This window comes from Somniosus microcephalus, chromosome 4 (genome assembly GCF_052327205.1).
Source record: "Somniosus microcephalus isolate GS21.2 chromosome 4, FLI_Smic_1.0, whole genome shotgun sequence".
In the NCBI taxonomy this organism is placed as follows: Eukaryota; Metazoa; Chordata; class Chondrichthyes; order Squaliformes; family Somniosidae; genus Somniosus; species Somniosus microcephalus.
In genome coordinates, this window is record NC_140990.1 from 186455287 (window position 1) to 186599465 (window position 144179).

Genomic DNA, 144179 nt, shown 5'->3' on the forward strand with positions numbered 1-144179 from the left:
TTTTTCAGTATTTGTAATTTTTATTCCTGTTTTAATAAAGTTTACGGTTTCTTGCACCAAACCAATTGTCTACTCGTTTTCTGTATCGCCGCCTGTACCTAAGTCTGGTGTCGAGAACCCAGGGGTGTGGGAGCGATTCGAACCGCTCACAGGCAGTCAGGGGCATAACTGACTGGGCACACGCCACCCCCTACAGCGACAATGAAGGATCGGCGATATACTTCTAAGTCAGGATGGTGTGTGACTTGGAGGGGAACTTGGAGGTGGTGGTGTTCCCATGTGCTTGCTGCCCTTGTCCTTCTAGGTGGAAGAGGTCACGGGTTTGGGCGATGCTGCCGAAGAAGCCTTGACGAGTTGCTGCAGTGCATCTTGTAGATGGTACACACTGCAGCCACGGTACTCCGGTGGTGGAGGGAGCGAATGTTTAAGGTGGTGGATGGGGTGCCAATCAAATGGGCTGCTTTGTCCTGGATGGTGTTGAGCTTCTTGAGTGTTGTTGAAGCTGCACTCATCCAGGCAAGTGGAGAGTATTCCATCACACTCCTTACTTGTGTCTTGTAGATGATGGAAAGGCTTTGGGGAGACAGGAGGTGAGACACTCACCGCAGAATACCCAGCCTCTGACCCGCTCTTGTTGCCAGTATTTATTTGGCTGGTCCAGTTAAGTTTCTGGTCAATGGTGATCCCCAGGATGTTGATGGTGGGGGGTACGGCGATGGTAATACCGTTGAATGTCAAGGGGAGGTGGTTAGACCCTCGCTTGCTGGAGATAGTCATTGCCAGGCACTTGTGTGGTGAGAATGTTACTTGCCACTTATCAGCCCAAGCCTGAATGTCATCCAGGTCTTGCTGCATGCTGGCATGGACTGCTTCATTTTCTGAGGATTTGCAAATGGAACTGAACGCTGTGCAATCATCACCGAACATCCCCACTTCTGACTTTATGATGGAGGGAAGGTCATTGATGAAGCAGCTGAAGATGGTTGGGCCTAGGACACTGCCCTGAGAAACTCCTGCAGTGATGTCCTGGGGCTGAAATGATTGACTTCCAACAACCACAACCATCTTCCTTTGTGCTAGATATGACTCCAGCCAGTGGAGTGTTTTCCCCCCGATTCCCATTGACTTCAGTTTTACTAGGGCTCCTTGATGCCACACTCGGTCAAATGCTGCCTTGATGTCAAGGGCAGTCACTCTCACCTCACCTCTGGAATTCAGCTCCATTGTCCATGTTTGGACCAAAGCTGTAATGAGGTTGGGAGCCGAGTGGTCCTGGTGGAACCCAAACTGGGCATCAGTGAGCAGGTTATTGGTGAGTAAGTGCCGCTTGATGGCACTGTCGACGGGACGCGACTGCTACCAACAAAATAAAGTAGTTGCGCATGCACACTTCCAATGGTTTCTTGGTTGTTCTCGCTGGACTTCAATGGCTGCAGTCACTCTCATGTGGTTTGTTCGTGAAATAAATCATCTTTGTATTTATTAGTAATAAAGATACTCGCGGTTTCAAGTAATTTCTAACGTGTTTCTGGTCGCTGATGTGGTGATTTGATGTTGGGGTCCGGCTCGGCTCCGGGTTCTTCACGTGTCGCTGGTATGCTTCAGAAGCGAAAGCTCCTGGAGTTTGTCAATAGTCAGCATCCACCGAGCTTTAAATTTAATGAATAATCGACATGGATGATGATGGTTTAATGTTAAATATTACCAACAATAGGGAGGGGGTGGGGAAAAGAGATTGCTATTGCCGAACCGAACTGAAAAAAAATAAAAGTTTGAATTGGTGTTTCTATCGGCTTATGTTGAATTGGTGTTTCTTATGTTGAATTGGTGTTTCTATTGGATTTATGAAAATTATGAAAGTTGACATTTCTGCGCAGCTTCTGATAGCTTCTAGTTCATTGGCACAGTCACTCTGCTGTTGACAACATCTTCCATCACTTTGCTGATGATTGAGAGTAGACTGATGTGGCGGTAATTGTCCGGATTGGATTTTTCCTGCTTTTTGTGGACAGGACATTCCTGGGCAGTTTTCCACATTGTCGGGTAGATGGCAATGTTGTAGCTGTACTGGATCAGCTTGGCTGGAGGCACGGCTAGTTCTGGAGCACAAGTCTTTGGCACGACAGCCGGTATATTGTTGGGGCCCATAGCCTTTGTTGTATCCAGTGCGCTCAGACGTTTCTTGATATTACGTGGAGTGAATGGAATTGCCTGAAGACTGGCTTCTGTGATGGTGGGGACCTGAGGAAGAGACCGATATGGCTCATCCACTCGGCACTTCTGGCTGAAGATGGTTACAAATGCTTCAGCTTTGTCTTTTGCACTCACGAGCTGGGCTCCGCCATCATTGAAGATGGGGATATTCATGGCGCCTCCTCCTCCCATTAGTTGTTTAATTGTCCAGCACCATTCACGACTGGATGTGGCAGGACTACAGAGCTTTGATCTGATTCGTTGATTATGGTTCACTTAACTTTGTCTATAGCATGCTGCTTCTGCTGTTTAGCATGTATGTAGTCCTGTGTTGCAGCTTCCCCAGGTTGGCACCTCATTTTTAGGTACGCCTGGTGCTGCTCCTGGCATGCTCTTCAGTTACGTGGATAGACTGGAGAAGCTGGGGTTGTTCTCCTTAGAGCAGAGAAGGTTGAGAGGACATTTGATAGAGGTGTTCAAAATCATGATGGGTCTAGACAGAGTAGATAGGGAGAAACTGTTCCTGTTGGCGGAAGGGTTGAGAACTAGAGGACACAGATTTAAGGTGATTGGCAAAAGAACCAAAGGCGACATGAAGAAAAACTTTTTTACGCAGCGAGTGATTATGATTTGGAATGCACTGCCTGAAAGGGTGGTGGAGGCAGACCCAATCATGGCTTTCAAAAGGGAGTTGGATAAGTACCTGAAGGAAAAAAAATTGCAGTGCTAGAGAAAGCGCGGGGGCGTGGGACTAGCTGAAGTGCTCTTGCAGCGAGCCAGCACGGGCTCAATGGGCCAAATGGCCTCCTTCTGTACTGTAACCATTCTATGATTCTAGGTGGCCCATATCAACCGGCAACCTTCGGCCATGGATGATGGTCCCCCAAGCAACTGACCTCTGACCCCTCCAGGAAGATGCCGCAGAAATCTTGGGGAGCAATGTGGCCAAACTGGTTGGAGATGTAGGAGGGCCAGTGGCAGCTTCAGGTTTGTCTGGACTATCTGCAACTGCTTGTATAGAAAGAAAGACGTGCATTTATTTAGCACCTTTCACAACTTCAGGACATACGAAAGTAAGGTCCCACAAACAGCAATGAGATAAATGGCCAGATAATTTGGTGGTGGTGTTGGTTGAGGCATATATTTTGGCCAGGAAAATGTGCTAACACCCCTGCTCTTCTTCAAATTGTGCCGTGAGATCTTTTACGACCACCTGAGAGGCCAGATGGGGCCTCGGTTTAATGTCTCATCCAAAAGGCGGCACCTCTGACAATGTGGCACTTTTTGGCAGTGTCGATGAGGGTTTTCCACTGGATGAGACAATATAAGAATTCAGAGGTGGAAGTGGGATTTGACACTGGGAAGTGAAGGTTCTTCAGAAGTCAGACCTGGCTCAAGAGTTTGCAGATTCAGATCTCAGGGGACATGCTCTGAAAAAAAAGATTCTAGATGAACAACATACTTTGAGAACTATCTTGAAGGACTGAGACAGATGGCAGGTGTCACAGTGGAGGTCAATTCCATCCTGAGTGTCAGTATCTGAAGCAGATTCGACACATTGCAGCACTACCTGGAGCGAGTGGTGTTACCAAAAACATTTGCATCCAAACCCCCTAACAGAGAGGCTCCAGACCAGTCAGTACATTCCACATGGGTTCTTTGACCACTGCCCTTCAGGTATTGGCAGACAGTTAGGATAGAATAATGGCAATTGGCCTCTAAGAGATTCAGGGCATTATCTCTCATGGTCTGCAGGATCTAACTCACACCATTGGGTCTGTCCTCCTACTGATCAATGGGTTTTCAATTGCAGAATCTAGCCTGAGTGGCGTGACTGGAGTCTGCCTTCATACTTCCACTCGAGTGGTCATTGAGAAGACCACTGGCATCCTGAAGCAGAGGTGACATTACCTGGATCATTCTGGGGCTAATTTGCAATATAATCTGGGGAGGTTATTGAGGATCATAGTGGCCTGTTATGTGCTTTACTACATAGCTATTGACAAGGGCATCCACCTAGAAGAGCTATAAGTGGAGAGGGCAGAGGAGAAGCAGGAAGATTTGGTAGATGAGGAAGACGAGGCTTCAGAAAGGCCATCGGGCAGTTACTGACCTATGCGTCTGGAGAAATCTCATCCTGGAAACTTTCTCCTGACCATGTCATCAGTACCACCATTGCATTCCATCCCTCCCCCTTGATCTTCCTCTGTAATAAAGCAATCCCTGAGAAATCCACACTGAATCCATCCACCGTCCTTGTCACCATTATTCAATCTACTACAAAAATCTCAACTTCTGGTACCATGAAAGGGTTTTGCACAAAGCATAATCTTCAATGAATACATTTGTTACACAGACATCTAACTGTGACTGTCCAACGTAATTCTTTCCACCACAGTGCTTCCCCCTTTATAACAATAGCATGTACAGTCAACTAGTTTGGAGTTTTGGAGTTCCATCTAAGTGGTTTGCACGAGGCAGGAAAGGATAGGAGGATGGCAGCTGTATGTCACTGTGAGGCTCCGGGTTTGAGCAATCTATTTTGTGAATCTATCCATCAAAGAAGCTACAGTGCAACCAAAGGCCTGTATTGCAGCCGACTGAGCATTCACGAGAGAAGCTAAGAACATAAGAAATTGGAGCAGGAGTAGACCATATGGACCCTCAAGCCTGCTCCGCCATTCATTAAGATCATGGCAGAACTTCTACATCAACTCCACTTTCCCACCCTATCTCCATATCTCTTGATTCCCTTTGGGCCCAAAAATCTCTTTAATATACTCAACGACTGAGCATCCACAGCCCTCTGGGGTAGAGAATTCCAAAGCTTCACAATCCTCTGAGTGAAGAAATTTCTCCTCATCTCAGTCTTAAATGGCCGACCCCTTATCCTGAGACTATGACCCCTAGTTCTAGACGCTCCAGCCAAGGGAAACAGCTTCTCAGCATCTACCCCGTCAAGGCGAACAACCAGGCCTCACCTGTGAGGGATTGCAAAGCAGATGGCTCTGGAACTGCTACCCACTCCAAGGATGTGTGATTTCATGTGTTCAATAAGAGACTTGTTAGAAAATAAGAAAATAAGTGTGTTATAGAGGAAATGTAGCAGCATGGATAGCATGTTGGTTGACAGACAGGAAACAAAGAGTTATGGTAAAGAGATTTTGCTTGGACTGAGTAATGATTGGAAGTGATGTACCCTTGGAGTCAGTGCTGGGTTCACTTTTGTTATGAGTTGTATATATGGTTTGGACTTGGGTATAGGGAATAGAAACTTGAAATTTGCTTATAATACAAAAGTAGGAGGTCTGGCAAACTGTGAGGGGAGCATTAAATTACTTCAGGATGGCATAGACAGGTTAGCAGAAGGGACAGGCTGGTGGTATCTGCAGTTTAATATGTGAGGTAATACATTTTGAGAGAAAAAACAAGCAATAGAAGAATACACTAAATGGAAAGAAATTGAAGGGTGTGGTGAACACAGAAACCTAGGGGTTCAAATACATATTTTACTGAAAGGACAAACCATAAAAGAGATCAATAGAATTCTGGATTTTATAAATAGGCACATAGAGTACATGAGTCAAGAGGTAATGATGGATTTATATAAAATGTTGATTAGGCCACAGTTAAATTAGTATGTGCAGTTTTGGTCACCCCATTATAGAAAGGACATGAAAGTCATGGAAAGTATGTAGTGCAGATTCACCAATATAATAACAGGGATGGAATACTGTAGTTATGAGGAGACCTGAGAAACTTTTAAAAATTCATTGTCAGGATATGGACATCACTGGCAAAGATGACATTCATTGCCCATCCAGAGTTGCTTTTGAGAAGGTGATGGTGGGCCACCTTCTTGAACCACTGCAGTCTGAAGGAACTCCCACAATGCTGTTTGGCAGGGAATTCCAGGAGTTTTACCTAGCAACGATGAAGGAACGCTGATATATGTCCAAGTAGCGATGGTGTGCGACTTGGAGGGGAACTTGGAAGTGATGGTGTTCCCATTCATCTGCTGCCCTTGTCCTTGTAGGTGGTAGAGGTCCTGGGTTTGGGAGGTGCTGCTGAAGAAGCCTTGGCAAGTTGCTGCTGTGCATCATAGAAACATAGAAGATAGGAGCAGGAGTAGGCCATTCGGCCCTTCGAACCTGCTCCGCCATTCAATGAGATCATGGCTGATCATCCAAATTCAGTACCCTGTCCCTGCCTTCTCCCCATATCCCTTGATCCCTTTAGCCTTAAGAAATATATCCAACTCCTTCTTGAATATATTTAATGAACTGGCCTCCACCGCCCTCTGTGGCAGAGAATTCCACAGGTTCACCACTCTCTGGGTGAAGAAATTCCTCCTCATTTCAGTCCTAAATGGCTTACCCCTTATCCTTAGACTATGACCCCTGGTTCTGGACTCCCCGGCCATCAGAAACATCCTTCCTGCATCCAGTCTGTCCAGGCCCGACAGAATTTTATAGGTTTCGATGAGATCCCCTCTCAATCTTCTAAACTCCAGTGAGTATAAGCCCAATCGACACAATCTCTCCTCATACGTCATTCCTGCCATCCCAGGTATCAGCCTGGTGAATCTTCGCTGCACTCCTTCCATGGCAAGAACGTCCTTCCTCAGATAAGGCGATCAAAACTGCACACAATACTCAAGGTGTGGTCTCACCAAGGCCCTGTACAACTGCATCAAGACATCCTTGTTCCTGTACTCGAACCCTCTTGCTATGAAGGCCAACATACCATTTGCCTTCTTAACCGCCTGCTGCACCTGCATGCTTACCTTCAGCGACTGGTGCACAAGAACACCCAGGTCTCTTTGCACTTCCCCTTCTCCCAATCTATTGCCATTCAAAAAATAATCTGCCTTCCTGTTTTTGCCACCAAAGTGGATAACCTCACATTTATCCACATTATAGTGCATTTGCCATGTTTCTGCCCAATCACCCAACCTGTCCAAATCGTACTGGAGTTTGACGACATCCTCCTCACAGCATACCCTCCCACCCAGCTTTGTGTCGTCTGCAAATTTGGAGATATTACATCCAATTCCCTCGTCCAGATCATTAATATATATTGTGAACAGCTGGGGTCCTAGGACCGATCCTTGCGGTACCCCACTAGTCACTGCCTGCCGCTCGGAAAACGACCCGTTTATTCCAACTCTTTGCTTTCTGTCCGCCAACCAGTTCTCTATCCAAGTCAATACCTTGCCCCCAATCCCATGTGCCTTAATTTTGCACGCTAATCTCTTATGCGGGACCTTATCGAAAGCCTTCTGAAAGTCCAAATACACCACATCCACTGGTTCTCCCTTATCTATTTTACCAGTTACATCCTCAAAAAATTCCAGTAGATTAGTCAGGCATGATTTACCTTTTGTAAATCCATGTTGACTTTGTCCGATTCTGTCACTGTTTTCTAAGTGCTCTGCTATTACATCTTTTATAATGGACTCTAGCATTTTCCCCACTACTGATGTCAGGCTTACCGGTCTATAATTCCCCACTTTTTCTCTACCACCTTTTTTGAATAGTGGGGTAACATTAGCTACCCTCCAATCCATGGGTACTGTTCCAGAGTCTATCGAGTTCTGGAAGATGACCAGCAATGCATCTACTATTTCTAGGGCCACTTCCTTAAGTACCCTGGGATGTAGATTTATCGGCCTTCAGTCCCTTCAATTTTCCGAACACCATTTCCCTACAAATACTGATTTCTTTCAGTTCCACCCTTTCATCAGATCCTATGTTCCCCGGCATCTCTGGGAGGTTATTTGTGTCCTCCTTTGTGAAGACAGAACCAAAATATGTATTTAGTTGGTATGCCATTTCTTTGTTACCCATTATAAATTCCCCTGATTCTGACTGCAAGGGACCTACGCTTGACTTCACCAATCTTTTTCTCTTCACATATCTATAAAAGCTTTTACAGTCAGTTTTTATGTTCCCTGCAAGCTTACTCTTATAATCTATTTTCCCTTTCTTAATTAATCCCTTTGTCCTCCTTTGTTGAATCCTAAACTGCTCCCAATCCTCAGGATTATTGCTTTTTCTGGCCAATTTATATGTCTTCTCCTTGGATTTTATGCTATCCCTAATTTCCCTTGTTAGCCACGGTTGAGTCACCTTTTTTGTTTTATTTTTATGCCAAACTGGGATGAACAAATTCTGTCGTTCATCCATTCGGTCTTTGAATGTTTGCCATTGCCTATCCACTGTCAACCCTTTGAGTGACATTCCCCAATCAATCCTACCCAACTCGCTCCTCAGACCATCATAGTTTCCTTTATTTAAATTGAGGACCCTAATCTCTGAGTCAACTACTTCATTCTCCATCTTGATGAAGAATTCGATCATATTATGATCGCTCCGACCCAAGGGGTCTCGTACAACAAGATTGCTAATTAATCCTTTCTCGTTACATAATACCCAGTCTAAGATGGCCTGATCTCTGGTTGGTTCCTCGACATATTGGTCCAGGAAACCATCCCGTAAACACTCCAGGAATTCCTCCTCCACAGTATTGTTACTAATTTGGTTAGCCCAATCTATATGTAGATTAAAGTCACCCATGATGACTGCTGTGCCCTTATTGCACGCTTCTTTAATTTCCCTTTTAATGCCATCCCCAACCTCCGCCTTACTGTTTGGAGGTCTATATACCACTCCCACTAACGTTTTCTTCCCCTTGGTATTTCTCAATTCTACCCATACAGATTCCACATCATCAGAGCTAATATCTTTCATTACGATGTGTTAATCCCTTCTTTAACCAGTAATGCTACCCCATCTCCCTTTCCTTTTTGCCTATCTTTCCTGAATATCGAATACCCCTGGATGTTGAGTTCCCAGCCTTGGCCATCCTTGAGCCACGTTTCCGTAATCCCAACCAAATCATATTCGTTTACCTCTATTTGCGCAGCCAATTCATCCACCTTATTATGAATGCTCCTCGTATTAAGACACAAAGCCTTCAGGCTTGTTTTTTTAACGCTCTTAGACCTATTAGAATTATTATTTACTGTTGCCACGTTTGATTTAAACCGTTGATTTCTCTGACTGCCACTTTTGTTTTTCTCCTTCCTATCTTTTGCTTTTATCCTTGTTTCCCTTTCCTCCGTCTCCCTGCTCAGGTTCCCAACCCCCTGCCATTTTAGTTTAAACCCTCCCCAGAGCACTAGCAAACACTCCCCCTAGGACATCGGTTTCAGCCCTGCCCAGGTGCAGACCGTCCGGTTTGAACTGGTCCCACCTCCCCCAGAACCGGTTCCAATGTCCCAGGAACTTGAATCCCTCCCCCCCTTGCACCATTCCTCTAGCCACGTATTCATCTGAAATATCCTTCTATTTCTACTCTGACTAGCACGTGGCACTGGTAGTAATCCTGAGATTACTACCTTTGAGGTCCTATTTTTTAATTTACCTCCTAACTCCCTATATTCCGCTTTTAGGACCTCATCCCGCTTTTTACCTATATCTTGTAGATAGTACACACTGCAGCCACGGTATGCCAGTGGTGGAGGGAGTGGATGTTTAAGTTGGTGAATGGGGTGCCAATCAAGCGGACTGCTTTGTCCTGGATGGTCTTGTGCTTCTTGAGTGTTGTTGGAGCTGCACCCATACTGGCAAGTGGAAAGTATTCCATCACACTCCTGACTTGTGCCTCGTAGGTGGTGGAGAGGCTTTGGGGCATCAGGATGTGAGCCACTTGCCGCAGAATGCTCAACACCTGACCTGCTCTAGTAGCTACGGCATTTATGTGGCTGGTCTAGCTGAGTTTCTGGACAATAGTGACCCCCAGATTGTTGATGGTGGGGGATTCGGTGATGTTAATCGCATTGAATCATAAAATCATAGAATAGTACAGCACAGAAGGCCATTCAGCCCATCGAGTCTGCGCCGGCTTTCGAAGAGCAATCCAGTTAGTCCCACTCCCCTGCTCTCTCCCCATATCCCTGCAATTTTTTCTCCTTCAAGTATTTATCCAATTCCCTTTTGAAAACTACTATTGAATATGTATCCACCATCCTATCAAGCAGAATGTCAAGGGGAGGTGGTTAGACATTTCTCTTGTAGGAGATGGTCATTGTCCTGCACTTGTGTGGCGCGAATGTTACTTGCCACTTATCAGCCCAAGGCTGGATGTTGTCCAGGTCTTGCTGCATGTGAGCATGGACTGCTTCATTATCTGAGGAATTACAGAGAAGACCATTTCCATTGGAACTTAGGAGATACAATATTTTTTTTAATTATATCGGGTTTTGAAACGCTGAATAGGGAAAGACTATTTCCTCTGGTTAGGGAAATCAGTGAGGAGGGGTCACTAATTTAAAATTGTCACTCGGGGAGAGGTTGGGAAAAATGTTTTATGCAAAGAGTTGTTAAATCATGGAGTGCTTAGCCACAGGGAGTGGTGGAGGCAGAGACCATTTATATTTTAAGGGAAAGTTGAATAAATACTTGTAGCAGGGAAAGAGCACAGGCACAACGTGCTGTAAACATCTGTGGTTCTATTGTACAAATGCGGCATTAAAGACTGATGCCAGGAAGTTCTGTGTCATACAGTGATTAACATCTGAAGTGAACATCTAGATGGAGTAGTGGAAGCAAAAAGCTGCACAGTTGAATGTTATGCTGGGCGGCAGTTTCTGGATGGATATGCTCAGATGGCTTTACTCATGCGATGCTATTCAGTACACTATCAGTGTACAGACTCTGCCTTGCTACTACAACACATTGTTCAATCACACTCTCCCTCTGACTCGAACGATAGCAAAATACTGCAGATGTTGGAAATCCGAAATAACAACAGAAAATGCTGGAAAAACTCACTCATCCGGGCCGGGAGATTTTTTTACGTTTTATACGTCAACAGTCAAACTGCGCAGAGCGACGTCAGCTACGTAAGGGCGGTGTCAAACGTCTGAACCAGAAAGGGTAGAAAGCAAAGGGCAGGCCAGAACAAAAACAACTTTTAACATTAAGGGGGGGGGAATCGTTTTAGTTAAATATTATATATTTAAAACAACTAATGTCGGTAGTTTTGTTTGGAATGTGTTTAAACCGCAGTGCTGTTGAATGTTCCGAATGACATCTTTCTTCCTCCCCCCACCATGAGAATTATCCATGATCCAGTTGGGTTGTCCCATAAACAGCAGGAGCCTCCCCGGTATGCTGGGACGAGTGGAATAGTCTCAGCGCTACAGAGACTGTGCATGCGCAGTCAAGTCAGCCTCTTACTGTCCGACACCATTTGTACGTTAGACAAGTCCTTTTGCGTGTCACTGACTTTTACATCAGTATTTATCTCGGTAAGTGTGGTGGGTTTTTAAAAAAAATCCGGCTTTTCGCTTCCACGTTGATAAACCATTCGCCGCTTTTGAGTACTTAATAATGTAGTGGGAGTTATAACTTCTCTTCCGGGGGAGTAGAAGCAAGAGTTGGGGGCGGGTAGTAAGCCCGGCGTTACGTGGGCCGAGGGAGTGCGAGAGCCTTGTTTTCAACCCTTTTCTTTGCCCGCCCTGTGTCGGTTGGAAGCCGCTCGTGTGTTTGAAAAGAGACCGGTCTTTTCCTGTTTGAACCGGTATCTGAGGCGGGGAGGGGGAGTGCGCGCGCGCGACGTGGCCTTGGAGGAGGGGAGAGAAAGACTTTCTAGGGTCTGGGCCTGCGGCAAGGCCGGGATATTCGGGATCCGGTGTGATTCTTTCTTAGTGTCTTCAGGCTCAGTTAATACAATAGCTGAAGGCGTTTTCACTATTTTCCTCCACCCCCGCCCCTTCCCGCTTGGAGCTTTCTTTTATATTCACGGCCATGTGCTCCTCTGACGGACGGATAGGCCCACTCTGGGCGCCTGTGTCCTTTCAGATACTGCTGGCTATTTGTGAAAGTCGATAGTGTGGAGATGCCGGTGTTGGACTGGGGTGGACAAATGTAAGAAGTCACACAACACCAGGTTATAGTCCAACAGCTTTATCTGAAATCACAAGCTTTCGGAGCGCTGCTTCTTCGTCAGGTGACGAAGGAGCAGCGCTCCGAAAACTTGTGATTTCAAATAAAGCTGTTGGACTATAACCTGGTGTTTGACTTATATTTGTGAAAGGGTTGGGGAGGATGCTGCCTTTTGTCATGAAAGGATTTATGGCGCTGAGGTCGGGTGGGTAAAGTCGCTCAAGGCCCTGTTTATTTCTCCAGTTCTCATGTGCCATCCGCCTCCGCCATTACTGGTACTGTTAATTCAAGTCGTTGGCTTTCACCGCCGTGTTGGGGTTTGGCATAGAAAGAACAGAAGTTCTGTTTCCGAAATAGAAAACGTGGACCTGGAATTTTAGTCCAGTTCGTCCGGGTGTGCCCAAGACAAGCCTGTAGTGAACACTGCGCTTATGCAACTTGTTTTAAATGATTCCCTTGTTCCTGGTTAATTTCCTGTTAAACAAATGGGTGATGGGGTGAAGAAGCAGATGTTGTGCAGCAAATGGTTGAGAAGGGAGGGTGAATAATCCTAAAACACTCCCATTCAGTCTTCCAAAAACTTAAAGCATTTATATAGCACCATTTTAAATAAAGGAAAACATCCCAAGGTGCCCAGCAAGGTATTCAGACAAAAAATGACACACACTAGGAGGGGGTGACTCAAAGGATGAGAGGTGTGGAAGTTTAGGGAGGGAATTCCAGAACGTGGGGTCTAGACGGTTGAGGCACAATCGCCAATGGTGGAGCAGAGTGAGTGGGAGATGTGAATGGCCCATTCCCCTAGCACATTAAATCTATTTGTATTAGATTGCACTCTTCTACTGTCTTAATCCTTGCACAGATTTTATCTGCAAACCTGCTGACCATACACTCAGCACCACAGTCCATGCCATTAATAAAAACTGAACAGTCGTGGGCCTAGGACTGATCCCTAGGGGTCATTATTAGTAACATCTTCAGGCTGATCAACACCTGTTGACTACAACTTTTGGCTGTGGGATTGGGGCCAATTCCTACTGATACATTAGATTACTTCACAAGATAAAATCTTGTAAGGTATCTTATCAAAGGCTTGCTGGAATTCCCTCATCCACTAACCTAGTGACTTAATCAAAAAAGCTCATCAAGTTTGTAAGACACAACCTCCTTTTCTGGAAGCCGTGCTGAATGTGTCTAACGGCACCTTCTCTTTTGAAGTGATCATAAAGGACATCTCTTAGGATGCCTTCAAGCATCATATGGATATCATGGTGATGAGCCTGTGGTTCCCTGGCTCTGATTTGTTCCTTTAAAAAAAAACTGAGCACCTTCCAGTCTAAGGGGGGGTTGTCTATTCCTGAATCTGTTGAGCGGTTGAAGATATGGGCAAGGGGCTCACTGTCCCCTCTTTCATCACCCTTGGGTGGATATCATCTGGACCTTGTGAACTACTGTTTTGAGATTTCCCATTCTATCCAAGTTTACATTATTTTAATATCTATAATGGTATTCAGTACAGTGCATCCACAGCTGCAACATGAGCATCATTCTTGGGAGTATAAACTGATGTGAAATAGTCATTTAGCAGTTCTGCCATAACCTGAGAATCAGTTTGAATCTGTCCTAAAATCATCTTCACAAAGACTGCCTACTTTCACTTTCCTAACATGTCCCACCTCTGCTCCTACCATAGCCCATCTGATGCTGAAATGCTCATCAATGCCTTTGCCACCTCCAGTCTTGTGTTCCTGTGCTCTCCTGGCCTACTCTCCATCCTGCATAAGCTTCAGCTCATGCAAAACTCTGTTGTCTTTATCTTGTCCTGCACCAAGACCTGCTCGCCCATTACCCCTCTCCTCGCTGACCTACATTTGGCTCCTGGACCCCCAATGTCTCAAATATAAAATTATTATTTATGAATCTTTTATGGCCTCGCTCCTCCCTGTATAAGCTCTTTCAGCCCCAAAAATCTCTTTCTCTTCCCCCCCCCCCCCCCCCACCACCAAAAAAAAACCCATCCCTTTCCTCTGACTCTAGCCTCCTGAGTATTTTCTCTCTGCTCCACCATTTGCGGCCGTGTCTTCAGCCACCTAACCGATTTGCCCTGGGATTTTTTTCTTTAAACCCATCTGCCTCTCCACCAGTTTCCCTCCTTCAAACCCCTCCTTAAAATCTGCCTCTTTAACAAGCTTTTGGTCACCCCATCCAATTTCTTTTGACATGGGATCCACTTTTTTGATTATGCCTCTGAAGTTCCTTGGGGCATTTTTATGTTAAAGGTGCAATATAACCAATTAGTATATAAAGTAACTCAAGTCTCCATATGAAAAAAGGAGGCAAGTGAAGGAACTGAATTATGTCACTGGCATCTTGGAATGCCCCCTTGCTGTTGTCGCCAGAATGCTCTAGCAGCAAGCAGATCAGATATTGTGGGCCTTTGTGAGAGGTGACTTCTTAAGTCAGGAAGTTGATCAATTTATAAATTATAAAAGTACTCCCCTTGACTTTAGCTTAGAGGTGAATAAATGGTTGATCTTTCTATACAAGGTTGGGAATTTTCAGTTTTTTTTTTCCACCTCCCAACTGTTGATTCAGAGGTTAGAATGGAGTCAGGAAAATAATTGGAGAAAACAAGTTTTTTTTTAAACAGAAGGCTAGTAGACCCAACAAGCTTGCCTGTTTTTTGGATCAAGCCACCTAATCACCTTCTCACATTCTTCAATCTGTTCTCTCCAGAAAGGTGTTTACCTAATGGTATTTCAGAAAATAATTGTGAAGTGCTTGGACAACATTTTGATAGAAGACATTGTATAAATGCTCTTCAGAACATCCTGTATCCTCTTGGAATGCAGAAGACATTGTATAAATGCTCTTCAGAACATCCTGTATCCTCTTGGAACGCAGCTGTACTGTTTTCTGCAGTAGCCTTACCTGGTAACTCCGTTCCAGTCTATTGCTTTTCTGCGTGACTCCTATTTAACTTTAACTTCCGAGTTTTTAACTTGGATACCCTACTATTTGAAGACTTTGCCAAATGGCACTCAACTTTCAGTTTCCTTTATCTTGACCTTCAATTAAATAAGCTTTTTTATTTATGAAGAAAATGAGCCCAACTTCCTTAACCTTCCCTCATGTTTTGTTTCCTTCCCTGGCATCCCTCTTTCTATATTTTAGGTAATCAGAACTACACAAAACATGCCAGCATTTGCAATGCTGTAATGTTTGCCAACAAAAGTCACTGCCGTTCAGGTTCATTGTTGGAGTATTTGAGATGTGAGCAAGTACTATTGATAATCAAGTTCTTTTTAATATATAGATACAGTTTATTCATATAATAGCATGCTCTGTACACCAACAGTACAACAGCCCTGATTTTTGTATCCTCTGCTTACACAATCCAGTACCTCATTTTGAATTAGATTTTATTTTTAAGGAAGTAACTAAAGTAGTAGTCGGGGGTATGTCTATGGATGTAATTTATATGGACTTCCAGAAGGCATTTGATGAGGTTCCAGGTAAGAGAGGCAGTTAAAATTAAAGCTCATGTAACTGAAGGCAAATTATTGACATGGTTAGGAGATTGGTTAGGCGGTAGAAGACGAGAGTAGGGGTAATGGGTTTGTACTCAGATTGGAAGGTAGTGACTTTGAGGTGTTCCAGAAGGATCTGTGCTGCGGCCTCAACTATTCACTATATTAATGACTTGGATAACACAATAGAGAACCATATATCCAAGTTTGCCAATGACAGAGATTGGTGGCATAGTAAGTAAGTGTAGACGAGAGCATAAAGTTACAAAGAGACATTGATAGATTGTGAATGGGCAAAACTATGGCACAGATTTCAACACTGCTAAATGTGAGGTCATCTGTTTTGGGCCAAATAGATCTGAGTATTTTTTAAATGGTGACAAGCCAGGAACAGTGAAGGTCCAGGTATACAGATCACTAAAATGATGTAGTTGGGTGCAATAAAAATCCGAAAGGCTAATGGAATGTTGGCATTTCTAACTAGAGGGCTAGAATATAAAAAGGAGGATGTTTTGCTACAGCTATACAAAGCCCTGGTTATACCACATCTGGAGTACTGCATACAGTCTTGGCACCACATCTTAGGATATATTGGGTTTGGAAGGAGTGCAGCACAGATGCACCAGAATGTTATCAGGGCTCCATGGTTAAATTATGATGAAAGATTATATAAATTAGGTTTGTATTCCCTGAAACATAGGAGGTGATTTGATTGAGATTTTTAGGATTTTGAAAGGAATTGATGGGGTAGATAGAGAAACTTTTTTTCCACTGGTGAGTGAGTTGAGGACAAGGGGACATAACCTTAAAATCAGAGCCAGGCCATTCGGGAGAGAAGTTAGGAAACACTACTTCACACAATTCCTACTGCTTCCACAAAAAGCAGTGGACGCTTGCTCAATTAATAATTTTAAAACTGAGATTGATCAATTTTTGCTAGCCAAGACTATTAAGGAATATGGAGTTAGGCTACAGATCAGCCATGATCTGAGTGGCAGAATAGACTCGAGGGGCTGAATGGCCGACTCCTGTTCCTATTTGATTTTAGCTTGGTTGGTATTGTAGATTTATCCGCCATTACTTATAGACCTCTTTACTGATCAGTCAAATGTTTGTGTTTCACTTAATGCATCCCTCTTGATTTCTTCCATATTAATTGGCAGAACCTCTAGAAGCAACACCTCAAGGCCAATTTCTGTGACCGCATCTACCAGATTTTGCAGCAAGAAAATAGTTTCTCTGACTGGTCCATCTATTTATAAAAGTATAATGGAAATTTTTATGGGGGAAAAATAATGAACTATAATTAGTTGAACCATTGCAATCAAATATTAATGCTTTTTTAAGAGTCAGTTAATTTAAAAACAAGTCACTTACAAAGAAAAAAACTTAAAACACACATCTGTTGCATTAGAAAACAATTCTGTGGCTTAAATAAATCCTTAAATGTAGTATTTAACTATTTACTAAATTAAACAACACGAAGCCACTAAACTACAAATAAAACACCGGAAAAATCTTAACATGTCCCAACAAAGTGTTCTTGCAGGTTATCGATAGCTGTCACTGAAATCCTCAAATAGGGGAGCTATATCTAGAGGAGTACAGCTGTTACGGGATTGTACCTTTTTCCTTGTCCATCTGTTAAATTCCTGCCAATCCACCTGATCTGGCTAGTTTTAATTCTGCACAGGAAAGAGAAGCAATTCTCTGTAGCGTGTTTTTTTTTTAACCTGCAACTTTTTTTCACAGGTAGGGAGCATTGGTGGGGTCCATGGTTGTGTGATTCTGCAGCTACAGAATAGTTGAAAAATGGGGTCCTTTTTTGATATTAATCTGTATTGAGCTGCATCTGCCACCAATGACCCAACAACCTGAAATGGCTATATATTCTGAATTGGGTTATTTTTTTGCCCACCTGCCTTGGTACCTATAAATTTGGAGATTTTGCTCTGTACAACAGAATGTGACAATTTTAAGTAGAAATCAGCTTTTCGCAAGGTGCCCTAGGGATTAGTCTTGGTTCCCTTTTTATTATTCATTCTCATGATATGGGTGTCGTTAGTAAGGCCAGCATTTATTGCCCATTTCTCATTGCCGTTGAGATGATGGTGGTAAGCTGCCGCCTTGAACCTCCTGCAGTCCAGGATTTTGACCCAATGATGATGGATGAATGGTTCGTTTCAATAGCGATATGTACAGTTTGTTTAGGCCAGTTAAGTGGTCTATTTTAACATTTTTTAGAACTACTTGGTGTTAAACTGCTCCTCTGCTGTTTCTGGAAATTAATCTTGCACTCCAAATAGATTTTCACCTGTGCTGAAAACTCAAAAGGATTGCTGTATCCCCTGTTTATTATTGGTAGCATCTAGACAAGATTTTTGTAAACCTCTTGGATGACGAAAGAGTTGAGAGTAGGATGAAGCAGAAAAAGGGGGCCTATGACAGATGTCAGCTTGATAATACAAGGGAGAATCAGGCTCAACATAAACTGCAGAGGATAAGTGGAAAAAGGAAATGAGGGGCAAAGACAGTGAGAATAGATTGGTGGCTAACGTAAAAGGGAATCCAAAGGTCTTCTATAGGCATATTAACAGTAAAAGGATTGTCAGAGGAGCAGTGGGGCCGATCAGGGACCAAAGTGGAGAACTGTTGGAGGCAGAAGGCATGGCTGACGTACTAAATGAATACTTTGCATCGGTGTTTACTAAGGAAGCGGACTTTGTCAAAACTACGGTAAGCAAGGACGTTGTTGGGATACTGGATAAGCTTAAAAATAAAGAGGAGGTACTAGAAAGACTGACCGTACTAAAAGTGGATAAGTCACCCAGTCCGGATTGGATAAATCCTAGGTTGCTGAGGGACGTAAAGTGCTGGCCACAATCTTCCAATCCTCCTTGGATATAGGGTTGGTGCCAGAGGACTGGAGGATTGCAAATGTTATACCCTTGTTCAAAAAGGGGAGAAGGATAAACCTGGCAATTACAGGCCAGTCAGTTTAATGTCTGTGGTGGGGAAGCTTTTAGAAAAATAATCTGGAAAAAAATTAAGTCACTTGGACAAGCATGAACTAATAAAGGAGAGCCAGCACTGATTTGTTAAGGGCAAATTGTGTTTGACTAACTTTGATTGAATTTTTTGATGAGGTAACAGAGGATGGATGAGCTCAGTGCAGTTGATGTGTATATGGACTTTCAAAAGGTGTTTGATTTAAGTATTAGGCTTGTTAGCAAAATTGAAGCCCATGGGATAAAAGCATGGATACAGAATGGCTAAGGGATAGAAAACAGAGTTGTGGTGACTGGCTGTTTTTCGGACTGGAGGGAGGTATGTAGTAGTCGTCTCTAGGGTTCAGTAGTAGGACCACTACTGTTTTTGAGGTACATTAATGACTTTGGGGGGGGGTGGTGGTTAGTACAGAGCATAATTTCAAAATTTGAAGATGACACAAAATTTGGAAGCGTAATAAACAGTGAGGGAAATAGAAATAGATTTCAAGAGGACATAGACAGGCTGGCGGAATGGGCGGACACATGGCAGATGAAATTTAACACAGAAAAGGTACAAGTTTAAAAGGAGTGCAGGAAGAGAGACCTGGGGTGTTTGTGCACAAATCTTTGAAGGTGGCAGGAGAGGTTAACAAAGCAGTTAATAAAGCTTATGGGATCCTGGGCTTTATAAATAGTGGCATAGAATACAGAAGTCAGTCCGTAAGGGTGGCCCCAAGCTTCCGGTCACATCACTTTAATTCTCCGCTCCACCTCTGACCTCGGCCTCTTTACACTGTTCCAACGAAGCTCAGCGTAAGCTTGAAGAACAGCACCTCGTCTTTCTATTAGGCACTTTTACAGCCTTCTTGACTCGGCATTGAGTTCAACAATTTCAGTCCATAACCTCTGCCCCTATTTTTTCAGATGGTGGCTGTTGATGACTCTGCCATCCCCATTTGCAACATTTAATCACTCCTGCATTCCACCCATTTTTAAAATGTATTCATGGGATGTGGACGTCGCTGGCAAAGCCAGCATTTATTGCCCTTGAGAAGTGAGCCGCATACACAACTGAGTGGCTATTTCAGGGGCAGTTAAGAGTGAACCACATTGCTGTGGGTCTGGAGTCACACATGGGCCAGACCAGGTAAGGACGGCAGATTTCTTCCCTAAAGGAGATTAGGGAACCAGATGGGTTTTTATGACAATCCAGTAGTTTCATCGTCACCATTACTGATGCTAGCTTTTTATTCCAGATTTATTTAATTAACTGAATTTAAATTCCCCAGCTGCTGTGGTGGGATTTGAACTCATGTTGCCAGATCATTAGTCCAGACCTCTGGATTACTAGACCAGTAACATAACCACTATGCTACTGTACCCCCAATCTATCACAGACCATCCCTTTTGTTCTTTTCTTCCCCCTCCCCTTTCCCTGCCTCTGCACCTGCTTAAAATCTGTTGCATCTCTAATTTTTCCAGTTCTGACGAAGGGTCACAGACCTGAAATGTTAACTCTGTTTCTCTATCCACGGATCCTGCCTGACCTGCTGAGTGTTTCCAGCATTTTCTGTTGTTATTTCAGATTTCCACCATCCACAGTATTTTGCTATTGTTACAGAAGCTAGGAAGTTGTGCTAATTCTATATATTAAAAAAAAAGTTTGGCCCCAGCTGGAGTATTGTGTCCAATTCTGGGCATCTCACTTTTTAGGAAGGACGTGAATGTTTTGGAGAGGGTACAGAAGAGATTTACTAGAATGGTTTCAGGGATGAGGGATTACAGTTATGTGAATAGACTGGAGAAGATGGGGTTGTTTCATTAGAGCAGAGAAGGCTAAGATTGGCAAAGGAACCAGAGGCGACATGAGGACAAACTTTTTTACGCAATGAGTGGTTAGGATTTGGATTTCACAGCTTGATCGGGTGGTGGATACAGATTCAATAGTAGCCTTCAAAAGGGAATTGGATGAATACTTGAGGGAGAAGGTATTGCAGAGATATGAAGAAAGTGTCTGAGAGTGGGACGAACTGGATTGCTCTTTGAAAGAGCCGGCGCAGACTGGATGGGCTGAATAGCCTCTTTCTGTGCTGTACTATTCTATGGCTATGTACTGTGCTTGTGATCTAAATCAGTGCTTTAGTAAAAGACAGTTGTCTTAATGGGCCAGAAATTGTTGGGAAGTCACGTCATTAGAATGACTCATTAATGATCATCGTAATTAATTAGTTAAAAATGCAGGTATTTGCAGAGTGAAAGATGCATCATGAGTTATGATTCTCCACAAATTGCCGGAAGATTTGCATCGCTCCACTGTGAGGCTCCTGTTCAACTTAATGTCGATTGTGAAGTTGCTGGATTTAAATTATTACAAATTATTCCTGCCGCAGCCATTTAGCGCTGGTAAATGTCAGAGGACCCTGTTATACCAGGGTGATTTATGGTCCAGACAAGACGCTCAACCTTTGGTTCCCTTATGGACCTCCATGGAGCTGTGGATTCTCACTCCAGCGAGTACTGAATTGTTCTGAGAGGTTTGTTATATTCTTGGCTGCCTTGGCAGTATTTTTGTGCCAATCTTGCCATCTACACTCCTGTTGGTGTCCGAAGGCATTAATTTTCAGAATGCAAAGCTCTTTCGACACTCTGTTGATCATTCAAATTAGATAGATGTCTTTCAGAAAATAACATTTTGGGATGAAGTATGAGTAATTTGGGACATGACATGGTAAGTGTAGCATGCTGGAGAATAAAAAGGTGACTCTGGACCTGTGGTTCCCAAAGTTCTGCATCACTGGGGTTTTCCTCGTGTTTGGGTCTGGTGGACTGATTGCTGTGATTAGCCAACAGCTCCATTATCATTGTATCGTGCGACTACCGGGATGGTAGAAGGCGAACTAGATGGACCTTGGTCTTTTTTTCGTCTAGCAATTCTTATATTCTTATGAAAGCAGTGCAATGGTGTACCACTGGATGTTCCACTGTTCCTGATGGACTAGGTTGCTGGTTCTATACTTTATAGGTCAAGAGTGCTTGTACATTTCGCACATCTACCCTGCCATTTACTCATTAACTTCCCAAGGACCAATACAGCAATTCCCAAACACAACTGGGTTACAATGTCCCCTTGTTTTTAATTTTTTTTTCTTTTTCTTTTTTTTAATATATTGCAATCCACTTGCTCTCCCTTTCTTTATTCCTCTTTCTGTCTATTTCATTTGAATGTAATTCACCCTATTTCCCTTTTTCACTCGTTCTTTATCCTTTTCATTTATTGGTTAAGGAGACAAACCATTGAACACGACGTTCATGAGAACCCAGATGTGACATTGCTGCGCTGTTACTGGATCGTATTTGCAGCAATTTACGGTGCAAATAGGTGTTAATGGTGAGATAAAAGTCCAATTAACTTTGTCTCCAAACCTGCCATTGCAGCAATTTCTAGGCCAGTGTTTTGGAATTACTGGTTACCTTCAGTTTTCATTAAATAAAAAAATGCCAGTTGTGAATGTGAAATTTTACACCAAAGTAAATTATATAGATGGATCCCATGTTGGCCTCTAATTTTTATTTTGGGTGTGCGGTACCTTTTTAAATTTGCTGCGCGGCCTCGCATACGCCGTGTCTTTTCCAGCGTTACAGCTGGTGAGTGGCCTGCGCTGGACCTCCTGATCACTGTGCAGCCGCACAGCTTAGAGGGAACGTTGGCCTTTATGTCCAGAACAAGTTTGTTTTTCCATTGTGGAACTAATTTGTTTGCTTGGCTCAGTTGGTAGAACTTTCCTGAGTCAAGATTTTGGGTTGAAGACCGATTTAAACTTAATGCATAATGTAGGCTGATAGGCCAATGCAGTACTGCAGTAGCACAGCATTGCAAGAGATGCTCTTTCAGATGATGGATTCAACTTGAGTTTTCCTGGCCCCCACCTGCTCGGGTTGATGTAAAAGATCCCATCGGACTATTCTGAGAGCGGCCTGGAGTTCCACCGGTGGTCTGGCCAACTCTTTTCAACGAACACTGCTGAAGAATGTCTATTTGAAGTTGCTTAATTCGAATTAATTGTTTGAAATTAAATTGTGTACCCAAAAGAGCCTCCCATTGAAAATTTGTTGCTTAATTTGAATTATTGGTCAATTCAGACTGTTGTCCTAAAATAGATCCTGGTCATTGAAATCTGTCTAATTCAAATTCAGCCAAGCCAGAGCTATTCCATCTTGTGTTGCTGTAAAAGACACATGCTCTCATTGAAAGAATTGCAATCACCATGTAATAAAGTCCAAATTTTTACATGGGGAAGCAGACAATGTTCCCACAGGAAAGCATTGCCAGCTGAGTGCGTTATAAAATTATTGAAATGTTATAAGGCTGAAAAATGTATTTCTTTACAAGTTGCTGTTAAGCAGAATGCTAGATTTCATGCTTTAGGAACAGGTGGGGGATTCAAGTAATGATGTGCTGTTGTGGTTTGTACTAACATGACTTTTGGTGGGGTGGAAGCTGCTGGTGACTGGGAATCCCTGAAACCTGTAGTGTTTTTGTGATGTTGCTCTGATTATATCCCATGGCACCAAATAAGCATGGATGACTTTGGCTCTTTTGAGGAGGAATATTAGTTTGAACACCATGAGAACTATTGGATAATTTTGAAATTTTTCAAGCAAAGAACAACTTTCAATAACTGGAGTAGACTATCTCTTCATTCACTTGCTGTTGTGGGACTTTGCTGTATGCAGATTGGCTGCTGCATTGACCTACATAACTGCTTCAAAAGTAATCCATTGATTTGTAAAGCACTTTGGGGTGTAATAAGGCACTGTATAAATGCAAATTGTTTCATTGTTTTGGCCTAACTGCTTACTAGTTGTGATATTTAGTACAATGTGACCAAATATAAAAACAAACATTTCTATATTGATGATGGCTTTTCTAGATGTGCTTTTTTTTTAGAACTAAATGCAAGTTGTTCAAATGTCAAACTAGTGTTTAGTTTTGTGGCAACTGACTGAATTTTCATTTTCAGGGTACTTCTCCGGGTTGCTGAAATTGATTTTGATATTGAAGGATTTTATAATGGCATTCTTTAGTGAGACATTCTTGCTGTAATTTACCACATCCTGTTACTGGTCTTGAGTGTTTGGATGCAATTTGAGTAGTGAAGTGTTTTCCCCAGAACAGGGCTATACCTCTTTTAATTGGGCCAGTAAAAGGTGGCACTGAGTACACTAGCGTCACCAGGGCAAAATTGGCACCACAAGTGCCGCCTCAGTCTGAGGAGGGCACCACTAATAAAACGGTCTTGCGCAAGGTCCAATCAAACTAAAAGCAGTGTAAAAAACTAAATCAGGATCGCATTGTCGTGATCAATTATACAGATTGCATCTAAGGTGCCCACAGGTTGCGCAAGGCCTTGGGTGTATTTTTGGCGGCCGTGCCTTCAGCTGCCTATGGTTGAGCGATGAAAATCAGGGATACGCAGGAGCGCAGTGATTTTGGAGGATTATATGGATTGGGGAAGGGTAAGGCCGTGGAGGGACTTTATCACAAGGATGAGAATTTTAAATTCGAGGTGATCTGTGAAGGGAATTTAGTGTGAGATAGGATATAGGCAGCAGAGTTTTGGATGAACTGAGGTTTACGGAGGGTGGTAGGCCGGACAGGAGAACATTGGAAGAATCGAGCATGGAGGAGGGTTTCAGCAGCTGGTAGACTGAGGCGAGGCAGAGATGGGCGATATTACGGAGCTGGGAGTATTTTAGGTCCTGGGAAGCTTGGGGTGGCAGAAACGTGAAACAAAGCAAAGTGATTTTAATATAGTCTTGGCACTGTTCTAGTTGGGTGCTATTTGACTTGATGGTTCAAAATTCACAAATTTTGAAGTATCACTAGTACATTTATTGTCTCCTGCATGTCCTGGGCTGTGGAAAAATGTTACATTCTCAATAATTTGTAAATAGATGTAACAAATTTGATTTGAGTTATATTAAATTAATAGAGGTTCTATTTTGAACTGAATCGGATTTTTGTTTCGGGGGATTTATAACCTTTTTATTCCCTCTTTCTTGACAGGGTGTCTTTTATGAATAATCCAAAGCAGCAGAAGCCAACGCTAACTGGCCAGCGTTTTAAAACTAGGAAAAGAGGTATGTTACTGAAGTAAAATGTGTCAAAAGACTAATTTGGAAATTAGCTCTACAACTTAACTGTTTAAAACTGTATACAAGTTATAAAGTATGACCTGTTCTGCGTTCTTGTGAAAGAATGTGGACATGCTGTCTACAGTGTTGTTGGTGTAGGCCATTGAACATGAAACTTAGTTTTCATTGAAAAGTTGGATGAACTTGTTTTGAGAATATATTTGCCCTTGTACTGCATTTTTCTTGGGTTTAGAGGGATGGTGTTGTAAATTAGGTTAATACTTGAATGTCAGACCCTCTCTTACCCTTTCCTGAACATCTCGCTAAATTAATACTGCTGAGACCAGGAGCTCAAAATGGTGTTTTGTCCTGATAATGGCATTGATCTTTGCAGCTTGTGCTGTGCCATAACAATCAATTGTATATTTGAGCTTGGTGCTTCCATCAATTGAGACACCACAGCAGTATCTCACCCCACCCCCCTTCCCGCTGCCTCTTGGTTAAATAATTTGTAGGGTTCTGACATTTTACACCTGTAGATAATGCCAAGTAGTAGCATTTTTATTTCTGAGCAATCAGTAAAAAGCATACTTGTATGTCAGCATGGAAAATGTTAACCAATGAGTCTCTTTATGTGTAGATGAAAAAGAGAAGTTTGAGCCTACTCAGTTCCAAGATTCCATTATCCAAGGTTTGAATGAAAATGGGAGTGATCTGGAAGCTGTAACAAAGTTTCTTGATGCTTCTGGAGCAAAGCTCGACTATCGCCGCTATGCTGAGACCCTATTCGATATCCTGGTTGCCGGTGGGATGCTGGGTAAGGGCTCCATTTAAACTTGCAAACTTTTGAATCTGCGTTCCTGACTCTCTTTTAACTGTTGAAGGACAGCTTTCTAAATTTAAAGGGAAATGATTCTTGGTGTGGGTGGGGAAAATTACTTTGAAGTGTGCTGTACTGATTCAGAACGTGGCATGAAGGAGTAGAAACTGTCCATATTGCTAGTGAACCAGCATTTAGCTGGCATTCTGCTTTATTGGGTTTCCTAGCTGAAGTTTACTTTTGGGATAATGTAGGGTAGGGATGCCCAACCTTGTGGATGTTGCAACCAGTAAGCGATCTGTGTATGATTATGTAGAAAATAGTGATTCCACCCTGCACAGTAATTTCCCCATACACCCTCCCCATCCCCTGAAACTTGGAAGTTTTCACCACAGCTATTTTTAAATGTCCCAGGACTAGGGAACTGATAACGGCTGATCCTGTAAAAAGGCTGCTCCCTGAATAGTCTAGATAAATCAAATCGGGAGCAACATTTGTTTCAGTCCCCCTGCTTTGGGAAGAACTGAAGCTGAGCAAAAGTTGTTTCTGAACACACATATGAAAAGAATCTGAAGGGGCAGATTTGACCCACGAGCCACATGTTGAGCATCTCATTCTAGTGACGTTCACTTAACTTACTTTCCCCCAAATGAATTGAGGGCTTTTGCACTCGCTTTCTCCTTTTGCTCGCTCCTCGGGATACCTTTGCTCACACTTCCTGCTGCTCTTCCCAGCACCATCCTGTGTAACCAGAGCAAATGCAACACCTGTCCTTTTACCTCCTCCCACACCAGTGTCTCTGACTTCAAACATTACTTCCATGTAAAATAGCAATTTGTGTGTACAAGCTTCACTGAGTGCATAATCTGGTTTGATGCAGTGAAGAAAAAATGAACTTGGGTTTAGTTGTACCTTTCTGGTCCTCTGTGTTGGATGGTGGCTCCAGAGCCAGAATTCCACTGTAGCCAATTTAGTTACTGTGTCTGCCTACTGCTTGATAACGTACAAAAGGCCATTAACAATGGTGAGGCACAGATGGCATTCCAGCTGATATTTGACATTGGGGTGCCTTGAGTGTATGTATCAGTATGATCTTGACACTTGCCAAAGCAGTCATTCTTCAGAGTTTACTCAAATGTGCTGTGCACTTGTATTTTTTAAGAACTAGATTGAGACCAATTGCTCTTTTTTTCTGACGAAGGGTCATTGACCTGAAACGTTAACTGTATCTCTCTCCAGATGCTGCCTGACCTGCTGAGTATTTCCAGCACTTGCTGTTTTTATTTCAGATTTCCAGCATCTGCAGTATTTTGCTTTTGTGCTTATTTTTTCTGTTGGCTGCTGGGGCCTTTTAATCCCTGACCCTATAATGGCCAGAGATGAAAGTGCTCTTGTATCTCGTTTCCTTCTTTCACTGCCCTCACCTGAACCCTTGTACTTGTAGCCTGGGCTGCAGATTGAAATTTGTGTAAACCTAGGAAGTATATTTTACTGTCTGATTTGGATTCTTTTTTAGTTGAGGAATCTTGTACACAGTTGCATTTATTTTCTTTCTACTTTATAGCTCCAGGTGGTACCCTTGCTGATAACGAGACCCGTACAGATGTCTGTGTGTTTGCTGCTCAAGAAAACCTGGAGACCATACGTGCATATGCTCAGGCAAGTTTTATTCCCATTACATTTTATCTTGTGTTGGAGAAATGCAGAGTTCACTTCATTTATTTATGAATCTGACTTACTGGAAGTGCCTAATAGTGGCATAACAAGTTTAAGTATAGGTGAATCGCTTTGAATTAAGCTTGAATGCAAGTTTTTTTCCCACCCTAATTGCAATTTTTAACTTGTCAGAACACAGTTGTCACTGAAACCTTCATAATAGTGATTCAGGTCCATGCTTTTTCCAGCACCTGGAAAGGGGGTTAAATGTTTCACTGTAATGGGTCTTTAAAACCAGCAGAGGATGAAAAGGTTTGAAGCTAGAAATGCTGCAAGATGTGAGAAGGATGGAACAAAAACCACAATGGTAGTTCACTTCTATTTGCAACATTTCTCTGGCTTAAATTCAGTTACCTGCTTATTCTAGTGATCTTCTTGCATATTAAAATAATGCAGAACTCTTTTCCCCCTCTTTCTCCCCCGCACCCCCCTTCTCCACAAGTTCTTTTTTTCCAACTTAATTCTGTGCTGCATCTATTAAGACAATTTCCTTTTGTCTTGTATTCTGTTGTAAAAAATCTTTAGCCAGTTTCCAAGTGTTCAGTCTTACTGGATCGGTGATCAGATATCCATGCGTGAATTAAAGTTGAAGTAATAACTTATGCCAGTCTAAAGTTTAGTGCTCCACTTAAGCTTATTGGCTGAACATTTTCTCTTTGTCAACTTAGGGAAGTATGCAATGTAATAGTGTCATAAACAATGATTTGTAATGTATTTTGTGTGTTTATGCTTCACAAAATTAGGCTTGTAACTACTTTTGTGAATTGGAAAGCTGAATATAAAAATGCTGTTTACCATAAATTGGCCCAGAAATTCGGGTCGGGGGCTTCCCGCGGGTGCAAGCCCCCGACCTGCACTTGCCTTGCGCGCTGGCAGTTGAGCTCTGGGCTCCCGTGGAATTCCGCTCCGGGGCCTGGCCCAACTCCCGGCGCGCTGTGCTTGCGTGTCCCAGGGGCGTAGTTAGTGCGATGCGTCCCCTGGGATCATGTGAGCCATGGGCAGCCAATCAGAGGAGGGAAAAGCCCATTCATAAGATTGACAGGAAGACCTGTCTAAACTTATGAATATACGGGCCCCCAAATAACAGTAAACCTTCAAATAAATTAAAATTAAAAAAAATCACTTTTTAAATAAAGTATAAATTACATTAAATAACTATTTTAAACAATAATTTAAATTTTTGAAATTTTTTTAACAAAAAAACGGGGCTAAAAATAAACTTACCTTGCTTTAAAGTATTTAAAAAATAATAAACCTGTGGAAAAAATGTTTTAATTTTAATTAATTGACCACTTACCTTTTAAAATGCAGGCCTTACGCCTGGTTTTTACATTTCTAAAATCTAAAGACTTACCCTCACGGGAAAAACCTGTATATAAAAAAAACGTAAGTTCAAAGCGCACGCGTTCGACCTCTGAACCCCTTCGTTCAGAGGAACGGAAGTGCCAGTTTCCCGCGCATGCGCAGTGCGTGCAAGAAACCGGCACTTCCATCGGGTCCACGCGTGAGTACCCCGTGCGTACTCACGCGTTGGGACCTGAATTTCTGGGCCGTCATCTTCCCAGGGAACAGTCATGCTGTGCTAGAAGAATAGAAACATAGAAAAATAGGAGCAGGAGTAGGCCATTCAATATGATCAATCCGGTTTAACAAACCTAATTGGAGTTCTTTGAGGATGTAACTAGTGGGAGTAGACAATGGGGAACTGGTAGATGTGGTGTATTTGGATTTTCAGAAGGCCTTCGATATGGTCCCACACAAGAGGTTGGTGAACAAAATTAGGGCACATGGAATTGGGGGTAATATACTTGCATGGATTGAGAATTGGTAAACAGAGTAGGAATAAACAGGTCTTTTTCGGGATGGCAGGCTGTGACTAGTGGGGTACCGCAAGGATCGGTGCTTGGGCCCAGCTATTCACAATCTATATCAATGATTTGGATGAGGGGACAAAATAACATTTCCAAATTTCACAGAATCACAGAAACCCCACAGTGCAGATAGAGGCCATTTCGGCCCATCGAGCCTGCACCGACACATATCCCACCCGATCCCCGTAACCCCTACACCAACACATATCCCACCCTATCCCTGTAACCCCACGTATTTAATCCCCCTAACACTAAGGGTCAATTTATCATAGCCAATCAACCTAACCCGCACATCTTTGGACTGTGGGAGGAAACCGGAGTACCCGGAGAAAACCCACGCAAACACGGGGAGAATGTGCAAACTCCACACAGACAGTCGCCCGAGGTCGGATTCGAACTCGGGTCTCTGGCGCTGTGAGGCAACAGTGCTAACCACTATGCCACCGTTATGCTGATGATACAAAGCTAGGTGGCAGTGTCAGTTGCGAAGAGGCTTCAAGGGGATCTCGACAGGCTCAGTGAGTGGGCGCGAACATGGCAGATGGAATATAATGTGGATAAATGTGAAGTTATCCACTTTGGTAGAAAAGACAAAGGCAGAGTATTTCCTAAATGGTGAAAGATTGGGGAATGCAGATGCTCAAAGGGACCTGGGTGTCCTTGTACATGAGTCACTGAAAGTGAATGTGCAGGTGCAGCAAGCCATTATGAAGCCAAATGGTATGCTGGTCTTCATCACAAGAGGATTTGAGTACAGGAGTAAAGAAGTCTTGCACCAATTATATAGGGCCTTGGTGAGACCACACCTGGAGTAGTGTGTACAATTTTAGTCTCCTTACCTAAGGAAGGATATACAGGAAACTTTTTTTTATCCGGGACCGGCGTGGTGCCGGTTGATCAAAAAGTCCGGATTACAGAGAGGTACGAGAGTCCCGTACATGGCCACAGATCCAGGCGTTCCTGTTGCATGGCAACAGGTGCAGGAACCCCGGTTACACGGCCACAGATCCAGGAACCCCGGTTACACGGCCACTAATATGAAGTAAAACTTACCTGAACCTACTCCTGAATTTTGCCGGTTAAGAGAGATTTCCGGTTATTTAGGTGCTGGTAAAAAGAGAGTTTCCTGTACCTGCCATAGAGGGAGTACAACGAAGGTTCACGGGATTGATTCCTGGGATGGCGGGACTGTCTCATGAGAAGAGATTGTGTAAACTTGGCCTATATTCTCTTGAATTCAGAAGAATGAGAGGGGATCCCATTGAAGCATACAAAATTATTACAGGGCTTGATGGGGTGGATGCTGGGAGAATGTTTCCCTTGGCTGGGGAGTCAAAAACAGGGGTCACAGCCTCAGGATAAAGGATAGGCCATTCAGGACTGAGATGAGAAGAAATTTCTTCACTCAAGAGGGTGGTGAATCTTTGGAATTCTCTACCCTAGAGGGCTGTGGAGGCTCAGTCATTGGGTATATTCAAAACAGAAGTCGATAGATTTCTGACTAATAAGGGCATCAAGGGATATGGCGATAGGGCCAGTGAATGAAGTTGAGGCAGAAGATCAGCCATGATCTCATTGAATGGCGGAGCAGGCTCGAATGGCCTACTCCTATTTCTTATGTTCTTATGGCTGATCCTCTATCTCAATACCATATTCCCGCTTTCTCCCTATACCCCTTGACGCCTTTTGCGTCTAGAAATCTATCCATCTCCTTAAATATATTCAGTGACTTGGCCTCCACAGCCTTCTGTGGTAGAGAATTCCACAGGTTCACCAACCTCTGGAGTGAAGAAATTTCTTCTCACCTCAGTCCTAAATGTCCTACCCTGTATCCTGAGACTGTGACCCCTCGTTCTAGACCCCCCTAGCCAGGGGAAACATCCTCCCTGCATCCAGTCTGTCTAGCCCTGTCAGAATTTTATACGTTTCAATGAGATCCCCTCTCATTCTTCTAAACTCTCGTGAATACTGGCCTAGTCGACCCAATCTCTCCTCATCATATATATGACAGTCCTGCCATCCCAGGAATCAGTCTGGTGAATCTTCGCTGCACTCCCTCTATGGCAAGTATATCCTTTCTTGGGTAAGAAGACCAAAACTGCACACTACTCCAGGTGTGGGGTCTCCAAGGCCCTGTATAACTGTAGTAAGACATCCTTGCTCCTGTACTCAAATCCTCTTGCAATGAAGGCCAACTTAGCATTTGCCTTCCTAACTGCTTGCTGCACCTGCATGTTTGTTTTCAATGACTGGTGTACAAGGACACCCAGGTCCCTCTGTACATCAACATTTCCTAATCTATCACCATTTAAATAATACCCTGCCTTCCTGTTTTTCCTACCGAAGTGGATAATTTCACATATTTCCATGTTATACTGCATCTGCCATGTATTTGCCCACTCACTCAACTTGTCTAAATCGCCTTGAAGCCTCTGCATCCTCCTCACAACTCACAATCCCACCTAGTTTCGTGTTGTCGGCAAACTTGGAACTAATACATTTGGTTCCCTCATCCAAATCATTGATATATATTGTGAATAGCTGGGGACCAAGCACTGATACCTGCGGTACTCCACTAATCACCACCTGCCACCCTGAAAAAGACCCATTTATTCCTACTCTCTGTTTCCTGTCTGTCAATCAATTTTCAATCCATACCAGTATATTACCTTCAATCCCATGTGCTTTAATTTTGCACACTAACCTCTTATATGGGACTTTATCATTAGCCTTCTGAAAATCCAAATACACCACATCCATTGGGTCTCCCTTATCTATTCTACCAGTTACATCCTCAAAAAACTCCAGTATGTTTGTCAAACACGATTTCCCTTTCATAAATCCATGTTGACTTTGTCTAATCCCGTACCGAGACGGTCTGGCGCTAGCGCGCTCTCCCTGCTTCGGGCGGCCCGCTCTCGCCGTTCGCTCCCGCTGCCGGAGCGAGGTGTTCGGCGAGTCGGGCGGAGGCAGCGCAGCGCATCGGGATGCAGCAGCAGCTGCCACGTTGACCAGCTAGAGCACATCGGCTGGCTGCTCCTCAGCGGGGAAGTATTCCGACTGGGAGGAGGGGAGCCGAGCATGGCGGCCGGACCGGAAGCGGGAGAAGCAGGCCTGGGCCGTCAGTCTGTGGAGCCGGCGACAGTGAGGTGGAGGCCGCGGCGACCGGAGGATGTGTTTGGCGAGTCGGGCGGAGGCAGCGCATCGAGCAGCAGCCACGACGACTCGCAGTCCGACTGGGAGGAGGGGAGCCGGGAATGGTGGCCAGAGGGTGAGCGGGAGAAGCAGGCCACCACACGTGGAGCCGAGTCGGCAACAGTGAGGAGGAGGCCGTGGTGACGAGGAGGACGGAGCGGCTGAGGGACATCGTGCTCCCACTGCCACTGGATGCCAAAGAATTGACTTTCTGAACACGGCGCTGTAAAAATAGCTGACGTGTCCCTACAGGGAGTAAGCATTCCATTGTACTAGTACATATGGCAAATAAAATTGAATTGAATTGATATTTTCTAAGTGTCCTGTTATCACATCATTTATAATAGACTCTAGCATTTTCCCTACTACTGATGTCTGTAGTTTCCTCTCTCCTTTTTTAAATAGTGGGGTTACATTTGCCACAATCTGGAGGAACTGTTCCATAATCTATAGAATTTTGGAAGATGACAGCCAATGCATCCACTATTTCCATGGCTACCTCTTTTAGTACTCTGGGATGCAGATTATCAGGCCCTGGGGATTTATCAGCTTTCAGTCCCATTAATTTCTCCACTTTTTTAACTAATTTCCTTTAATTCCTCCTTCTCACTAGACCCTTGGTTCCTTAATTTCTGGGAAGTTATATGTGTCCTCTACTGTGAAGACAGAACCAAAGTATTTATATTCGGATACAATAGCAAAATACTGCGGATGCTGGAAATCTGAAATAACAACAGAAAATGCTGGAAATACTCAGCAGGCCAGGCAGCATCTGTGGAGCGAGAAACAGAGTTAATGTTTCAGGTCTGGGAAAGGTCATTTATATTCGGATGCCATTCCTAAATGCTCCCAAAATACCAGTTAATGGGAGGTGAAGGTTGGTCACGTGCAATGAAACCACAATAATAGGAATTCTGTGGCCATTCTGTTACTGAGTTGAAGTGGAGCACAATTTTTTTTTCAATGGCTGGTTGATTGGTTCCTCTATGTAACATGAGATGACTAGACTTGCATGGAGATAAAGTGCTATGTACTATTGATATTGGAACATCTTACCTATAAAACAGGTAAATCTGTTGTGCAGACAGAGTGGCTCAAGACTGCAAAGATTGGTTATTTTACCATTTGTCAAATAGAAAAAACTTGTGCTGCACTCTTCCAAATTATGTAAAATTTACAACTATTCTAAACTGAAATACTATTCTGAAGGAGCACTCTGTTCCTATGTTACAGAATGTGGGACCAGTCATAATATCAAGGGATTTGAGAGTGCCCTCAGAACACAACTTGTTCAAATGTTAGATCTGTTCACTGCCTCTAACTCTTGTGACAAGCGGAAACATAGCAGTCATTTTGAATGATGGGCAGCTGGTTTTTGCAAGTTAAGCAGTTGAGGTTGTGGAAAACTGACATGGTGTTTTGGATTTGGGTCTGTTTCATCACAAGCAGCCCTGAAATTGTTAACTGAAATATCTTATATAGACAGTGAATACTGAGGAATGTGCATAATAGTAAATGAATAGTTTGGGTTCTGAAACCAATAGAAAAATTCAAGTTACAGATCTTAAACATAGGATATAGCCTTCCATAGCTGCATTCCTAAACTTGTTTACACTGAGTTGGACTGCTTGTATATTCCATTATGGCTGAATTTTCAGTGTGGTTGCTTGTTAAGTGACGAGAAAGAGCATATAATGCAGCCAGCTGAAGGATGAATTGTTGAGAATTCCTTTTGCTATGTTGGTAATCACTTTTTGCTGTAGTGTAACTTTCAGCCACTTGCTTCAGTATCTTTTCAGTGACTTTCTAAAATTTTGCTTTACAGGTGTTTAATAAGCTGATCAGGCGTTACAAATACCTGGAGAGAGGATTCGAAGAGGAAATAAAAAAGGTCTGAGTTGATTCAAGTGACTATTTTGGCTACTTGATGAAGTACAAAAAGACTGTCAATTTTTGCCATTGGTAATTCAATTTCACAGCAGCCTGAAATTCAGAACATTTGGGACAATTTGCAATCCATAAATGAACTTTGATAAAGATCTTTCCAGATGAATCTATTAGCAGCCAAGGATATTTTGAGATTTAGTTGGATTGTTAGTATGTTACTTGTAATTAAGGCAGTAATCTTGGCAGTTTTGTAATGCTAAATATGCCTACTTGCCTATTTCTGATGGTTCATAACTGAGTAAACTTATCTTTTGCACTGGAATCCAGAATCCGTGAAAGAATATAGTAGATATATATAATAGTGGCTCTAAATTCATTCTTCTACTGGTATTTTTGCACATAATTACTGTACCGTACAGCCAGAACAAGTAACCAAACAAACTGACCATGCTTGAGCAGATGTACCTTTTTCTTTAGCTCATGAAAGTTATTTTGCTACTTGTATTTGCAGTGTTGGGTGTTTCCTACAATTAATGCAAACTGATAGATAAGATACTAATATATCCTTGCTTGTTTCAGCTGCTGTTGTTCCTGAAGGGTTTTACAGAATCTGAGCGAACCAAGCTAGCCATGCTGACTGGGATTTTGTTAAGCAATGGAACATTATCATCATCTATTCTGAGCAGCCTCTTCAATGAGAACTTGGTCAAGGAAGGTAACTAGATTCATTCATGAGCTATATATATAGTAAATCTTGGTTGACCAAGGCAGTTGTTGGATCTTTTGCCTTTTAAGGTGTTTCCATTTAACTCCCACATCAAATAATGCTAAGATGTCATCTTTTTAATTTTCTCATTTTTCATGCAACAATTCATTTTCACCGATTATTCAGATAAAAGCTTGTTGCTACTTTTTTTTTTTGGATGAATCGTCATACGGTTAACATTCAACTAATTTTAACTGGAGCTGTTGACAAGGTCCTGGCTGTGTAAGTCTTTGGTATATTTGCATTTCAATTAATGTTCATTTTGGGTCACTGCAAATGTGGTGCAGACGAGGGTGACCAGAATGTAGGTGGAGAGGAAATGATTTGAAGTTTTTAAAATAACAGATTAGGGATTGTAGGGGTAGATGGTATAGGTTGGGGTTGGGTCAGTGGTGTATGTGGTTGCATCATGTCTAGATGGGGTTGTTTGGTCTGAGAGCCTTTTGTCTGCTTATATTACCTTGTATACCTAGGTATATTTTGTTTTTGTTCCAGGTGTTTCAGCAGCATTTGCTGTAAAACTATTCAAATCTTGGATATCTGAGAAGGACATCAATGCTGTTGCTGGGAGCCTTCGAAAGGTCAATATGGACAATAGATTACTGGTGAGTATATAAAAAAAAAAAAAAAAAATGACTCTTAAAATTGCAACAAATGCTTAAGTCTTTAGAATGCTTTCAGCAAAAGAATCCACAATTTCAGGCTCATATTTTGTTAGTCCCATGGCTTGTCATTTGAGACTGATTTGTTCAGATCATCCAAGCTAGGAATGACAACTGTTAAAGGGACAAGATAATGTATAGTCCTGAGATTGTTGAGAAATTTATTTGATTTAATTGGTGTTTTTCTAACTTCAGGTCTGTAATCCTTATGTTCCTTGGCTAGAAGAGTTCTGTTGAATTTGTGTTGCAGGCTGATGAAGGTCTGCATTGCTTCAGTCAGTGCCTATTTGTTTCTTTGAAATGGGATGTGGGTGTCGCTAGCAAGGCCAGCATTTATTGCCTTTCAGAAGGTGGTGAGCCGCCGCCTTGAATTGCTGCAGTCCGTGTGGTGAAGGTACTCCCACAGTGCTGTAAGGGAGGGAGTTCCAGGATTTTGACCCAGTGACGATGAAGGAACGGCGATATACTTCTAAGTCAGGATGGTGTGTGAATTGGAGGGGAACTTGGAGGCGGTGGTGTTCCCATGCGCCTGTTGCCCTCGTCCTTCTAGGTGGAAGAAGTCGCGGATTTAGGAGGTGCTGCCGAAGAAGCCTTGGCAAGTTGCTGTAGTGCATCTTGTAGATGGTACACACTGCAGCCACGGTGCGCCGCTGGTGGAGGGAGTGAATGTTTAAGGTGGTGGATGGGATGCCAATCAAGTGGGCTGCTTTGTCCTGGATGGTGTTGAGCTTCTTGTAGTGTTGGAGCTGCAGTCATCCAGGCAAGTGAAGAATATTTCATCACAGTCCTTACTTGTGTCTTGTAGATGGTGGAAAGGCTTTGGGGAGTCAGGAGGCGAGACACTCGCCGCAAAATACCTAGCTTCTTGCCTGCTCTTGTTGCCACAGTATTTGTGGCTGGTCCAGTTAAGTTTCTGGTCATTGGTGACCCCCAAGGATGTTGATGGTAGGGGATTCGGTCATGGTAATACCGTTGAATGTTGAGGGAAGGTGGTTAGACTCTCGCTTGTTGGAGGTAGTCATTGCCAGGCACTTCTGTGGTGCGAATATTACCTGCCACTTAGCCCACCCCTGAACGTCATCCAGGTTTTGTTGCATGCGGGCATGGACTGCTTCATTATTTGAGGAGTTGTGAATGGCGTAGATAACTGCAGTCATCAGCGAACATCCCCATTTCTGACCTTATGTTGGAGGAAAGGTCATAATGAAGCAGCTGAAGATGGTTGGGCCTAGGACACTGCCCTGGGGAACTCCTGCAGGGATTCCTGGGGCTGTGATGAATGACCTTCAACTGCCACAACCATCTCCTTTTGTGCTAGGTATGACTCCAGCCAGTGGAGCATTCCCCCCCCCCCCCCCCCCAATTCTCATTGACTTCAGTTTTACTAGGGCCCCTTGATGCCACACTCGGTCAAAAGCTGCCTTGATGTCTCGGGCAGTCACTCTCTCCTCACCTCTGGAATTCAGCTCCTTTGTCCATGTTTGGACCAAGGCTCTAATGAGGTCGGGAGCCGAGTGGCCTTGGCAGAACCTAAACTGGGCGTCCGTGAGCAGATTATTGGTAAGTGCCGCTTGATAGCTCTGTTGATGACACCTTTCTTCATTTTGCTGATGATACCTTGCATCATTTTGCTGCTGATTTGAGAGTAGACTTATGGGGCAGTAATTGGTCAGGTTGGATTTGTCCTGCTTTTTGTGGACAGGACATAGCTGGGCAGTTTTCCAGTGCCAGTGTTGTAGCTGTACTGGAACAGCTTGGCTAGAGGCGTGGCTAGTTCTGGAGCACAAGTCTTCAGCATGATAGCCGGGATGTTGTTGGGCTCATAGCCTTTGTTGTATCCAGTGTGCTGAGCCGTTTCTTGATATCACTTGGAGTGAATCGAATTGGCTGAAGACTGGCTTCTGTGATGATTGTGGACCTTGGGAGGAGGTCAATATGGATCATTCACTCGGCACTTCTGGCTGAAGATGGTTGCAAATGCTTCAGCCATGTGTTTTGCACTCATGTGCTGGGCTCCGCCATTATTGAGGATGGGGATATTCATGGAGCCTCCTCCTCCCTTTAGTTGTTTAATAGTCCACCAACATTCACGACTGGATGTGGCAGGACTGCAGAGCTTTGATCTGATCTGTTGATTGTGGGATTGCTTAGACCTGTCTATAGCATGCTGCTTCTGCTTTTTAGCATGCATGTAGTTCTCTGTTGCAGCTTCCCCAGGTTGGCACCTCATTTTTAGGTATGCCTAGTGCTGCTCCTGACATGTTATTCTACACTCCTTATTGAGCCAGGGTTGGTCCCCTGGCTTGATGGTAATGGTAGAGTGAGGGATATGCCGGGCCATGAATTTACAGATTGTGGTGGAATACAATTCTGCTGCTGCTGATGGCCCACAGCGCCTCATGGATGCCCAGTTTTGAGCTGCTAGATCTGTTCTAAATCTATCCCATTTAGCACGGTGGTAGTGCCACACAACACGATGGAGGTTGTCCTCAGTGTGAAGATGGGACTTCATCTCCACAATGACACTGCGGTGGTCACTGCTACCAATACTGTCATGGACAGGCATCTGCGACAGGTAGATTGGTGAGGACGGGGTCAAGTAGGTTTTTTCCTCTTGGTTATCTCCCCACCTGTCGCAGGCTACCGAGCCACTCTTGATGATGGACATTGAAGTCCCCTGCCCAGAGTACATTTTGTGCTCTTGGTGCTTCTTCAAAGTGGTGTTCAACATGGTGGAGTACTGATTCATCAGCTGAGGGAGGGCGGTAGGTGGTAATCAGCAGGAGGTTTCCTTGCCCATGCTTGACCTGAAGCCATGAGACTTCATGGGGTCTGGAGTCAATGTTGACTCCCAGGACCACTCCTTCCCGACTGTATACAACTGTGCCGCCACCCCTGTCCTGCAGGTAGTACAGGACATATGGTGATGGAGGAGTTTAGGACATTACTTGAAAGGTATGATTCTGAGTATGACTGTTAGGCTGTTGCTTGACTAGTCTTTGGGACAGCTCTCCCAATTTTGGCACAATTCCCCAGATGTTGGTGAGGAGGACTTTGCAGGGTTAACTGGGCTGGGTGTGCCGTAACCAGAGCCGAGGCTGATGCCGGGTGGTCTGTCCGGTTTTATTCTTTTTCGTAGTGGTTTGTTACAACTGAGTGGCTTGCTAGAGCAGTTAAGCGTCAACCACATTGATGTGGGTCTGGAGTCACATATAGGCCAGACCAGGTAAGGACGGCAGATTTCCTTCCCTAAAGGACATTAGTGAACCAAATGGGTTTTTACGACAATCTAACAGTTTCATGGTTACCATTACTGATACTAGTAATTATTCCAGATTTATTTAATTAACTGAATTTAAATTCCCCAGCTGCCGTGGTGGGATTTGAACTCGCGTCTCTGGATCATTGGTCCAGGCCTCTGGATTACTAGTGACATTACCACTACGCTACGGTTCTCCTGAGGTTGTGAAAGGCGCTGTATAAATGCCAGTCTGACTTTCTTTTAACATTCCAGGCTGCGCTGTTTGGTGTAAGGAAGTAGGCTTGCTCTCATGGCGCATGACGCCCACACGGATAACTCCACTCTCATTAAATGGGGTTCTGAAGTACAGTGCTTCAGAAAGAGTCTGTGGTTAGCTAGGTAAAAGAAACACAGTTTTCCTTTGCATTACTTCCTTCTGTTTGAAGCAGAATCAACATGCACGGTTTCGTAAAATAAACAAGATACCAACAATAACTTAAATCTCAAACTAGTTTTCCACACATTTCTTACTACCTCAAACTGTCCAAAGTATACAATTTCTTTGGGACTTCTCATGATATGTACGGGCAATGGGACCTCTCATGCTACGTAGGGGCAATGGGGGAGAGCAAGTGGCCTAGTTCCCAGGCCATGGCCAAAACTAGATCTGATTTAAGGGTCATAGCCAAACAATTAACATTTTTTCCCCTTTCAGATGCAAGTGGACCTGCTGTGCATTTTTGCTATTTAGTTCAGATTTCCAGATCATGGTTGTTTTTATCACTGCCAATTTGGAGCCAATTTTATTCTGGTAGTGATTTTGTTAAGATCTCAAGATACCGGCATCCAAGAACTGGTACCCAGCATTTACAGAACTAAATGCAGTTCCCTTATTCTGGTGGCGTAATCATAAAACCACAAATAACTACATCATCCGCCAGAATGAGTGAGCCAGATTTAGTAATGTAAACACCACTCGGTCTCTCAGAATCCAAACTAAAACAAGGCCATGATAAAAGCAGCTAAGCTCTGGGAAAAGCATAAAGTAGCTTGTGCTGATTTACTACCCCATCGTCCTTCATTCATGAGGCCCTTCCCCAATAGAACAGCACAGATCAGCAACTCCCTGTGTAGGAATCACATACATGCAAATTGGATCTTGTTATAGCAAGTAAAAGAGTTCTTTCATGGCTCATCATTATATTGCCCTTCAGTGTTCAAAGTATTTTTTTATTTAAATCATACAGACTTACTGATGCTAGTAATTATTCCAGACTTATTTAATTAAATGAATTTAAATTCCCCAGCTGCCATGGTGGGATTTGAATTCCCATCTCTGGATTACTAGCCCAGTGACATTAACACTATGCTACCGTTCCCTTAAACTGTATTTGCTATTGTGCTGTACTTGCTCTCTGCTTTTGGTTAATGCGGATCTGACATAGGGAAATTGTTGCTCCTTATTTCAGTCACTGTTTCACTCCAGTCTTGATGCTTGCTGGACTTGGTTCCCTTGGTACAAACTCCATGGGATAGAATTTCCACGAGGATTCTCCTGCTGTCCTGTTGCAACTTCAGAAACCCCAGAGAAATGGCAATTTGTGCCATTTTTCAGGGGTTTCTGCCAAAATTATGGCAGAGGATCAGGAGAACCTGGAGTTTTTGCTACTTTATTTCATAATTGAGTTAAACATTTAGGTTGTGGGTTGCATTACCCACCATAGCCCCCCCACCCCCCCCCCCCATTGTCCTGCCTGGGATTGGTTGTTCAGCACAGTTTGGCATGTTTCTACTTTGAGTTGAACACAAATTTATCTTTAAACTTAGCCACATTCCCAATATCTGCAGCATTTAGCTTTTCAGCCAAAATATATTGTGTAAAGAAGTGGTTGTTATAAATTTATATTCTAAATCAAATCTTTTGCAGGAACTGTTCCCAGCTAATAAACAGAGTTATGATCACTTTGTCAAGTACTTCACTGATGCAGGGTTAAAGGAACTCGCGGACTTTGTCCGTAACCAGCAATCTCTTGGTGCGCGGAAGGAGCTGCAGAAGGAGCTCCAAGATCAAATGGCCCGTAATGATCCCCTCAAAGAGGTAATGGTTTGAGTTGGTGACATTAACCTGAACTTATCTTGCTTCAGGTTTGGTTGAAAAACACAGAATTTGGAATGCATTGACTAACCTAATTGATATGATGGTTGCTGTAGTTGGTTTCCAGTTCTGAGTTTGTGACTGAAGTTTGCTATTTTTAACACTTGCCATGGAATTTATGGTGTCTTCACACAGAGATCAACTTATCTGCAAAGAAATGAGATGTTCCATTTCCAAAAATTGCATTTGGCTGCTCCCTATGCTCTTCCCATGGTCCCATGCAGTGGAAAGATGCTTTAACCCACTTTCCCGAAGCCAGAAAATGTGCATCATTGTTGCAAGTTCTGCTTTGTTTTCAAGATGCCACATTGAAGTCTGCAGTGTCTAGGGCAAGTGGATTCAAACAGTTAAGTGCACATGTCTTGGATTTTGGATGGCCCTGATGGTTGCCTGAGAGGTGCCTGTTGTCTTCTCTAACTTCATTTCATGGCCAGCACCAGATGTTCAAATTTGCAAGTCATTAAGGATAAATTAGACATATTGATAGCATTCCTACTGTTGCTACCCAACCTCTGGCTCCATTTGATGTTGATTTGAATAGATTATTGCCTCGGGAGAGGGCTTAAATTGGTATCGCTGGCCTCAGCTATAGGATGTGCTTTTGTACAAACAACCAAATGAATTCAAATATTTGAAATCCTTTTTATTTTTGTATAATTGTTACTTTTTTTGTGTAAATCTAGTTGAAAGCATATAATGCTTCTATATCTAGTGTTGTTTTGGAACACTATCCTTCAAGAATGGCCTTTCCCACTCCCATGATGGCTGTGAATTTAGCCTGAGTAGCAGAGCTAGAGACCAGGGAAGTCCTAGGTTTTATCTGGGCCAGTACTGATTTTGATGAAGCTGGGATGGCATTGGACTGCTACAATTGGTTTTGGAAGGGAAAAATTCCTGATTGCTACACACCTCACCACCTGCTGTAAGGTGTTGGGTGAGGACAAGATGAGGCTTGTGCTTTTGCTGCTGGTGTAATAGCCTGCTGACATTCACTGCTCAGGCTTGATAATGAATAACGCTCACTTCAGTGTGGTACTGATATCGAGGGAACTGTACCACAGTAAAGCATTGATACCCCGAGGGGAGGAAATTGGCAAGAAAGAGTTTAATTTAAATATCATAGACCAAATAAAATAGCAAGTTTTGAACTTGTGGCATGGGAAGAGCTAAATATGAAAGGCATCCATAAAATGTGTGGTACTTATAAAATGCTAAACAGCTGTCCTGTTGCTATTGCATGCCTCACAATCACAAAGATCAAATGTAGATCACCTTGAGGGGGGCATAGTAGAATATAGTGTAATGACTGTGGTTGAGTTGTATGAAATCCGATTTTAGATAAGCTGTTTGAGCAGATCTGAAACAAACTAGTATTTGTGGGGGGGGGGTGTCGTGAGCAGAGAATATGAAGTAAACGAATTGCCATAAATTTATTTGACAGATCATCACCTATGCCAAAGAAGAGATGAAGAAAAACAGCATCTCTGAACAGACGATGATAAGCATTGTCTGGAGCTGTGTAATGGGTGCAGTGGAATGGAATAAGAAGGAGGAACTGCTAACAGAACAAGCCATTAAGCACTTAAAGGTAAACTGCAGTTACTTGAATGTTCAAGGCTTATAAAGTAGTGCTTATCACAATGTGTAAGGTGTCTTCTGAAAAGTCCCCTCTTGGAATGTCCTTGTGTAGTAGTTTCAGTGGTCAGTTTATCTTTTAGTAGGTGAACCAGCAATGCTTGGTGGCTGGAGGCCTTCCTAGGTAATTATGCAAAAGTTGAGAAGCTGTTGTGTGTGGGGTGGATTGTCCAGTTAGCTACCAGTCCCTTTTTTTAAATCCTGCTATTGAGAATTAGATGACTGCTTCAGTATGCAACTAATTTTCAAGCTTTCCTTTCATAAAATCCATAAACTGTTCAAATCTGCTATGTGGGAAAGGGAGACAGGAGGAAGAGAAGATGACCTCTCTTAACATAGTAGTTTTGTAGCCCATTGTCTATACGACCCTTTTTTAGCCACCATATTATTCTACTAGTTCATGTGGGAAAGAAATAGTGTTAATTCACATGAAAAGGGACTGGGTGGCCAAAAGCTCTTTTGTAGAGCCTGAGGAATCTCAAGACCTCTTTATTCTTGACTTTTGTAGAGTAGCCTTGAAGGTTGGGTGTCTAGAATCTATATCTACTCTAGACTCTCATTACTTTCCAAATGTTTGCTGCTGAAGTACAGGTGCTCCCAAATCTGACTGACCTGGGAGTGGAGTCTTTCATTTGGACCTTCTAAATGTTGAACACTTAAATTTCATTTCTTGTCCCTTTTTGGGCAGTTTCAAGAGTACAAAAGATGGGCATAACTGCTCCACTAGTGCTTAAATTGTGCCATCTCGCTAAGCCTTTTTCATTAAGTTCAACATTATGCAGCAACTATTCTGCGTTCAGCATTTTTCCATCTTTTTTTAATTTGATTCTGGTTCACATGGATATGGATTAAATTATAACTAACTACTTTGACAAAATTAATTTGCCTCCATTGGTAAGTCTCTGACTAGTTTGATTTTAATGGTATTGTACTTCATGGGCACTTTTGAACAATCCAAATTGCTGTACAAATTATTGGCAATCTGATTTCAATAAAGCGTGCATCTATTAGTGGCACTTAACATGATCTGTGTTTTTTGTTGGTATAACACAACTTGTATGCCTCAATCCAACCAAATCCACATAGACCAAATATTCCATTTGTGATTACACTGAATCTTATTGCTTAGGAAATATAAATCTAATGTCTTTTAAAAATATTTTCAGCAATACAGCCCTCTCCTTGCTGCCTTCACCACCCAAGGTCAGTCTGAGCTGACTTTGCTGCTGAAGATTCAGGAATACTGTTATGACAACATTCAGTTCATGAAGGCCTTTCAGAAAATTGTGGTACTTTTCTACAAAGGTAAAAGCTATATTACGGATAACCAATATGAAGGGCATTGGGCAATATTTGGTAATGTCATGGGAGTAAAGCTGTTGAATGTAAATAAGTATATTTAATAACTGCTTTTGAATGTATACAAACATAATCATGAAATTTGGTATTCCTCAACATGTAACTGAATATGGTCCAGTGGGGGGAATGCCAAGGTACAGTGTTGAATTTTATCCCATTCTTGGGCACAATTGTTCAGATGTTCATTAATCTACAGAGGCATAGATTTTTGGATCTTGTTTGATCTGTTAGCATTTGGTTTAAGATCTGTATCAGATGATGTGGATTACTTGTAGTGTCTGCCAACAATACCTGTTTGTGTTGATTGTGAAATGCTTCATGCTCTGCTTCAGACAGCAGCTGCTTTTTAGAGTTAGTCATGCTTTGGTGTCACAATTGGGACCTCATAGGTGAGTGAGGAGGACTGTGTAGAAAAGGTATAGCCTTCAGGAGAAGACCAGTGACTTTCTTTCAAGCATTCATATTGAGGTTTCTCATAGTGGGAGTCAGTTAATATAAGAAGGAAATTGTTGCAAATTTCTCACATTCCAGGCAGTTATTGATGGTGAGCCCATCTTAAATAAGATTTCTGCCCTTTATCACAGGTGCAACTTTGGCACGGACAAATGTCTCGTGACCTTGAAAGTGGGCTGTATCATAAACTGGGAAACAAGCTGTGCAGGACCTTTTTTTTTTATGGGGCCTGAACTAAAATTGCTGTGTAGTTACCACTATGTGCATTCTTGTGCGTTCAAAGTATTCTACATGGAGCAAGACATTTGCCAGCGTAGACAACTGTTTTTTTATTTCTAACAAACTTTTGTTAAGCAAAGATTATGACTTGCAGGATATTTGGTTACCTTTCTGGTTACCAGGGGAACCGGCTTTCATGAAACACTTACTTTGATCTGAACATTCCAAGCAAGCGTTTCAGCCTAGCTCCAAGTTGCTCTTGGTAATGGTCCCTGCCTCTGGGGCCAAAGAATGTCAAAAACTGCTATGAAAATGCCAAGTATGAAACACAATCTGTAAGTTAGAAGTATAATACTGTGAACTATCTTGGTTTCACTGCTGCAAGTGTATTCTATGAAGCAGCTGCGCTTGTTTCTAATTCCTGATTTGTCAACTGCCAGTTCATATCAGTTCTACCTGCTTTTGGCGTAGATGGCAACATGAAATTGTTAGTTCACTAAATTACTCAAAGCAAATCGGTTTGCAAAATAGAAATGATTTTTTTTGGTTTCTGTGCTGTCCTGTACCATCACGAGCATCTAAATATTGATTCACATTTGTTGCGTGAATGCAGAAGCATTGGAAGATCACTTGCAAGGTGTCCCTTATATAGAATTACAGAACTGGGGCCTGGAACTGAAATCCAACTCCAACTCATTTGTATGTCCATGTTCAACAAATAAGGGCAATCAAAAATATTGCTTACAGCAGGCAACTTGAGGTTTATGAACTTAGCATACCTCCAGTTATTGATGTCTAGGATATGGTATTGATTTTCAAGCCTTTTCTGTAGTGGTTTACACTCTATTCATAAGATTCCATAATTGGGGATAGCTTTTGGCATCAGTTACTATGGGAAGAGTTCAGGGTTACTTGGAGACATTCTTGATGCCTTCCAAAGAATTTCTGTTTACGTAAAACACTGAAAAAAATGGCAAATGATTCATGAACTGGTTTCTTTCAGATTCTCCCACTTTATTTTACTCTGCTTCTCATTTCTTATTACTATGTTATTTTCTTCCTGTATTTTTATTTGCTACTTTAGGGTGGGAGGAGGCTCCTGTGGAGCATAAACACCAGCATAGACCAGTTGGATCTAATGGCCTATTTTTGTGCTGTAATTTCTATGTAACAGTATCTTTACCCTTTTTTCCCCTCCCACCTTTTTCCCATCTCCTCCAATTTCTTAACTTTTGGATTGTACTCTCGGTAAAGTTCTAAGGAGCATGCAAATAGTTACTGGAATGCAGCTCTGAAAGTGACAAACATGGGAGATCGTCAGACCAATCTGGTTTAAAACATTGAATTATGAACCAAGGAATTTGGTTGTTCCAAACTATTTCAAATGGGTTTGGCGAGAATTGCATTTCATGGCTTGAAGTTTGTATTGTAAACAAATCTTTAGTTCATTTTTTGGTCTTTTCTTTCTTACCCACATTATAGCTGATGTTCTGAGTGAAGAAGCCATCTTGAAATGGTACAGAGAGCCTAATATGGCAAAAGGGAGAAGCATCTTCCTGGATCAGATGAAAAGATTTGTCGAGTGGCTCAAGAATGCTGAAGAAGGTAGAATCTAATTGATTAAAATGTTAGAAGTGGGATGCAGGAATGGACGGTCTTAAATCAATTAAGTCATCATTGAAACCAGCCTTTTGGCATAGAGTATAACCATTCAGACCTTCTGCAACTTAATTGTCTGCCTGGTGGTGTAAATAATGCAACATTGGCTTGGAACTGAAGACCCTTTATAAATTTAAAAACTTGATCTAGTATACCATCCCTTATACTGATTTTTCTGCAATGCAACTAAGGTTATATTGTTGCAGAAAAATTGCTTAGCTACAAAATATGATCTATGGTGCAGTGTTTTATGCAATCTTGAGTTGTAAGCTAATACAACAGCAAAATACTGCGGATGCTGGAAATACTCAGCCGGCCAGGCAGCATCCGTGGAGAGAGAAACAGAGTTAACGTCCTGATGAAGGGTCCCAGACCTGAAACATTAACTCTGTGGTGGCACTCTGGTCTCTGAGCAACAAGGTTGTGTTTAAGTGCCACTTGGTACAGTCTAGGCTGTGCCACTTGAGTGGAGTGCTGATTTGTTGGAGGTGCTGTCTTTCAGATGAGATACTAAATTGCGGGTCCCACCCGTCTGCTGAGGTGGGTGTACAAGATCCCGTGACACTATTCCAAGAGCAGCAGGACATGATCCTGGTCTCTAACCCTCCTTCAACCAACACAGCCAACACTGTAACAACCTACCTGCTGGCTCTGGAAAATGAGCTGCCATAATTCCCTACATGTGTGATTACACTTCACAACCAGTGAACTACATTTTGAAGATGCAATATAAAGTATTAAACAAAAGTTAGATTCAGCTATTGCCACTGTGGATATATTATTAATTAATGCATTGCTTTTACTGTGTTTAAAAACTAAATGCCTGACTTACTTGGTAACTTTATTCTTCTCTTTACAGAATCTGAGTCTGAAAGTGAAGAGGACTGAAATTGGAAGACTGTCAATTAAAATCATGTTCTGTATTTTTAATAAACCACAGGGGTTGTAGAATTGAATTCCAGAGTTCAGAAATTGTCTTGATTTGGCATTCTACCTCCTGTATTTTCTACTGTAATATCTAGATGTAAATTAAGGGCTTTACAGTGATCACACTGGTTTTAATTAAGTTTTCTATATAATAAAGTTATTGCAGACATCTTCTGACTTCAAATTATCAGCTATGAAAGTCAGTTGCAGTTACTTTTGACCGGTATGGTTTTTTTTTTTTTGTTCATATTTATGAAGGAGCTTTATTTTTTCCCAGGGAAGTACTCCTTTTCAGAGTAATGGTGAAGCAATGCTTTCTTGATTAGTCTTGGTTGTATCAGTGGGTACAAGTTGTACTGTAACTTTCAGCAGTTAAGCTTTGGAGGACTCTACACTTAGCAGAGCCAAGTGGCAGCATCTTGTAGTGGTTGAGATTTAAATTGTTAAGGAAGTGTGTTATGCCACTTACTGGGTTATTTTACACATGAAGTACAACTTGTTCAGTCTGTATGAAAGTTACCAAGAATTTACAGGAGGATGAAGTCCAGAAAATAAGACCATTTTATTGCAATCTCCCTTTCTTTGGCTACACAGTTGTATTCTGTCCAAATCAAAATTGAGTGCTTGTTCAGTCCCAACTAAGCAGTAGTGTTGTGACTTAATGGTTTCTTGCTTTGTGAATGGAGAATTTCAAGTGCATCTTATTTTGTGTAGTCATACAATCCCTTTACCAATATATTGAGTGGTTTAAATCAAGTTGGTTCCTTTGTTGTTCAGTGTACTCTTTACAAATCTGTTAAATTAACCCAAGAAGCACAGTCCATCAGTCTACAAATGTGCACAATGACTGCAGGTCACGAGATAAATGGTTTTGATTTTTGCTTTCATGAGGTACTCATGTGAATACACTTAGTTTTTAAACCATTTTTGTAATGCACGATAGCAGAGGGATGGTTCTGACCAGTTCAGCTCTGCCACCTTAAGTGCATTTCTTTTGGTGGTATTACATAAGTTAAACAAAGCCAGTAGGAGGGATACATGATGTTTTCTTGGATCATGGTTAGAAAACACCTCCACAGGGTTAATAGAAGTGTTAATGATGGTGAATCCTTCCCATACAAAATTGTTAACTTTGGTTATATATGTACCAAAAATTAAACTACTTTTTATTAACCAATCTGCCTAGAAAACTGGCTTTTTGCAGTTGAGTGCATTTCAGTTTGTATATGTAGAACGGAAGGTTTCTGGGGTTTTCTTTGGCTGCATTACTTCATAATAGAAATTAACTGAGCAGTTATTTTTGTTACTCGAAGCAATATCGCAACTGCAGGGGATTTTTTGGGGCTGTTTTAGCTTTTCTGCAAGAACATTTTGGTAAAACAGACGGGCAGCTGCTTGTGCCTACCAACACTCAGTTAAGTTCACAATTGTACAAATTAAACATTTTCTACTGATGTAACAGTAGATGTAAGCTAATTTCAAAGATGGCTTCAAGATGCTTTTACTTGAAATTTAGAAAAGCAAAATAATCTGGACTGCATGCTGTACCTACTGCCTTTTCTTCAGCCAGGTGTTTGCGTTTGCATGTCAATCACCATGTTTTGAGAGTAAATGAAGTAATGAGAAAACTGCATGTAAAATTTGTTTGATATAGAGTTCACACTTGCCATTTATCAAAGCAGTATGTTTTCTGTTGTCTATATTGACTTACATGCCAAGCTTGCTTGTGGTGATTTTTTTTACCATTTGGTTCCTTGGGTGAGGGATTTTAGCCAAGAAGTGTGCCTTTCCCCCCCCCATTTTGCCCCAAATTTGCCTCCTGACTTGTTATTGGATCTTGTAGATGAGCAATGGGAATTGATTTGACACCTGTCCTAATAAGGAACAATATGCATTGGGACTTGACTAATTGAAGAAAGTGCCCTCTAGTAACAGCTGTCACTCACCAAACCTCGGTATTCAGGAACAGTTTCAATTTATATACCTATATATATCCTCAGGCTTTTGATATTTTGAGCTGAGCCATAATAGTGCACTTTGCACCCACCACGCAATCTCAATTTATTCCATTGTTCAGGTGCCAGGCAGATCGTGATGTCAGTGAGCGTGCAATGCTCACTGCCAAGCAGATCGTGATGTCAGTGAGCGTGCAATGCTCAGCCAGGCACATTGTGATGTTAGTGAGTGTGCAATGCTCAAGAGCATCCAATCTGCCAAATTGATTATCACCTTGCCTAAGCCCTCACGCTGGCAATGACGGGAAGAGGTAGTGTGAAGTAGGTGGATAGCGGCTCCAGGGCTGATATTTAAAGGGATGAGTCATAGCTTCTTTGTCAGTTTGTGATTGTGCAAGAGTTTAATTCACTTATTGCAAGGTTCTTTAGCATCAGGAGTGTTGTGGCTACTAAAAATGTTACATTTATTCTGACAAAATTTTAAAGTGTTACATTAATGGGGGCTGTCCATGCACGTGGCTTTGTGGGCACCGCATTAACAATCCTGAGGTCTTCACGGTAACCGCAAAGGCTACCACTCAATGTGCAGTAGGGTGCAACCACAGACAACAAATCCTGAATGTGAATGCCCACTATCCTGGCAGCAGCCATGATGCCTTCATCCTGTGCCAGCACTCTTCCAGCCACCACATCAAGCCTGGGGCTGGCTGGTCAGAGACCAGGACAATCCACTCTCCACCTGCCTCGTGACTCCCCTCCGTAACCCCAGCACGCCATAAGAGCTATGCTGCCACCAGGAACATTGAGCAGGCCATCACAGTGCTCAAGCACCGATTCCACTGTCTTGACCGCTTGCGAGGAGCCCTCCAGTGTTTGGCTGAGCAGCTGTTGTAAGCTGTCTGATTTGTGCTTTAAATGGATGCAGGGTATTTCCAGGACAGTTTCAGTCTGGTAAATTTAACAGATTGGCCAATGTCAATGGCTGAACAGGCTCGAAGGGCTAAATGGTCTACTTCTATTCCTACATATAGTATATATTGTAAAAGGCTTTTATTACTATTGGCCATATACATACAAGGCTTCACCAATACTTAAGCAGAAATGACTTGCATTTTGTTTTTGTACAGTCTTGTGGAAGGGTGTTGGAGAGGGGGGTGATTAGATCCTTTGGTCATGGCCTGCTGCATGCACAACTTGGCCATCCTGCGGGCTCAGCTTTTGCCACCAGGAATTGCAGGACCACCTCAGGAAGAGGAACAGGAGCGAGAGAGGAAGCAGCCACTCAACCGGCCTTCTGGTCCATGACTACCTCATCCGACTGTGGTTCCAGTAAATTGAACCCCCGATTCCCGTTGCTCACCCACATCCCCATCATTCAATCCCTGTTGCAAGCCCTATCACAGCACAAAATCATCCAAAGCCAATTAATAAATCAGTGAACCCATATTTACAACAATATTACCTATTCACCCATGTGCAATCCCTTAGTGCCTCTCATTACACTGCCTTTGCCTACTCTAGTGCTCCTATGTCGTGTTGGCCCAGTGGCTAGCAGGGCAGGTGGAAGGCTGTTGAGTGTCTGTACAGGAGACTTCAGATAGCCTCGCATGGACACCCTTGGCCTGAAAGGCCTGGCTGTAGCCCGCACCATTTTAGCGTGGGCGGTAGCAGTCTGGACTGGCTGGATGACCAGCAGCGACAATGGTAGAGTGCCAGTGGTGAGAGCAGGAATGCTGTCATCCTGAGAGCACAACAGCTTCCTGCTCCACTGACACACACACCCACCAGGGCAGCACCACTACCAATCTGCTGGAGCATAGATTGCTGGCCTGCTGCGACAGCGTGAATGCCCCAGTGGACGGTGGTCGACCCAGCCACGATGGCAGCAGTCAGCTTGCATGGCATCAAGCTGAGACTGCATGAGAGTAGTCTGAGAATCGATAGCACCACACATAGACTGCATTACAGCACTAAGACGTTGCGTGGCTTCCGCCTGTGCTGCAATGGAAGCTGCGACATCACCACATGGGGCATCAGGTCGGGGTCTCCGTGAGTCCACCATCCTTTGCAGTCTGCAAATGATGGGCTCTATGGTGTGCACAGAGCTCTGCAATGTTGGAAGCAGACTCCTCCTTACCATTGCCGAGAGGCTCTCTGGCACCTGTCATCTCTGTGTGCATGCCCATTTCCCTTCTTCTAATGACCTCCCCATCGAGGTCCTCATCTGAGTCCTGTGCAGCAGAACTCGCCCTCTGGGGAACTGACTCCCAAGCTATCCTTTCCCCCAGGCCCTGTGCAGGTCCCACTACTATACTGGCCTCTAAAGAATGTGTAGTGCCAGTATCTCAGCTGGTGTCTGCCTCGCTCTCTATGGTGCCCTCGGACAGGCTGCTCAGCTGCTTGCTCATTATCTGAAAGCATAAAGGCACAAGAGTCAGGTTAAGGTGAGGGGAGGGGGCAGGAAAGGAGAAAGGCATGCATACAGCATGATTAGCTGGAAAGTGGGAAAGGCTTGTGGGGTGAGTTGGAAAGTGGATGAGGAGGAGGAGTCAGGATGAACATATCGTCCCCAAGGGGTCAATGTCGCCGGTGGCCACAGTGCCCAATGATTTGCAGCACTCTTTCCTCCAGCTCAGAAAGTGGTTGGGTGGAAGGTTGTCCCCCGCCTGTGCGATCCTGTTGTGAGCGACCTTGGCCTGCAAGAGAAAGAAAAGCGTGCGAGTGTGAAGCAATGAGTTTGGGAAGAGGTGCCAGCCATAGTTGAATAGCTGTCATTGTGTGCGAGATGTGGGTGTAAATGTTGGCAGGCAGAGATTGTTGGTGGGTGAGTGCTGGGCGTATGGTGCTTTGGACAGTGTGTGCAGACTGAGGTTCAGACGGTGGTACGTAGCATTTGTTGAAGCTTTGACTCACTCTGACCACTCCAGTGAGGTCGTTAAATTTCTTTCTGCACTGTGTGGGGGTCCTGGGGACCACAGTGCTGCCCGAGACCTGCTGCGCTACCTCCCCCCACATGGTGCAGAAGACTTGCGGCGAGGGCCGCCTGCCACTTACCGGGTACAGCACCCCCACAGCAAGGACCAAGGCATCCAATGCTTGGTCGCAGAATCTGTGAGCTCTTTCCCATGGCCATTGATCTACCATGACACTTCCTTCAGCACTCTGGTTCATTCTCCTTGGCCTTCTGCTGCTTGCCAAGACAGCTGTCGAACCAGCACTGCTGAGAATGAGGTTCTGCAGCATGATTGAACCTCCCCTTTAAGAGCTGGAAAGCACCTGTGGCAATGATGACTAGCAATTAGACTGCACCTGAAATTATTTAGTGCTTTGAGTCAAATGCCCCTGAGCTAACTCATTAGCGCTTGATTTAGCACTCCAGGCCTTTCTTTGAGCACGGACGCTTAATTTAGCTTGCATAGAGATTCATTAGCGCATGGCGCTAAATCTCAAACTTTTCAGAAGTTAGCGCCCAGTCCTGAGCTATAATGAATTTCCCTCCCTATGTCTAAAATGAACACTGCAGCTTATCTCTGAAGAGAAATTGGATTGGAGCCTCACCATGCATAGATTTGACACTTTTTAAATCCTGTTTTGCCACATACTCCCATACCATCCAGCTTTTAGGTATTTTACTTTTATCAATATGAGTAAGTTTTTCCTGAATGACTATAACTTACATATTACAGCAGTTGGGAGATTTTTTGTTTGAGACTGTCAAACATTTACTTGTGGATAGAAACCAGAGCTGCACTCCAGCATACCAAAAGGTATACCATTCAGGGTTTGAGGGACAACTCCAAGATGAGCCAATGACTCCAATTAAGTCTGGCTCAAGCTTGGGAGTTGGTAGTTCAGATAGCCACAATAATGCTTCAAGACAAATTGGATGTGCTTCTTCGATGGAGTGACTGAGGTATGTTCACTGATGCAGTATGTAGATGAATGTATGTACTGACTGCATTTGGGATTAACAGCAACTGCACTTGAGCTCCCATTCCCTCAAACCCAGCTCTCATATGGAACCTTTCAGGTTCCTTAACCCTTCATATTACTGATCACAGTAAGCAGCTCCAACTGAATACTAGTTCTGTAATTTTCAATAGAAATCTTGGTTTAGCAAGAGCCCTAATAGAGCTTGTTGCTTAGTGAGGTGTGTTATGAAATGTAAGCTTATGTAAACCTGGTGAGAAACTAGATTCAGAACAATTATCTAGTTCAACTCAAGATCGTGCACTGGTCAAAGGAGACTTGGCAGGTGGCCTAAAGCACCATACTGCGTTTAATCCTTGCTTCACAAAGGCTGTATTCTTGGCTTTTCTTCAGGGCCTAGCTTCAAGTCTGACAAAGTAGGACCTAGCACCAAGTATTCTTCATGTGGGTAACTCTGCCACTGATCTATGCAATGTAAGGCTACATTTACACACACTGGTTGCTGCTCAGGACTTGCTCCTCTGCCTCTTTCAATTTTGACCATTCTGGCCCTACCCTTCTCCTGCATTATTCCACATTCAATACTGCTCCCCTCTGAACTGCAAGCCCTTGACTCCTGCTGCAGTCTCAGATTTTAATTGTTCTTGAACTACCACATTTGCCCCTTCCTTTGGTCATCTTTGCCACCCATAGTAGCAACCCCCACTGTCTTCTGTTCCTAGTAACCATCCTGCCAAGTTTGCTCCTCAGAAGTTAACCTCCCCATCTTTATCTGTTCTCTGAAACATTCTATCCTTCCTATTGCTCATCTCTTCCATTGTTCCTCTGCCTTACAGTGGATCATTAACTCGACCCCTGGTGCACGTTACCCATCGAAAATGTTCAGTGGTCAAGCAAGCGGGTTGGAATTGGAAATGGCAGATTTCAGGAGGCCAAAGCTTCTGCTTGCAATTTAGGGGGGGGGGGGAAAAGAGCAGAGCAGATTTTTTCTAAAAAAAAAGGTGAGAGCCCAACTCTTCACTTTAATTCACATTAACTGCATACAAAACAAAAAAAATGTTGAGGACAGCAAGTAATACCACATTGGCAAAAATGGAAACGTTCCAATTTACAGAATTGTCCCCTTAAATCAGTTCCCAGCTATTTTGAAAATCAGATTCTACTCCTAGCAAGACAACTAGAAAAGGCACAAGTGAGCCAGATAAGAGCAAATCAAAGTGATTTTCCATACTTTGTATATCTTAGATTAAAAATTAAGTTTTCAAACTTATATTCACATCAAATGATACAGATGTCACCTACAGGAAAAGTCTGATACTCAAACTCAAAACCTTCTAAGCTGGGAACTGGCTGCTCATCATCTTGGTCAGTGGGCTGCATTTTGCTTCAATTTCAGTTAGAATGTCAAGCCTTTACCATCTATTGAAACTTGGCTGCACAATAGATTTTAAATTAAACAACTATTTACTATTAACCACAATGGTCTCCACAAATTCTAAAGGAAGGTTATGGGTTAGAAAAGTGAGCAATTTTATCACTGCTGTGCTTGTTTAATATATAAACAGATTAACTGGTTGAATTGTACAAAATGCTACAAAAACCAAAACTAGGTAGTTATAAACGTGTGGGTACAGAGCTTTGTAGTGAATCCTTTAAAGGCAAGTTTCAAAGGAAAGAGAAAGTCAGGTCTCTTTAACAACACTGCCTACTGATATCTGAGATCTGGCCTTCATCTTAGCAATCATAGATGTAAAACCACCAGGTTTTAACCAACCAAAAGAACTGGAAGGAGCTGTCTTAGAATTTATTTTGCTCTGTGTTTCTCTCCAATTTTTTGCATTTTCATATTGAGAATGCAATTGACTTTCAGGACATAGCAAATCTGAAGTTGAAAAGGCAGACAATGTTTTTTCTGGTCTAAAATTCAATGGTGTGAATAAATCAAATGCAGGCTTATCCAGGTTGGTACAAGTGTTTCTCTCGCACAGCACCAATTTACTGTCCGGGCTATAAAACCCACTTTCATAGGTATTCGAATCATCGTCAGAAAGATCACAACTGCCTTTTTTGGGCCTGTCCTCTCTGCTCAGGACAGCCGAGGTTAGTTTCCTTTTAACGGTGCTGATCTCCATTGCAGACTCAGAATCTTCATTCTCTGATAGTACAATGGAAGATAGAGGAGTTTCAGGAAGCTTGAAAACAAAGAGCTCTTTCTTCCTTGATCTTTTTGTCTTTTTTTGAGGCTGTTTTTTTCTATGCTCATCAAGAAATTCATCGACTTTTCTCTTACAAGATCGTAGATTCCTGCAGTTAAAATAGTGCAGTTTAATTTACACTTTTGTCCAAAATAAAGGTCTATACAATCGACAAAAAATAACCTGGAAAACAGAGGTTACTCAAAGTCAGATGTTTGTAATACTGTAAAGCTGTGCATTAAACTGATTTTACAACATTGCTTTTTTTGGTTACAATATAAATTCTACAACCCCACAATTGTGAAAACATCTCTTTAATATGCACCAGGGAGCAATCAGTTATCATTGTCACAGGGTTAATGTGCCATCTACACTTAGTCATTATAAAATAATTCCTCTTTCTATCACGATGTAGGTTGGAAGCCATCAGATGAAATGTTAACTGTAAAACATTCAACCCTCTAAGTGCATTACAGCCTATCATATTTTCTAACGTAACTGCTCTCTCCTCTCCCTTTCTTCCAACTATTAAGCATTTCTAGTAATACTCAATAGGTACTACCAATTCCACTATGCAAAGCCAGAAATGGACTGCTTTACAAAAAAAAATGCAACGTGTTTTTACCAGGATATTTGTTCTATTATAAAAAAAACTTTTGAAGTAACCCCAATTTGAAATAAAAATTTCAGTAGATATAGTATTTAGCACTTTTCTATGATTAAATAATTGGTTCAGATTACTGCCCGACAATCTGGAGAGCAGAGACAAATAAAGACTCAATTCTCTCTTTTTTGAAAAGTTAATTCTGTACTCAAGGTGACGTGCTACAGAACAAATGTCTTCCACTTTTTCAAATCTAGTATCAGCATTAAACACCTTCAGATCAGAAGTCTCATAGCCCAATTTGTTCCCCAAAGCTGTGACCTCTGACAACATCAACATAAGAAATTTAATGCAGACGTTAAGTGTACCCAAAATACATTCCATTTAGGACTAGCGAAGATTCACCAGACTGATACCTGGGATGGCAGAAATGACGTATGAAGAGAGATTGAGTCGATTCGGCTTATATTCGCTAGAGTTTAGAAGAATGAGAGGGGATCTCATTGAGACTTATAAAATTCTAACAGGACTAGATGCAGGAAGGCTGTTCCCGATGGCGGGGGAGTCCAGAACCAGGGATCACAGTCTAAGGATAAGGGGTAAGCTATTTAGGACTGAGATGAGGAGGAATTTCTTCACCCAGAGAGTGGTGAACCTGTGGAATTTTCTACCACACAAGGCAGTTGAGGCCAATTCATTAAATATATTCAAGGAGTTGGATATATTTCTTAAGGCTAAAGGGATATGGGGAGAAAGCAGGGACAGGGTACGGAATTTGGATGATCAGCCATGATCTCATTAAATGGCGGAACAGGCTCGAGGGGCTGAATGGCCTACTCCTATGTTAATCTAATCAGCGAGAGAGAAAAGCCGGTCTGTGGTGGGCTTGAATCCAAGTACCAGAGGTGAAGAACCGCTATAATCATCGCACTGCCCAAGCCCATTAATCCATTTTAATGTGGAAGAGAATCTTGCTCAAATGGCTCATTTTGCCAATTACTGTTTTCAATAAAGAACAGTAAAATAGTTTGTGCAATGGATTAGGATACCCTGTACCCCAGACTAATGGATAAAGTGTACTGGCTGCAGGCAGGGTGGAGGGCAGAAGTGATTGGATAACAAAAGGGACGATGGTGCAAGGCAAAAGGGGATTGTAATGGGAGAACAAACAAAAGATAGGTCCTTGGAAGCGTAAATGGTTACAGCAGAACAGGGAGGGAGGCATGGAAAATCTGTCAGAGGAGAAGGTTGCCGTGGCCCAGGAATGTGGCAGAGAAAGGTTGGTAGATTCCAGGGGTGTGGACCACCCCCGGCCGTGTACCAATAGGGGATTCCCACCCCAAGCACCACTCCAGAACTCCTCCACTCCCAGTGGCTCTGGTGGAGCCATCCTCCGTTACCAGCACCTGCTGTCCAAGAAAATGGGAGAAGATCTAAAGATGTTAAACTCAACGTTAAGGCCGTAAAGTGCCCAACAGAAAGATGAGGTGCTGTTCCTCGAGCTTGCGTTGAGCTACGTTGGAGGCCATGGACAGAGGGGTCAGAGTGGGATGGAGAATTAAAATGGCAAGAGACTGGAAGCTCAAGGTCATGCTTGTGGACTGAATGTAGGTGTTCAGCAAAGCGATCATCCAATCTGCATTTTGTCTCCCCAATGTAGAGGAGACCACATTGTGAGCAGCGAATATAGTACACTAAGTTGAAAGTAGTACAAGTAAATCACTGTTTCGCCTGGAAGGAGTTCTTGGAGCCCTGGATAGTGGGAAGAGAGGTGGTGAAAGGGCATGTGTTGCATCTCCTGCTCTTGGATGGGAAGGTGCTAGGGGAGGGAAGCAAGTGGTGGAAGAGCTGATCAGGGTGTCGCAGAGGGAACAGACCCTTTGAAATACTGAAAGGGTTGGGGAAAATATGTTTGGTGGTGGCATCATAATAGAGGTGGCGGAAAATGATCCGTTGGAGGCTGGTGGGGTGGAAGGCGAGGACAAGGGGGACCCTGTCGTGGTTCTGAGAGGGAGAGGAAGGGGTGAGCGCGGGAAATGGGACGGGCATGGTTGAGGGCCCCATCAACCCATTGAAGGGTAATCCTTGGCTAAAGAAACAGGAAGACATTTCAGAAGCACTGGTATGGAAGGAGGCATCGTCGGAACAGATGCGACAGAGAAACTGGGAGAATTAACCTCTTGTTTCACAGCAAAAGGAAGCTTTACTTTGTAAAAGAAACTGAGGGGTAGAAATGAATGTCAGAATGGTGTGTGTGCATGTCCTCAAATTTACATCAATGATTTAGATTCAGAATCTCAACACGAATGGATCAAATTTTCTCTTACCGCCAAATTGGAAAGTATAATAGAATCAAAAAGCAGCTCAGAAATGATAGAGTAAATTGGACTAAATACGTAAGTGGGCAAAACAATAACAATTACACTTTAGGTGCAAGATAGTGCAAATAGGAAGGAAAAATAAGCAACACACACATTCCCCAAATATTGTTGAAATAGTTAAGAATGAAGCTGATCGAGACCTGGAGTCTTAATAGACTTGACGCTCAACATGTCCGACCAATGCAGAGCGGCAATCAAGAAAGGGAATATAATTTTGAACAGTGTAGTCAATATAGTAGAATATCAGTCAACAATTGAATGCATCTCAGAGGAAGTCATCACACTGCATCTAGGTCTGGTCACAGACACAAAAGAAGAGTCACAAGGCTGATCACTGGCATCAAAGGTCAGAGTTATGAGGAAAGACTGGAGAAACTTGGACTTGTCATCCTGGAAAAGAAATGTCTAAGAGGTGATCTTATCAAAGTATACAAGGTAATTCTGATATATCTGGAATATTACTTTAAGTTGTGAGAGTAAGACAAGAGGACACAGATCAAAACCAGTGAAAGGTCAATTTAGGACAGGTATCAAGAAGGTCTTCACAGAGAGTGATCAACATATGGGATAGACATTAAGGAAGAGTAATGGAGGCAAAAACTCAAAAGCACGTAAATACTTGGATACTGCAATGGGGTGACTAAATTATTTTGCTGGATAGATGAATTTAGATGGGCTGAATGGTCTACCTCATCTATAACTACCATACGATCTATATTCATGTGGCACTAGGTGGTCAAAAATATGGTTCGATCCAGAGTTCACACCAAGACTTTATTGGGTCATGTACCCTTCAGGTTAGACTAAAATCTATTAAAAATAGCAGATTAATTGAAATATAGACTCCAGTCTGGTTCTACATGATGCAGTGAGTCATAAACATTGTTGGGTAGGGAGAGAAAGGGAAGAGAAGAACCTGACTAAGTTTGTTGGTGAAAATTACTTTTACACAGAAAAAAGGAACTCAGAGGAAAACACAATTTCTACCTGTGCAGAAACACATGAGGCCGGGAACACTGTGGAATCCATTTCATAATAACTTTACTCTGAGCAGATGCTCCCACTGATTTCTTCAGGTACCTTACTGGTGACTGAATCTCTCTGCAATTAGAACCATAACAGTCATGAGAAGATTTACCACACACCAAACTCGATTTGAATAAAGCCAACTCCACCACAAATGTGGAAACAATAACCAAAAACAGACCAATATACGAAACAAACTGATGCAAGGTGTAAATATAATGATGACTTTTTGTGTGGTTCCAAGAGAGAACCTACAATCGATGGGTTGGAAAAGCTTGAATTTCAGAGAAAGGGCTCCAGAAAATTTATATCAGTGGCAAAATTAGATGTTTCCCCTTATAAAATTCATAGGAGAATATAAAGAAGAAAAACTCTAAAGATTATGAAATTCCAGATATATTCATTTTTGAAGTTAAGTTGAGCTGGTTCTCTGCATCTGTATCATAGTGGAAAGTAGCACTGTAATATTTGTGTTTATGTAACTAGATCATGTTTGCAAGGTTGTCAGGACAATGCAGTGGAAGATTGTTCATGCAGTTGTGGGGGAAAGAGGAAGAGGAGTAAGAACAAGTCAAATTATGTGGACACACACCTGAGAAACAATGGTAATGAAGTGATTTTTCAATCTATAATGTGACTAAGCAGAAACAGTAAACATCTTAATTAATACACATTTTTGCAACTAATTAAACACAGCATTTTTACCCCACATATCTGACTTTGTATGATGCTTCAAATATCAGAGTAATTCCATTCATACTGGATCTGATAGAAACATTTTCAAATTTAAATAGCGTGTATGCACAGCACTCCAGTCAATATACAATGTATAAAAGGACTTCAGTGCTGCTTTTCTAGACAATATAGATCAGTGCTGCTTTTCTAGGCAATATAGATCAGTGCTGCTTTTCTAGGCAATATAGATCAGTGCTGCTTTTCTAGACAATATAGATCAGCAGACTTTTTGACTCCACTCGGGAACCCAATGCACAATGTTTATGATGCAAGATGTTTGATTGAAACCCAATTTAAAAGGACAGCAGACAAACAGTTCCAGTAATTCAAAAACTGCCTTGAAGAATACTTGCCTTCCATATTTCTGTAGATCACTTCTAGGCAACAAAGGCTTTTTCAAGACCCATTCGTCACAGGATAAAGAGGTAGGATCTGAAAGAGAAACCTATATAAAAATGGAGTTTATAGCAGTTTTATTCCAACCCTATGCTCAACTAAATTTAAATGCAACAAACTTTTGTTAGCCAACAGCGCTTGGAGCATTCCTTAGGAACGGTTTTTGAATTACCAGCAAGTTGAAAAACTAAATGTCAATATCCATTGATGTTACTAAGCACATACAATGCACTAGGGGCAGAATGTGTCATTACCAGTGACCCCTTCCTTATAGCCTTGAATGACAACTAATGTACATTTCATTAGTTCACAGACCCCTTCAAAACAAGTTTTTAAAAACCTGGCATAATTTTACAGGATTACACCCATAGACCTGTCTGCGTAGTGGTAGGTTACCCACATGCTTAATTGTACGAGTTTCTTGGTCAACCTGCCCAACAATTACAGCATGCAGGTATTTTAAAGTCTGAAATATAATTCTCCTTCACTTTAGATATCGGTTGTAAAAGTCAACGTTTTAAACTGATTTTTATCCCCAAAATCAACTTGTGAAATCAAGCCCAGTTTTTAAGGATAACCAAAGTATGGACTCCTGGCATACTCAACTTGCACATTGGTGACTTGAATGGGTTCCTGCATGGAACAATTTGATAAAGAACAATGACTGTAGAATGTCTTGGGCATGGCCAGCATCTTCATTTTAGAAGTGACAATGAAACTACAATCAATCTTGCAAATTCCCCTCACCCTCTGTGTGGGTGAATTTTAGGCTCTTATTGAGCACAAACCCATGCTACAGCCACTATTTGCAGTAGCAGAGGAAGGAAAAGGGGAGAAAATCATATTCTGTCACAGCAGCAGCACAGTGGAACACCAACACATTGAGACATCATTTCTTACCATTTTAACCCTACTCTTCAGGTCCAGATAGGACCACTAACCACTACCCACCCCAGCCACAGTCTGTTCGCCCTCCTACCATCTGGAAGACGCTACAGATGCATTCGCACCCGTACGACCAGATTTAGGAACAGCTTCTTTCCCAGGGCTGTCATCCTACTGAACTCCACAAATAAACACTAAAGCCTGCACATCTGCCAATGCACTTTATTATGGTCATATTTATGCTAATATACTGCAAGCCAAATGTATAAATGTATGTTGAATGTTTAAGTGTCCTAATCCAAATTGTACACTCTCGGGAGCCGCAAGCCTACATTTCGTTGTACTGCACTTGTGCACTAACAATGACAATAAAAGTTGATTTGATTTGATTTGATAGTAAAATGTCCCATGGTGCTTCACAGGAACGTTATCAAATAAAATTTGACACCAAGCAATGTAAGGAGATATTAGGGCAGAGGAGGGGTAGGTTTTAAGGAGCACCTTAAATGACAGTGAGGTAGAGAGGCGGAGAGGTTCAGGGAAGGAATTCCAGAGCTTAGGACCCAAGTAGCTGAAGGCACACTGCCAATGGCAGAGCAGTGAAAATCAGGAATGCGCAAGAGGCCAGACTTAGAAGAGCGCAGAGATCAGCTTGCACATCTCTCCCCAATTTATGTGGTGATCTGCCACCACTTTAAATCAAGGCCCATTGGAGGTCAGTTCATGAAAATTAAATCCATTTCACACCCATATGCAGTGTTGATTTTATAATGTTCGGTGAACAATGATGCTTTATGTTGCTTCATTACATGAAAGAGAAGTATTACCCCACCCCATTTAGAATGCACGTCAATATGCAATCAAGTTATTAGAATAAATGCCAGCAGAAAATTTAAATCACAAAGCTTCAACTAAGTAATCCGCTTATAAATGCATATTTTTGAAATGCAATATTTAATTTGTACCGAAAATCCTCAATTTTCCATACACCAACGTAAACCACTAAGGTTTATCATTTATAATGCAAACTGAGATAGCACTGTAATTATTCTTTAATACTCATGCAAATATGATGCCATTTTTCAAGGACAGCTAGTGCATATTATTTTGAAAGTGCATCAATGGCATCTTTCCAAACATATTAGTCATTATCTCTTAGTTCAACATGCTTTATCTGACATGGTTCATTTTTCTGATTACTTTAATAGCAAAATACCAAGCAATAATTAAACTCCAAGATTTTCAATTTACTATTCAGAGTTGAAACTTTAAATATCTAATTGGATTACAACTCACGGGACGCAGGAAAATCTGGGTCTACAGCATCACCAGAACGCGAGAGGTCACCCCCTTTATATTTGGGGGGTGACAAGGAGATTGTCATTGGCAGCAGTGGAGAAGTGCATTTAGAAGAAGAGACAATCCAGGAACACAGAATTGGAAAAAGTTTCAAACATTAAAATGACAGCAGGCTCACACCACCATTAATGAAATGATGGATAATATGAAATATTATGAAAAATATTATCCATCATAGATGAAATGCAATGGTACAAATGCTGCCTTACTGGCACATATGCATACACTGTATATTACATACAATCAGCATTTAAGGAAAGATTGCAAAAATGCATCAGCCTACCATAAGGTTTTTTCTTGCCTGATGCACATCCCCTTTTCCTGGTTTCCCTTTGATTTACTACTTTCCAAAACATCTCCGAGCAGGCCTCACAGGTGACTGTTTCTCTGTAATCCTCTCCAGAGTTAGTCGAGACAGCATCACCACAGGATAATTCAAAACGTTCTTCTTCATTCCCATCACTGTTCTTGGGGCTTGAGCCCACTATTTGGAGAATTGATTGCCTTACAGTAGAGAAAGGAGTCTCAGTGTAGGACTTCAAGTTTTCTTCAGCTTTCCCTGGAAATGTGTTACATTTCACATTAGGTCTTTTGGCAGGAAGGCTTGCAGTTTCAGCTGGGCTGCTGCAGATTCTAGTGATGGCTGTGTCACTGTTGCTATTCCTTAGCATTACATGCTCAGATAGGATGGAACACTCCATTTTAAGGACATCTTCAGAGGCATTTTTTGGGTTATTTTGGAGGAAATTCTGCAATGCTAGGTGGTTGTACAAATCTTTATGTATAGTGGTGGGAGCACAACGGTTCTCCCTCGGTGCTATTTTTTCAACTTTTTCTTTGTTGCCAAGCAGAGAATTATACCTACAAGAAGAATACAAATATAAAACAGAGTAAACGAGGCACACATTTTTCACGACAGTAAAATAAGTTTATAATTCAATTATTGCTCCGTTTCCATTTATAAATAAATGTATCTTGCCAGCTTGGCAATTACTAACTGGTGCCATAAGATACTTCAAGGATGCTTAAATTCAAAGTGAAAAAGAGTGGAGAGCGTAATAAAGCCATGAATTACACTGAATCTGCATGGTACATAAAACAGAGTGCAATACCAGTTTTTGCAGTAGTGGAATACAGCCAGTCAAATTGCTTTTGAAGAGAAATTTCTTCAAAAGCAAGTCTACATACATGCCATTGTCTTGCTATGTTTCCTAATCAGAACGACTGTTCTAGAATTGTACACAAGTACCTGAGGCATGACTATAGCTGACATAAGGCAGTGACTGAATGAATGGATAATGAGCATCAGAACCCAAATATATTTCTCTTGTGCTTAACAAGGACTACTCCCATAAGCAAGTCCACTTTCCCTACAGGAGAAAATGTGATCTTGTAACATCTAATAATGTAGCATTGTCCAGGGATTGAACAGAACATGTAATTTGCTCACTGGAATTGACACAAGCCTCCTTATGTTCGCCTAAATGTCAAATAGCAGAAGAATAAACACTGTGACTTAAGCTATAAATTACTAACCGGGTTTAATGTAAAAAGATTAAAACAGCAGAAGAAAATCAATACAGGTTCATTTACAGTGATTTTAAACTTACACTTCCAGTTCTTATGAAAATAAGATGCAACATTTTGCTAACTCTCCTAATACCACCAAACCTGGACAAGTTCAACAGTTCTCTATTTTCCCCTCAGACTCAACACAATCATATTATTATTATTCATATCTCATTAGATGAAAAGAACTCACATTTATATAGCACCTTTAATGTGAAGAAATGCCCAAGACATTTCAAAATAACTAAGCCAGGAGTGGTGACCATATTCTTGGTCAAAGAGATGGGTTTTGAGAAGGTTGCTAAGGTGGGGGGGGAGAGAGGAAGAAGAGAGGGAGGGCGGAGAAAGAGGTTCGTGAGAAGTTACGTAGAGTAGGACCATGGTACTCAAATGCTATGCCAAACAGTGGTGGGGCAAAATGGGAGAGGATGCACAGGAGGAATGGAGTGTTTGAGAGAGGGAGGTGAATACATGGCTAGACGTTAGGGAGGTTGCGGCCATGGAAGGAATTAAAGATGGGTGTGGAGATGAGATGCCAATGTACGTCAGCAAGAACGGGGTAATGGGTGAATAGGACTTGGAGCAACACAATATTTGCGAAGTTTTGGAGAGAAACTGCAGAGAGAGAGTTGAAGGCTAGAATGGAGGAAGGAGAGGAGGTTGGGGGTGAGGAAGAATAAGAAAGTAAGAACACAGCTGTATGATGGACTCTATCTCAGAGACTAAGAAACCCATGAGCTCCCCGTGCTTGGTGTTTGTGATGAAGTTGAGGGGGGATGGGAAAAGGGGTTAAAGTAGATCATTGGTTATGAAAAACAAAAAAAGGAGCTTGAGGTTACCTTGCCCTTCAAGATGATTCTGAAGCAGGTGGTTTTCGCTGTAGAGAGCAAAACACCATAATGCTTGGTTTGGTTAAACAAGATCTGCTAATGAACAGTTAGGCCAGTTGTTCGCCAGGTTAAGTTTGAGTTTGCACCCATTTTACTTCAGGAAGAGAAGATGGAGACTCTACTGGGATGGGAAACAGTGATTATTTTGCAAGGTACAAGGACAAAAATAAAGGCTAGGGAGCAGTTAATCAAGTCGACAATAGCAGAGATTTTGAGATGAATGTAGGACTAAAGACAAGGGGGTTGGGAATTTATGAACAAGGTTGTAAGAGTCCTGGAGGGGAGGGGAACAGGAGTTATTTTCCATGGGCAGATAGCAAGAATAGTGGTACTGTGGTAGAGTATGGGAATGTGGGTGGTAAGAGAGATGAAGAAGTGGTCAGTGATAGCCTTGTCAGAGATCGAGATATTAGGTGCAGAGAGGCCATGAAGATGTCAAGAGTGGCCAGGTATATGGTATGGGAAATGTATACATGGGGTGAAATTGAGGGGGATGGAGTGGTGAAGTTAGAGAGCTAGGGGACCGGAGATAGAGATTGGGATCAGCAAAGATGTTAAGTCACTTAATACAGAGGGTAACAGAGGAGGGAAGACATCCCAGAGGAAGTCAGCATGGGTGTGGAAAACAACAAGGCACAAAATGATAATCTTCCAAATAAAACTTGCATTTTATGAAGTGGTCACGGCCATGTTATTGTGAAACATTTACAGGGGAACCTTTTGAGATAAAAGAGCATCTTATCTCTGGTTTCAGATTTTTTTGAATGTGTAAAACATATTTTTCTTTAGATACAATGTATGCCTGTACACTGTAGCAAGAAAGCATGGCACATGAACTGTTAAATTGTGGTGTACAGCAAGTCTACCAATTGTAGCGACAAAAAAAACCGAGTTTCAGCAGGCCACATGCTGAGGTTGCTGCAGAGGCTGTTTTTGAACAGACCAAGACATAAATTATTGCCTTTGTACCAAATTTTAATTACTTTGGAAAGAAACAGAATGGCAAAATCGACAGCAAAGTTTTGCCTCTACTGCTGCATGATGTCATGTGAATGCAGAAAGTGCACAACCTGGCTTTTTTGCTCATTATATCCAGAATCTTCTGGGTTCCCGAAGCTCAGTTGCCACAAACATGAAAGTAAAATCTTCAGTGGACCTCACATCCTACAGTTCAATTTTATGTTTCATATTATATGCTCTTCCTTGGCCATCGTTCAGCACACACTCAGCTCTTGTCTACGCAGCTTTGATTACTGATGGTGATGCATTCCAGTAAAACATGTCCAGGCAGATAAACATAACAACTTAATTACTTTGCAAAATACTAAAAAGTGACAGGCGACTGGAAGCTCAGGGTCACGCTTACGGACTGAACGGAGGTGTTCCGCAAAGCGGTCACCCAATCTGCATTTGGTCGCCCCAATGTAAAGGAGACCGCATCGTGAGCAGCGAATACAGTATACTAAATTGCAAGTACAACAATTAAATCGCTGTTTCACCTGGAAGGAGTGTTTGGGGACCTGGACAGTGGGAAGGGAGGAGGTAAAATGGCAGGTGTTGCATCTCCTGCACTTGCACAGGAAGGTGCCGTGGGAAGGGGAAGGGGTTTTGGAAGTGATAGAGGAGCGGTCCCTTCAGAATGCTGACAGGGGAGGGGAGGAGATGATGTGTTTGGTGGTGGGATCATGCTGGAGGTGGCGGAAATGTCGGAGGATGATCCGTTTAATGTGGGCGCTGGTGGGGTGAAAGGTGAGGACAAGGGGAATGCTATCGTGGTTCTGGGAGGGAGGGGAAGGCGAGAGCAGAAGTGCGGGAAATGGAACAGATACAGTCGCGGGCCATGTCAACCACGGTAATGGGGAATCCTCAGTTGAGGAAAAAGGAAGACATATCGGAAGCACTAGTATGGAAGGTGGCATCGTCAGAGCAGATGCGGCAGAGACGGAGAAACTGGGAGAATGGAATAAAGTGCTTACAGGAAGCGGAGTTGGAGGAAGTGTAGTCCAGGTAGCTGTGGGAGTCAGTGGGCTTAGAGTGGATGTTTGATAGCCTATCCCCATAAATGGAGATAGAGAAGTCGAGGAAGGGAAGGGAAGAGTCGGAGATGGACCATGTGAAGGTGAGGGAAGGGTGGAAATTGGAAGCAAAGTGAATGAAATTTTCTAGTTTAGGGCTAGAGCAGGAAACGGCACCGACATAGTTATCAATGTACTGGAAAAAGAAGTAAGGGAGAGGACCCGAGTAGGACTGGAACAAAGAGTGTTCCACATATCCCAAGAAAAGGCAGGCATAGCTAGGGCCCATGTGGGTTCTCATAGCAACACCTTTAATTTGGAGGAAGTGAGTAGAGTCAAAGGAAAAGTTGTTCAATGCAAGAACAAGTTTAGCCAGGCGGACGAGGGTGGTGGTGGATGGGGACTGGTTGGACCTCTACCCTCAGGCTGTCCTGGTGGGGGATGGAGGTGTAGAGGGATTGGACGTCCATGGTAAAAAGGAGACAGTTGGGGCCAGGAAACTGTTAAAGTGATGAAGGGCGTCGGAGGAGTCGCGAATGTAGGTGGGAAGAGACTGGACAGGGGGAGAAAAAAAGTCGCGATAGGAAGAGATAAGTTCCGTGGGGCAAGAACAAGCTGAAATGATGGGTCTAGCAGGTCAGCCCTGTTTGTGGATCTTGGGAAGGAGGTAGAGGCGGGCTGTGTGGGGTTTGTGGTCTATGAGGTTGACAGCCATGGAGGGAAGATCTCCAGAGGAGATGAGGTCAGTGACAGTCTTGGAAACAATGGCTTGATGTTTGGTAGTGGGGTCCAGGGGCAGGTGTCAGAGAGTTGGCGTTCAGTCTCCGCACGGTAGAGGTCGGTTTGCCAAACAACAACAGCACCACCCTTGTCAGCAGGTTTAATGACAATGTTAGGGTTGGATCAGAGATAACAGAGTGCTGCAAGTTCAGAAGGAGGTAGGTTGGAGTGAGTGAAGGGAGCAGAGAAATTGAGACGGCTGATGTTGCGCCGGCAGTTAGCAATGAAAAGATCTAGAGAGGGCAGAGGGCGGGGTCCAGGTAAAAAGAGAATTCTGAAAGCGGGAGAATGGGTCCACCATGCGGTGGGGAAGACTCCTGGCCAAAGAAGTGGGCACGGAGACAAAGGCGATGGAAAAAGAGCTCGGCATTGTGCCGAGCTGGAAATTCATTGAGATGGGGGCGTAAAGGGATGAAGCTCAGGCCTTTGCTGAGGACTAATTGTTCGGGTTCAGAGAGGGGAATGTCAGAGGGGACAGTGAAAACACAGCAGGGGGTGAGATTGGAAGAAGGGATGGGGTCAGAGGAAAGTGATGGGGAAGGTGGTTCCGGAGGGGTGTTGGTGTCCAAGAGTTGTTGAAGCTTGCGATACTTGACATCCGAAAGGAAAAAAAAGTTTTTTGTTGAAGCGCCAAATGAAGCGAAGGATGAAACGGAACCGTGGACCAGGACAGCTTTGAGATAGAGTGCGTTGGTGCTGCTGAAGAGAGGTCGAGAGTGTTCATGTGGCGACACATGGCGTTGAGCGTGGATCTCGGGATGTGGCGAGAGCAGTAGTTCGAGGAACAGTGAATATCTCATGAGCCCTAACTTTGTTTAATAACCTCTTGTGTGGTACCTTATCAAATGCCTTCTGAAAATCCAAATACACCACATCCACTGGTTCCCCCTTAGCTATTCTGCTAGTTACAACCTCAAAAAACTCCAACAGATTTGTCAAACACGATTTCCCTTTCATAAATCAGTGTTGACTCTGCCCAATCCTATTATGATTTTCTAAGTGCCCTGTTACCATGTCCTTAATAATAGATTGTAGCATTTTCCTTACTACTGATATCAGGCTAACTGGTCTGTAGTTCCCCGTTTTCTCTCTCCCTCCTTTCTTAAAAATAGTGGGGTTACATTTGCTACCTCATAATCCGCAGGAACTGTTCTATAATCTATGGAATTTTGCAAAATGACAACCAATGCATCCACTATCTCTATAGCCAACTCTTTCAAAACCCTAGGATGTAGGCCATCAGGTCCAGTGGATTTATCAGCTTTCAGTCCCATTAATTTCTCCAAACTACTTTTATCCAATACTAATAGCTTTCAGTTCCTCATTCTCGCTAGACCCTTGGTTCTCCACCATTTCTGGGAAGCTTTTTGCGTCTTCTTCCAAAGACAGACACAAAGTATTTGTTTAATTTCTCTGCCACTTCCTTATTCCCCATTATAATTTCTCCTGTGTCAGCCACATTTACTTTAGTTAATCTTTTCCTTTTTATATACCTATAGAAGCTTTTACAATCTGTTTTTATGTCTCTCGCTAGTTTACTCTCATTTTCTATTTTCCCTTTATCAATTTCTTGGTCCTCCTTTGCTGAATTCTAAAATCCTCAGGCTTACTACTCTTTTTGGCAGCATTACAAACCCCTTCCTTTGTTCTAATACTATCTTTAACTTCTCTTGTTAGCCATGGTTGGATTACTTTTCTTGTGGGGTTTTTGTGCCTTAAAGGGAATGTATATGTGTTGTAAATTATGTCAGAGTGTTATACAGCACAGAAAGAGGCCCTTCGGCCCATCGTGTCTGTGCTGGCCATCAAGCCCGGTCTATTCTAACACCATTTTCCAGCACTTGGTCCGTAGCCTTGTATGCTATGGCGTTTCAAGTGCTCATCTAAATGCTTCTTGAATGGTGTTAGGCTTCCTGCCTCTACCACCCTTTCAGGCAGTTAGTTCCAGATTCCAACCACCATCTGGGTGAAAAAGTTTTTCCTCAAATCCCCTCTCCCTTACCTTGAAACTATGCCCGCTGGTTATTGACCCCTCTACTAAAGGGGAAAAGTTCCTTTCTATCTACCCTATCTATGCCCCCCATAATCTTGTACACCTCAATCAGGTCCCCCCGCAGCATTCTCTGCTCTAAGGAAAACAACCCCAGCTTGTCCAGTTTCTCTTCTGAAACACTCCAGCCCAGGTAACATCCTGGTGAATGTCCTCTGCACCCTCTCCAATGCAATCACATCCTTCCTATATAGTGTGGCGACCAGAACTGCACACAGTATTGCAGCTGTGGCCTAACTAGCGTTTTGTACAGCACAATCATAACCTCCCTGCTCTTATATTCTATGCCTCGGCTAATGAAGGCAAGTATCCCATATGCCTTTTTAACCACCTTATCTAACTGTCCTGTTGCCTTCAGGGATCTATGTACATGCACACCAAGGTCCGTCTGATCCTCTGTCCTTCCTAGGGTCCTACCATTCATTGTGTATTCCCTTGCCTTGTTAGTCCTCCCAAAATGCATCACCTCACACTTTTCAGGGTTAAATTCCATTTGCCACTATTCTGCCCATCTGACCAACCCGTCTATATCGTCCTGTAGCCTGAGGCTTCCCTCCTCGCTATTTACCACTCCACCAATTTTTGTGTCATCTGCAAACTTACTGATAATACCTACTACGTTCATATCTAAATCATTAATGTACACTACAAACAGCAAGGGACCCAGCACCGATCCCTGCGGTACACCACTGGACACAGGCTTCCAGTCACAAAAACAACCTTCGACCATCACCCTTTGCCTCCTGCCACTAAGCCAATTTTGGAATGTGTCAAATTTCCCTGGATCCCATGGGCTCTTACCTTCTGACCAGTCTCCCATGCAGGACTTTGTCAAAAGCTGTACTGAAGTCCATGTAGACTACATCAACTGCACTACCCTCATCCACACACCTAGTCACCCCCTCGAAAAATTTAATCAAATTGGTTAGACATGATCTCCCCGACAAAGCTATGCTGACTATCCTTGATTAATCCTTGCCTCTCCAAGTGGAGACTAATTCTGTCCCTCAGATTTTTTTCCAATAATTTCCCTACCACTGATGTTAGGCTCACTGGCCTGTAATTTCCTGGTTTATCCCTACCACCCTTCTTGAATAATGGTACTACGTTAGCTGTCCTCCAGTCCTTTGGCACCTCCCCAGAAATCTCCTCCCTTGCCTCACACAGCAGCCTGGGATACATCTCGTCTGGGCCTGGGGATTTATCCACTTTTAAGCCCGCTAAAACCGCTAGTACCTCCTCCCTCTCAATGCTAATTTGTTCAAGTATATCACAATCCCCCTGCCTGATTTCTATGCCTGTATCGTCCTTCTACATAGTGAACACAGATGCAAAATATTCATTTAAAACCTCACCGACATCTTCCGGCTTTACACACAGATTGCCACTTTGGTCCCTAATGGGCCCTACTCTTTCCCTAGTTATCCTCTTGCCTTAATATACTTATAAAACACCATGGGATTTTCCTTTATTTTGCCCGCCAGTGTTTTTTCATGCCCCCTCTTTGCTCTCCTAATTTCTTTAAGTACCCCCTACACTTCCTATAACTCCTCTAGGGCTTCCACTGATTTTAGTTCTTTGTATCTGCCAAAAGCCTCCCTTTTTCCGAATCCATTCTTGTATATCCCTTGACATCCAGGGTTCCCTGGACTTGTTGGTCCCACCTTTGACCTTTATGGGAACATATTGACGCTGTACTCTCTCTATTTCCTTTCTGAATGACTCCCACTGCTCTGATGTGGATTTTCCTACAAGTAGCTGATCCCAGTCCACTTTGGCCAGATCCTGCCTTATCATATTAAAATCGGCCTTCCCCCAATTTAGAACCTTTATTTCCGGTCTATCTTTGTCCTTTTCCACGACTACCTTAAATCTCACCGAATTGTGGTCACGGTCACCAGAATGCTCTCCTGACATTTCTACCACTTGCCCGGCTACATTCCCTAGAATTAGGTCCAGTACCGCCCTCTCTCTTGTAGGACTTTCCACATGCTGGCTCAAAAAGCTCTCCGGGATGCACTTTAAGAATTCCGCACCTTCTAAGCCTTTCACACTCTGACTATCCCAGTTAATATTGGGGAAGTTGAAATCCCCTACTATTATTACCCTAATAGTTCTACACTTCTCTGAGATTTGCATACATATCTGTTCCTCTATCTCCTCCTGACTGTTTGGGGGCCTATAGTACTCTCCCTGCAAAGTGCTTGCCCCCTTTTTGTTTTTAAGTTCTACTCATATGGCCTCATTAGAGGAACCTGCTAAGATATCATCCCTCCTTACAGCAGTAATTGACTCCTTGATTAATATTGCGACACCCCCCTCTGTCTCGCCTGAAGATTCTATACCCCGGAATATTGAGCTGCCAGTCCTGCCCCTCCCTCAACCATGTCTCTGTGATAGCAACAATATCATACTCCCATGTGTTCATCATCACCTTCAATTCATCTACCTTACTCGCAAGACTCCTTGCATTAAAATTAATGCCATCCAGCCTTGCCATACTCCCTCGTGCCTTTACATATTTGCTCTGCCTTCCAGGCTGACTTGTTTTTTCCTCTATATTTGGCTGTGCATCACCCCCTACTATAGTTCCCACTCCGTATCCCAGTCCCCCTGCCAGGTTAGTTTCAACCCCACCCCCCCAACAGCACCAGCAAACCTCCTGCAAGGATGTTGGTCCTGTTCCAGTTCAGGTGCAACCCGTCCGACTTGTACAGGTCCCACCTTCCCCAGAAACAGACCCAGTGATCCAGGAAACTAAAGCACTCCCTCCTGCACCAACTCATTAGCCACACATTCATCTGCTCTATCCTCCTATTCCTATACTCACTAGCACATGGCACCAGGAGTAATCCAGAGATTACAACCTTTGAGGTCCTGCTTTTTAATCTGCTACCTAGCTCCCTAAATTCTTGTTGCAGGACCTCATCCCTTTTGCTACCTATGTTGTTGGTACCAATGTGAACCACGACCTCTGACTGTTCGCCCTCCCCCTTCAGAATGCCCTGCAGCCGTTCAGTGACATCCTTGACCCTGGCACCAGGGAGACAACATACCATCCTGGAGTCACGTCTGCGGCCGCAGAAACGCCTGTCTGCACCTCTCGCTAATCGAGTCTCCTACCACTGTTGCCCTTCCACTCTTACTCCTCCCCCCCCTTGTGCAGCTGAGCCACCCACAGTGCCGTAAACTTGGCTCTGGCTACACTCCCCAGAGGAACTGTCACTTTCACCGTTTTCCAACACAGAAAAATGGTTGTTGAGTAAGATGCACTTGGGGCTTTCCTGACTACCTGCCTGCCCCCCTTCTGATTGGTGGTCTCCCATTCCCTCTCTGACAGCACTTTCTTAAGCTGCGGGGTGGCCACGTCTAAAAACGTGCTATCCACGTAACTCTCAGCCTCGCGGATGCACCTCAGTGCCTCCAGCTGACACTCGAGCTCCGAAAACCAGATCTCAAGTTGGCCAAATCATTGGCACTTACTGCACATGTGGTCATCCTGACTGCAAGAAGTGTCTAGGAATTCTCACATACTGCAGGCCGTACAACACATGGGACTGAGGTTATTAATTAACCCTTTCTCATTGCACAATACTAGATCTAAAATAGCCTGTTCCCTAGTTGGTTCCTCAACATACTGATCTAGAAAATCTAGTCATCTTTTATTTCTTAACTTGTCCCATTACCATCAAGCCTCTTGTCTTTAACCACGCCTGCCTTTCATCCTGTCACAGACTTCCCTTTTGTTCTTTCCTCCCCTCCTCCCTTTCTGCACTTGTATATCTGTTACTTCTCTAACTTTTTTGAAACGTCAACTCTGTTTCTCTCTCCTCTATGCTGCTTGACCTGCTGAGTGTTTGCAGCATTTTCTGTTTTTACTTCAGGTTTCCAGCATCCGCAGTATTTTGCTATTGTATTCATTACTTTGCAATTGGCCAACTACAATTTAGATAATTGTACTCTAGGTAGCTTGCGTTCCTAGTGTCTTGTTACAACGAAACACTGGAAATTAACCAATGCGCTGCACCAAACAAAAATATGTTTTGCAAAAAATATATATAAATAAAGGAAACGCTTACAATTCTTGGAAGGAACGCTCCACCTCCAGCTGGCTCAGGGTGTCGCTTTGCCGTGAGGTCCAAGCGAAGCAGTCGGCACTGCCGGGCCGCCGCTGGTGTTTCCGCATCGTCTTCACGTCACAGAGCGCGGCTCGAGCACAGTGCAGCACAGCATCTTGCAGCAGCCCGGGACAAGCGCTCGGTCCGTCGCCCGGGAGCCACCCAGTACGACCCGGGACAAGCGCTCGGTCCGCAGCCACCCAGCACGACCCGGGACAAGCGCTCGGTCCGCAGCCCGGGAGCCACCCAACACGGCCCAGGAGAAGCGCTCGGTCCCGAGCACGGCCCGGGAAAAAACGCTCCGTTCACAGCCTGGGAACCGAGCGCACGCTATATTCGAACTTGCGCGCTGCGCCTCCCTGCCTCGCTGATTGGGCCAGGCCGCTGTCGATCACACGCACTTGTCCTATAGCAGCGAGGCAGGGACCCTTGTTCCGGTTGTTTGAATCGGTGGCCGGTTGGTGAAATATTTCCACGCTTTCTCTCTGGCAAGAGTGTTAATAAAAAAAAACAAAATCGATTACACGGAAACAGGTCGCACGCCGTCTGCGTCGGTGTTTATCTTTCACACCAACAACATAGCAGTGATGGCAGTGAGCATAAAACCTCTCCAAAACTACCCAGGGGTGATCAAATCCCGGCAAGAAATACTCCTTCAGCTCCTTTCAAATATTAAAAACGGGCTGCTGCTGTGAATGTGGAGCCATTTTATTTGTGGGGCCGAATGGTTTTGGGGATGCACCTGCTGGGATTACCTGTGCAGATTTCTTGAGTTCTGCTGGACTTGGTGTTGTACCAATGCCTTTTGCTTCCAAATCCAATTTCAAATGGCCGGTGCTGCTATAAAACGATGCCAAAAAGCTAACTAAAATCTTTTAACCAATTTTAAGTGTAATTTTACATCAGCAATGGATTCCACAGTAAGGGAAAGAGCAACAACAATTTGAATTTATATAGCACCTTTTAATGTAAAACGTCCCAAGGTGCTTCACATAAGCGTTATAAAACAAAAACTGACACAGCCACATAAGGAGACATTAGGACAGGAAGAGATGAGTTTTAAGGAGCATCTTAAAGGAGGCGGGAGAGGTTTATGGAGGGAGTTCCAGAGCTTAGGGCCGAGCCAGCTGATGGTGGAGCGTTGGAAATCGGGGATGCGCAAGAGGACAGAATTGGAGGAACGCAGAGATCCCAGTAGGTTGTCGGGCTGGAGGAGATTACAGAGATAGGGAGGGACGAGGTCATGGAGGGATTTGAACACAGGGATGAAAATTTTAAAATCGGGTCCTTGCTGGACTGGGAGTCATTGTACCTCAGACTGCTCCACATTAAACTGCATCTGCCACCTATCTGCCCATTCACTAACCCACCAATGACTTCGTGAACTTACTTACAATCTCATTACTAGTTGTCAAACCTCCTATTTTTGTGTCAAATGCAAAATTTCAGATTGCGCTCCCGATGCCCAAATCCGAATAGTCTACATGTAAGGAGAAGAAAAGTGGGCACACGCTGACACCTGGGGTAACCACTTCTAACCTTCCTCCATATGAACAGGAGTAGGCCATTTCAGCCCCCTCGCGCCTGTTCCATCATTCAATTATATCTTGGCTGATCTTTATCTTAACTCCATCTACCCGTCTTGGTTCCGTAACCCTTAACACCATTACCTAACAAAAGTCCATCAATCTCAGTTTTGAAATTGACCTCTAGTCTCAACAGCTTTTTGGGAGGTAGAGTTCCAATATTCCACTTGCCTTTATGTGAAAAAGTGCTTTCTGACATCGCCACTGAACGGCTTAGCTCTAATCTTAAGGTTATGCCTCCTTGTTCTGGACTCCCCTACCGGAGGAAATAGTTTCTCTTTATCATCTTAAACACCTCAATTAGATCACCGCTTTATCTTCTATACTCAAGGGAATATAAGCCTAGTCTGCAACTGGTGAATCTGCACTGCATCTCCTCTAAGGCCAATATATCCTTCCTGAGGTGTGGTGCCCAGAACTGAAAGGAGAACTCCAGATGGGGTCTAACCAGAGCTCTGTACAGCTGCAAAATAACTTCCACTCTTTATATTCCAGCCCCCTTACGATAAAGCCCAACATTCCATTATAATGTCTTTTAAATTATTTTTTGAGCCTGTCCACTAGATTTTAGTGATTTCTGCACTTGGACCCCGAAACCTCTCTGCTCATCCACAGTTCCTAGCTTCTCGCCATTTAGAAAATACTCTGACCTATCGTCCTTAGGTACAAAGTGGATGGCCTCACCCTTTCGAACATTGAATTCCATCTGCCACAGTTTTGCCTCACTTAACTTATCAAATTCCCTTTGCAACTTTCTGCTCCCATCTACACTATTTACTGTGCCATCTATCTTATCAGCAAACTTGGATATACAGCTCTCTATTCCTTTAAGTAATTTATAATTATAGTGAAAAACTGCAACCCCAGTATAGATTCTTGGGGGACACCACTAGTCACGTCTTGCCAATTTGAGTACAGATCCATTATCCCTACTCCTACCTCCTAACCAATTCCATATTCAAGCCAATAGGTTGCCTCCAATTCCATGCGCTCCCATTTTTGTTAACAGTCTCTTATGTGGAACCTTATCGAATGCCTTCTGAAAGTCCATATAAATAACATCCATAGACACTCCCTTGTCTACCCCATTAGTTGCCTCCTCAAAAAAATTCAATTCAGCTAGGTTCGTTAGACATGACTTTCCTTTTACAAATCCATGCTGGCTCTTTCTGATCAGCTCATATTTGTTCAAATGCTCAGTCACTCTGTCCCTAAATATAGATTCTAAGCTCATGCGCAGTTGATGTTACAAACCCAGAGCAGCTCCTGTTGCCTGACAGTGCCACCAGTAAATAGAACTGGTCCTACCAGTTGCTCTAGTCTCATGTGAATACCAAGCGATGGCGCTCAGACTCGCCCCAAGCCTCTAGCTGACTACTCTCAGTCTGCCAAACCTGTTGCCAGGCAGGTCAATCACACCACATTGCCCTGACTACCCCCACTTCCAGCTACTCCGTGCAATGCTTCAGGATTGTTCGCCCTGCAACTAGGAACAGACATTTGGGTGTAAAAGATTTCTGTAAGTTTAAAGCACATTGTAGTGAGATCGGGAGATGGATATCAAATATGTGTGACTCATGGATAATCCATGGGAGTTGATGTGTCTGTAAGAGAGTTGTCAGCTCTGGTTGGACGTATTCCTGCAGGTTTCATCACACAACCCTGCTCCCAGCCGCCCAGCCTAATCAAACACCCAATTTCCCCATCACACAACCCTGCTCCCAGCCGCATCAAACAGCCAATTTCCCCATCACACAACCCTGCTCCCAACCGCCCAGCCTAATCAAACAGCCAATTTCCCCATCACACAACCCTGCTCCCAGCCGCCCAGCCTAATCAAACACCCAATTTCCCCATCACACAACCCTGCTCCCAGCCGCCCAGCCTAATCAAACAGCCAATTTCCCCATCACACAACCCTGCTCCCAACCGCCCAGCCTAATCAAACAACCAATTTCCCCATCTGCAATATTTTTGTAATAAATAAATTAAGGTATTCAAAGAAAATGAAAAAAAAACTTTGTTAATGCTGCGATGATTTTTTTAATAGGTTGCTCGCAACATTATCCAGGAGAATAATCTTTAATTCCTGGAAAATCTGGGACCATCCTAGAGGTTTGGCAACCCTACTCCAACGTGCATGTGCCCACACTTTCCATATCCCTTTATCCCCTTCCCTTCAATCACCTGTTCTTACTGGTCTCTGTTTCAATCACTGACTCTAGCAGTGCTTTACACAGCCTTAGAACCCTCTGTAAAAAAAATGTTTCTCCTGCTCTCTGTCCTAAATTTCTTACATTTAATCCTATATCAATGTCCCCTCCTCATTCTAGACCCTTCAATCACTGTTTCTATTCTGTCTTATCCCTTCATAATTTTAAACATCTATCAAATCATCCTCTGTTCTAACAAAAACAGCCCCAATTTTTTGTCTTTCTTCGTATTTGTATTTTCTCTCATCAGGCAGCACCCTGGTGAATCTGTGCTGTACCCTCAATCAACATCCTTCCCTATGGTGTGGAGTTAAGGTTGCAAACCCTCCCAGTTTCTCCAGGAGTAGAAGATGAATCTCTTGGGGCACTGCTGCTAGCAACTTGGGAGAAAAATAGTCATGCATGCGTACTTCCTTTCATGCTAAGCACGCACAATCTAGCTGTGGAAGTGAACGATCTCGCGAGAAGACCCATTTCCACGCACCCCGCCTCCACTTACGCAGTTACGGAGTTATAGTGGTGCTGATAAGTGCATATTACATACGTAACAGTGGGCAACTCTAATCTATATAAATAATACAAGTTGTGGTTGTATATGTCTGTGGTTTTCTCTCTCCGTCCCTTTACGTCTGCAGTTCTCTTTCGGTTACTGTGGCTATCTGTTTTGTACTGTGCGTGTGTATGTGATTCTTTTTTGGCCCTTGTGTGTATCTGTGATTCTTTATACCTGTAGGTATCTCTGTTTCACTCTTTTCCTGAGTTCTTGTGGTTCACTTTCTCTGCCACTGTGTGTATCTGCTCTCCTCAGGCAGATTTGGTTGCTTCTGAACAACTCTCTTCTGTGTTTCTGGCTGCTCCTGAGCTGACCTGCTCTCCTCGGGCACTGTTCGCTGCTTCCAACCTGTTGCGCTCCATATAGAACCATAAAGTTCAACTAATCGCACATTTAACCTTTCTTGCCCCAATCCTTGCTACCTCACTTCCTTCTCTACAACTTGCAAAGAGCAATGTCTACAACTGCAAAAAGGTGGAACTCAATAAGTTACAAGAACAGTATAAACGGGAAAGTAAAAAAAAATGTACCCTGGTATACATATTGGTACAGTTGTCATACATTTTTTTCAACACAGCATATGAAGTGAAGAAACAGCATAAATCAAAACAACCTCTGTGATATATATTTACACCGCTTAATTTTTAGATGACTCGTTCACAACAATTCATTTGGGGAAAAAATACACCGAAATCTATAATCAAAAATACTGAATTTGCGAATACTTACTTTTGATTCAATTGCTGCAAAAAAAACTGAAATACTATTGATGACATATAGTCTTTGAATGTTTCCAGTGTCCCTCTATAGTGTGTACACAAAGTTTAGCTAACTGATTTTATTTTGCTGCCTGTTGTGGAATTGAGCTTTTTTCTTTCAAGTTTATGTGGCCATGTGATAGGTTGCTACTGGTCTTATGCTTATTGCTCAATTCTTTCAATTGATTCCTTCCTAAATGGTCGCATGCTATAATTTCTCATCTCGCCCTTATCCTGCTGGTTCTTTCTATTGGCCTTCAAAGATTTTAGACCAACAGGAGCAGTCTTAAAACCTTGGAAAATGTTGGGCTTTACCAGAACAATATTGGTAGTTTTCATATCTTTAATTTCTGACTACCAGTGGTGTTTGCAGTTAGTTCACCTGTTCTTACTGGTCTCTGTTTCAATCACTGACTCTAGCAGTGCTTTACACAGCCTTAGAACCCTCTGTAAAATAGTTCAAATCTTGAGGCATCTCATTTACAACCTTGTGATGTGAGAAATAACTCCTTAATTAGCTAACTGGATAACACACACTTACACTTGTCTTATGTATTCAAAGAGAAAATAGTACTAAACAGGATTTTTGTTGTATTTGTAGCTCAAGAAAAAGTACTGAAGTTACAATGTGGTATCACCTTTGTCAGTATAAACACTTCAAAGGAAAATCTATTGTTCCAAGAGTGATTGATTTTCCCCCCAAAATAATAGATATGGCATGGATCACAATATGATGGGAAAAAATATTCAGTTCAAAGTGGGATGCTAAACTTCTTAGAGGCAGCTTTAATAATGGAGATGTGGAAGCTTCATTTCAGCTCAGAGGATGAAGCATTAAGAGCGGAGCTAATAATGGTCAGAATTGATAGATGTTAGTTAAATTTGTGAGGGTCTTTGAAGAATTGAAACATGTCATCAATGCTCATGGAGGATGAAGTAAGATATTAAAAATTGGATTTAATAAGGTAAAACAAACCAGGGTTCATCTGTAACACCAATATACAAAATGGAGGGAATAGGTTAATTCGTGCTCTGAGTTGAACAATAGAAGTCTGTAAAAGTTGTATAAACCCAGATAAGGTTTAAACAGGACTACAGGTTAACTGCTGAGAGATTAAAACTGTCAAAACAACCCCTTAGAAAGAGGGAGAGATATATGGGTTCGGCCACGCGAGTCGACACCTTTGCACTTAAGGGTTTGTTAAGTGTGAAGCTCAACAGGGTTCTATTCTTTTAACTAACTAAAGTGTTTTTGCTCTGTAGAAATAATTCAAGAGAGACAGAAAGTCTGCAGATTGCCCGCTTTGGAAAGATCTACTATCTTAGAGAAATACTTAAAAAGACCAAGCCATCTGACAACAGCAAATGGACGATCGTAAAGTAATAAAGTTGAGGCCCCGGGTCATGAGAAAGTAACAGGACCAACTGATAACGAAATGTGAGATTTGTAAGCGACTGGAAGAATGGAATGTCACGGTTTTATAATTACAATTTAACTATAATTCTGTATATGTTAATAAGCTTATCCCCACCTTTAGGGCAGGGCCTTAATTTTTGTATAACTGTGTGAACCTCAAGAGATTCGGTGGAGTTGGAGCCTTGTGTTGGGACGCAAGAGCCATAGCTCCCCAGGCCTGAATAAACCGTTTTTACTTCAATTATTGGGTCTGTCTTTCTTACAACAAGCCAGTGTTGTCGACTTTGTATATCACTTAGTCCACACTTTGGGGGCTTACATCAGAGGAGACCAAGAAATATTAACTCAGTCATTGAAAGTTGTGTTACTGAGGACTGAACTGAAGGAAACTGATGAATGTAGAGTGGAATTATCAGCAAAAGGGTTGGATAAATAGTGGAGGAGTTCATTGATATGAAGGAAGTGAGTTGAAGTGAACACAGAACCTTGGATAACCCCTGAGTTAATGGAAGATCATAAAAGCTTTAAAAAAGGGTAAGAAGATGAAGGAACTGTGATATATTTCCAAGTCAGGATGGTGTGTGACATGAAGGGGAACTTGCAGGTGATGGTGTTCCCATGCGCCTGCTGCCCTTGTCCTTCTCGGTGGTAGAGGTCGCGGATTTGGGAGGTACTGTCGAAGAAGCCTTGGCGAGTTGCTGCAGTGCATCTTGTAGAAGGTACACACTGCACGGTAAAAGACAGAGAGTAGGGATAATGGGTATGTACTCGAATTGGAAGGAAGTGATTAGTGGTGCTCCACAAGGATCTGTGCTGGGGCCTCCACTATTCACTATATTTATTAATGACTTAGATAACACAATAGAGAACCATATATCCAAATTTGCCGATGACACAAGAGATTGGTGTTTTTTTGGCAGATGGAGTATAATGTGGGAAAGTGCGAGGTTATACACTTTGGCAGGAAAAATAAAAAAGCAAATTATTATTTAAATGGAGAGAGTTTGCAAAATGCTACAGTTCAGAGGGACCTGGGGGTCCTTGTGCATGAAACACAAAAAGTTAGCATGCAGGTACAGCAAGTAATCAAAAAGGCAAATGGAATGTTGGCCTTTATTTCAAAGGGATTGGAGTATAAAAGCAGGGAAGTCCTGCTACAACTGTACAGGGTATTGGTGAGAACACGCCTTGAGTACTGCATACAGTTTTGGTCTCCTTATTTAAGGAAGCATATACTTGCATTGGAGGCAGTTCAGAGACGATTCACTAGGTTCATTCCAGAGATGAGGGGGTTGACTTATGAGGAAAGGTTGAGCAGGCTGGGCCTATACTCATTGGAATTTAGAAGAATGAGAGGTGATCTTATTGAAACATATAAGATACTGAGGGGGCACGACAAGGTAGATGTGGAGAGGATGTTTCCCCTCGTGGGGAAATCTAGAATGCGGGGGCACTGTTTTAGAATAAAGGGTCGCCCTTTTAGAACTGAAATGAGGAGGAATTTCTTCTCTCAGAGGGTCGTAAATCTGTGGAATTCTCTGCCCCAGAGCTGTGGAGGCTGGGTCATTAAATACATTTAAGGTGAAGATAGATAATTTTTTGCAAGATAAGGGAGTGAAGGGTTATGGGGAGCAGGTGGGGAAGTGGCTTTGAGCCCAAGATCAGCCATGATCTTATTGAATGGCAGAGCAGGCTCGAGGGGCCAAGTGGCCTATTCCTGCTCCTATTTCTTATGTTCTTATATTATGGTGGCATAGTAAGTAGTGTGGATGGGAGAATAACATTTCAAAAAGACATTAATAGATTGAGTGGGCAAAACTGTGGCTGATAGATTTCAATGCAGGCAAGTGTGAGGTCATCTACTTTGCACCAAAAAAGGATAGATCCTAGTATTTTTAAATGGTGAAAAGTTAGGAACAGTGGCGGTCCAAAGAGATTTAGGGGTCCCTTACACAGATCACTAAAATGTAGTAGTCAGATACAATAAATGGAATGTTAGCCTTTATAACCAAAGGGCTAGAATATAAAGGGGAGAAAGTTTTGCTACAGCTATACAAAGCCCTGGTTAGACCACATCTAGAACATTGTGTAACGTTTTGGGCACCACATCTTAGAAAGGATAGCTACCTCCAAAGTGATCCCACCACCAAACGCATCTTCCCCTCCCCTCCCCTTTCAGCATTCCGTAGGGACCGCTCCCTCCGAGACACCCTAGTCCACTCCTCTATCACCCCCAGCACCCCTTCCCCTTGCACCTTCCCGTGCAAGCGCAGGAGATGTAACACCTGCCCCTATACCTCCCCCCTTCCCACTGTCCAGGGCCCCAAACACCCCTTCCAGGTGAAACAGCAATTTACTTGTACTTCTTGCAATCTAGTATACTGTATTCGCTGCTCACGATGCGGTCTCCTCTACATTGGGGAGACCAAACGCAGATTGGGTGACCGCTTGCGGAACACCTCCGTTCAGTCCGTAAGGGTGACCCCGAGCTTCCAGTCGCCTGTCATTTTAATTCACCGCTCCATTCCCACTCTGACCTCACCGTCCTTGGCCTCTTGCATTGTTCCACGGAAGCTCAACGTAAACTCGAGGAACAGCACCTCATCTTCCGATTAGGCACTTTGCAGCCTTCCGGACTCAATATCGAGTTCAACAATTTCAGATCATAACCTCGGCCCCTATTACATTTTTACTTATATATTTTTCCCACCCCTTTGTTTTGGCTCTTCCCTTCACCCCCCCATTCCTTTTTTTTCTCTCTCCCACATGGCAGCTGTTTCTCATCCTGCCAGCACACTTCACACCTAATCTGAGCCGTCCTTTGTCTCCACTTGTCCTATTACCATCTCGTCTGGTTTTGAATACCTCTTAATGTCTCTTTACTTCTCTTTTGTTCTATCGCAGCCCTGCCTTCGATCTATTTTATTTCCTTTCCAGTTTTGAAAAAGGGTTCACCCGAAACGTCGACTTTTAATTTCTCTCCACGGATGTTGCCTGGCCTGCTGAGTTTTTCCAGCATTTTCTGTTGTTATTTCAGATTTCCAGCATCTGCAGTATTTTGTTATCGTACTCGTGTCTCCAGCAGGCCGTGCGCTTTCGCCGATCACGTGACTCCACTGTTGCGGTGGTTGCTAGGCTGGCGCGTCATGCCCGGTCTGCACGCGCGGTGACGGAGGCGGCGCGCGCAGTGGCTGTTGGGGCGGAGCTGGCTTGAAGCTGTTTGAGGTGTTCGGGGAACGGGAGTATTCCTTCCCGTCCTATCCGGCTTGGTTCGGCGATTGTGGAGACCGGGGTGGCGCCTGATACTGGGCTAAGGCCTCGGGGATCGGCTACTCCCCTCCTCATACATGAGGTAGAGAGCGAGGAAGCGTCATGAGCGGTCAGTTCGTGAAGCGGACCCAGGACTCGCTGGGGAAAGTGATCAAAAAGCCGCCGCTGACCGAGAAGCTGCTCAGCAAGCCCCCTTTCCGCTATCTGCACGACATCTTCACCGAGGTGAGCGGGGACGGGGGAGAAAATGGGTGGGAGGCCTGGTAGGCAAAAGGTGCGAGGTGGCGCTTCCATCCCGGAGCTGGTTGCTAGGGACACACCGCGACGCCACCGGGCCTGCTGGCTTAAATCTGCAGCAAGTGTCTCCGGTCGGAGAATCCTCGCTATCCGACAGCGTTTAATTCTGACAGAGCGGCGGCAAGTGCCTGTTGCTGGGAGGTAAACAAAGCGGGGAGGGGACTTGCCCTGGAGAGATTTTTTGCTTTCGGCATTTTAATCACATCACCCCCAACCCCCTTTGGGAGGCTTATTATCAAACTGGCGATACGCTGTGTGGTCGTAGCTGGTTGAATTTCAGAAGTATCCCTGTGCACATGGATGGAGGGTCTGTCTAATCCTTGGTTCTTGTCAACAAGGAAACTTGAATTGTATTTGTGGATTTCTCAGTAGTTTGGTTGGGAGACTGTTAAGGATGGCAATGTGTTTTTCCTTGTCGGACGCCTGGCTTTATAACTTTGGCTATACTCAACTGTATTGAAGGTTCTTCATTTGTATATATGACAGAAGTTATGACTGGAGGTAGAACTTTGCATTCCAAGTTCTCATTCTTCCATACCCACCTCCTAAAAATCTGTGACTCTTAAGTATTTCATGTTTGTCTTTACTCTTTCCCCCTTTCAAGATCCAACATTTTGCATCTCCACAAGCAGGGCGTACATTTACTTTTTGGGTTTTTAATGTTAGATATTTCTTTGAATTCCTTGTCACTCCTGTAAGTGGCCCCCATGTTCCTTACAAACTGGGGTGTGCCCTTATCTGCCCAGTAATTGTAGCAAGACCCCGGGATTGAACAGACAGCCCTTGACACTGCGTTCTGTCTTATAGAATATACGACTTTGGAAGGTGGGAGGATACACACTATTGGAGAGTGACTGATTGATTATAAACCAACAGACACATTTATTTGATTGTATTCAACAGCAACAACAACGTGCATTTATATAGTGCCTTTAATGTAGTCAAAATATCAAAACAACAAAGTCTTCTCCTGTTAGCCCTTAACATAAAATTGATCCTTGAAACATGGTCCCTCACTTATGGACCAAAATGCTGTCTGATTAGCTTTGTATGTCATATTGAGCTCAGGCTGACCGGGAGTAAGTCAAACTTAAATCCTTTGAAGATACACCCCAACAAAGAATATTAAAAACATATATAACTAATAACTATATCACATGGCCAGCTATTCACAGGTTGTCATTTACATAGAGCTTCATTCATTTTTTTTTATTCATTCATGGGATGTGGGTGTCACTGTCATTGCTCATCCCTAATTGCCCTTGAGAAGGTGGTGTTGAGCTACTTTCTTGAACCGCTGCAGTCTGTGTGGTGAAAAAGTATTCCCACAGTGTTGTTAGGGAGGGAGTTGCAGGATTTTGACCCAGCGACGATGAAGGAACGGCGATATATTTCCAAGTCAGGATGTGTGACTTGGAGGTGGTGGTTTTTCCATGCACCTGCTGCCCTTGTCCTTCAAGGTGGTAGAGGTTGCGGGTTTGGGAGATGCTGTCGAAGAAGCCTTGGCGAGTTGCTGCAGGGCATCTTTTGATGGTGTACACTGTGCCAGTGGTGGAGAGAGTGAATGTTGAAGATAGTGGATGGGGTGCCAATCAAGCGGGGCTGCTTTGTTCTGGATGGTGCAAGCATCTTGAGTCTTGTTGGAGCTGCACTCATCCAGGCAAGTGGAGAGTATTCCATCACACTCCTGACTTATGCCTTGTAGATAGTGTAAAGGCTTTAGGGAGTCACTTGCCACAGAATACCCAGCCTCTGACCTGCTCTTGTAGCCACAGTATTTATGTGGCTGGTCCAGTTAAGTTTCTGGTCAATGGTGATCCCCAGGATGTTGATGGTGGGGGATTCGATGATAGTAATGCCATTGAATGTCATGGGGAGGTGGTTAGACATTCTCCTGTTGGAAATGGTCATTACCTGGCACTTGTGTGGCGCGAATGTTACTTTCCACTTATCAGCCCAAGACTGAATGTTGTCCAGATCTTGCTCCATGCGGGCATGGACTGCTTTATTATCTGAGGAGTTGCGAATGGAACTGCACAATATGCAATCATCAGTGAACGTCTCCACTTCTGACCTTATGATGGAAGGAAGGTCATTGTTGAAGCAGCTGAAGATGGTAGGGCCTACGACACTGCCCTGAGGAACTCCTGCAGTGATGTCCTGGTGCTGAGATGATTGACCTCCAAAAACCACAACCATCTTCTTTTGTGCTAGGTATGACTCAATCCAGTAAAGAGTTTTCCCCCTGATTCCCATTGACTTCAGTTATACTGGGGCTCCTTGATGCCACACTCGGTCAAATGTTGCCTTGATGTCAAGGGCAGTCACTCTCGCCTCACCTCTGGAATTCAGCTCTTTTGTCCATGTTTGGGCCAAGGCTGAAATGAGGTCTGGAGCCGAGTGGTCATTGATATGTAACAAATACTTTGAATGTCCTGTTTGTCAGGTTCCCATCCAAATCTAAAGGCAGCAATCAAAACATGTACCAAGGCATCCCTCTGCTTATCCTAAGGTGTGAATATCAGCCAAACTGTCATATGTTCCATGTAGCTTGGCAGCAACAGATTGACTTTAACCCTGTGTGTGCGCTGTGACAAGCAACAAATAAACTATTAAATAGGCCTTTATAGAGAAAAATGCAAGCACCACTTTCCCTGTTAAGTTTTCTTGATTTCGGCTAATAAATCAAGATTGTCACCAGGGCTACCGAATAAGTGAAATGCGGTTCTTACTGGTATTTTGGGGGTTACAATCCATAATTCAAACTATTTTTCTGTGACAACAGAAACCAATGGCATTGATTGATTATGATTCAACAAATTTGCTGTGATTCTCAGTTATTAAAACCATAAGAATCTACTGCACCGTATACACTGACTTAAATTGTCCACTTTGACATCTACTGTCTTGCTGCAGTTGTACAGGGCCTTGGTGAGACCATATCTTGAGTCTTGTGTGCAGTTTTGGTCGCCATATCTGAGGAAGGATGTTCTTGCCATGGAAGGAGTTCAGCGAAGATTCACCAGGCTGATACCTGGGATGGCAGGAATGACGTATGAGGAGAGATTGGGTCGATTGGGCTTGTACTCGCTGGAGTTTAGAAGAATGAGAGGGGATCTCATTGAAACTTATAAAATTCTGACAGGACTGGACAGACTAGATGCAGGAAGGATGTTCCCGATGGTCGGGGAGTCCAGAACCAGGGGTCACAGTCTAAGGATAAAGGGTATGCCATTTAGGACAGAAATGAGGAGGAATGACTTCACCCAGAGAGTGGTGAACCTGTGGAATTCTCTACCACAGAAGGCAGTAGAGGCCAATTCATTAAATATATTCAAGAAGGAGTTGGATATATTTCTTAAGGCTAAAGGGATCAAGGGGTATGGAGAGAAAGCAGGGACGGGGTACTGAATTTGGATGATCAACCATGATCACATTGAATGGCGGAGCAGGCTCGAGGGGCCGAATGGCCTACCCCATCTCCTATCTTCTATGTTACAACTAACACTGAAAAACAAAGGAACTAAACTGCCACAAGACGTCCATGCATTCTGCCTGTACTACTCCATGTGCCAACTTATCTGGTCGCACTCTTGCTTCTCACAGATCACAGAAATCACAGAAACCCCACAGTGCAGATAGAGGCCATTTCGGCCCATCGAGCCTGCACCGACACATATCCCACCCGATCCCCGTAACCCCTACACCAACACATATCCCACCCTATCCTCGTAACCCCACGTATTTAATCCCCCTAACACTAAGGGTCAATTTATCATAGCCAATCAACCTAACCCGCACATTTTTGGACTGGGAGGAAACCGGAGCACCCGGAGGAAACCCACGCAAACACGGGGAGAATGTGCAAACTCCACACAGACAGTCACCCGAGTCAGAAAACCAGATGAGGTGTAAAAAAAAGCCTATCCATGCTCTATCGCCCTTTCTTCACTTGGCAATAAAGGTTAAAATTACCTCCAAGGACTTGAATACATAATCCAGACTGACATTTCAATGCAGCACTGTTGGAGTTCTTCATTATTGGAGATGCTGCCTTTCGGACAAAACATTAAACTGAGATCCTATCTACCTTTTCAGGTGGATGTATAAGATCCCATGGTACTTTTCCAAGAAGAGCAGGAAGTTCTCCTAGTGTCTTGGACAACATTTATCCCTTAACCAACATGACCAAAACAGATTATTCTATACAAAAGCAAAATACTGTGGATGCTAGAAATCTGAAATAAAAACAGAAACTGCTGGAAACACTCAGCAGGTCAGGCAGCATCTGTGGAGAGAGAGAAGCAGAGTTAACATTTATGGTCGATGACCTTTTGTACGATTCTATAACAGGTTATTCATCTTATTGCTGTTTGTGGGAGCTTGGTGTGTGCCAATTGGCAGTTGTCTACAAGACAACAATGAAACCTAGCTCCATTCATGTTCATATCATTGCCACCTGAGCCTTTCACGATCCTGTTTGGATTCAAAGATTCTAGCGTCTTGATTCCTAAGCGGAGTCCGAAAACCAAATCTAGATAAATCACTACTAAACTGGGACTTCAGTCAGGTATTGCACAAATAACTATCTTCTTTTAGAATCTCTTGGTACTTGTTCTAAAATACTGCTCATGGAAGGCCTTGATTTAAGTATGCACGGTTGATGTAATCCAGATACTAATCATCAGTTAACGTTAGCGGTTAGGATCCTACGTATCATTCCAAAGACATCAACTATTCACCCAAGGCATACTATCCCAGACGACCTAAGAAACAATGTTTCATTTCAGTTCATAGGAGGCATAAGCTTGCCTATGAGAGCTTTTGTGTTGGGCATTGTGATTGTATGGTGGTAGACATATCCAGGTTTCCTGACAAAGTTTGCACTCCATTTTTGTTTAGGTCAAGAAATTGGAATCTCTAGTTTTTAATACTCTCCTCCTCAATTGGAGTTAGGAAAACATTTTCATTTTGTAGATATCCATAGCACTCTGGTTTGTACATAGACTGTAACTAATGCCTCTGTCAATTAGAGCTTTTTTTAACATTTAATGTTACAATTTGGGCTTTTCCAGATACTTTATCTTGTGCCGAACACACAAACTGTGCCTCCTATGAACTGAAATGAGACCTTGTTCCTTGTGGGATAGTATGCCTTGGGTGAACAGTTAATGCCTTTGGAATGATATTCTGCCTCTCCACCACCCCTCGACCCCTCTATTACCTCTGTGCTATCAGATTGCTTGTCCAACATGAGCTGCAATTTCCTTCAGTTAAATATTGGGAAGACCAAAATCATCATCATCGACTCCTGCCACAAACTCCGTACCCTTACCCCATATTCTATCACCCTCCTCGGCCACTGTCAAGTTGAACCAGACTGTTTGCAACCTCAGCAGCCTTTTGGATCCTGAGCTGAGCTTCAACACTAAGATCACCTACTTCCTCTCTGTAACATTGCCCTCCTCCACCCCTGCCTCAACCCACCTGCTGCTGAAAGTCCTGTACATGCCTTTTTAACTCCAGACTCTTTAACTGTTCCAATGCTCTCCTGGCTGGCTTTCCGTCCCCCACGTTTTGTAAATTTCAGCTCATCCAAAGCTGCCAGTATCCTGCACCAAGTACCGCTCATCCTTCACTCCTGTCCTTTTGACCTACATTGGGTCCTGGTCCCTCCTATGCCTCCAATTTAAAATTCAAATCCTCATATTTTAAAATTCCTTCATGGTCTTGCTCCTCCCTATATATACAACCCAACCATTGGCAGCCTTGCCTTTAGCCATCTAGGCCCCACACCGTGGCATTCTCTCACCTAAGCCTATTTGCTTCTCTTACTTTACAATCTTCCATAAAGCCCACTTCTTTGAGCAATCATTTAGTTAGCTCTCCTAATATCTCATCTTCTGACTTGGTGTCCATTTATGTCTGATTACGTTAAAGACGTTTATATAAATGCAAGTTGGTGTTTTTATTTTCTATTTGAAATGATCTCCTCCACTAATCACAGCTGTCTCTCATCAAAGTCTCTGCTTGTCGTATGCAGGATACTGCATGCCTGATATGATATGCTGCTATGAAGTTATGAGGAGAGGGTGTTAGACAGTAACTTCTGACAAACTACAGGAAACTTCTTTTTATACGGGACCGGCGTGGTGCCGGTTCATCAAAAATTCCGGATAACCGAAAGCTATAGTAAAAGATACGGAGAGATGAGAGCTCCGTGCTAAGCAACAGGGTTTGTTGCTTTATAACAGGTTCAGAACAATGGCCACAAGTTCCAAGCATCTCTGTAGGTAAGCAACAGCTGCAGCCACACCCTTGCACAGCAACAGATCGAGGAAGGCAAGTACAATATGAAGTAAAACTTACCTGAACCTACTCCTGAATTTTGCCGGTTAACCGAGATTTCCGGTTATTTAGGTGCCGGTAAATCGAAAGTTTCCTGTATATCCCATAATAATATAATAGAGATCTAGACTTTGATGAGAAATGGGGTTCTTTTAGACTGAGAAAATCTGATAAATGTAATGCTATCTTGGTGGGCTAACTAATTTTTTAGATATACATCTTTTATAAAAAAAAAAAAAAAAAGTTGAAAACTTTCCTCTGTAAAGTGAGTAAAAGTAGGCTGGACTCTTATCGTGGTCATTCTTTATCTTATGGACTAGCCAACTTGCTTAAAAGTAACATTCACTCAAGGCCCTTATAAGAAAAGACCATTCAGCCCATCAAAGCTCATCGTTATAATGTCCTAACTCTCCCATCACAGTATCCAACTTTATTTTGAGCAATCTCAATGTTTTTGCTTGAACTACTGTGGCAGATTATTCAAAACATTTATCACTGTTTGAGTAAATAATTATTTTTCATCTAAGGAAACTGTTTACAATTCATATTGTTTCTATTTATAGATCTGATGTGCGGGCTTCGGGACTGTACCTTTATTACACAATACCATCCAGAAATATTTTTTTAAACATTATACTTTTTGATAGTTTAAATGCCTATACTCACATGGTTGCCCTAGCATAGGAGAAGTAATGCACTGATTGATTATGCTCTATAGAAAAATGTTGGGCTGTAAATTATTTTATGGAAATTAACATTAAAATGTAGCCAATTCCATTTAACAATAATCTTGGGCAATCAGATTTACTGATGCCAATATAATTGTCAGAGATGATTGGAAGCCAAATTAACAAATTGTTTACAACAATAAATGCTTTCCAATTTTACAATGAAATTGCAAGACTGTGCTTCTGCATTGAAATCCTATTTGCTTAAATAATATTTCGGTGCTTTTGATTAGGCTAGGGGTAAAATCAAACTGAAGGACATTGACCCGTATTTTGCAGCCCCCGTGGGTGCGTATGCGCCCGTAAGGGCCACGCAAGTTCCGGGTTTTCGTGCACAAAGCACATGCGTGAAAACCCGGAACTTGCGATCTGTCAAGAATCATAGCCATCTGCGGGCGGATTTGTCCAACTTCTGCTCAGCGAATGCCTGTGAAATTCTTATGCCTGGTAAAAGAGTTTAAATGAATATAAAAATAAACTTTTTTCAATCATTTAAACATTAAAAAACCTGTGCAATAAAGTAAGGTTATTTTTAGCCCCTTTAAAACATTTAAATTTATTTTTCAAAGTATTAAATTTTTGTTTTAAACATTTAATTAAATGGCATTTTAATTATTTTTAAATATGTAATTTCTTTTTATTAGATGTATTTTTTGGGGTATTCCCATTCATACTTATGGGAATTCCATACATATGGTAGGAAGCCTCGACTGCAAATTCAGGGCCATTATCTTTTTTTCTAAATTCCAGAAGGTGGAGCTCTTCATATGGAGTTCCTACCTTTGAGGGGCTGACTGATGTGAGCTCATGATGATCTGCCCTCGCTATGGACAGGTTGATATGAACTCATTAAGAAAGCACAACATTGTTAATGCCCACTATGGAACAGAAAATCAAAGTCACTTCAATGTAGTTGCCTAGTTAACTTGTTACCAGGTTGTAAATATTTGTTTATGTACTTCAAGTGGAACAATGTCCATTTCAGGTAGTGATTTGAACTAATGAACAATTGATGTTTTAAATTGTTTGTGTTGCGTGGATGTTGTATTTGTTTCTGCTGTCACTATGGTACTTGGAAATGAACACAACTAAGAGGTTGTCTCAAAAGTCTATTGTCACAAACGCTTTTAATATAGGTTTTGACCATTTCTTTTGCTTTTCTTTCCCTCCTCCTTGTCAGCATGAAAGAAGTTTGAATTATTACCAGAAATTGCAAGAGAATCATGCCTTCGATGATGCAAAAAAAGTTGTTCTGTTCGCTCCCATATATTGATTCAAAGTTGCCTCTGCATTTTATTCAGGGAACCTACTTTAAGAAAATAACCTGTATGTAATTTTTAAAATAGAAAACTGCCAAGCAACACATAGTTCCCTGAACAAATGGGGTTCATGATCAAGCAATATGTAAATAAAGCACTGAGCAGAATCATCTAGATTGCTGACAGAAAGGTGATGTGGATGAGTTTCCAAATGGGCTTCAGCAAACAAAAATCCACCTACCATTTTCCAATGTGTTGTTTATAGTGATACAAAAAATTCAGACATTTTCTTTCACAAATGGGACCATGGATTAGAATTTACCTGTAGCAATTCAAAGAAACTGGAATTAAGTCACTCCAAACAGGGAAAAAGGTATTCATTGCAAACATAGAAAACCAAGTTTTCAACTGTAGCACTAAAGTAGTTTTTATTCATTGTATCAAATGAAAAGGTTACTTATGTGGCAGTAAAAGCCAAATGCCTGCAATAGAAAGGTATCAAGATGGTCGCAACAAAGGTTTAGTCCTGCAACAATAACCTCTGCGTAATTTAATGGTTTTAAACAAGCTTTAATATACATTGACTAATAACAGTATTGTAGTTATACAACTGTTCGACAGTATTACACGAAATGGCAAGTTATTAATGCAACCTGTTTCCTCCACAAAATCCAAGATGATCAGATTTGCACCTTTATGGGCTACCATTAAGGCGAAAGGACTTCCAACTGCCATGAGAGCTCTAACTTTACTATTACTCAATCTTAGGCTGCACGTACCCATAACCGTATTTGTTTTCCCGCCAAGCTGAGCTGTTTATGCAGCGTCCTAATGTCCTCGGTCTCCATCTCTGTCTTACAGGCTTGTATAGTCCTCTGGAATGTGTAGGCTCTATCTGTAAGTGTCTGGTTCTTTACAGTTTGTTCCAAAACAAAACCTGTTATTTGTAAGCTCAGCTAGCAAGAATGTTTGAACTTGTTGTACACGAGACTGGGTCTGATGGGAAGATGGTCAACTAGTAACAGCCTTTTGAACCTGAGTGGAACCACTCTGGGTCAATTTTCACTTTACCCATTAACTTTCTTTCTGACCTTGCCTTAGATCATCTTGGAGTTTACAATCGGTTAATACTAAATTTACATAAGCACACATAACACATACGTATTGCTCCAACGGTTTCTTTGGCCTTATTTCATTTGCTGGTGATCATCTGTGACTTCCCTTGTACTCCACACTTGGGTGAGCTCTCTGCTGACATGGCTCCTTGTATTCCTCTTTAATTTTGTAAGGGCTATTAACTTTTAATGACTGCACCCAAGGAATATTCACAGTTTGAATCCATTCAAAATCAAAAACATGACACCAAGTATCTCAAAAATAATACACCTGTGTATACATACCTAGAGAAAACAATTAACAAACTTAAAACAGCATATGCTTGTAGAAAAGGCATTGATTTAATGCTTAAAATACTTCCAACATAAAAGGCAGGTGTGGTGCCTGAGGACTGCTAACGTGGTACCGTTGTTTAAAAAGGGAGAACGGGATAGACCGAGTAATTACAGGCCAGTCAGTCTAACCTCGGGGTGGGAAAATTATTGGAAAAAATTCTGAGGGACAGGATAAATCTTCATTTGGAAAGACACGGATTAATCAGGGACAGTCAGCATGGATTTTTAAAGGGAAGGTTGTGTCTGACTAACTTGATTGCATTTTTTGAGGAGGTAACAAGGAGGGTCGATGAGGGTAATGCGTTTGATGTAGTCTATATGGATTTTAGCACCTTTTTTGAACAGTGGGGTAACATTAGCTACCCGCCAATCCATGGGTACTGTTCCAGAGTCTATCGAATTTTGTTCCTCTACCTTTTGTTCCAGCATCTTATTTTGCTGTGCTTTACATGCTCCAAATTTTCTGGATTTCCTTGCACCTTTGACTTGAAGATAATCTACTGATGCAGCTAAGGTTGTGCTGTCTTTGGTTTTCTGATCTAATTGGAGTGTTTTAAACTTTTGATGCAGTCGCTTTCTGTTTGGATGTTTTGGTCTAATTGAATTTCCAGGTTCTAGCTGTGATTGCTTTCTGGTTCTAATTGTTTCTTCAGTTTTATAATTGGCAGAGACATTAAACAAATACTTTGTTTTTGTGTCTTCTTCCGTAAGACAAATACATTCTGGAAATAGTGTTGACCCAAGGGTCTAGTGAGAATGAGAAACTTAAAGAAATTAGTATTAGTAAAGAAATAGTACTGGAGAAATTAATGGGACTAAAAGCTGACAAATCCCCTGGACCTGATGGCCTATTTCCTAGGGTTTTAAGAGGTGACTACAGAGAAAGTAGATGCATTGGTTTTGATCTTCCAGAATTCCCTAGATTCTAGAACTGTCCCTGCAGATTGGAAGGTAGCAAATGTAACCCCACTATTCAAGAAAGGAGGGAGAGAGAAAACCGGGAACTGGAGACCATTTAGCCTGACATCAGTAGTAGTGAAAATGCTAGAATCTATTAGGGATGCGGTAACAGGACTCTTAGAAAATCATAATATGATTCGGCAGAGTCAACACGGATTTATGAAAGGGAAATCGTGTTTGACAAATCTGTTGGAGTTTTTTGCGGTTGTAACTAGCAGGGTAGAGGCCGGGGAACAAGTGCATGTAGTGTATTTGGATTTTCAGAAAGCACTTGATGAGGTACCACACAGGAGGTTATTACACAAAAGTAGGGCTCATGGGATTGGGGGTAATATTAGCATGGATTGAGGATTGGTTAACAGACAGAAAACAGAGTAGGAATAAACTGGTCATTTTCGGGGTATCGCAAGGATCAGTGCTTGGGCCTCCGCTGTTTACAATCTATATCAGTGATAAGTTTGCTGACAATACAAAGCTAGGTGGGAAAGTAAGTTGTGAGGAGGATGCAAAGAGGCTGCAAAGGGATATAGACAGGTTAAGTGAGTGGGCAAGAACATGGCAGATAGAATATATTGTGGCGAAATGTGAAGTTGTCCACTTTGGTAGGAAAAATAGAAAAGCAGAATAGTTTTTAAATAGTGAGAGATTGGGGAAATGTTGGTATTCAGCGGAACCTGGGAGTCCTTGTACACTAATCACAAAAAGTTAATATACAGGTACAGCAAGCAATTAGAAAAGCAAATGGTATGTTGGCCTTTATTACAAAAGGGTTGGAATACAAAAATAAAGAAGTCTTGCTGCAATTATATAGGGCCTTGGTGAGCCCACATCTGGAGTACTCTGTACAGTTTTGGTCTCCTTACCTAAGGAAGGATATACTTGCCTTAAAGAGAGTGTAATAAAGGTTCACCAGTCTGATTCCTGGGATGGGGGGATTGTCCTATGAGGAGAGATTGAGTAGACTAGGTCTATATTCCCTAGTATTTAGAAGAATGAGAGGTGATCTCCTTGAAACATAAAATTCTTACAGATGCTGGGAGAATGTTTCCCCTGGCTGGGAAGTCTAGAACCAGGGACCACAGCCTCAGAATAAGGGGCCAGCCATTTAGGACTGAGATGAGGAGAAATTTCTTCACTCGAAGGCCTGTGAATCTTTGGAATTCTCTACCCCAGAGAGCTGTGGATGTTCAGTCTTTGAGTATATTGAAGACAAAGATTGATAGATATTTGGGATTCAAGGGATATGGGGATAGTGCAGGAAGGTGGAGTTGAGGTAGAAGATCAGCCATAGCGTCATAGTCATAACGGCACAGAAGGAAGTCATTCGGCCCATCGAGTCCGTGCCAGCTTTCTGTAGAGCAATCCAGTCAGTCCCAGTCCCCTGCTCTATCCCTGTAGCCCTGCAAGTTCATTTCCCTCAAGTGCCTATCCAGTCTCCCCTTGAAAACATAGAGTGTGTCCGCTTCCACCACTTCCGTCTGCAGCGAATTCCAGGTCATCACCACTCGCTGCATAAAAAAAAAAGTTTTTCCTCACATCCCCCCTGTATCTCTTGCCCAAAACCTTAAATCTGTGTTCCCTAGTCCTAGTACCATCAACTAGTGGGAACAACCTTTCCCTGTCTAGCCTATCCAAACCCATGATATTACTGAATGGTGGAGAAGGCTTGAAGGGCCAAATGACCTACTGCTCCTATTTCTTAGTTCTTATGTTCTTAGCTATTTCAACATCACTCGTAGAGTATGTGTGTCACCTATCTTTCCTTCTTGTGTGCACTACTTTACACTTGTCTTTCCACCCACTATATTTAGTCCTACTTGCTCTGTAATGTCTGAGCTGACTCCTTCAATTCCACTGGCTCGCCCCAGTTTGGTATCCTCTTCAATTTGACCAATTTGGTTGAGTTTCTGAGTACAAATCATTGATACAAGTTAGAAAGAGTAGTGGTTCCAACACTGAGCCTGGAGGCATCCCACTCAGTACTCTCCCCTCCCACCGTCGCTATGACTCCTCTAACAAGTGTTTATTGTTTTTTGCCCTTCAGCCAATTTTGTATTATCTGTTCTCAATATTTACCCTGGAATCTCAGTTTTGAACTTTATTAATAGTGCTTCATGAGGAATTTTGTCAAATGCCTTTTGGAAGAACGCATGCCATAGTTTTCCACAGTTCATTTGGGTTGTCACTTCCTCAAAGTTGTTGAAGTGGTCAGTCAGAAGGGCAGGATTTCCCCCTCTGCAGATGTGTGGATAATCACGTTCACTTCTAATAATTGATTCCATTATTTTACACTGAACTGAAGTTACACTAATTGCTCTGTAGTTACCCATGTCTGGTTGTCACCTCTTGAATATGGACACCACATTCGTTTTTGCAGCCTATTCCCAGTGTCCATTGAATCCCTCATACTAATTGTCAGTGTTGGTTTTTAAAGCTTATCTGAATAGCTTTGATATGCAATCAGTTTTTCACAGATTCACTGCAACCTTTGATCAAAATGTGCGCAGATTATTATTGTTGCATAGTCCCTCAGTTTATGCAGAGTTGAACATGAATTAAGCAAACCTTGTTCTTATGTTCACAGATCATTCATCTATCCTTTCCTCAGGGGCAGAATAAGAGCACATATATTCTTTCATCTCCTCCTCCACACAGTCGGGGGAAATTAGCTCCACAACTCAAGATCTAGAGATTTTTGTGTTTTTAACCATGTGCGTAGCAACAGGAGTAAGTTGCACATCCAAGTAAAATAAAATAGTGGGTCACTGATTCTATGTGCTGAAATATGAAAGAGGTCCCATTTTCTTTTGCAATTTTGAATGGAAAATACCATTAGGTTGTATGATGGTTTGTCATGGCCCGACAGGTTGTTTGGCAGTAATTATCAATTATCACCAATGTTCCCTGTAAGCTGATAGCCTCACCGTTATTATTAATGGAAAGTCCAGGCCAATATCTTCAGGAGGGGAAGAAATTGGCAAAAAAATGTGGTTGAAAGTTTGATTGCGCTTTTATTTGACTTGGCCTGTACTGAATCTGTGAAGTGTGTTTGAATGCTATTTTTAAATCCAGTTGTTTAAAGATGCATTACATCAATTGGGTGTTTTTGTCACCAGTCTGTTCCATCTTTCTGACTGGATGACATTTGAACTCATCTTGTTTGTGTTGGTGTTGCCAGGCAATTGTTACCAAGTGTAAAAAAAAGCTTCCCGTAATGCTCAAAGAAGGATTCGAAATGAAGCAAATGTACATAATAATTCATTTATAATTTCATGTTTAATATCTGGAAACAAAGAAAAGATTTTAACTTTTTGGATATTTTATCATAAACAAGTGTAAATGTTAGAAAGAGAAAAACTAGCTTTTTTGTACCAGATGCCATTCTTTCTCTGCACTCACATGAGTTGGAAGCTTAAGACATGAGGAGAAGTGTGTAGGAGCAAGAAAAGTCAGAAGAGAAATGGCCACAACAGTATAGATAAAATAGAGACCAAAAAAATAGTCATGGTGGGGAGAGAGTTTGGACGCCAAAGCTAAGAAGTGTTGCATATCAGTTTTTGTTTAGTACTGTATCTTGTCCAGGAGTGTGAGAGAGTATTAGAATAGTCTTGTATATATTGGAGGAGTATTCAAGACTTGGGCTTACTTGAAACACAATTTCTGGCTCTATTTTAGTAATGCTTATATTATTTCTCCTGTACTTGTTTGTCTGTCTGTTGTGCTCCATGTGCCCTTTCTGTGAAATGCTTTTTTTTGTCATGTTTTACATTTCATTTTACCAAGAGAATAAAGTACACAGTTTTCTTTACTGATTTAAAAAACCTTGTCTGTCAAGACCAGTGGGAATCTGTCAGTATTTTTCCTTCAACTTAAATTACTTTTTCATTTGCCTTCAATTTCTTTTTATAGGATGGCATGTTACTTATAACTATTTTGGTATTTTTACATTAAGTAGCATTTATTACAAGTAGATACGTTGCTTTTTACTGAAGTGTCTACAATTTTTAATCGAAGTGTTTCAGCCTGGACAAAGTAGTTGCCCAATTCACTCGAGAACAATAACTTGCATTTATGTAGCTCTTTTAATACAAAAAAATAGATACCACAACAACAAAAGCTTGTATTTATATAGCACCTTTAACATAGTCCCAAGGTGCTTTACAGGAGCATTATCAAACAAAATTTGACACCAAGCCACATAAGGAGAAATTAGGGCAGATCAAAGAGTTAGGTTTTAAGGAGAGTCTTAAAGAAGGGTAGAGAGGTAGAGATGTAGAGAGGCGGAGAGGTTTAGGGAGGGAGTTCCAGAGCTTAGGGCCTTGGTAGCTGAAAGCACGGCCACCAATGGTGGAGCGATTAAAATCAGGGATACTCAAGAGGGCAGAACTAGAGGAGCGCAGATATCTCAGAGGGTTGTGGGACTGGAGGAGATTACAGAGATGGGGAGGGGCGAGGCCACGGAGGGATTTGAAAACAAGGATGAGAATTTTAAAATTGAGGCGTTGCTTGACTGGGAGCCAGTGTAGGTCAGCAAGCACAAGGGAGATGGTTGCATGGAACTTGGTGCGAGTTAGGACACGGGCAGCAGAGTTTTGGATGACTTCAAGTTTACGTAGGGTAGAATGTGGGAGGCGGGAGTGTGTTGGAATAGTCAGGTCTAGAGGTAACAAAGGCACGGATGAGGGTTTCAGTAGCAGATGAGCTGAGGCAGGGGCGGAGTCGGGCGATGTTATGGAGGTGGAAATAGGCGGTCTTCGTTATGGTGCGGATATGTGGTCGGAAGCTCATTTCAGGGTCAGATATGACACCAAGGTTGTGAACAGTGTGGTTCAGCCTCAGACAAATGCTAGGGAGAAGGATGGAGTCGGTGGCTAGGGAACGGAGTTTGTGGTGGAGACCAAAGACCATGGCTTCGATCTTCTCAATATTTAGTTGGAGGAAATTCTGCTCATCCAGTACTGGATGTCGGACAAGCAGTCTGACAATTTAGAGACCGTGGAGGGGTCGAGAGAAGTGGTGGAGAGGTAGAGCTGGGTGTCGTCAGTGTACATGTGGAAACTGACCGTGTTTTCGGATGATGTCACCAAGGGGCAGCAATTAGATGAGAAATAGGAGGGGGCCAAGGACAGATCCTTGGGGGACACCAGAGGTAACGATGTGGGAGCGGGAAGAGAAGCCATTGCAGGTGATTCTCTGGCTACGATTAGATAGATAAGAATGGAACCAGGCGAGTGCAGTCCCACCCAGCTGGACTACAGAGATAGGTGTGTGTAAAATGAGCGTGGAACCAGAGATGTAACCAAAAGTTTTGGTCCAAGAGATGGGTTTTAAGGACATTTTTTATAAAGGAAATGGTGAAAGTAGTGGAGGGAGTGGAAGTTATAATGGGTCAAAGATGATGGTTTTGGTTTCAATGTTGAGCTAGATGATGTTGAGGCTTGCGCAAGACTGGATGTCAGACAACCAGTCTGCCAGTGTAGAGGCAGTTGCTGAGTCGAGAAATAGTGGAGAGGTACAGCTGGATTACAATAATCATTGGCATAAAGGTGGAAGCTGTGACCATATGTCTGTTGATGGTACTGAGGGAAGTAGATGAAGAAAAAGAGAGGGAACAAGGATAGATCTTTGGGTGACACTGGAGGTAATGGTGTTGGGGTGGGAAAAGAAGCCACTAGTGAAAATGCTCTGGCTACCTTTGGAGTGGAATGATGATCTAAGTAAGGGCAGTCCCATCAAGCTGGGCACTGGAGGAGAGGTGTTGGAGAAGAATATCATTACTGCTGTGTTGAACACTGCAGAGGTGTCAAGGAGGGATATCACAGAATCACAGAAACCCCACAGTGCAGATAGAGGCCATTTCGGCCCATCGAGCCTGCACCGACACATATCCCACCCGATCCCCATAATCCCTACACCAACACATATCCCACCCTATCCCCGTAACCCCACGTATTTAATCTCCCTAACACTAAGGGTCAATTTATCATAGCCAATCAACCTAACCCGCACATCTAAAGTGCATTCATAGAGATTTCATTTGTGAGTTTGGTTAGGCCTGTTTTGAACATGGCGGTTCGGGAGAGAGGAGCACGGTGCTGGGAGGTGACTGCACATTCGAGGACCATGTCAGATTTTTGATGGGGTTTGGTTGATGAGAATGAAAGGGTTGAGAGCGGGTTTGTTGAAGAGGGAGTGTGACAACATAGGAACAGGAGTAGGCGTAGGCCATTGAGCCCCTCAAGCCTGTTCCGCCATTCAGTGAGATCATGGCTGATCTGCGACCTAACTCCATATACTCGCCTTTGGCCCATATCCCTTAATACCTTTGGTTAACAAAAAGCTATTAATCTCAGATTTAAAATTAACAATTTATCCAGCATCAATTGCTGTTTGCAGAAAAGAGTTCTAAAGTTCTACCACCCTTTGTGTGTAGAAGTGTTTCCTAATTTCACTCCTGAAAGGTCTGGCTCTAATTTTTAGACTGTGCCCAATAGTCCTAGAATCCCCAACCAGCAGAAATAGTTTCTCTCTATCTACCCTATCTGTTCCCCTTAATATCTTGAAAACTTCAATCAGATCACCCCTTAACCTTTCTAAATTCTAGGGAATACAATCGTAATTTGTGTAATTTTCCCATGTAACTTAACCCTTGAAGTCTGGGTATCATTCTGGTAAACCTACGCTGCATTTCCTCCAAGGCCAATATATCCTTCCTTGGGTGTGGTGCCCAGAACAGCTCTCAGTACTCCAGGTGTGATCTAACCAGGGTTTTGTATAACTGCAGCATAACTTCTACCACCTTGTGCTCTAGTCCTCTAGATATAAAGGCCAGCATTCCATTAGCATTTTTGATTATTTTCTGTACCTGTTCATGACATTTTAATGATCCATGTACCTGGACCCCCAAGTCTCTTTGGACAGCCACTGTTTTTACCATTTAGAAAGTACCCTGTTCTATCCTTTTTAGGTCCAAAGTGGATGACCTCACATTTGCTTACATTGAAATCCATTTGCCAGAGTTTTGCCCATTCACTTAATCTACCAATATCCCTTTGTAATTTTATGCTTTCATCTACACTGGCTATGATGCCGCCTATCTTTGTGTCATCGGCAAACTTTGATATATGACTTTCTATGCCATCATCTAAGTCATTAATAAATATTGTGAATAGTTGAGGCCCCAACACAGATTGTGGGGACACCATGCTGCCAATTTGAGTACCTAGCCATTATCCCTACTCTCTCTCTGTTGCTGCTTAGCCAATTTCCGAACCAGGTCAATAAGTTGCCCTCAATTCTGTGGGCTTCAACTTTAGCTAACGGTCTCTTATGAGGGACTTTATCAAATGCCTTCTGGAAGTCCATATAAATAACATCCATGGACATTCCCTTGTCCACTACTTTAGTCACCTCTTCAAAAAATTCGATCAGGTTTGTCAGGCATGACCTACCTTTCACAAATCCATGCTGGCTCTCTCTAATCAACTGAAAATATTCGAGGTGTTCAGTCACCCTATCCTTAATTATAGACTCTAGCAATTTCCTGACAACAGATGTTAGGCTAACTGATCTATAATTCGCTGGTTTCCCTCTCTCACCGTTCTTAGTTTTGAAGGGGAAAAGGGATGGTGTCTGAGGAGGACGAACCATTGATACTAGTAATAGTTAAATAAATATGTATTCAAGTTACTCTTCTTTTCTATTTCTAGGTTATAAGGACCACTGGGTTTTTGAAAGGACTGTATACAGAGTTTGAGATGAAATCTGATAATGTAAAGGTAAGTGGAAAGTAATTGCAGACATTGAACAGAGTTTATATAGTGAGCTGTTTAGACAAAATTGGTGAATTAACCCTCTAGTGCAATATAATTGGCATGAGGGTTAATTCAACAATCCCGCATTCCCAGTGGGGAGCTGTGCGGGAAGAAGATAGGGCTACAACATTGTAATGCTGATCTCACCTGTGTTTCCACACAGAAGATTATTAGCAAAAATGAGAGTGTGTGGAATTAGAAGTAGCCTTTTAACTTGGTTTGGAAATTGGTTGGGAGGTAGGAGACAGAGTGTGGAGATAAAGGGTATGTACTCAGATTGGCAGGATGTGACAAGTGGTGTTCCCCAGGGAATATGTTCTGGAGCCTCAGCTTTTCATCATATTTATTAATGACTTGCATGAAGGGATAGAGAGTTGTATATCCACGTTTGCAGATGACACTAAATTAGGAGGGACAGTAAGTAGTTCAGATGGGAGCAGGAAGTTGCAAAGGGTCATAGACAGATTAAGTGGGCAAAACTATGACAGACGGAGTTTAATGTGGGCAAGTGTGAGGTCATTCACTTTGGATTCAAGAAAGATAAATTGGAGTATGTTCTAAATGGTGAGAAACTAGGATCTGTAGAGGAGCAAAGAGATTTGGGACTCCTAGTACACACATCATTAAAAGCTAGTAGACAGGTACATAAAGCAATCAAAAAGGATAATGGAATGTTGGCCTTTATCTCAATTCCAGCTTCAGTTGTATAGAGCCTTGATCAGACCCTATCTGGAGTATTATGTTCAGTTTGGGCACTGCACCTCGAGAAGGATATATTGGCCTTGGAAGTGGGTGCAGTGCAGATTCATCAGAATTCACCAGGGCTTAGAGGGTTAAATTATGAGGACAGGCAGCATTAACTTGGTTTGTATTCTCTTGAGTTGAGCAGGTTAATCTAATCGAGGTCTTTATAAAGTGATAAAAGGATTCAATAGGGTAGATACAGAGATACTAATTACTCAAGCAGCCCGGAGCCCAACGTCCACCCCTCTCCCCCCCCCCCCCCCCCCCCCCCCCAACCTCGAACATGGGGCGAGTGTCCTTCCTCGGGGTGGGGAGGGGGGTATCGGGGCACTCCCCCTCCCCTTTCCCTCATTAAGAAAAAATCGACAACAATAACAACAGAAGATAAACAGACCGCACGTTAATCCGAAAGAGTGAGAGATTAATAATGAAACCAGCAGTGGAACATGGTTGGGGTGGGGGGGGAGTGGGGGTTTGAGCAGTCAGGGGTCAAAAAGGGTCAAAGGTGAGGTATCGCCCTTTAATCCACCGTCCGCTTCTCACTGTATTTCCTGCCGGCATGGGCTGAACAGGCCGAATAGCCTCCTTCTGTGCTGTAACCATTATATGATTCCATGAAATACTCTGGTGGGGGCATAATCTTGAAATTAGAGCTGGGCCATTTAGGAGAGAAAGTACTTTTTCACATAAAGGGTAATAGAAATCTGGAACTCCCCAAAACGCAATGGATGCTCGGTCAATTGAAATTTTCAAGACTGAGTTTGATGTATTTTTGTTGGGCAGAGATATCAAGGGATATGGAGCCAAGATAGGCAAATAGAGTTGAGTTGCAGATTAGCCGTGATCTAATCAAAAGGCGGAACAGGCTCAAGTGGCTGAATGGCCGACTCCCGTTCCTGTTTATCTGGTAGCCAGCAAAGGGTGCACATCTACAAGGAGTAGGGGAATGTGAATCCAAATGCATGCTTCCTGGCACATACATAAATGGGTTTCAGGTGCATGGCAGTTTAGTTAGTCCTGGTATTCTGAATATAATAATAACAGGTCCATAATAAATCAGAGTCTGGACAGGCAATACTATTGCATTGAAATACAAAAGCAAGGCAAAACCATTTCCCATGCATTGACACTGTAAATATGGTGCTGCTGTGGATGAAACCTATTGTTCACTCTACTGAGTAGGTCACAGGTGTGCACAACATCACAGTGGACACCTTATGAATTGGAAAGTTTCTTTTCATTAGATGGTTAGGATTATCATTAGGACTCAAGTGGGGAAAGCTGATCATTTTTAGTGACCCCTGCTGCCCAAGGAAAACTTGGTTCTTGGATCATCTCTCATGGACTTTCACTTGCCCATTTCAGTTCCCATACAGACAGGATCTGTTGTTGCAGACTTCTTGTACATCACCATGAAGGGCTTAATACTAACTTCGACGATCTGGCGAGGCCTTCATTGTTACCAAAGCCGAGGACCACCCCAGTGTAACCAAAGCACAGGATTGACTGGCCCTGACTTTAATTAAACCCTATTACAGGAAACTTTGTGCTATCCGGCACCGACGGGACCGAGCTGTTGCCGTTCCTTCAAAACTGCCGGACACACCAGCGTTAATGTTGAAGCATACGGAGCTTTTCATCTCCGTATCTGACAACAAACACTGTTGCTTAGCAACAGCTTCTAAACAGTCGGCCCGTACCTTGGAAGCGTCTCTCTGAAGCTGTTGCTAAGCTACAGAGACTTTGCAGAGCCTGACTGTTGGGGGAAAAAAAAGCCACGAGAAGAAAAAAACCTAACAAAACGGCTCCTGATTTTTGCCGGTGGCTCGAGCTTGCCGGACATTTAGCCTCCGGATAACACAGTTTCCTGTATATCCCCCCAATACTACTCCACAGTTGATATCTTCCTCCAATATTTGCATCTTGCTGTGTATTTTCGGCTTTAAAGATGGTCAGGGATAAAAATACATATAAAGGCCACTCATTTAAAGTTTTCACAGAATAATGGATAAAGGTGTGGAATTTGATCCCCAAAGCAACAGAAAAAAAATCCCAGAATACCATTTAATAAAATGGAATTTAATTTATTCAGTCATTGTAAATCACTAGTCCTAATGTTATCCCCTACGTGGTATAAACGCCCGAGTACAAATTTCAGAAAGATCATAGTTATTCTCCCTGGTTAGTGTCATCAGTCACTCCTTTATAAACCCCTCATGATTGGGAGTTTACTTTCACTACCCAATATCCAGATAGTATGGCCCAGGAGGTCTAACAATGAGAGCCACTTGCGATATACATTGGATGCTATAATCTGCTGCACGTGTCCTCACATATGTGTTTGCAATTTTTCAAAAGGTGGACTGATTAAAATTTTAGTGAGATGAGACCAAATACAAATTGTAAAGCTTTCATTAAGTGAACATTCAGAGCAGCAGATCTCACCCTACTTCATCTTAACTTCCATCCCACCTTATAAATAAGAAAAATAATAAACCACACCACCCTGTTCCAGTTAGCAAGTTAAACAACACATGCTTTTGGTCAGCCCCATCAATGAATCCAACCAAGGTTTGCTGTGGGACTTGGGCAGTCTTCCTGTGGAAGAGAGCCAAGTCCTCACCTGCTTTTCTCAGCTGACCTTACCAACTGAACAAGAAGATGTGTTGCTCTCTTCTTTTGTTGGCTATGAGCACAGAAAGTTGCGGGCTGCCCGTGCTCAGTCAACCTATTCAGGATTTGGTCAGTAGTGCTGCCAGTGGAGGCCTCCATCATCCGACCCCTGTTGTGAATGCATGAATTCAGATCCTCCCTACATCTCCAGTGTGAGTGTGGCACCCACCGTTATTATTGCGTAAAGTCCCCCAGCAATTTGTGGCAAGGACAAGATACCCATAAGCTGTGAATTGCCACAAATAGCGGGACAATTTGTGCTACTCCACCGTTAGCCTCGTAAAAGCGGGAGATCGCCGTCAACCTCCCCATGAGTGTCAAGAAATTGCCGGATTTGTGCTGTAAATACAAATTAATCTCGCAGCAGCCATTTAGGGCTGTTAATTCATGTTGTACGGACCCTGTTAATGACGTAATTTATGGCCCTGACATAACACTCAACCTTGGAGGCCCAGAAAGGGAACAATGAAACTGTGGATTCTCACTCCAGCAGGTAATAAATTGGTCAGAGGATTTTAAATTTTACATTTTTTTCTTGCTTTTTTCTTTTGTCCCTTTTTTTTCTCTTAATTCACTCTTTCTTACCCCTCTCTTTATATCTAATTTGACTCTAATTAACCCTGTTTCCTTCGCTGTCGTTCACTCTGTTTCTTTCCGTATCCTTAAATTTAATTGATTAAGGGGATAGACCATTGGATCTAATGTTCAGGAGGTCCCAGATGTCTCGTTGACGTCACCATGCCATTATCAACTCGCATTAAGAACATAAGAAATAGGAGTAGGCCATTCGGCCCCTTGAGCCTGCTCCGCCTTCAGTAAGATCATGACTGATCTTCTACCTCAACTCCACTTTCTTGCACTATTCCCATATCCCTTGATTCCCTTAATATCCAAAAATCTATCGATCTTTGTCTTGAATATACTCAATGACTGAGGCTCCACAGCTCTCTGGGGTAGAGAATTCCAAAGATTCACCACCCTCCGAGTGGAAAAAAATTCTCCTCATCTCAGTCCTAAATGGCCGACCGCTTATTCTGAGACTGTGACCCCTGGTTCTGGACTCCCTAGCCTGGGGAAACATCCTCCCTGCATCTACCCTGTCGAGCCCTGTAAGAGTTTTGTATGTTTCAATGAGATCACCTCTCATTCTTCTAAACTCTAGAGCATATAGACCTAGTCTACTCAATCTCTCCTCATAGGACAATCCCCCCATCCCAGGAATCAGTCTGGTGAACCTTTGTTGCAATCCCTCTGACAAGTATATCCTTCCTTAGGTAAGGAGACCAAAACTGTACTGTACTCCAGGTGTGGTCTCACCAGGGCCCTATATAATTGCAGTAAGACGTCTTTACTCTTGTACTCAAGTCCTCTTGTAATAAAGGCCAACATACCATTTGCGTTCCTAATTGCTTGATATACCTGCATGTTAAATCTCAGTGATTCGTGTACAAGGACACCCAGGTCCCTCTGAACACCAACATTTCCAATTCTCTCACCATTTAAAAAATATTCTGCTTTTCTATTTTTCCTACCAAAGTGGATAACTCCACATTTCTCCACGTAATACTCCATTTGCCATGTTCTTGCCCACTCACTTAGCCTGTCTATATCACCTTGAAGCCTCTTTGCATCCTCCTCACAACTTGCATTCCCACTTAGCTTTATATCATCAGCAAACTTGGATATATTACATTACATTTGGTTGCCTCATACAAATCATTGATATAGATTGTGAATAGCTGAGGCCCAAGCACTGATCATTGCAGTGCCCCACTAGTTACAGCCTGCCAACCTGAAAATGACCCATTTATTCCTACTCTCTGTTTTCTTTCCGTTAACCAATCCTCAATAAGCGGCACTTACTCACCAATAACCTGCTCACTGATGCCCAGTTTGGGTTCCGCCAAGACCACTCGGCTACTGACCTCATTACAGCCTTGGTCCATACATGGACAAAGGAGCTGAATTCCAGAGGTGAGGTGAGAGTAACTGCCCTTGACATCAAGGCAGGATTTGACCAAGTGTGGCATCAAGGAGCCCTAGTGAAACTGAAATCAATGGGAATCGGGGGGGAAACTCTCCATTGGCTGGGGTGATACCTAGCACAAAGGAAAATGGTTCTGGTGGTTGGAGGTCAATCATCACTGCCCCAGGACATCGCTGCAGAATTTCCTCAGGGAATTGTCGTAGGCCCAACCATCTTCAGCTGCTTCATCAATGACCTTCCCTCCAACATAAGGTCAGAAATGGGGATGGTCGCTGATGACTGCACACTGTTCAGTGTCATTCACAACTCCTCGGATAATGAATAATAATAATAATAATTCAACTTTATTGTCATTGCACAAGTACATGAACAACGAAATGTGATCTTGCAAGCTCCCATGAGTCCAGTACAAATAACATTAACATTAAACGTAAATAGCAGTCCATGTCTGCATGCAACAAGATCTGGACGACATTCAGGCTTGGGCTGATAAGTGGCAGGTAACATTCGCGCCACGCAAGTCATAGAGTCACAGGCCTAGAAATTCGGTTGGCAGCGCCAGCGATTAGCGCCTAATGAGTCCGAAATTTGGGGCGTTACCCAATGTTCGGGCGGGCGCAATGAAGATAGTGACACCTCCATTATTGACTATACATTTAGCACCTGCGCTAACTGTTAGCGCACGCCCGCGTGCGCAGGCAGATCATGACGTCATTTCAGTGTGCAACGCCTTTTTGGCACCCCTGACCGGATATTCGGTGGCGCCCGGAACCTTTCTGCCCAGCGCTATTAGTGACAGTTCGATGGAACGTTCCCAGGCCCTTCTCGGAGTCGGGGGGCGCTATTTAAAGGGGACAGCTCTAGTATAAAAGCTGCAGCCACTTGGCCTGTTCATTGTGATCGTTGCTGGAGAGAGTTGGTGAGCTACTGTTGAGCAGTTTTTTTGGGATTTAGCCTTCGAATACTTGGGACCTTCAGACCTGTCCGGAGCAGTTGGAGCGCTACACATTACAGCGTGTTGCCTGTCTGGCATCGGAATGGGAGCTGCTTTGGAGGGGAATGTCCTCATGGCCAGACACTTGGAAGGGGCACAGAGACGGCGGGAGAGAGGGCCGGGATTGGCCAGAAGGAGGAGGGGCAATGGAGGTCGGCCAATCCGAAGATACGCTGCGAGGGTATTCAGGCAGCAGGTGTCATACCTTGCCATGTTGGAGGAGCAGTGTGTGCGAAGGCTCCGATTCGGTAAGGAGGTTGTGACTGAGCTGTGCCACCTGCTTGCTGAGGATCTGCAGCCGCGTCTACGGTGCAGGACCTCTCTGTTGGTGGCCAGCGGATCCTTTCAGTCAGCCACTGGGGACATTGCGAATATATCTCAGTTTGCAGTGCATTGTTGCATCCGGCAAGTGACAGCTGCCCTTTATAGAAGAAGGCGTCAATTCATCACCTTCCCTCTGACCCTGGAGAAGCAGGCGGAGCGCGCGCAGGGCTTCGTTGCTATTGTGGACTTCCCCATGGTGCAGGGGGCGATTGATTGCACACACGTGGCTTTGCGGGTGCCATTACTGAATCCTGAGGACTTCCGCAACCGCAAGGGGTTCCACTCCCTCAATGTCCAGCTGGTCTGTGACCACCGCCAAATGATCATGGCAGTCAACGCGCAATTCCCTGGGAGCAGCTACGATGCGTTCATCCTGTGGCAGACCTCAGTTTCTGACCTTTTTGAGGGGCCGGCTCGCCCACGAGGCTGGCTTCTTGGTGACAAGGGCTATCCTCTCTGCCCATGGCTCATGACCCCACTCCGTTTGCCTGCCACCCCGGCAGAAGAGCTGTACAACAGCAGCCATCGGGCAACCAGGAACATTGTGGAGCACACTATTGGTGTGCTCAAACAGCGTTTCCGCTGTCTAGACCATTCGGGGGGAGCCCTGCAGTACTCGCCGGAGCAAGTGGGTCGCATCGTCGTCGTCTGCTGCATGCTCCACAACTTGGCCATTCGACGAACCCAGCCAATGCCAGCTGTCCCTCAAGGTCCAGCAGAGCAGGAGGAGGAGGAAGAGCAGGAGGAGGAGGAGCATGTGGACGAGGAGGAGGAGGAAGAGCAGGAGGAGGAAGATGGGAGGGCTCCTGAAACTGGAAGGGCCATCCGTCAGAGGCTCATCAGGACTCTGTTCGAGGCCCCTCTGACGGAATGATGGGTGTCAATCGTCCTGCGTACTTCGGATCGTACAAAGCCTCTGAAGGCCACCATGAGTGTAAATAGTTACGCGTACCATTGTAAATTAAAACTTTTCTTTATTGTCAAAAAAGTCCTTCCTTCCAGCATAACTACGTCATGTCAACAGAAACCATAATTAACAAAATAACAGTTAACTCTTTGGCAAAGCCGCAAAACTAAACAAACCATTTCCAACAATCACAACAGGTGAGGGAGTCCTTGAATTTGGGCAAAGAAACGTCTCGGCACCTCCCTCTGCTGCTGGCCCCTTGATGGAGACCGACTTCTCTTTCGCGGTCAGCCCCTTCCCTCCCTGCTGCTCCTACGTAATTGAACCCCAGTGGCGGCGTCAAGGCTGGGGGACGCCTGCTGACTGTCTGGAAGCGCAGAAGCCCCTGAGGGACAGCCTGGACGACCTCTGGGCTTGGAGGGTGCGGAGGCTGGCTGCTTGATCTGGCCATGGCTGGAAGCAGTCTGCACTGCAGGTGGTGGCAGCTGCACTGTAGAAGTAGCAGCGGTGGCATGAGCAATGGTCACCTGCCGAGAGAGGACACCTGCACCATGTTCGGGCGACACACGGGCTCTCTGAGGGGACCGGCTCGGCTCATCCGTCACAATCGACTGCTTCACTGATTCCTGGCCTCGTGTGGTACTGGAAGGGCCCGGGGTGATCCTAGCTGATGCAGATAGGGTGGCAGCAGTGAGAGTTCGCGTTGCCTCAATCTGGGTGTTGACGAGGCCAGCAAGTGACTGCGTGGCAGCAGTAAGGACCTGTGTGGCAGGTGCCAGTGCTTCGGAGAAGCCCTGGACAGTTATTTCCATTGCTTCGGACAAGGCCGGAGCAGTCCGTTCCACTGCCTTGGACAAGCCCTGGACAGACCTTTCCAGGGATTGTCCGAAGCTCTGAACAGTCCTTTCCATAGCGGCCTCGAAGCCCTGGACAGTCCTCTCCATTGCTGCCCCGAATCCCTGGACAGTCCTCTCCATTGCTGCCCCAAAGTCCAGCACACACTCTGCCAGTGTTTCTATCGACTGAGGCATCCTCCCCACTGCAGCCATAAGCTCAGTCAGTGTGCCTGAGCCGGGCCTGGGTGCTCATTTCAGCCAGACTACGCACCTCCTCTGCACTCTGTGCAGCAGTCATCGCTCCCTGCCTTGCCCTCCGGGGAGCCGGCGCCCGAACTTGCCTACCCCCCTCGCGTAGCTGCAGGCCGCTTGTTCCGGCAACTGGCTCCTCATCAGAACCGCACCCCCCCTCCCCTCCAGGGAGCTACTATCCCCAGTCTGCAGATGTGTAGGCTCCCCTGAGGCTGGAACGGATGGTCCGGCTTCCTCCTGATCCTCGCCTCCGGAGGCACTGGCACTGGCAGCTTCAGGGCGTGGATCCTGAGTTGGTGATGCAGCATCTGAAAGCAGGGAGGTGGAAGAGTGGCTTTAGCAAAAGGACAGGTTGGCGGCAAGGCATGCCAGATTGCGGCAAGGCTCTGACATGGCTCCACAATGAGAAAGCATGCTGGCGGGTGTAATGATCAATGACATGTCATTCTATAGTGGACACTAGGTGGAGCCGTAGAGCTGTATATAGCTGTATGTATAAGACTACACTACCCAGCTGTATGTGTTTAAGACTACATTACCCATGAGGCACTAGGCTACCCACAAGGCAACAGTCAAGATGGAAGCCTCTACAGATACTGTACCTAGTCCACATGTGCTCAATAAAAGTGTCTAGCAAAAGCTAGCTGTGTTCATAATAAGAATGTCTACTTATTAATGAACATAAGAGCGGGGGGACCAAGTGGAAGGAGACAGCTGTAAAAGGTGAGAACCTTACCATCGCTGTCGACAATGGGGTTGGCAGCTGCAGTGGTAACGGGACCACTCAGACGCCTTGGGGGAGAAATTGGGTGAGTAGCGCCACCTGTTAGCGCCTAAAGAGGCAGTCAGTGGCTGTAGCGCCACTGGCTGTGTCTCCCGCGATATGCAGTAGGGGCGCTAATGGTGGCGTCAGGCATTTGCGCTGCGCCGCCACCGATGACATCATCGGTGTGTGCAGCGCCCCATTCGTGCCCCGTTCGCGATATTTGGTAGCGAACGGCGCTGTTGCGCCGTTCGCTACCCGCGCCCGGTTCACGGGGCCTTACTGTGCCGGCAGCGGTGCAAGTTAAGGTGGAGGTGCGGGGCGGCCGCTTTTTCGGCGGCCACCTGCCAGCACCTCTGTCCCTGGCCTCCTAAACCCCCCCCCCCCCCCCACCGCGGCATTGCCGGCTGTTTCCCGAGAGCCCGGTACTTCTCCTTGGTGCCGGGCTCATTTGCCGGCACTCGCGAGCGGGGATCGCGCTGTTGCAGGCACCTCCCCCTTAACAGTGGGAGGAAGGCCTGCAGCGTGTCGTGCCGCAATAATCAGTTTCAGCGCCCTAAGAGGGACGCAGAGCGCCTCGAGCCTCGCCACGTGTCACTCGAGGGGCACTGAAACTGAATTTCTGGCGATCGGTATTACTCCGATCGCTGCGCTAAATCCTGCGCTCAGGCAACTTTTGCGCCACTTTGGCGCCCCAACCCATTTTCTAGGCCCTTGAGCCAAATGTGCATGTATGTGCCCAGAAAGGGCCATGGGTGCTTGCTGACAGATGGCCATTGGGGCATCGCGCACCCTGTAGCCATGAAGTCAGGTGCAGATGGAGGGAATCAGAAGTTTGCATAAACACTCACCCTAACGATCCGAGTGAGGTCATTGAATTTCTTCCTGCACTGAACAGGGCTCCTGGTCGCCATGCTGCTGGAGTTGACCCTCTGACAAACATCCCTCCAAGCTCAGCGGTACTCCTTTTGATTCAGCCTCCTGCCATTGTCAGGATAGAGAACATCTCGACGACGCTCCACTGCGGACACCAACTGCTCCAGAGCCTCCGTGCTGAAGCGCTCTGCTCTCTGTCTCACCTTCTCCATCCTGACCAAGTTTTTTGCGCCAGAGAAGGGCGAGCGCCGATTCTGAGGCCTACAGGGTGATGAGTGTGGAAGCTGAGGCTGACTGACCCACCCCTTTAAGAGCCGACCGGCGCCTGGCAGTCTCGTGGTTATCGGTAATTGAGATCACCTGCGCTGCGCCCGTCCGCGTCGATATTGGGTAGCGCCGGAAGTTTTGCGTCTTAGGAGGCCCATGCAACGTCTGAATTCGCGCCTCAATCCCCTTTGGGGGCGATGCAACCCAATATCGCGCCAGGCGGTGATAAGTTTCGTCTGGCTATAAACTTTGCGCAGCGCCAGTTCTAACGCCTCAAGCGGGGCTATACCCAATTTCTAGGCCACAGAGTCATAACGGCACAGAAGGAGGCCATTCAGCCCATTGAGTCCGTGCCAGCTGTCTGTAGAGCAATCCAGTCAATCCCATTCCCCCACTCTATCCCCGTAGCCCTGCAAGTTTATTTCTCTCAAGTGCCTATCCAGTCTCACCTTGAAAACATTGAGTGCGTCCACTTCCACCAGCGAGTTCCTAAAAAAGCTGCCTAAAAAAGTTTTCCCTCTCATCCCCCCTGTATCTCTTGGCCAAAACCTTAAATCTGTGTCCCCTAGTCCTTGTACCATCAACTAGTGGGAAAAGCCTTTCCCCGCCTAGCCTATCCGAACCTGTCATAATCTTGTACACCACTATCAAATCACCCCGTAACCTCCTTTGCTCTAATGAAAACAAATCCAGCTTCTCCAACCTGTCCTTGTAGCTAAGATCCCCCATCCCTAGAACCATTCTGGTAAATCTCTGCGCCCTCTCGAGGGCTTTTACATCCTTCCTAAAGTGTGGTGACCAGAACTGGACGCAATACTCCAATTGTGGCCTAACCAGCGCTTTTATAAAGGTTCAGCATTACTTCTGTACTCAATACCTCTATTTATGAAGCCCAAGATCCCATATGCTTTGCTAACCACTCTCTCAATATGTCTCGCCACCTTCAGGGACCTATGCACATTAACTCCCAGGTCACTCTGTCCCTGCACACTCTTTATAACTGTACCATTAAGTGTATATTGCCTCTCCCGGTTCCTTCTGCCAAAATGCATCACCTCTCACTTCTCTGTATTAAATTCCATCTGCCACTTGTCTGCCCATTCTGCTAGCCTTTCTATGTCCTTTTGCAGTCGATTGGTATCATCATCACTGTTTGCCACACCCCCAAGTTTGGTGTCATGGGCAAATTTAGAAATTCTACAATATCCAGGTCACTTAGTGGCCCCAGCACTGACCCTTGGGGAACACCACTGTCTACCATACTCCAGCCTGAAAAACAGCCATTTACCACAACTTGCTGTTTTCTGTCCTTAAGCCAATTCCTTATCCAAGCTGCCACTGACCCACCTATTTCATGAGCCTCAATTTTGTTAACCAGCCTTCTATGTGGTACTTTGTCAAATGCCTTCTGAAAATCCATGTAGACAACATCCATTGCATTTCCTTCATCAATCCTCCCTGTTACTTCATCAAAAAATTCAATTGGATTAGTGAAACACAATCTGCCTTTTACAAATCCGTGATGGCTCTCCTTAATTAGCTTAAACTTCTCCAAGAGCCCGTTAATTTTTTCCTTGATTATTGTTTCTAAAAATTTACCCACCACTGATATTAAACTGACCGGCCTGTAGTTACTAGGATTGTCCTTGCACCCTTTCTTGAACAATGATGTCACATTTGCCACTTTCCAATCCTCGGGCACCTCCCCCGCATCTAGGGAAGATTGGAAAATTACGGCAAGCCATTCTACCATCTCCTCCTCCAATAAACTTTGCAACCTGGGATGCAAGCCATCTGGACCAGGCGACTTATCCACTCTAAGCATACCCAGCCTTTCTAGTACATCCTGTCTATCAGTTTTCACCCCTTCCATTGCTTCTACCTTTTCCACTTATACTGACTGATATTTTGTCAGCATCCACCTCCTTAGTGAACACCGATACAAAGTACTCATTGAATATTCTGGCCTTGCCCTGTGCCTCTAAGCATATATCACCTTCTTTGTCCCTAATAGGCCCCACCCCGCCTCTTACTACCCGCTTACTGTTTACATGCCAGTAGAAGATTTTTGGGTTCAACTTTTATGTTAATGGCATTTTACTCTCATATTCTCTCTCTGCCAATCTTATTTTCATCTTCACTTCCCCTCTCAACTTATTGTATTTGGTATGATTCTCCTTTGAAGAATTCACCTGACCTGCATCATACATCCTCTTTTTTTGTTTCATCATCTTCTCTATCTCCCTCGTCATCCAAGGAGCCCTTGCTTTGGTTCCCTTACCCTTCCCTCTTGTTGGAATGTACCTAGCCTGTACTTGGAACATCTCCTCCTTAAAGATCTCCCATTGTTCCATTACAGTTTTTCCTGTCAGTCTTTGGTTCCATTTTACTCTGGCTAGATCCTTTCGCATCCCATTGAAGTTGGCCCTATTCCAGTTTAGAAGTTCCACTCTAGATTGTTCCTTGCTGCTCTCCATTGCTAATCTAAATCTTATGATACGATGCCAGGCAATGACTATCTCCAACAAGCAAGAGTCTAACTCACGCCACTTGACATTCAACAGCATTACCATCGCTGAATCGCCCACCATCAACATCCTGGGGGAGTCACCATTGACAAGAAACTTAACTGGACCACCCACACACATACTGTGGCAACAAGAGCAGGCCAGAGGCTGGGTATTCTGCAGCAAGTGTCTCCGCTCCTGACTCCCCAAAGCACAAGTGAGGAATGTGATGAAATACTCTCCACTTGCCTGGATGAGTGCAGCTCCAACAATACTCAAGAAGCTCGACACCATCCAGGACAAAGCAGTTCGCTTGATTGGCACCCCATCCACCACCATAAACATTCACTCCCTCTACCACCGGCGTACCGTGGCTACAGTGTGTACCATCTACACGATGCACTGCAGCAATTCGCCAAGGCTTCTTCGACGGCACTTCTCAAACCCCGACCTCTTCCATCTAGAAGGACAAGGGTAGCAGGGCAAGTCGCACACCATCCTGATTTGGAAGTATATCGCCATTCCTTCATGGTCGCTGGGTAAAATTCCTGGAACTCCCTCCCTAACAGCACTGTGGGAGTACCCTCACCACATGGACTGCAGCGGTTCAAGAAAGCGGCTCACCACCACCTTCTCGAGGGCAATTTGGGATGGGCAATAAATGTTGGCCTTGCCAGCGACGCCCACATCGCACGAACAAATAAGTAAATGTTAAAAAATCCATGCTAGTATATTACCCCCAATCCCATGAGCCCTAATTTTGTTTAATAACCTCTTGCATTTCCAGCAATTTGTGGTCAAACCTAAGGGGGAGTTGAAAAATCCATTCGGTGAGATGCGCCGTTCCAACAATTTCTGGGCCAAGATAACGAACCAACTATTGTCTCAAGATAACCGTTTCAGTGGTTGGCTCATTAACTTTTGGAAGAACCTGTTAACATACCAGTCTCTCTGTCTCATAGAATGCAGCATGTTGCTGACCTATGAACCGAAGGCCTTTTTGAGATAAACATTTAACTTAAGAGTCATGCTTTAATATAAATTATACAAAGATCCATCTGGCAAAATGGTCAATAATCCTGAAACATGACACCCCCTAATATTATAAAATAGAGATTCCTCTGACTCGCCATGAGCAATGGCACAGGAGAGCTACCAGTATTATAATTAAATCCTAAAACATCGGGTAAAAGTTACAAGCTTATATTGTAAAAAGTTAGATTAACAAAACTATTTACCCACCAAAAACTCGAGGGAGTAAAAACTGCTTTTAGTTTATATCTTAAAATCTTGGAAGCCTAACATTTTAGTACCTTAATGACATGTATGTGAGATAAATTCAGAAGTAACGACTGCTTTTGTTGTATGTTATAAACCACTTTCATTGGGACTCTCGTGTGCTGTACTGTAATTTAAAACTTTGATACTTTGCTGATTTATTGGGTGTTTTGTACTTAATGGTCAATTATGCTCTCGTTAGAAAAAGTTAAAGGAGTGGTTTTCAATAAATCTTTTATTACTGTTTAACATCCCTGCTGTGGATATTGTTTCTTTTGTTTTTTTTAAGGTAAAAAGCTACTGTTACAATCTGTTTTAAACCATGTATCTTGTTACATTTATTGTTGCTTTTTAATCTAATTAAGTTATTTGTAGTGCATACATTGTTAGTAAATGATATTGCTTTTGGTAATCTAGCCTTGTGTCTAGATTATCTTGTGTTAATATGATTGTGGGAAAGTTGTCTGTTTCAATAATATGAAATTGTGGGTGGGGGGGGAGGAGGGGGGATTTGGGGTAATTAAGTTGAGGGATGGCAGTGCTGGGGAATGGAATACTTTCCCACAATGGGTAGCTATTGTCAGCTTCAATTGCTTTCAAGTGAGGGATAGCATAACCAGATGCAGAATAAAGCTTTCTCTGCCTCGACCATTTCCCACATCAGCAGTATTTATAGTCCTTGAATGAAACTATCAATTTGTGTTGAATTGTGGACAGTTTTCTGCTGTGGACCCATACACATAAGGAACTGGATTAAGACTTTGAAATGCTCAGAATTATTTCACTTGGAACTCTCAAAACTGGCAGATGGACGCTATTGCATTAATCTGATTTGGATTTGAATCCAAGTTCCAGAGGAGAACGGGCTGTGTTTACCAGTCCCCATAAAAATTGTTTTCTGTTCAAGTAGGCATTATGTTCTTTTTTCCCCATTGCAGGTTGCTTGGATAGCTTGTGGAGACCCACTCCTTCCCTGAGTTTAGAAATATTTCTTTCTGCACTATTTTAGCATTTCAGTATATTTTTGTTTGATACAATGCCAAGAGGAGACTTCCAGACTGCGTGGCACATTACCTAGAAACAGTGCAGTGATTTCAAACAAGATGCACTTGGGACAGAACTGAACAAGCAAATTGGTCACTCCCTTTAATATCTGATTGCTTAAAGGGTCAGCTGTCTTATACTTAGGTTTTTTAATTTTTGTGGCAAGCTAGATATTTCAAAATTATAATAGACGAACATACCGGCCTGAACATGTTTGGAAAGTTCATTCTTTAAATTGTGATTTGTGCAACAATTTTGATTTTGTTCATTTGACTCAAAGAATGTTAAATAATTTTCTATTGCTGCTTTTGCCAGTTTCAAAAAGCAGCTTACATTCCCATCTGCCTGTGGGGACTGAATGAGCTGGAACCTTCTCCAGAAGCGGTAGTGTCTCTCATTTCTGCTTTGTCATAACAGTGGCCAATATCATGTCCAAGGTTAAAATATAGCCCATGATTTCAGTACTTCTCTCTTGTACTCTGTTGGTTGTTGCTTCTCTGATCTTTCCACCCTTGTTCCTTCAAAGCTACAGATGTGACAACCTATGTATTTTTCCACCTCCCTGCATTATCAGTATTGAAATCGAGACTTATTGCACTATTTTCCTTTCTTAATTTGTTCTTTAACTTGTGGAATTTTGATCTCCCTTTGTCTTGTCTTTCTGCTTAAATCTGCACTATAGGCCTTGGCCCTTCACTTGAATATTTTCTTTAATTGAAAAACTTAAGAGTAAGGATGTCTGCTTGGCTTGGTGGTAGTGATATTATGCCTCAGTCAGAATGTTGTGCATTTAAGCCCCACTCCAGGATTTGAGTACATAATCTAGGCTGACACTTCAGTATAGTATTGAAGGAGTGCTGCTTTGTTGGAGGTGCCACCTTTTGGATAAGATGTTAAATTGAGGCCCCATCTGCTTGTTCAAGAGGACCCAAAAAAATCCCATGGCACTATTTGAAGAGGAGAAGAGAGTTTCTCCTTTTGTCTTGGTTAATATTTATCCCTCAACTAACACCACCAAAAAAACTGGTTATTTATCTCACTTGCTGCATGCGAAAAGGTTGCCACATTTGCCAGCATAAGATTCACTAATTAGGCTGTGAAAGGCGCTATATAAATGCAGATGTGTTCTTTTCATTTGCTCGGTACAGATATTATAATTTGAAAGTTACAATTTTAGCTTACCCAACTAATTTATTTTCCTTTTTTTTGTCAGGATAAAGATGCAAAAATTTCATTCCTGCAGAAGGCTATTGATGTAGTAATGATGGTGTCTGGTGATCCTTTGTCTGTGAAGCCTGCACGTGTAGTGGCAGGTCACGAACCAGAGAAAACTAATGAGCTCTTGCAAACTATTGCAAAATGTTGTCTTAACAAGGTAAATGTTTTGGGGGAAACAACCCTGGGTTTGTGAAAGAACCAAGACTGGTATCAAGCACCCATTTGTTTAGGTACTCATTAAGGGGGAGGGATGTCAGAGGGGAAGAGGAAATTCGCATTTCTTTACATTGTCTGTGTTGAGCAGCCTTGGGGAAATTATGACTTATATTAGACAGAGTTCTGCTTCCTCTTCACTACTCTAATGTGTCCTAACCACAGTCTTGCCGCCATCCTGCACCACTATGACACTTCCATTTCTCACTCTTGCTATCCATGTGTTTTCTCCAAGACTGCCAATTAATATTGAATTGAGATGTTTTGGAGGACTACTTCAACAGCAAGATGTTTATAAAATGTTCAGCTGCTATTTGAACTGCACTCTGTGGAATACACTTGTGTGCATTAGTTCTTTAGGTACTTACATACTCCACTAATGTTAATTTTTGATGATTCTTGTCATTCCATAATACAACACCAAAGTAAAGGTGATCAACACTGAGTAATGGGGAAAAACAGTGGGGTAATAGAAGAGCACTGGAGCTCTATGGTCTAGGTTTTGCTGTCAAAATAATATTAATTTCACAACCACATCATTCTATCAATATAACAACAGAAAATGCTGGAAAAACTCAGCAAGTCAGGCAACATCCGTGGAGAGAAATTTGAGTTGACGTTTCGGGTTTGACCCTTCTTCAAAACTGGAGAGAAAAGGAACTAGATCGAAGGCAGGGCTGCGATCGGACAAAAGAATAAAAGAACCAAAAGAAGTAAAAGAGATTAGAAGCTAGACGAGATGGTAATAGGCTGTGATTAGGTGTAAAGTGTACTGGCAGGGCAAAAGATAGCTGCCAGGTGTGAGAGAGAAACAAAAGGAAAGGGGGGGGGGGGAAAGGAAAGGAGTGGAAAAATATAAGTGAAAATGAAATAGGGGCCGAGGTTATGATCTGAAATTGTTGAACTCGATATTGAGACCGGAAGGCTGCAGACTGCCTAATCGGAAGATGAGGTGAAGATTAGGCAGTCTGCAGCCTTCCGGTCTCAATATCGAGTTCAACAATTTCAGATCATAACCTCGGCCCCTATTTCATTTTCACTTATATTTTTCCACTCCTTTCCTTTCCCCCCCCCCCTTTCCTTTTGTTTCTCTCTCACACCTGGCAGCTATCTTTTGCCCTGCCAGTACACTTTACACCTAATCACAGCCTATTACCATCTCGTCTAGCTTCTAATCTCTTTTACTTCTTTTGGTTCTTTTATTCTTTTGTCCGATCGCAGCCCTGCCTTCGATCTAGTTCCTTTTCTCTCCAGTTTTGAAGAAGGGTCAAACCCGAAACGTCAACTCAAATTTCTCTCCACGGATGTTGCCTGACTTGCTGAGTTTTTCCAGCATTTTCTGTTGTTATTTCGGATTTCCAACATCTGCAGTATTTTGCTATCATTCTATCAATATAGTTTTTTTTTTAACTACGCCATCTGGGGAGTTAAATAGAATTAGAGGGCCAGAATTTGCTGTCAAAATAACGGTGAGGCTAATGGAGCTCGCTGTTATTTATGCGCAAATGGTACAGCAACTTCAGACGAGGACCAATTGCATGGTTAAACTCAAATATCCAAAAGTTGCTGTCTGAGATGCACCACCCCACCATTAGCTTTTCGAAAATGGCACCTCGTTGTCTGCCTCCCCATTGAAATGTATTGAATGGCATGAAGTTGCTGTATTTGTGTGGTAGGTATGAACTAAACTTGCCTCGGAAAGTTAAGTCTTGTCCATTCCAGTCTAAGTACCCTTATAACGATATGATAAATGTCAGTTACTGCCAGTCATCCTCTCTGGCACTGAAAATTAACTATTACAAGTGTGGAGTCTCATTCCTTCAGATTCCCTCCCCCCCCCCCCCCCCCCCCCATTCTTCACTTGTTTTTAACAACCAAACAGACCATAGAAAAGGGGCAGATGTATCAATCGGTAGGTCAAGTTAGCTGTAGCTCCTTAAAGTTGTTTTTAAAAAAATGACAAATAACAGAGTTGCTCCACAGTTTTAAGTGCTGGTGATAAATGAGCAATTACATTTTGGGAAGTGGGGGAGGGGTGGGACACTTCAGAAATATTTGGAATTGGTAGAAAAATCACATTGATCTTTTTCATTTTAAAATAGGAACGGAAAACCAAAAACCTTTACATCATGCCCTTTCCAACCATACTTTTTTTTGAAGGATTTAAATAGTACAATTCCCAGTTAGAAACTTTCTCCTGAAGATGGAATCCAGAAGTGCTTCAAAAACAATTAAATAGTCAGGGATTCAGCTGGAGATGGTACATGCTTAGAAAATGTAGTTGCCTGAGTGAACTCAACCAGTTGCTTTTTAAAAAAAAAAAAAAAAAAAAAAAATTCCAGCAAGGGACACCTGAATTTCTCACTGTCCTTTGAGGGTACAAATTAAAAAAAACAAGAGGTCCTGTCACTGTGGGTGGAGAGGAGACCCTGTTGTGGGAGTAGGGGAAAGAGAAATTCCATTTTGAGAGGGAAAGAAGAGAAACAGATGATGTTTGGAGGTGGGGATGGTGGGCGGGGAGAAGAGAAGAAATGAAGACTATAGTGGGGGATGAAGAAGAGAGATCCTGAAGCCAATTGCAGTAACCTCACTGTTGTATACTTGGTTCTAATAAATCCTTTTGAATAATCAATATATTTTATTGCTTGCAGAACAATTGTCTTTTCCATTAGTGGAAATGTTTGTACAAGATCTTTTTGACTGGAGGAGGAGGAGAAGAATATTTCCTTACTAATACCTTCCATGGAACTCAGATGTTTCACAAATAATCTCAAATTTCAGAGCTCATGAGCAGTGATGTTCCTGACTATATTGTACACGTTTGATTCCTAACTCATAAGTGGGCTAATTTCTCTGTCTTTTTAGAGCCCAGATGATTTTTTTGTTCATACTATTTATGGTTTGGTGCCATTGAGGTCAGCACTTCTTCAGTGTTGAGATGCTTTTAAAAAGCTGTATTTATTGAACAGACTGTATCAGGAAACAAAAGTGTTAGTTCCAGAAATCCACTATGAACAATTGATATTCAGTTCACACATGCTGTCTAAACTAAAGAATAGATTGAAACAATTTCATCTGCTTAAATGATTCTTTGGTTCCTTGGTTAGTGATCTAAATCCAGTTTAACAAAGCGTAGTCAATTTCAGGTTGCTATCTTAACACATTGTGTAATCCCATTATGAGGTTTCCTTTCCTGTGCCTTAAATAGCATACCAAACTATTTACTCTTCCATACTGTTTAATTAGGCATGTGCAATTTTTTTATTTTCCAAAATAGCAATAAGTCAAGCTGTTGCTTTGAGCATCCAAGATGATTGTAGCATTCAGTCAGTTCAGTACATACAGTTCTCCTGTTCAGACAGTTGAGGCTTATGGTGAACTTGGAGCATCGCCAGATATAATAACCCCATATCATGAAGTCCATGGAAACCAGATCTCAGACTGCTCCAGGGATGTCTTTCTACCAAAATAGCCTTTTCTAGGCATCAAAAAACAGATACTGCCTTTCTCTGCTGGAATATGCCTAAGGTTCCAATAAAACATGGAAACTATCCTACTTATGAGTCAGTACAACATAATCAGAACATTACTGATTGTATTAGGGCATTATGGGCATGTAGGGAATTGCTTTGGAGGTAGGAGACAGAGTTGGGATAATGGGTATGTCCTCCAACTGGCAGGATGTGACTAGTGGTGTACCTCAGGGATCTGTACTGGGACCTCAGCTTTTCACTATATTTATCAATGACTTGGATGAAGGAATAGAGAGCCTTATATCCAAGTTTGCTGATGACACTAAGTTAGGTAGTACAGAGAATAGTGTAGATGGGAGCAGGAAGTTGCAAATTGACATAGATAGATTAAGTGAGTGGGTAAGACTGTGGCGGATGGAGTTCAATGTGGGGAAGTGTGAGGTCATCCACTTTGGACCTAAGAAAGATAGATGATTGTATTTTCTAAATTGCAAGAAGCTAGGAACTGTGGAGGAGAAGAGAGATTTAGGAGTCCATGTACAGAAATTACTAAAAACTAGTGGATAGGTACACAAAATAATTAAAAAGGCTAATGGAATGTTGACCTTTATCTCAAGAGGGCTGGAATACAAAGGGGTGGAAGTTATGCTACAGTTGTATGACGCTCTGGTTAGACTGCATTTAAAGTAATGGCCCAGAAATTCAGGTCGGAGGCTTCCCGCGGGTGCAAGCTTCCGACCTGCACTTACCTAGCGTGCCGGCCATTGAGCTGTGGGCCCCCGTGGAATTGCGATCCTGGGCCTCCTCCAACTGTCGGCGCGCAGTGCTTGTGTATCCCTGGGGCGCAGTTAGTTCGATGCGTCCCCTGGCATCACGTGGGCCATGGAGAGCCAATGGTAGCAGGGATGCTTCATTCATAAGTTCGACAGGAAGACCTGTCAAACCTATAAATACTATAAGCCCCAAAACATCACTCAAACCTCAAATAATTTTTTTTTTAAATCACATTTTTAAAATAAACTATAAATTACATGAAATAACTATTTTAAAAAATAATTTAAATTTTTGAAAAAATTAATTACATTTTCTAACGGGGCTAAAAATAAACTTACCTTTCTTTAAAGTATTTAAAAATAATAAACCTGTGGGGAAAAATGTGTTAATTTTAATTAATTCACCACTTACCTTGTAAAAAGCAGGCCTTGCGCCTGCTTTTTAAAAGTGTAACTCCTGGAGACTTACCCTCCCGGAAAAACCTGCAAAAAAAACGTAAGTTCAATGCCCACGCACTGCCTCTCCTGCGCACGCGTTCCACCTCTGAACCCCTTCTTTCAGGGGAACGGAAGTGCCGGTTTCCTGCGCATGCGCAGTGCATGCACAAAACCGGCACTTCCATTGGGCTTACGGGTGAGTACCCCGTGCGTACTCACCTGCAGAGACCCAAATTTCTGGGCCAATATGTTCTATTCTGGGCACCGTACCTCAAGAAGGATATATTGGCCTTGGAAGGGGTGCAGCTGAGATTCACCAGAATGATACTGGGTCTAAAAGGGTTAAATTATGAGGATAGGTTGCATAGACTAGAATACTTTGTATTCCCTTGAGTATAGAAGATTAAGGGGTGATCTAATTGAGGTGTTTAAGATGATTAAACGATATGATAGGGTAGATAGAGAGAAACAATTTTCTCTGGTGGGGGAGTCCAGGACAAGCGGGTATAATCTTAAAATTAGAACTAGGTCACAGGGATGATGTCAGAAAGCACTTCTTCACACAAAGGGCAATGGAAATCTGGAATTCTCCTCTAAAAAGCTGTGGATGCTGGGTCAATTGAAAATTTCAAGACTGAGATAGATAGACCTTTGTTCGAGGCTATTACATACGAACATACGAATTAGGAGCAGGAGTAGGCCCCTCGAGCCTGCTCTGCCATTCAACAAGATCATGGCTGATCTGATTACTCCACATTCCCGCTTACCCCCGATAACTTTTCATACCCTTGCTTATCAAGAATCTATCTACCTCTGACTTAAAAATATTCAGACTCTGCTTCCACAGCCCTCTGAGGAAGAAAGTTCCAAAGACTCACAACCCTCTGATAAAAAATTTCTTCTCATCTCTGTCTTAAATGGGCGACCCCTTATTTTTAAATAATGACCTCTAGTTCTAGATTCTCCCACAAGAGGAAACATCTTCTCCACATCCACCCTCTAAACACCATTAAGCGATATGGGACCAAGGCAGGTAAATGGAGTTAAGATGCCGATCAGCCGTGACCTAATTGAATGGCAGAACAAGCTCTTGGGGCTGAATGGCCTACTCCTGTTCTTGTGTAGCGACAGCTGTCTCTTCCAGAAGCATCTTCAGTTAAATAATCTCGGTCTGTGGTCTCCCAAGAACCCCTCCCTGCCCTTTTACAATTGGTGAAAGTAGACAGTAAGTCCTCCCTTTTTGGTGGGGATGATGTTTACAAAAAGTGTCCAATTACAGGAACCATTGTCTTTTTTGTTGCTTAATTTCAATGCTTCCCTCACTTGGTGATTGAGAAAGGTGACAACAAGGGATGTGTAGTTTTGTATCAACTTTTTAACCTCTTAAAATCCAACATGGAAACAGGCGGTTTGGCCCAACCATTTGGTATTTGGTTGATGTTTTATCCTCTTCATGTTGGTGAGTTCCCAATCATTACTGTGAAGCTCAAGCATCCCTTATGGAGAGGGAAAATCAGAATGGGAAGGGTAGAGAAAATAATAAAAAAAAAATGTGATGTCTGTTACAAGGGAAGAATCCAACATGTAGAATTTCTTATAATGAAAAATAAAATTACACAACTGCTAGGTCAGAATGACATCAACTTATTTTATTCAAGTGTTAAGACACCCAGATGGTCTGTCTCATTCAGCTCTCTGTGGTCTGTGGTAGGGAGCTTTTCTAGTATGTAATCACCTACATAACCAGGGGAATGCTGCAAACAGAGGCACTTTGATTACCCAATTTGAAAGCTATGATTAACTAGAATAAAGTGTAAGTGGTTTGATTACAGTCTGGTTACCTCCTTTAGCTATTAATAGAAACAGTATTAAGCAATACCCCATTAGTTTGTTACAGTATCAATTTTTCATTGGGCAGAAATATTCCCCCTTTTGTCTTGATTGACATGTGTGTTATATTTGAGTGAGGAAAAAACGTGTTTTTTTTTTAAGTGGGGAGTATGAGCTCCACACGTCCAGGGAGACAATGGTGTATAATGTAAATCATAGGTTAACACCATGTGAATTTAAAGAGAAAGTGTATTCTATTGATTGGACACAAGGTGAAATATCTCTACAGTAGTTCTCAAACATCCCATTGGTACTCATAGTTTAGAACTCCTGGCTAGAGGCTCATTGGGAGGTATGTCAAGGCGATATAGTATTGGACTGTTTCACCAGTAGGTTCAGTCACCCCGTGGTTCTTGGTCACCCCGTACTGTCAGCCTTTCTCAAATATTAAAAATGTAATTGACATTTAGAGAGGTGTCTAAAGTAAACTTGAGGTGCAGCACACAGTCAAAAACAAGTGTCCCTGACTGGCAAGTTGAGAAGTCAAAAGCTGTGCTTTGGATAGACAACACCGTGGTAGTCTGATACATTACAAGCAGGGTGGGAACAAGTATTGATGAATGCCTTGATTGGACTTAATTGGCTGATGCACAGCCCTGTACTTTTTTGAGCAGTGGTGTCAGTTACTCAGCTTTCAGACTTGGAGCGAACATTGCACTGGAGAGTACGTCTGTTTGGGCTTCCAACTCCCTCTGGTTTTAGGTCCATAATTTCAGCACTTCTGTATCTCCATATTTGGATGTAGGATCATCAGTGACTTTGCCTCAGCTGGCTGGCATTGTTGATGGTTTTTCTGAATCCAGACTTTGTGGTCAAGAAATTCCAAATAGATTTCTTGAGAGATTTTGCAATTATAGTTGACCAAAGAATGTCCAGTCCTTATTCTTGTTTTGAGATGTCTGTTTGCATATTCTGAATATGATGGCAGCAGCCATTGTGGTATAAACATGAGACTTTGAGGTTGCTACAGTTTGGTCTTCTCTCAATGGTTTCTCACTGAATTACTAGTGTCGCATTTGATCTGACTGTTCCAAGTTTTTTTTGAATTTGTGGTGATGACTTTGAAACTGCACTATTGCAGGATGCCAGTTATATTCTGCACAAGCCTCTGTGACCTTGCTTGTGGTACTTACTTAGCAGGGTGGGAGAACATGCTTGCAAAACTAGTTGAACACAAAACACTCCTAATGAAACATAAACAGGGTAGAACCAAGAGTTGTGCTCCCTCCCTACACCTGGAAATTTTAGAATATAGACCACAGTGGATCAATGACCATTTCAGTTTTGTGTAGAGAAGTGGCGTTAAGAGCAGTATTAATCCATTTTGTTTCCTGTTCTCCAGCTTTCCAGCGATGATTCTGTGAAGAGGGTCCTTGCTGGTGAAAAGACAGATCTTAAAGCAAAAGCACCGTCCAGTTCCAAATCTCAGGGCAAAGAAAACCGAGAAAAAAAAGATGATGAGCGCAAGAAGCAGAAGGACAAAGAACAGGAGGTAACCCCTGGCTTTAATACGTCACTCGGGATGCACAATGTACTGAACTTTAACACATTTTTGAAGTGGTTAGGATAAACCAATATGCCCAAAATTATTAACCAAAAGGAAGCAACCCTGAAGTCCCATTGTGTCCACAAATTACTGATTTTTAAAAGCAAAGATTAAAATGAGTCAAGGGTGTTGTGTGAATGGGAATAATCGGCTTTGGGCATTATTGTACATAGTGAATCATTAAAGGGGCTTTCCACTGTCCACTATTTATAGTGAAATCATAAAACCATGTGAAAAGAACATGTTTATGACTTCACTATTAATGGTGTCTCTTCTTGTACCTACCGAAGTAACGACACTTCGTAAAGAAGCTTGTTGGATGTGAAGCGCTTTGAGATGTCCTGAGGACATTATACAGCATTGCATAAATATAAGTTCTATGTAGTTAGAAGTTAACAATTTAACCCAGTGTTCAGTTTATGGAACTGTTAATATTTGCATATCCAGCCTATTTGAATCAAAAGTAAAATTGATTTTGCATATTTTGAATTCAGTAGACCACAACAGTAAAACTGTTTCCATACTTTTCTTGTATGGAGGTATGTTTGTGTATGTATTCCGTATTACACAAAATGTTGCTGTTTTTCTTTGCTTTTACTGCTTGATGCTTCAATTTCCTTTTACTTCTTGTGTTTGCTTTTGCTCACCTTCCGTCTCATAGTGGTTCTATGCACATAGTAAATTTCATTTATTTAATTTCACACTGAAGATTTGCAGCCAAATTGCTGTGCCTGTTCTTTTGCTAAACTCACTGCTATATCAACATGCGTGTTCTCAATGCTGCTTACCAGATTAAGGATTTTATTATGACCTTTTTGAAGATATTGACTATGATGTGCAAAGACCAACATAAGTAACTGATGGGAGTTCTTCCCCATGTCCATTAGGAACCTTGTAAAATAAGGGAATCCTCACATTGATGAAAGCATGTGTAAACTAGGATTCATAGAATAACAAAAATTACAGCAGAGAAGGAGGCCATTTGGGCCACTATGCCCAAGCCGGCCCTAGCTCGCCTATTGAAGCAATCTGCTGTAACCCCATTTCCATGCCCATTGCCTGTATCCATTTACATTCTTTTTCAAATACTTATCCAGTTTCCTTTCCAATTTAAACGTCTCTGTCTCAAAAGCCATAACCCTCTGAGGTTAAAAAAAAATCTTGTAATTACCTCTTTTTCATTCTCCTGATGATAATCCTCAGTCTTGACCCCTTGTCAATTCTCCAACCAGTGGAACTAATTCTTCACTAAGCCCCCCAAATTTTTCATCATTTTAAAATTCCCGATTGGATTCCCGGCTTGATCTTTTCTGTTTCAGTGAATGATGTCTCAATTTTTCAAGCCTTTCTTCATAATTATAACCCTCTCATTCCTGGTTTTATTCTAGTGAATCTCTGCTGCACGCTTTTCATGGCTTTAATAGCCTTCCTATAATCGGTTTCCCAGGACTGCTTGCACAACTCTAGCTGAAGCCTAACCAATGTCCTGTACAGATTTATTATCACTTCCTCATAAACAGAGGGCTAAAAATTGGTAGTCCCCGAAAACTGGCGCGGGGCTCGCAATACTCAATTAACCCGCGCCCGTTCAAAGTAATGCAGACAGCACACAAACATCGTGTGACCTGATACTTATAATGAAGGAGGCTTGCAGCCCATCGCTAAACTAACTGCTGAGTGGTTGCACACTCAACAGGGGACCCAAGTTTGTGCGAGGCTAGCACCAATTAAAACTAGCCTGCAGTTCTTAAAGCCAATCTGCACCTCTTAAAGGGGTGGTGCATTCTGGCTGTAGCAGATATTGGTAGTCGTTGTAGAGGAGTGTGATCTACAGGAAGAGTGAAGATGGCGCAATATGGTAGAGAGGGCGCACAGATTTTCGGATGTACCACTCGAGGCCCTGGTACAGGAGGAGAGATGTCCTGTATCCACAGGAAGCCCTCCAGACAGACGGTGAGAAGGGAATGGGAGCAGATAGCCGTCGCTGTCGATGCAAGCAGTGCAGCCCTGATGAGCAGCCCTGATGAGCAGCCCTGATGAGCTGGATGCTGTGCAGGAAGAAGTTTACTGACCTCACACGAGTGATCAATGTCCGTGAATTCATCTTCAAGTGCCATATACCACAAACTGCACCGCTAGCCTCTCACTGCTCAATTCACCACACCCTTATTACTCCCCTATCAATCACGACTCATAACTCACATTCATATGCTCCATCTTACCCTGACACACTTACCACTGCTGCAAGCCTTACATCCACATCTCACACTGCCAGCTAGTCAACCATGACAGCCAAATACAGTGACTGACACTCTCTCTCTCTCTCTTTTTTTGCAGGACAAGGTGGCACACAATTGTGGGCAGCTGCAGCTAACTGGAGGAGGACAGATGCGCCTCCGTAACCTGACCTCGCTCGAGGAGACGGTGCTCGCTATAATTGGAGTGGCTGTGACTGAGACCATGGCCAGTGGCGGCACTGAAACCATTGAAAATGACGATATGCTCGTATCTAATCCTCCTTCTCACATCCCACTTCCCCCTCATCCCACAATCTATTCTGACTTAACAAGCTGCAGATGTAAGCATGCACTTTATTTTCCCTCCCTCCCCCTCACCACAACCCTACCCTTGTGCCTTTTTCATTTCAGAGACCCAAGAAATTCAACCTGGCCAGGCAGTGGTGAAAGAAGTGGGAGAGGAGAGTGATGATGAAGAAGAAACAGTCACTCGATCTTGCACTCGCAGCCACCAGCTCAAACACTGGCACTGCGTGGACTTTAGAGGGTAGCTTAGGCAGGATAGGCAGGTGGTGAATCACCAGGCACGTGTGGGCTGCAGCCAGGACAGGGGGAAAGGGTAGAGTAGGTGCCAGCTCCCCAGAGGATGAGGTCGCACACGAGTTCTGCTGCACAGGACTCGGATGAGGACTTTGATGGGCCGGCATACAGAAGAAGGCTGATGGGTATGTGTGGTAAACCACTTGTTGTTGTTGTTACACACTGCTGTACCTATGCATGCCTCAACATGTCTCGGCTGGCTCCACCCACACAGGCCCAGGTATAAAGGCGATTGACCTGCAGCCCCCTGCCTTCTTGGAACCCAGTCAACCACGAGAGGCATGCTCTGTTCTTTGCTAATAAAAGCCTTTAGTTACTCTCTTAACTCTCAGTCTTTTATGAGTAATTGATAGCGCATCAATTTTATTAGCAAAAACAAAATGTCGACATTTGCTGAACAGCAGGCTGCTGCACCAAACGCTGAGCAACAGGAGCTGCTGCGAGCCCTCAGACCAACATGCCTGGACCTAGACCCCCAAGAAGCGGGTTCGGCTACCAAATTCGCGCATTGGCTGCGTTGCTTCGAGGCCTATCTGCAAGCCTCAACTGTGACCCTGGACGAAAACAAGTTGGAAATCCTGGCCTCAAAGGTGAGCCACCAAGTTTATACAATAATCCAGGACGCGATGACCTACGCGGCGGCTATCGGTCTGCTAAAAGGGCAATACGCACGCCTGGTAAATACGGTCTATGCCCGGCACCTCTTAAGATCCCGCAGACAGCAGCCCGGGGAATCGGTGGAGGCCTTCCTACGGGCACTACGGATACTCGGCCGAGACTGCGATTGCAAAGAAGCATCAGCCGCAGCACACACGGAGGGACTGATCCGAGATGCTTTCGTTGCGGGTCTAAGGTCCGACTACTCCCGGCAGAGACTGTTGGAAAAGGGAGAAATGGACCTGAGAAAGGCAGTGTCCCTCGCGCTCTCACTCGACGCGGCCCACAGGAATATGGACGCCTTCTCCCCTAACCGCTCCGCAACGTGGACGCCACAACCTTGGGTCATGGGACCGCCACCTTCAACTGCTGCTGCGATGTCCAAGGCACAGAAATGTTATTTTTGTGGCCAGGCAAAACACCCCAGAGCACGCTGCCCAGCGAGAAACGCTACCTGCTCCGGCTGCGGGAAGAAAGGACACTATGTCAGCGCCTGCAAAGGTAAAACCGCTAACGCCAGCAGCGCCGCGTGCGAACCGTGGGGGCAGCCATCTTGTCCGGCATCTTGGACTCCCCCAGCCGCGTGGGGATCGGGACCATGGGCGCCGCCATTTTGTCCGCCATCTCGGACGTCTCCAACTTCAACCACGGGGGACCCGGACTCAACCACCGCCTCATCTGACGACCACATCGACTCGCTCGACCATACGCTGGCCTCCGTGACGCTGGACCAATCTCTCCCTCATCAACTGTCCAGGTCCATGATGGACATTAAGGTAAACGGCCGCGCCACTACCTGCCTTTTTGACAGCGGGAGCACGGAAAGCTTTATCCACCCCGACACGGTGCGGAGTTACTCTCTCCCGGTCCTGCCGACGCGACATCGGATCTCTTTGGCTTCCAAAGCCCAGTCAGCGGACGTCGGTGGCTACTGTGTAGTGACCCTTTCAGTAAGGGGCACAGAATACAAAAATTTTAAACTCCTGGTCCTGCCCCATCTTTGCGCTGCCGTTCTACTGGGGTTGGATTTTCAGTGCAACCTTAAGAGTGTCACATTAGCGTACGACGGACCCCTCCCCCCACTCACAGTCTGCAGCCAGCAGCTTTTAAATCGCCCGCCGCGCACCATTTGCAGCCTCTCCACCCTTAAAGTCCCCCCCCCCCCCCCCCCCCCCTCCTTGTTCGCTAACCTCACCCGCGACTGTAAGCCCATCGCTACCAAAAGCAGGCGTTACAGTGCCGGGGATAGGAGCTTCATTAAATCCGAGGTAGCGAGACTCCTGAAGGAAGGGATTATTGAAAGTAGCACCAGCCCATGGCGAGCACAAGTGGTGGTAGTGAAGACTGGCGAAAAACAGCGCCTAGTTATTGACTACAGCCAGATGATCAATCGCTACACCCAGCTAGATGCATACCCACTCCCCCGCATATCTGACATGGTCAATCAGATAGCACAATACCGGGTGTTCTCGACGATTGATCTGAAGTCGGCATACCACCAGCTCCCCATCAGGGCTGAGGACCGCCAGTACACAGCTTTTGAAGCTGACGGTCGTCTCTACCACTTCCTCAGAGTTCCCTTCGGCGTCACCAACGGGGTTTCAGTCTTCCAACGGGAGATGGACTGGATGGTCGACCAGAACGTGCTCCAGGCCACTTTCCCCTATCTAGACAACGTCACCATCTGCGGCCGCGACCAGCAGGACCATGATGATAATCTAGAGAAATTCCTCCGTACGGCCCAGCGGCTGAACCTAACGTACAACAAGGACAAATGTATGTTTCGTACCAAGCGCCTTGCCATTCTTGGCTGTGTAGTGGAGAACGGAGTCATCGGCCCCGACCCCGACAGGATGCGCCCCCTTATGGAGCTCCCCCTCCCCCACTGCCAAAAAGCACTGAAGAGATGCCTAGGGTTTTTCTCGTACTATGCTCAGTGGGTGCCCAACTATGCGGACAAAGCCAGACCCCTCATCAAGTCCACCTCCTTCCCCCTGGCAGCAGAGGCCTGTGCAGCCTTCACTCTCATAAAAAGAGATATTGCGAGGGCCACGATGCACGCAGTGGATGAGTCCATCCCTTTCCAAGTGGAGAGCGACGCATCCGACTTTGCCCTAGCTGCAACCCTTAACCAGGCGGGGAGACCCGTGGCCTTTTTCTCAAGGACCCTCCAGGGCCCCGAGATTCGACACTCCTCTGTCGAAAAGGAGGCCCAGGCCATTGTGGAAGCTGTGCGACATTGGAGGCATTACCTGGCCGGAAAACGATTTACCCTGCTCACTGACCAGCGTTCAGTAGCTTTTATGTTTAATAATAAGCAGAGGGGCAAAATCAAGAACGACAAGATCTTGAGGTGGAGAATCGAACTCTCCACCTACAATTACAATATCTTGTACCGGCCCGGGAAACTCAATGAGCCCCCAGATGCCCTATCACGTGGTACATGCGCCAACGCGCAGGTCGATAGACTGAAGACCCTCCACAATGACCTCTGCCACCCGGGGGTCACCAGGTTTTTTCACTTCATCAAATCCCGTAACCTGCCCTACTCCATCGAGGAGGTCAGGACCATGACCAGGAACTGCCAAATCTGTGCCGAGTGCAAACCGCATTTTTATAGGCCAGACAGAGCAAGCCTGATCAAAGCCACGCGCCCCTTTGAACGGCTGAGCGTCGATTTTAAAGGGCCCCTCCCCTCCTCCGACCGCAATGTGTACTTCCTCAACATAATTTGTGAGTACTCCCGTTTCCCATTTGCCATCCCTTGCTCAGACATGACCAGTACCACGGTCATTAAATGTCTGAATGACCTCTTCGCCTTGTTTGGTTTCCCTAGCTATATTCATAGCGACAGGGGCTCATCCTTTATGAGCGACGAACTCCGGCAGTACCTGCTCTCGAGAGGTATCGCTACAAGCAGGACCACCAGCTACAACCCCCGGGGGAATGGCCAGGTGGAAAGGGAGAATGCGACGGTCTGGAAGGCAGTCCTTTTAAACTTGAAATCTAAGGGCCTTCCGACCTCTCGCTGGCAGGAAGTCCTCCCTGCGGCGCTCCATTCCATTCGGTCACTGCTCTGTACAGCCACCAATGCTACCCCTCACGAGAGAATGTTCTCCTTCCCCAGGAAGTCCACATCGGGGATCTCGTTACCGACATGGCTGACTTCTCCAGGACCCGTCCTACTGCGGAAGCACGTGAGGTCCCATAAGACGGACCCCCTGGTCGAGAGGGTGAGCCTCCTCCATGCCAACCCTCAGTATGCTTATGTGGTGTACCCGGACGGGCGGGAGGACACAGTCTCCATACGAGACCTCGCACCTTCGGGTGCTCCCGAAACACCCCCCTCGCCATCCACCACTACCCACGCCTACCCCCAGTACGCTTACGTAGTGTACCCGGACGGGCAGGAGGACACAGCCCCCACACAAGATCTCGCACCTTTGGGTGCCCCTGAAACACTACCATTGCCATCCACCACTACCCACAACCCAACCCCGCTAGACGGCATGCCGCAGCCCCAGGACCCGTCATTGACCACCCAACCACTCAATGAGACGCCAGACTCAACGTTGGATGCTGCACCATCACCGCCGCCACCACGACGATCAGGACGGCATACAAGGCCACCTGATAGACTTACTTACACGAACCTTTAGTACACTTCACCCCGCCGGACTCAATTTTAAACAAGGGGTGAATGTGGTAAACCACTGTTGTTGTTGTTGTTGTTACACACTGCTGTACCTATGCATGCCTCAACATGTCTCGGCTGGCTCCACCCACACAGGCCCAGGTATAAAGGTGATTGACCTGCAGCCCCCTGCCGCCTTGGAACCCAGTCAACCACGAGAGGCATGCTCTGTTCTTTGCTAATAAAAGCCTTTAGTTACTCTCTTAACTCTCAGTCTTTTATGAGTAATTGATAGCGCATCAGTATGCACAACGAAGTGCATTGGCAGGCCTGTCAGAAAGCCTGAATGCCTTGCACAGGGCTTTGCTCGGAGCTTGAAGCCTGTCCTTTCCAGCGTGGAAAGGGGTGGCTGCTATGTGACATAGGATGCCCCTTTCAAACCTGGCTGATGACACCTCTGAAGAACCCCACCAATGAACTCTATATGACAACCAGATGTGTCATCGAGCAAGCCATTGACATGCTCAAGTTGCGCTTCAGGTGTCTGGACTGGTCTGGAGGCGCCATTCGGTACTCCCAGCAAGAGTCTCTAGGATAATTGTGGTGTGCTGTGTTCTGCACAACAGAGTGACAGTGAGGACTAGAGGTGCTGGAGGAACAAAGCTGCTCAGCACTGCTCTTCTGACGAGGCTTCCAGTGGCAAGGAGGAAGATGGGGGACCCCAATGCCAGACCATCCGATTTATATTGCTGTTCGAGATGCCAGGGATGCCCTCCTAATAGCTTGAAGATTCAGTTAGTCAATCACGCTGGACCAAAGTAACTATAACATACCCCGCCCGCACTTACACAAGCAGTCCTGCAACCATCCATCTACTTATTCCACATCCACCAAATGGTGTCAGTCAATTCATGTCTTCACATTCAGCACCAGACAAATGAAAAGCAGAGCTGCCACTCGCCATTGAAGAATGGGGAACACAGGAAAGTGGTACAAAGTATTTCGATTTAACGTGATATAAGAAATTAACTATTAGCAAATATTCAACTACACCCATGTGCGTACCCTTTGGTGAACTATAAAGCTTATCTTTTTCTGTCTCTGCCACTTCTACATGGTGCAATCCCTGTGGCATCTGAGGTGCTCGTGGCTGGGTGTTGGAGCCCATGAGGGCTCCACCAAAGACTGCTCCACCTGACTGGACCAGCGGGAGAGGGGGCAGCATGTGGGGTACTTGTTTGGAAGGGGTGGGGGTTGCGGGGCAGGGGGTGCCAGCAATGGGTAAGACCTGGAAACGCTTTGAGATGAGTTTGCACTTTCATCCCCCTTCTCACCATCCTCCCTCTGCTGGGCCAGCAAACATCACTCCTGCCTCTCTGTTGGAGAACAGCCTGAAGGAGATCAGTGACGCCTTGGAAGCCCACATCTAATCCATCTGCCAGCCTGTGTAAGCCAGTAGACACGTTGGCGTTCAGAGTTTGCACGGCTGCCGTCTAGGCCTGCAGGGACTCGTTAGTGCGCCATGATTCAACTTTCATAGAGGAGACCAGTCTCTTGATGGAAGATTGTATCTTCGCAAGGGCCTGCGCCATCACACCACAAATGTTTGAACTGGCCTCCTCCATCTACTGGGACATTGTGAACTGGCCTCCTCCATCTACTGGGACATTGTGAAGAGTGTGCCTGGCAGGACAGCCAGTACCTCACACAGTTGCTGCTGATTCTCGATGATTCTCTTTTTATTGATGGGCACCCCCCCTCCCCCCACAACCGGGTTCCGCACCTCTGTACAGCTGAACAGAACTTGGCGATGACTGCGCCCTCCAATGCGGACTCTTCACAGCTGGCCCTACCAGCACTCTGCTCGTGCTCACTTGTGGCATGTGATTCACCTGGTGATATCCCACCTAACTGTAAGGGGACACACTGATGTGCTAGTATTTGCGCTGATGTCTGCCATGCTTGTGTCCTGTGACGGCGCACGCAGCAGGAATGAGCTCCTCTGAGGAGTCCTCCATCTCCGGCCAGGGGCTCCTGTTCTTCGTGTGATGGTCCTGCAGTAGAGAAGAAGAGAAAATTTAGTCATGGGACTGTACAAATGTTGAAATGCACATAATTGCAGTGATCATATTTAATTAAGTGCTGAAGTCAACTCAAGATGACTTTGTCTTGTAGGAAATGTTGGTCTGAGAAATTAGTTCTGTCGCCCTGCTGCAACGCACTACCAGCCTCGCCATCTCCGATGCTGCGGGAGGCAGAGATGTCACTTATCGCCAATGCCTCCTTTTCTGCTAGGCTAAGCTCCACCATCAGTTGGGTGGGGGCTGTGGGGGTCCTCCTCCGGTCCTTGCCTTCTCCCTGGTATTCTGTGCTCTCTTCTGCAAGGATGGCACGACAGATCTATGAGTGGCTGTAAGGCATGTGTGCATTGGATGGATGCAGTGCATTCGGGGTGAGGGTGACAATCAGGCAGATGCATCACGAGTAGTACTGGCATGCATTTGAAGAATGTGTTAGTGCAATTTGAGGATGTGTGCTGAGAATCAGGGGAACTGACTGAGGTGGTATAAGATTACATTAGGATTGGGGTGAGTGGCAGCGGTGGATGGAGGAAGGTGGAGGTGAGTATGTGTATTGAAATGGAGCAATGGCTGCTGCTGAAACTTAAATGACAAGACAGAGTGATAGGAGTGCACTACAGGATGTAGGTGAATCTGCAACTTTGCTCAGCTTTCCTGACCTGGTTAGGTCATTTAAAATGCTTCCTCCACTGGATGCATGTCCTCATTATCACGTTCCTGCTATTCACTTCTTGGGCCACCTCCAGCTATGCCTTCTTTGTGGTGGCTGCAGGTTTCTTTTTCCAGTGCTGGGAAAGAGGACCTCCTTTCTGGCCCTTCCTGCACCCAGCAGTACATCCAGGGACCCCTCATTAAATCTGGGCATAGCCTTTGCTCTCCTTTCTTCCAAACTGTAAATGTAGTCTTTCAAAACCAATGCAGCAAACCCCCTACCACCTCCTCCATTGCATCTATGAACTGGGTCTTTAAATAGTCGAGGTGAAATTGCATCAGGAGAGTCAGCATTAGGTCCGCTCATGCGCAGTGGAAACATGGAACCAGGAAGTAAAATGATAATGAGGTATCTGGGGAAATCAGACCTTTCCACGATGTTGCGCATTTGTCGCCCGCTATTGGCCCACCACCCCCCCCCGCCGGCTCTGTTCCTGTCTCCGTAGAGAGGTTTAGGGAGGGAATTCCAGAGCTTGGGGCCTAGACAGTGTGGTAAACCACTGTTAACTCTGTACAGGTCCGGGCATGTCTCCGCCCCTGGCTCCACCCCTAAGCCCGGGTATAAAGGTGACTCCCCACCCTTCCCCCGGGAGCTCTTAGGATGGATCCACTAGCAGAGGCATGCTCCAGTTCTTAGTCAATAAAAGCCTACTTCGTATAAGTTCAACTCGTAGTCTTTGGTGTTGTTTTTAGTGCATCAGACAGCTGAAGGTATGGCCGCCAATTGTGGAGCGAAGGAAATCGGGGATGCACAAGAAGTCAGAATTGGAGGAATACAGACTTCTCGGAGGGTTGTTGGGATGGAGGAGGTTACAGGGATGGGGAGAGACGAGGCCATGGAGAGATTTGAGCACAAAAATGAGAATTTTAAGTTTGAGGCATTGCTGGACCAGGAACTAATGTAGGTCAGCGAGCACAGGGCCTATCCTGAAACGCCTATGCTGTCCCACGAGCTGTATTTTTCTCTTCCCATTTCTTGATATTGCCATTATCCAGATAATTACTTGTCTGCAGTCAAAATGTGCAGCTTATCTTGCATGGAATGACATAGAATTCACAGCACAGAAACAGACCATTCAGCCCAACAGGTCTATGTCTGTGTTTATGCTCCACACGCGGCTCCTCACACCTTGCATCATCTCACCCTATCAAATCAATCAAATCAACTTTTATTGTCATTGTTAGTGCACAAGTACAGTACAACGAAATGTAGGCTTGCGGCTCCCGAGAGTGTACAATTTGGATTAGGACACTTAAACATTTCAACATACATTTATACATTTGGCTTGCAGTATATTAGCATAAATATGACCATAATAAAGTGCATTGGCAGATGTGCAGGCTTTAGTGTTTATTTGTGGAGTTCAGTAGGATGACAGCCCTGGGAAAGAAGCTGTTCCTAAATCTGTTCGTACGGGTGCGAATGCATCTGTAGCGTCTTCCAGATGGTAGGAGGGCGAACAGACTGTGGCTGGGGTGGGTAGGGTCTTTGATGATGGTCCGTGCCCTCCGTAGGCAGCGTTTCTGACATATATGTTCTATGGTCGGTAGCCGGGTGCCGGTAATGCGTTGGGCAGTTTTGACTACCCGCTGCAGGGCTTTCCGGTCATGGGAGCTACAGCTGCCGTACGATACCGTGATACAGTTTGTCAGGATGCTCTCTATAGTGCAGCGGTAGAAGTTAGAGAGGATCAGGGGTGACAGATTACATCCCTTCAGCCTGCTCAAGAAATATAGGCGCTGCTGAGCGTTTTCTGTTGTTATTTCGGATTTCCAGCATCCGCAGTATTTTGCTATCATACTAATTGGGCCTTTCAGTGTGGATTCAATTCAATTTTATTTGTCATGTATGCAGCAGACGTGTGTACTGCACAATGAAATGTTGATTTTTACGAGTCCTCCCAACATTGGAATAAATATGGCATAACAATGATAAAAATACTAATAGAAATACTAATAGAAAGACAGTAATAATAAATAAAACAACAGTAATAAATTAATCGTTCATGAGTCTTATGGCCTGGGGGGTAGAAGCTGTTTTGAAACCTGTTGGTACGAGACCGTATGCTTCGGTATCTCTTACCGGACGGGAGCAGGGCGAAGAGGTTGTGGCTGGGGTGACTCGCGTCTTTAATGATTCTCAGGGCCTTCCCCCGGCACACCTCGGGGTAGATATCCTGCACAGCAGGTAGTTTAATTCCTATAGTGTTGTGCAGCTTTCACTACCATCTGTAGAGCCTTGCGGTCTGTGGTGGTGCAGTTGCCATACCAGGTAGTGATGCAGCCGGACAGGATACTCTCGATGGTGCACCGGTAGAAGTTGGTGAGAATCTGGGGTGCCATTCCAAATTTCTTCAGTCTCCTGCGGAAGAACAGGCGTTGGCATGCCTTCTTGGTTACGATGTCGATGTGATGTGACCACGTTAAGTCCTCCGTAATGAATACACCCAGGAATTTGAAGCTGCTGACCCTCTCCACCTCAGCCTCTTCGATGTAGATTGGGGTGTGTCCCTCCCCCTGCCACTTCCTGTAATCCACAATCATCTCCTTTGTTTTGCTGATGTTGAGGAAGAGGTTGTTGTACTTGCACCATTCTACTGGGGCTCTTACCTCCTCCCTGTAGCCTGTCTCATCGCCATCTGTGATCAGGCCTACAACGGTAGTGTCATCAGCAAACTTGATGATGGAGTTGAAGTTGTGCGTGGCCACGCAGTCGTGAGTAAACAGGGAGTACAGAAGGGGGCTGAGCACACAACCCTGGGGAGCTCCCGTGTTCAGGATCAGTGTGGAGGAGGTGTTTCTGCCTATTTTCACCACCTGGGGTCTTCCCGTCAGGAAGTCCAGGATCCAGTTGCATAGGGAGGTGCTAAGTCCTAGCTCACTGAGCTTGTTGACCAGCTTGGAGGGGATAATGGTATTGAATGCTGAACTATAATCAATGAACAACATTCTCACATAGGTGTTCCTCTTATCCAGGTGTGATAAGGCAGTGTGCAGTACAATGGCGATGGCATCATCCCTAGATCTGTTTGGGCGGTACGCAAATTGGAGTGGGTCCAGTGTGTCAGGTAGTAACGAGTTGATGTGGGTTTTGACCAGCCTCTCAAAGCACTTCATGATGACAGAAGTGAGTGCTATGGGGCGGTAGTCGTTTAAACAGGTTACTTTTGTTTCTTTGGGGACTGGAATAACCGATGTCACCTTGAAGCGGGTGGGGACTACAGACTGGTACAGTGAACGGTTGAATATATCCGTAAACACGGCTGCCAGCTGGTCAGCGCATGCTCTAAGGACACGCCCAGGGATTCCATCTGGACCAGGTGCTTTGTGGGTGTTCACTCTCTTAAAGGTCTTGCTCACATCAGCCACGGAGATTGAGAAGACCCGGTCGTCCTGAGCCGCGGGCGCCCTTGTAACAGGCCAGTTGTTGTTGGCCTCAAACCGGGCGTAAAAAGTGTTAAGCTCATCCGGGAGAGAGGCATTGCTGGGCATGACACAGTTGGGTTTCCCTTTGTAGTCTGTAATAGATTGTAGTCCACGCCACATCCTTCGCGAATCTGAGCTATGATAGTGTGACTCCACTTTGTCCGTGTATTGTCTTTTTGCATTTTTGATGGTTTTTCTGAGGTCGTACCTTGATTTCTTGTACTCATCCATGTCCCCAGAGTTGAATGCGATGGACCGTGCTTTTAGCATAGTACGAATATTGCCATTTACCCATGGTTTCTGGTTGGGAAATGTTCGTACAACAATCCTCGGAACAACGTCGTCTATGCACTTGTTTATGAAACTAATGACTGAATCTGTATATGTGTTGATGTCATTGTCCGAGGCATTCCGAAACATATCCCAGTCAGTGGAATCAAAACAGTCTTGTAACATAGCGTCTGATTGATCCGACCAGCGTTGTAGAGATCTCATCACAGGCTTTTCCTGTTTCAGTTTCTGCCTTTAGGTGGGTAGCAGCAGGATGGAGTCGTGATCTGATTTGCCGAAGGGAGGGTGGGGGGGGGCCTTGTATCCATCCCGGAACGGAGTGTAAACGTGATCTAGTGTGTTCTTGGCTCGCGTTGGGCAGGTGATATGCTGATGGTATTTAGGCAGTACTTTCTTCAGATTGGCTTTGTTGAAATCGCCAGCCACGATGAATGCAGCCTCTGGATGGGAAGTTTCAAGCCTGCTAATGGTCCCATACAGCTCGTTTAGTGCCCTATTTGCGTCGGCCTGTGGTGGAATATACACCGCTGTAATGATCACGGATGAGAACTCTCTCAGGAGGTAGAAGGGTCAGCATTTGATCATCAGGTGTTCAAGATCGGGTGAACAAGAAGATGTAAGTAGTTCCACGTCGGAACACCAAGAATTGTTGACCATAAAGCATACTCCACCCCCTCTGTTCTTCCCCGAGTCCTTTGTTCGGTCTAGCCGGTGAATGTTGAATCCCTCTGGTTGAATGGCCGAAGTTGGTGTCGATGGATCAAGCCATGTCTCAGTAAAAATCAAGACATTGCAGTTCTTAATGTCTCGCTGGAAGGTGAGCCTCCCCCTGAGTTCGTCCAGCTTATTGTCCAGTGACTGCACATTCGCCAGGAGAATACTCGGAAGGGGGGGGGGGGGGTGGTGTTCACGTCGCCTCAGCTTCACTAATGCACCTGCTCGTCTGCCCCGCTTGCGCCGTCGTCACTTCCTGATCACAGGAATGAAGTCAGGTAAGCAGGTGGGGGGGTAGATGGTAGTAGCAGCAGAATCCCAGTTCGAAAAATCGGGGGTAGGTCCTATATCTCCGGACGATCTTATGTCCAGAAGTGATTGACGGTCATAGCGGATAAGTGAAGAAACAGTACTTACAAAATTGTTTAATAATAACAATAAAATAATAAATAAAGTGGAAAGTTGGGGACGAGCTCGTAAAACAGCGGCTACCCTCATAAGCCATACAGGTCGGTTAAACAGTAGAATATTAAAAAAAAAAAAAACAACTAAACTACTAATACTAAAACTAGAATACTAAATACTAAACAGTAGAATACTAAAAAACTAACAGTACGATATATTAAAATACTACATTAAATACAACCTTAAAATACCAGTTGGGGAGCTCATAAAACAGCAACCATACAGGTCGGTTAAACAGTAGAATATTTAAAAAAAAAAAACTAAATTACTAATACTAAAACTAGAGTGCTAAATAATAAACAGTAGAATACTAAAAACTAACAGTACGATATATTAAAATACAATATTAAATACAAATAAATAAATTAAATACAACATTAAAATACCAGTTGGGGAGGAGCTTGTAAAACAGCAGCCATACAGGTCGGCGCTGACGGATTTATGAAAGTCTCATACAATGCTACATTATCACAACCCTTGGTTCCAGAGAGGGAATAGAAGGGTAATTTGATTGATCTCACATGCCCAGCAGGGATCAGTGCTAAAAGGGAAAAAAGGACAGAGATGGAGTAACAACTTTTGTATGATTGATAAGTTTACTCTACTGCGTCTTCTGGCTTAGCTTTTTCTCTTTAGCGCTGCTGCTTTTCTTCTAACTTTGAGGGTGAATGTCTAAATCTGTGACATTTGGTGTTGCTCAACCAGCTTACAAAAGGTGTCCTGCTGTATGGGATATGTTCTGGAACTTTTCCTCTTCTGGAGTGGAGTTCTGCACTCTGGTTGAAAATTAGAATATTTCATAGCAGCAACTTTGCATTTTGAATCAGATATTTGCAAATCTATCTATCTATCTTTATATATATATTATATATATATATGAGTTTGTCTGTCTATGTGTATGTGCGCGGTAAACTCAAAAGTTAGAGTGTACCTACACATGTTATATCAAAAGAAAGCTTATGATTAGGGGAGTGTCATAGGCGTGTTTATTTTTTGGTCAGAAAAAAATTGTTCGGACAGTTCACAAAAAACAGACAAAATCCGCTCATTTTAACAAAGCTTCTTCGGCGTGACTGACGAGTGGATGGACCAATCGACGGGCCGCATTAGCGTTGAGTGACGTGATGGTTGACCAATCCTATGGGGGAACCGCGGTATGATGCGTCACGGGGGGCGTTTCTTGGCGTGTGTGGGTGGGGCCTAAGCCTGCGGCCTGCCGTGAGTGCGGGACCGGGAAAAGAGAGACAGAGAACCGCGCGGCCCGAGAGACAGCAAGCGGGCCGGAGCGGGAGCTGAGCTGAGGTGAGTCGGGCCGGGCCTGAGGCGCTAGGCCTCGCACGGGGGCTTCGGGTCACCGCGGCCGGGCTCTGAGTCCAACCCCTTCCCCGGGGTGTCTTCCTCTCTTCTCTATCTCCTTCCCTCACTCTCCTTCCCCCTCACTCTCCTTCCCCC

The 144179-nt window shown here is 43.9% G+C and overlaps 3 protein-coding genes across 8 annotated transcripts in view; 2 read left to right on the plus strand and 1 right to left on the minus strand.

Annotated features, from left to right (window-relative positions):
- The first annotated feature begins 11383 nt into the window (after positions 1–11383).
- On the plus strand, positions 11384–47535 carry LOC147120077 (eIF5-mimic protein 2). 2 transcript variants are annotated; one of them, XM_085985621.1, is made up of 13 exons: positions 11396–11509; positions 21950–22054; positions 24734–24807; positions 25442–25618; positions 27186–27280; positions 34229–34294; positions 34870–35005; positions 35552–35661; positions 40887–41057; positions 42556–42702; positions 43916–44054; positions 46263–46385; positions 47299–47535. In XM_085985621.1, exons 3-13 carry the CDS (start codon positions 24744–24746, stop codon positions 47325–47327), a joined length of 1257 nt encoding a protein of 418 aa, XP_085841747.1. In that variant the 5' UTR covers positions 11396–11509; positions 21950–22054; positions 24734–24743; the 3' UTR covers positions 47328–47535. The 2 variants fall into 2 exon arrangements, with proteins under 2 accessions (XP_085841746.1, XP_085841747.1); XM_085985620.1 differs by lacking the exon at positions 21950–22054 and having other exon boundaries at positions 11384–11509.
- A 5524-nt stretch (positions 47536–53059) lies between these two features.
- Positions 53060–74836, minus strand: LOC147120078 (uncharacterized). The gene is given in 6 exon segments (XM_085985618.1): positions 53060–55555; positions 59419–59532; positions 60546–60624; positions 63116–63693; positions 74216–74340; positions 74343–74836. Coding segments are annotated over 6 exon segments (1545 nt in total). The 5' UTR covers positions 74370–74836; the 3' UTR covers positions 53060–54933.
- Positions 74837–83915: 9079 nt separating this feature from the next.
- The window catches only part of ift54 (intraflagellar transport 54), a 220132-nt gene continuing 159868 nt past the window's right edge, over positions 83916–144179 (plus strand). Inside the window, exons 1-4 of one of the 5 annotated variants that reach the window (XM_085985625.1) lie at positions 83916–84276; positions 102804–102872; positions 119574–119735; positions 127708–127857. In XM_085985625.1, coding sequence (XP_085841751.1) covers positions 84154–84276; positions 102804–102872; positions 119574–119735; positions 127708–127857 — 504 coding nt within the window. In that variant the 5' untranslated portion in view covers positions 83916–84153. The remainder of the gene's footprint in view (positions 84277–102803; positions 102873–119573; positions 119736–127707; positions 127858–144179) is intronic. The other 4 variants (XR_015078122.1, XM_085985622.1, XM_085985624.1 and 1 more) reach the window with 4 other exon arrangements.

Excerpts from the sequence above, each read along its gene's own strand:
- LOC147120077 (XM_085985620.1), top strand. The coding sequence starts at position 24,744 with ATGAATAATCCAAAGCAGCAGAAGCCAACGCTAACTGGCCAGCGTTTT. Across the intron at positions 35,662-40,886 it reads ATATGGACAATAGATTACTG|GAACTGTTCCCAGCTAATAA; the intron begins GTGAGTATATAA and ends AATCTTTTGCAG. Across the intron at positions 44,055-46,262 it reads TGTGGTACTTTTCTACAAAG|CTGATGTTCTGAGTGAAGAA; the intron begins GTAAAAGCTATA and ends CCCACATTATAG.